Source organism: Cricetulus griseus, chromosome 2 (assembly GCF_003668045.3).
Source record: "Cricetulus griseus strain 17A/GY chromosome 2, alternate assembly CriGri-PICRH-1.0, whole genome shotgun sequence".
NCBI classification, from domain to species: Eukaryota; Metazoa; Chordata; class Mammalia; order Rodentia; family Cricetidae; genus Cricetulus; species Cricetulus griseus.
Genome location: NC_048595.1, coordinates 459,668,299 through 459,812,477, shown reverse-complemented (window position 1 = coordinate 459,812,477; position 144,179 = coordinate 459,668,299). Strand labels below are relative to the sequence as shown.

General features: G+C 44.9%; 2 protein-coding genes across 5 annotated transcripts; one reads left to right on the top strand and one right to left on the bottom strand.

Moving 5' to 3' along the window:
* The first annotated feature begins 28,435 nt into the window (after positions 1-28,435).
* Positions 28,436-57,299, top strand: Emilin2 (elastin microfibril interfacer 2). Its single transcript, XM_035438863.1, has 8 exons — positions 28,436-28,567; positions 30,528-30,592; positions 32,892-33,118; positions 34,901-36,805; positions 53,067-53,441; positions 54,294-54,326; positions 54,910-55,038; positions 56,962-57,299. Exons 1-8 carry the CDS (start codon positions 28,436-28,438, stop codon positions 57,297-57,299), a joined length of 3,204 nt encoding a protein of 1,067 aa, XP_035294754.1.
* A 3,138-nt stretch (positions 57,300-60,437) lies between these two features.
* Lpin2 (lipin 2) lies at positions 60,438-141,987 on the bottom strand. Of its 4 annotated transcripts, none has more exons than XM_027397833.2 (20): positions 141,859-141,987; positions 100,916-101,116; positions 95,551-95,646; positions 94,089-94,390; positions 80,815-80,922; positions 79,920-80,043; positions 78,785-79,127; positions 76,696-76,795; positions 72,503-72,690; positions 71,307-71,400; positions 70,850-70,919; positions 69,986-70,075; positions 68,938-69,020; positions 67,876-68,035; positions 67,143-67,291; positions 66,555-66,641; positions 65,438-65,590; positions 65,011-65,125; positions 63,950-64,053; positions 60,438-63,670 (listed from the first exon to the last, which is right to left on the bottom strand). In XM_027397833.2, exons 2-20 carry the CDS (start codon positions 101,105-101,107, stop codon positions 63,526-63,528), a joined length of 2,703 nt encoding a protein of 900 aa, XP_027253634.1. In that variant the 5' UTR covers positions 101,108-101,116; positions 141,859-141,987; the 3' UTR covers positions 60,438-63,525. The 4 variants fall into 4 exon arrangements, with proteins under 4 accessions (XP_027253634.1, XP_027253630.1, XP_027253629.1 ...); XM_027397829.2 differs by lacking the exon at positions 141,859-141,987 and adding an exon at positions 137,681-137,850 and having other exon boundaries at positions 67,876-68,020; XM_027397828.2 differs by lacking the exon at positions 141,859-141,987 and adding an exon at positions 137,681-137,849.
* Positions 141,988-144,179: the final 2,192 nt, after the last annotated feature.

The following is a 144,179-nucleotide window of genomic DNA, read 5'->3' as shown; positions in this document are numbered from 1 at the left end:
TCTGAAATACTAGAAAGAGTTAATTTGTACATGAATATGACATGCTATTCTGAGTGACAGGGACAAGACTCTGCTAGAACATAATGGTTTATTCCATATTCATTAAACACATTATGCCTGCTTAGAACATTTTGTTTATTCTAGAACAGTCAAGGCCATTCTATAAATAAGCAATGACCACAGCACAGTTAGATATGGCTCATATGTCCGATGTTGTTACTGCCCAAGCTCTCAATACAATGATCCACCAGAGCTCTCAGAAGCAACTCAAAAAGCCTATTTTTGTCACTTTTTTAAAAAATATTTTATTTATTTATTATGTCTTCTGCCTGCATGCCAGCAGAGGGCACCAGATCTCATTCAAGGTGGTTGTGAGCTACCATGTGGTCGCTGGGAATTGAACTCAGGACCTCTGGAAGAGCAGTCAGTGCTCTTAACCGCTGAGCCATCTCTCCAGCCTCCACTTACTTCTTATGATAGAAAAGATGTACTTAAAAATCACAATGTGGTGTGAATGCTGGTACAGTGTCAGAACCCAAGAGGCAGAGGTAAGAATTCTGAGAGTTTGAAGCCAGCATGAGCTACATAACCCTGTCTCAAAACACCCAAGCACCAAACTAAAGAAAACCAGAAATGAAGTCTCACATGTAACATGTGGCATACAGGTAGCTTTCAGGGTGGAGGGAAGCCATGAAATTAGTAACTAATTTTCTTTTTGAGGAAAACAGATATTTAACTATTGAGTAGTACAGCGCGTTCTGAGTTTATCTACAAAGAGCTATTAATCCTCCCAAACAACTCATTAAATTACCCAAAAATAAACTCCTTTGCAATATGGAGTATAAAGTCTCCATAAGCTAAGCATTCCTTGGGAAACAATTGGGGGGAAAGTCAAGAGCCCAGCTCCCCCCCCCCCGTGTGTGTGTGTGTGTGTGTGTGTGTGTGTGTGTGTGTGCAACAGTCTTTATCAGGTGTCTTGCTCAATCATTCATTCCCCCATCTTATTTATTTGAGACAGGGTCTCATTATATAACCCTGTTATATGTACTCATTATGTAGACCAGGCTAGACTTGAACTCACAGAAGTTTGCCTGCCTCTGCCTTCTGAGTGCTGGGACTAACTACGCACCACCACCGCCTGGCTCCTCCCTCCCTCCCTCCCTCCCTCCCTCCCCTCCCTCCCTCCCTCCCTCCCTCCCTCTTCTCTCTCTCTCTCTCTCTCTCTCTCTTTCTTTCTTTCTTTCTTTCTTTCTTTCTTATTTCTTCATTTCTTATTCCTTCCTTCCTTCATTTATTTATTTAGAGTCATGATTTCTCTGTGTAGCCCTGGCTGTCCTGGAACTCTCTCTGTAGACTTGGCTGGCCTCAAACTCACAAATCTGCCTGTCTCTGCTTCCTGAGTGCTTAATACCCTCTTTTAAAAAATAACCCATCAAGTCTGGTTCGTGCTGCCCATATATTCTTGGATATGGGGCCTTCCCCTGGAGCTTTTGCTCTACAGGGGCCACACACTTAAAGAAAGCTGGCTGTCCTTTTCTCAGAAGCCATCCACTGTCACTAACGCCTCAGCTAGGGGTGGTGTTCACGCAGCTCTTCCTACTGCATGCAAGGATGCTTGATCTTGTGCAGGTTTTGTGCAGGCAACCACAACTGCTATGGGTTCATAGGTGGAGGGGTCCTGTCACGTTCAGAGGACACTGTTTTGGTCTGGCTTTCACTGACCTCTGACTCTCAGAATCTTTCTGTCTCCTCTTCTGAGATAGATGACAAGCACCTTGTGTCATGACCAACAAGTAAATGAAGAAACTGATTTAATTTTTTTTGAGGTGCTATGGTAGGAACCCAGGGCCTTGTGCCTGCTGTGGAAGTGCTCTACCACTGAGTGAGACTCCTAGGCAAGAATGGGTTTTGCAAAGCTGTTTGTTATCTGGTGTTTAGGGCTGGGAAGGCAGCTGGTGGAGTGCCTGCTTCACCTGTGTGAGGCTCCACCTCACTATTACAAAAGAAAGTTCATTTTAGGTTTTTGTTTCAGGTAAACTGATCACACCAGTCAAAGGTGCAGGTTACTATGGGGTACTTTCATCTTAAACTTGAGAGAAATTCAAATTCCATCATGCTGTTACAGTCAGCTGGGTTTGGGGCACTCAGAGTCATTGGCATAGAGTACTAGAATCCAACCTTGCAATATTCTGCCCACTCTATTTATGTTATTGCTTCTGCAGATGACCTGCCCAATTGATTTGTTTCTTAATGTGCTTAAACCCTCCCTCTCTACAAAGCTCTGCTTCTTGTGGAAGGTCCTATGGCTCCTGAGTTTGTGGCATCCTCTTGTCTGACTGAAAGAGAGAGGAAACTGGCCCTTGGCAATCTATTGAGTGCTGAGTTTTCTTCTATATTGTTGGAGAAGTCCTGTGCCAAATGTTCAGGCCCTCTGCCTAAGAAGCCTGAGTAACAAATAATGGCTTATTTGTTGACTGTATGCGTAGTGTTCTCATTCGGATTTTCTGGAGGCTCTTGTAAAGACAAGACCATGGCAGTTTGGGCATCCTCGTGGAAACCAGTAGGTTTTCCACAACGCTTGGCATGTAACAGATTCCACAATAGTCAGTTGTGGTGCCACAAACCTAGAATCCCAGTGATGGAAGCTGAAGTTGTGAGGAGTTCAAGGACAACCGGAGCTGCACAGTCAGACTCATTCTCAAAAAACAAACCAACCAAGCAAAAAGACTGGCAAACAACTGGTGCTCAGAATATAATGTACCTACTGAGAAGCATCATTCATTTTTTGCTGATAAAATATAGTTGTCTCTTGTGGCCTGGGGGATTGCTACCACTACCCTTGTGGTTACTAAAACCTTTGAGTGCTCAAGACCCTTATGTAAAATGGCGTAGCATATGCATATACTCTCAGTACCTGTTCTTGTATGCTTCAACTAGCTCCGGATTAATTATGCTATACAGTGTAATTGACTAGAGGAAACAGGACATCAACCTCTGGTCTACACGCGCGCGCACACACACACACACACACACACACACACACACACACACACTCAAAAAAAAAGTTGGGGCTGGAGAGTTGGCTTCATGATTAAGAGCAGAGACCTGAGTATGGCTTCTGGCACCCACATCTTGAGGCTCCCAGTGGCCTGTAACTCCAGCTCCAGAGGCTCTGACACCCTCATGACTTGCTTCCTCTACTCAATTTCTGTTTCTTAGACTTCCATGTCTTCTCCACAACATTCAATGGACAAAATGGAGGATAGGACAGGAGTGACAGAGAAGTCCCACAGAAAGGCATAGATCGGGTTACACAGGAGAGCCTTTTATCTCTGTTATTTTTCCCCCAGCATGGTTCTTTTGAAGGCTGGGATGACTTCAGCCCATTATTTGCATAATCTTCTACTTTGGAAAGTTCATGAACAGATTATGTCCTCACATGGTACAATTCTCTACTTTGGGAATTTTCTTTCTTCAATTTGCAAATCAAAGACCCAACAAAACCATCAAAGCAAAGCATATGAGAAACAAAACAACCAGTGGTTTCATTTAGTTATGTCAAAACATAGCTGAGCTTCCATGTTCCTTGAAGTCAACAGTGTCCTGTTAGGTCACAGGTACTGCTCTGAGCCTAGGCAGCCTGCCAACCTTGTTGGAGCTTGTAGGAGCAGCAACTGATCTCAAAGGAACAGCTCCCTCTACAACCCCTGGTGCTGTATGTAGCCCAGGCTAGCCTCTTGAGGTGATTCTCCTGCCCGAACTTCCCAAGTGGACCACCACTGCTGCAGAGGACCTCATCTCATACTCTTCTGTGTAGGTATTTCAAGCTAAATGGAAATTGGCAGAGCCTCCTATAACTTTTGAATAGGCAAAATACATGAACGAAGGAGGGATAGAAAAGAGGGAGGGAGAAAGGGAGGGAGGGAGGGAGGGAGGAGGGAGGGGAGGGAGGGAGGAGGGAGGGAACAGTGTCTGAACTATGCAGAGCAAAGACAAGACACTAATATAATAAATAGCCTTTAAAAAACATGTCTGCCACACGTGTGTATGTTGTGCGTGCGTGCGTGCGTGCGTGCATACGTGCGTGTGCGTGTGCGTGTGCGTGTGCGTGTGTGTGTGTGTGTAGGCCAGAGGTTGATGTGTGTGTGTGTGTGTGTGTGTGTGTGTGTGTGTGTGTGTGTGTGTGTGTGTGTGTGTGTGTGTGTGTAGGCCAGAGGTTGATGTCCTGTTTCCTCTAGTCAATTGCTGTCTTATATTTGCGAGACAGGATCTGTCAGTGAGCCTGCAGCCCTAGGGAATCCTCCTGTCTCTATCTCCCTAGCTCTGGTATTACAGGTTTGTGACACCCTGCCTATCTTTTTGTGTAAGTGCCTGGGGATCCGAACTCAGGTCTTCATGTTTGCACAGCTTTTTATGAACTGAACCATCTGCCTTTAATACCGACAGAAAGAGAAAAGTCCGAGCAGGACATTATCTCTCAAACACTAGAGTAGCACGTGACAGTTTGCTGCTGTAGGGAGACCATCTGCGGCCACTGTCCGGCTGCAGCCTGAACCTTTGCAAAGTTCAAGGCGCGCACTGGCTGCGCGGGGAGAGTTCGCACCCAACTATCTCGCAAGTCCTAAAAGGTTGTTAGGGAGGTGGCGGCGTGGCCACCACCTCCCTAACAAGGAGGAAGAAATGCAAGCCGAGCCCCCTGCCTTGGTCCCCCCGGGAGAACTGATGGAGCTGTCCTGGGCTCTCTGCCGGAGGGAGGCCCCGGGGGTCTGGGTTGGGATTGTCCTACGCTCGCTGCACTTCCGGAGGGCCCGGGGGCGCCTGGCTTGGAAGGTGAGAGGTGGAGCTGCAGGCGGCTGGGAAGGGACCAAAGGAATAAGTAATTGGAAATTCTGTAACCGAGAACCCTGTGCTTAACCCTTTGGCTCTTTCCCCCGAACCCCTGCGGAGAGTCGAAGGGCAGAGACACCGTGCAGAGAAGAGTCACGTTTCTGAGAGGGAAGTGAAATAAAGAGGGCGGCACCCGGGGGGACCTGTGCGTCATTGAGGGACCCGGAGCGGCCAGTGAGGAGGCGTGGGGGCTAGGAGCCGGAGGGGCCGCCGAGCGCCCAAGCCCGCTGCCGGTTCCGCTGCCCCGCAGCCTGCAAACTAGTAGGGCGCAAGATGTGGCAGGCGACCCCGCCCCGACCCCGCGCGCCCTGCCGCTGGGCGCTGGCCCTGTTGGTCCTGCTGGCTCTGGGCGGCGTGGGGCTGTGCCACGCGAGCTCGCAGCCTGGGTACCACGCGCGGCCCAGCGCCAGGAACAAGTAAGTGCGCTCCCCTTCTGCTCGCTTTCAGCTCCAGAGTCCCGCGCGCCCCTGCGGGTCCCTTCTGAATCCGCTTGCAGTCTTTGGCGCTGCCCTGCCAATGGCGACCGGCAGCAGCAGAGAGATCTCTATGGGTTTTGGGGGCATCACCATCCCTAGATGACCATGTACTCCCCACCAGGAGCCTGGAGCATCCTGAAGCGGACCCGGGCAGTGGGGTAGTGCCCTGCTGAACCCCAACACGTCCTGGGTGTGGGGGCTCTTCTTTGATACTCCGAAGACTCAAGAGGCACTCTGGGATGGCGGCTTTGGCACACTCCTGCCTTCGGAGCTGGTGACCCTCAACTTGCTGGGTCACCTCCTCTGTCCATCTGTCTGTCCCTCCGTCCGTCGCACCTCCACCCCAGTGCCTCATTGTTCTCCAAGTTTACCCAGCCCTTCTCTCAACCCCAGGAACTGGTGCGCCTACATCGTGAATAAGAACGTGAGCTGCACAGTACAGGAAGGAAGCGAGAGTTTTATACAAGCTCAGTACAACTGTCCCTGGAACCAGATGCCCTGTCCATCTGCTCTGGTGTAAGTCCTGGAGCGCGTGGGCCGAAGGGATGGGTGAGTTGGGGCGCTGGGCTCCAGCCCTTGTGGAAATTTCTTCCAGACCCTCTACAAATCCTTGCAAAGTCTGAGAGCTGTGCGGGTTACCAGCTACGCTGGGCCATATTAGAGTGTGCTGTTCTGTGTGAACCTTGAAGATGCGCAAAATTTTGGGAGTTTGTGATTCTCCAGGCCACAGGAGAGGATGAACAAAGCCCCTCCCCCATCTCTCTCTCTCTTTCAATTTTATTACTAACGTAAGGCAGCTGAACCTAATTAGATCCACATTGTATGTTCTGGGGCGCATGAAGGATCCTAAAATGTTTTTGATGAAGGATTAGTGGAAAGGTTTCGACTGGTTGGTGTTGTGACGTAGTGAGTTTTGTCCCAACTGTATCAGTCTTCTAAACTACCCCCCCATCCCCCAGGTTCTGGAGTTAGATTTGTGGATTCACTAGGTAGATCTCAGAATAGAACGGTCTTGAAGACAAGAGGAAGAGTCAACCATCTCTTCGCTTATAAAGATTCCAGCATCAAAAAAGAAAGAAAGAAAGAAAGAAAGAAAGAAAGAAAGAAAGAAAAGAAGAGGGAAAGTGATTTATTAGTGTACCAATTCTACAAACACATTTGTGAGCATCCAACTGTGATTAGAAAGGTCTTTTGAATTTTTTGTGGAAAGGTCTTTGAGGTTTTTTTTTGTGGAAGTCAGACCACAGGAGATGTGGATAAAGGGCTGTTGGGGACACGTGATCGCAGGGATTGTTTCCACTAAGAATAAGTTGTTTGTCTTAGTGCACATTGTCAGTGCTTCACAGAACGTTCAGTGGCCGGCAGTTCTGCCGCTGGCCAGTCTCAGGACAGGCTGAGCTTGTATTTCAGCAAGCTGCTTCAGGGGGCAGGGGATGGACAAGACTGAAGACATGTAGGAGGAGGTGGTCGCTGGGGGTGCCGCAGGGTCACAGGAGAGCTCCTGGGAGGCAGAAAGAAGGCTGTACAGACTTGGAACACAGGCAGGGCTCTTTAGAGACATTCGGAGTCCCTGGCCATCACAAAGACCCAGAACTACCTTAAATCAATCCACATTTAGGGTTAGACCTCACAGTTCATGTTCAGCTGCTGGTGGCAAGAGGACCAAGTGAGATTTTTACACTGTGACCAAAACACACACTGAATATTCATCACAATTTGGAAGAATTTGCTTGAAATTAGAATCAAGTTGTCAGCCAGGACAATTTCATTCATTTCATACAGAAACTATATATCTTGTGCTTTTCTATAATGTTAATTCTTACTATGACAATTCAGAGATTAGACACATTTTTCATCAAAAGTAAAACTTAATGGGGGTGAGGGGAGTGGCTCAGTGGGTGAAAAGTGCTGGCTGTGCAAGCTTGAGCAGCTGAGCTTGAATCCCCAGCAGCCAAGTAAAAAGCTGGGGATGGTGACTGCCAGCCAGATAAGCCCAGGGCTGTGGAGGGTTGGCCACAGTAGGATGGCTACTTCCTGCTGTCCACCAGCCTAGCTCCAGGTTCAGTGAAAGACCTTGTCTCAAGAGAGTAAGTTTGGAGAGTGGGTAGTCAGATGTCTGAGATCCCTGCCCTCCATAAACACCTTCATCTGCACATGAACACACCTGCACACACAGCTGCACATACATATGTAGAAATTTGCATTTCTGGAGGTAATTGTTTTTGAGACAGGGTCTTAACTATGTAACCCTCTCAGATATCTTCCTGTCTCTGCTTCCAGAGATGCTGAGGTTAAAGTCATGTGCCACCATGCTCATTGGTAACTGTGTTTTTTTTGTTTGTTTGTTTTGCTTTTGTTTTTTGGGTTTTTTTGTTTTGTTTTGTTTTGTTTTTGCTTTTTGGCTTTTTGAACCAAGGTTTGCTATGTTGCTATGTAGAAATTCACTGTGTAGCCCAGGCTGGCCTTGAACTCAAGGTTCTAGAGTGGGCTTCTAGAGTGCTGGAAATAGAGACATGAGGCACTACTCTCAGCTTTTCTTTTTGTTTAAAAGATGATTTGGGGCTGGGAATGTAGCTCTGTTGGTAAAGTTCTTGCTTGGCATGCACACACCTTGGCTCATTCCCCCCCCCCCACTGCAAACACCACTGTGATGGCACACTCCTGGGCTCATCCCCCCACCCCAGCACTGCAAACACCACTGTGATGGCACACTCCTGGGCTCACCCCCCACCCAAGCACTGCAAACACCACTGTGATGGCATATTCCTGGGCTCACCCCCCCCCCAAGCACTGCAAACATCAGCTGTGATGGCACACTCCTGGGCTCACCCCCCCCCACTGCAAACATCACTGTGATGGCACACTCCTGGGCTCACCCCCCCCAGCACTGCAAACATCAGCTGTGATGGCACACTCCTGGGATCACCCCCCCCCAGCACTGCAAACATCAGCTGTGATGGCACACTCCTGGGATCACCCCCCGCCCAAGCACTGCAAACATCAGCTGTGATGGCACACTCCTGGGCTCACCCCCCGCCCAAGCACTGCAAACATCAGCTGTGATGGCACACTCCTGGGCTCACCCCCCGCCCAAGCACTGCAAACATCAGCTGTGATGGCACACTCCTGGGATCACCCCCCGCCCAAGCACTGCAAACATCAGCTGTGATGGCACACTCCTGGGCTCCCCCCGCCCAAGCACTGCAAACATCAGCTGTGATGGCACACTCCTGGGCTCACCCCCCGCCCAAGCACTGCAAACATCACTGTGATGGCACACTCCTGGGCTCACCCCCCGCCCAAGCACTGCAAACATCAGCTGTGATGGCACACTCCTGGGATCACCCCCCGCCCAAGCACTGCAAACATCAGCTGTGATGGCACACTCCTGGGCTCACCCCCTCCCCAGCACTGCAAACATCAGCTGTGATGGCACACTCCTGGGATCACCCCCCGCCCAAGCACTGCAAACACCACTGTGATGGCACACTCCTGGGCTCACCCTCCGCCCAAGCACTGCAAACATCAGCTGTGATGGCACACTCCTGGGCTCACCCCCACCACTGCAAACACCAGCTGGGATGGGATACTCCTGTACTCCTCAGATCTGGAACTTCTGACAGCGTGGTCCTAGGCTGGCTTGGGGAATACAATCTGGGAGACAGGAGAATCTGAGTGGTGTAGAATTCTTCCTGTGGGGCATGGGGCAACTGAAGTCTCTGGAGAGTAGGTTGACTCACAGGCTCTGTATTTTTCTATGTTTGTAGCAATCCCTGAGAGTCATTAGAAAGCAGAGAACCTACATCCAAGCCCAGGTCTTTTCTTTCACAGCCTCAGCCTCCTCCTACCCTGTCAACTCCACAGCCCCTGTTGTCTAGCACCCCGCCCCTCCCATGTGTATGTATGTGTGCGTTGTTGGCCCTCTGGTAAGTAGGAATGGAGAAGGAAGGGCCTGGATGTGTATGGCAACCCCTCCTGCTTGTGCTCATGTTTGATTGGTTGCTGGGAGAAAATTATTTTTCTCTGGATGGAAGTAGATATCCCATCTTTTTCATGCTTTACAGCAGTGATTCCAGATAGTTCCAGAACCTCCCTCTGGACCAACAGCTGTTAGCATCTGTGGCATTCGGAGGCGTCCTGTCCATGGAGCAGCTCCCGTGTTGGCCAGGATGTTCAGGAAGCTCAGATGCAAGCAGCATCCCAACCCAGGGTTCAGGCTTTCTAGAATGGGGGGTTTCTGCTTTCCCACACCATCAGAGACTGGGGTCATCGGCACCTAACTCTGCCCTTACCCTTCTGGCCAGCCTTGTTTGTATTCCTTAGATTATTTTTTTTCTTGCCCTTTGCACTTGAAGTATTATTCACATACTGTAACAGTCACCAGAGGAAGTGCTCCCATCCATGTGTTTTGCAAATGAATACAACTGTGTAGTTGCCATTGTAACTAAAAGATGAAACAGTTCCTGTACCCATCACCTGGACCAACACTTGCTAATGTGTGCTGAGTGTGCTTTCTGTCATCTCCTATTGCCTATCCAGAAGAAGGTGACATAAACGGAACCGTTTGACATTAGCTGCTTTCTTTCACTGTGTGTGTGTGTGTGTGTGTGTGTGTGTGTGTGTGTGTGTGTGTGCGCGCGTGCGTGCATGCGTGCCTGTCTGTCTGTCTGTCTGTCTGTCTGCCTGTCTCTTATTTTTGGTGTTTTGAGACAGGGCAGCCCTAAACTCTCAATTCTCCTGCCCTAGCCTCCTCGGTGGTAGGGCAGCAGGTGTACACCACCATGCCTAGCTCACTTATTTGTTTTTTGAGATGAGGTCTCAGTGTGTTGCCCAGGCAGAAAGCTTAGACTTAATCCATTTGCTGCCTCCTCAGCCTTTTGTGTGGCTTCGGCTACAGGCATAGCAGTACACCTGGCTAGTTGAGACATTTGTGATTCATATCTTTCATTTGTAGATGTTGCCTATTCCATCCGTTAGAGGTTTGCATACCTTTTTCTGCAAGGGCTGAGAAGGTAGACATTTAAGGTGACATGGGACAGGCAACCTCTGTTCAAGTTCACTGTTAGGAAAAGCAATGTACTTTTCACTGAAGCTTCATAGCTGCTGTTGGCTCCATGGGTGCTAGACCATCTGGGGGCTGTCTGTGTTGCTTCTGTTAGAATTGTTGTGAATGAAGCCTCAGATGCAGGTATCCTTGGAAACTGTCTCACTGCAGATCTCTGGGTTGATGGTCTAGTTCTTCCCCTCAGTTGTGGTTTGGACATTCAAACTTTGACTTTTGAGATAGTGCACAGCTCTGATGGCCTTTATATTGGTGTTGCAAACCTACTGTTGAGTCACATGTGTTCTGGGAGTTGGGGGTTGTGACAGATGGCATGCCTCTGTACTCAAGAGGCCAGAGCCTGGGTCTTATAGCAAAGACAGCACATACAAACGCTAGAGCCAAGCCAGGCATGGTGGTGCATTTGGAGGGTGGAGGCAGGAGGTTCAGAAGTTAAGACCATCCATGGGTATTTGAGGCCAGGTTGAGACCCCCACCTCAAAAATACAAAAACAGTCTGGACAAATGGCCTTAAACAGTGACAAGCACATATTGCTGTTGCAGAGGACCCTAGCTTAGTTCTCAGCCTGTGTTGGATGGCTCACAAACATCTGAAACTTCTGTTCTAGGGGCTTTGTCACTCTCTCCTGACCTCCAACAACAATGGTACTCATATGCACATACCTCCACATTGGCTCACACACATGCACATAATTCAAACAACAAAAACCAACTAAAGAAACAAAAGCAAAAGCAAGACGGCCCTCTAAATATTACAGCTTCCTTGCTGAGATTTCTGGCCTCCATGCTGCCCACTCCTGAGTCCAGTGTATCACCCCATAAGACCTCAGTCTGTGGGACATATTAGGGAGGATCAATTAGGGAGGATGACAGGCCGGTGGGAGCATAGATCTAAGGCAGTGGCTCTCAACCTTCCTAAGGCTTCGGCCCTTTAATACAGTTCCTTATGTTGTGGTGATCCCCAACCATGAAAATTATTTTTGTTTCTATTTCATAACTGTGTTTTTTGCTGCTGTTATGAATAATAATGTAAACACCTGAATTTCCCAGTGTTCTTAGGCAATCCCTGTGACAGTCTAAGAACTCTGATTCCAGGGCACAGCCTGGATCAGTGTTCCTCTGCCCAGCTTGCTGGCCAGTCTGGCATCAAAGGGGGATATAGTGACACACCGTACCTTCCCATTTGGCCTCCAAGATGGCTGTCACCATTTCCCAGTAAGGGAAATTAAGGCAGACCCTGGTCTAGCCCTGGCTAGAATAGGGGTTTTTCAGTGACTGTATCCAGGTGCTTAACTCACTATTAATGAGGGATCAAGTTACTGGGGCTGGTCTACCAAACTCCCCAAGGGCAGCAGTACTTGCTTCCCCAGGGCCTGACATCTCAAAATTGGAAGCAGTTTCTCTCTTTATGGTATACAGTAGCCTTGCAGTGCCATAGAGGAGTGAGAACTTCCAGCTACCTGGCTTGGGATACTTGAGTGAGGCTCATGAGAGCCAGGAAAGAGTCGGCTGAGGGTAGGTCCCGGGTCACAGCCCTTTCTATTAAGGAAATGATTGCTTTCACCTTTTCATCTGCATGCTCTGCCGCTAGTTTCTGGTTCCAGCATTGGGTAGGAAACAAATCAAATTCTGAGAGATTCCTACCTTGGCCAGTTTCTCCTTCCTTCCTTCTTCTTTATTGAAGGTATTTATGCAGGATGGTGTGTGAGTGAGTGTGTGTGTGTGTGTGTCCAATGCTAAGGATTGGTCCCAGGGCCTTTCACAGGTTAGGTCAGTATTCTACCACTAACTACATCCCCAACTCAGCCCTATTAAGACGACAAGCCCCAAGAGGGACCTGGGTGGGGTACACTCAGAGCCTGTGGCTGCTGGGGAAAACGTACCCCAGGAATCTGCAGCAGGTGTTGGTTCTGGGTCAAGTTCCAAGATACTTCTCACTTCAGATTCCAAGGGAACAGATGGTCATCCAGCTGGAAGAGAGTTCCCTATTAAGGACCAATCCTTGCCAGGAAAATAGTCGGTTTTGTTGTTGTTGTTGTTTTTCTTCCCTTCTCAAGTACAGGATGCTAAAGGCTGAGATGAAGCCCAAAGGGCTGACATCTTCTCCAGATAGTTTCCCTTCCTCGATCTCCAGGAACAGAATCCCACCCAATTCAGAGGGGTATTTTACCTTTTAAACAAACATTTTGTATGCAGATGGCTGTTGGGAGCCTTGCTCCTTCACCTGTGAAGGTTGAGCTGGTGTCAGAGGACACCTGCGAGGGAGGGGGAGAGACAAACATTTAAACCTGAAAGTTATGAGACTGCTATGGTGTCTTTTGGGGGGACTCCCATCCTCCAGTCCTTTGGGGCTGTACCTTCCTACAGAACTCAAAATTGTCTTCCAAGTTTCCTGTTTGTTTTATCTTCTATGTTGCTGTGTTTGGAAAACTCTTTTCCAGCATATTCCCTTAGTTACTATTTCATTCTTGTTACTAGCTCAGCTAGGAGACTGGGTAGGGCAGTCACCGGGGCTCAGAAAAAAGAACTTCATTGTCTAAAGCCCTGGATTCAATACCCAACATCATAGTGAAGCAAAACTCCAAACTTTTGTGTTTCCCTTCCTGACTTCTGAATCCTGCAGATAATGAATGCAATTTACATAAAAGCTATGGTCTTAAAGAACTAACAGCTAGGCGTTCGTGACACACGCCTTTATTCCTAGCACTCAGGAAGCAGAGGCAGGCAGATCTCTGTTAGTTCGAGGCCAGCCTGGTCTACAAAGCTACACAGAGAAACCCTCTCTCAAACAAACAAACAAAAACAACCCCCCCTCCAAAAACCCAGTTGCTTCTTGTTAAAATGTGTTTTACTTCCCTTAATTAGTCTTTCTCGGTTGGTCTTTCTCACCTGCATCAGCTCGAGTTTAACTTGAGTTAAAACACTGAGGTAGCCAGAAAAGAGCGGGTGGGTGCGGGTGGGTATGGGTGGCCTGGCCTGGCCTGTAGGGAGCTGTGAACTGATAGACCATACAGATCAAGCTCCTCTTGGTGGCTTCACTCCAAGTGTGTGGGATGGTGGAATGTATGGGCTGAGAAGATAGGAGGTTTGGCAGTTGGCCTGAGCTCCTAGGTACCGACCTCCCCACCACACCATGAGATGTAGGTAAGTCACCAGGCATCTGAGGCACATGTTTTTCAGGGCCAAAAGGCAGGGTTGTGGAGAGGAGGCGGAAATGAGGGAAATGATCTGGCTGAGTGTGAAAACCCCATTGTCACAAGAATGTGAGGCACACCCGGCAGACCGCCTGGTGAACATGCATGTGCTTCCTGTGCCCCAACACTGCTGCCTCATGACTGGTGCTGTCTTTGAAGGCTTGAGAGTTGAAGGTCACTGAGTTGCTGGAGGAAGATTGGAGTGCTAAAGATAAATAACCCAGTGACCTGAGTCAATGAGAAAATGACTTGCTGAAGATCAACTTGTATCAAGTATTTGAACCTCAGAGGTAGTGTTGGGCATAGAGGCAGCAGTGAAGTCCATTAGGGAGCTCACAACAGCAGTTACAATGTAGCAAAGGCTCGCTCCACCTGTATTGCAGCTTCTGCAGGTGCCTGAGGAACTGCGCTAGATTAGGAGACTCTTTAGTCGGGAAGTTGATGTGGTTGACCAGTGCTTGTGTCTCAGTGATCTTTCTTTGGCCACTGAAATACTGCTACATTGCTTGCTTTTTGTTTGGTTTGTTCTGGTTTGGGGCGCTGGGAACTGGATCCAGGAAGTGCTGCACATAAACTATACCACTGAGATACACACTCACTGCCTAATTCTTGAGGAACCTCTCACACAAGGAGAATATTAAGATGTATGTGCTCCGGTACGGAGTATAAGGGCCCACACCTTCCTTCCCATGAGTGTTGTTAAACCTTAGGCTGACAAACCTAAGTATGTCAGCATTGCTTCTGGTCCATCAGTGTCCGGATTTACTGCTGGTCACATGACTTTACTCTTCCAATGTCTCAGAATTAACTTCTTTGGTCCTTTCAAGAAGCAGTTTTCTGGGATTAAAGTTAATTCATAATGAACAACCGATCAAATGGTGTCTTCACAGTGACATGACAGAGTAAACATGACAGAGTAGTTAACAGCTGGGCAGTGGTGACACACACCTTTAGTCCCAGCACTCAGGAGGCAGAACCAGGTGAATTTCTCAGTTTGAGACCAGTCTGGTCTACAGAGAGAGTTGTGGGACAGCCAGGGCTACACAGAGAAACCCTGGCCTTAAAAAAATTAGTTACAAAGAGTGGTTTTACTGGGAGGAACCCAGGGAGTCACAGTTGTTTAAATATGACAGCAGCTCACATTGAAGGAAAAATGATGAAAAAATTAAACTTGTCACTAACTTTTGTCCCTTTTTTATTTGAAGAGGTAATAGGTGCCTGGGAGTGATTGGAGGAGGGGTGATGGTTCAGATGAGCCCAATTCCTGGTTCAAAAACGCTGTGGAAGGCAAACTTTTCGGCTTGTGTTATTTGGAAGGACCTGGCTGGTTTTGTTTTTTGTTTTGGTTTTTTTTATTTCCACCTAAGAATACCAAAACATGAGGGAGTATGCCTAAAACTTTTGCTTTGCTACGTGAGCCTTGGAAGGCAATGTATTTCGTTATGCATTTGGTTAAGAGGAAACCAGTATGGGCAAACCCTCTCAAGCTGGTCATTTTCATGAAAGGGGATCTTTGTCACTTCTGTTTCCCAACATCCTGTCTTTGGACTTTGTGGGCTTCACTGGTTATCCCTTTGTAGAGATTAGCTCAGCATGGTCCCTTTCAAAAGGAGATGTGATATGTGTCTTTATTCCCAGCGCTCAGGAGGCTGGGGCAGGTGGGTCTCTGAGTTTGAGGCCAGTTTGCTGGACATAGCCAGGCAAGACGAAATGGAGACCAGGGCTCAAAAAACAACACGGTGCTAGGAGTTTCCTTCAAGCCGGAAGTCATTTCACTGCACACACCAGACAGGGATAATGAGATAAAGGCATAAAAATGTCTTGTAAACCTTAGTTGGGGGAAACACTGCTTGTTTTTCTGCACACTGAAGCTTTTCCACGTATCTGAAAAAAAGGAGGTTGGGAGCTGTGATGCTGATTGCGACAGAGCTCAGGGTGGGGTAGTTTCAAAATCCAGCCCTTCATGGGAGGCTTGTCTCTATGAAAGCCGTTCTCCAGCTCCAGTTAGAATACAGAGGCCTCTCTCCCATGCTCTTAATTTTTTTCTCCTGGTGTTGGAACTTGGAGGCTTCGTATCTGCTAAGTACAGGTCTTCATCTGGTCCTCTCACATGTTATGTGGTTGAAGAGCTTTGGCAGGGAGGCAGCACACACATGCCTTTAGTCCCAGCACTCTGTGGGGACTCTCTTAATATTCAGAACATTTCAGTCTGCCGGGGTGGCCGTGTCCAGGCCTGGTTTGTTGTCGGGTGTCTCCAGCTTTGGAGAGACGTCCTGAAGCATTGTGCAGGGTCAGCACAAGCACTTGGGATCGGCCACGTTCTCTTTCACATCACAATGCATTGCGACATTGCCTGGCCTTGCAACAGAGACCGTATCATCGTATTGCATCACTGGGGAGAGCAAGTTCAAGACACACCCCAGAGCTCCCTTTCACTTTGGTACAGGAGGGAACGCAGAATGGGATTTGTAGCTTGTTCTTGGAACCAAACAGTGAGGTGCTGCCCAACTCCCCACATCAAAATTGTTACTGGAAAGCCACTAATCCTGACAGGCTCTCAATTTCTCTTTTTATTATGTTTTGGGGTGTACATGAGCCACAGCATTCTTGTGGAGGCTGAAAGACGGCTTATAAGGATCTGTTCTTTCCTTCTACCAGGTGGTCCTGGGGATGGAGCTCATCAGTCTTGGCAGGAGGAGCTATACCAACTGGGGGATTTCATCATCCAATTTTCTGCTTTTGTTTGTTTGAGACAGGGCTTCTCTGTGTACCCCGGCTGTCTTGGAACTCTCTCTGTAGACAGGCTAGCTTTGAACTCACAGAGATCTGCCTCCGGAGTGCTGGGACTAAAGGCATGTGCCACCACCTCCCAGCCCTTAGTTACTTTTCTATTGCTAAAACACCATGACCAAGGCAATTTATAAAACAAACAAACAAAAAACCCCTTTTAATTGGCTAGCAGTTTCAGAGGGTCAGAGGCAAAGAGCAAAAGCCACACAACATGCTTCGAGCTCACATTATCCTGATCAACAAGTAGGAGACAGCTGTGAATGGTGCCAGTCTTTTGAAACCTCAGTTCCACCTGTCTCTGCCTTCAGAGTGCTGGAATTAAAGGTGTGCCACCAACAGCCTCATTTTCTGCTTTTTTTTGGGGGGTGGGGAGGTGAAGGGTGGGGGTAAGGGACACAGGATCTTATATGTAGCCCAGGTTGGCCTTGAGCTAACAGCTGGGTGCTGGAATTTCAGCTGGGCATCTTCAGGTTCGTGTCAGTGGTCACTCTTTGTGGAGCACAACTGAGTGAATCTCTGAGAAATCTCATGTAGAAACTAAAGCCAGCATCACTGGGTTGCTTTCAGAGTTTGTTGTATTTTCTTTCTGGTTTTAGGGTTTCTACACAGGGTCTTGTGTATACTAGGCACATGCTTTGCCACAGAGCTATACCTCCAGCCTTTGTATTTTCAAAAGCTAATATATTTGCACACTCGTGTGTGTGTATAACCATTTTCTACAACCTGATATTTCGAAGGTGGTTATTTAAAATCCTGTCTTGACTTTGTCAGAAGTAAGATGTAACCCTAAGACAGAAATTGGTACTAAGATTATGGGGTATTGCTGTGACAGACCTGATCATGTTTTGGGGAGGACTGTGGAAGGACTTTGGAACTTTGGGCTAGAAAAGCCATTGAGTGTTGTGCTGTTCCGTGGGAGTTTGGAAGATCAGATGACGGAGGCCAGACTTGTGAAGTTTTAGAGGTAAATTTAAATTTAAACCTCGGGGGCATTTGCTATTTTGAATTAAGATTGTATGGTGTCTGGTCAGCTGCAGCTGAAGAATCGGCTGTGATTAACAAGAGTCTAGGACTAATGAAATGAAATCTTTGCTTTGTTGGGATAATCAACGGTGGACAGCTGAAGCTGAGAAATTAGAGTTAATTAAGAAGAGACCAGCATCATTGAAGTGAAGTCTTCCGGGAAGTGTTTCCTCAGAGTTAGCACATAGAAACTGTTCCAGAGGCAGCCAACATCTTACCTAGCCGAACTTGGTAGTGTAAAAGAGTCACCCAGGTGGTAGTAATTTTGAAGACATGAAAGGGTCATGGAGAGCAGTAGAGACTGTGTGTCAAGGCTGTCCCTGCACAGAACCCAGGAAAGGCCACTGGTGAAAGTCCAGCCTAGTCGTAGTAAAAGACCCCAACATTTTGGAGATACCAGTACCATGGGATGACTACCAAGAACAGCAGCAGTAATAGAATGGAGACTACAAGAATCTAGAAGACAAGCTCTGTGTGCTGTGTGCTGTAGTGGACTCCAGACACTGGACACTGAGTTATTTACACAGTTGGAGTTTGGCTTTACTTTGTTCAGATTGTGACTGTGCCTTGGTTCTTCCCTGTTGAAGTAAGAAAATGCTTATTTTTTATTTTCACAGGAGCCCACATCTGAGAAATTTTGATCATTGAAAGAGAATTTGGGAGTTGGTTCCATAGTGTAATGGTTAGCACTCTGGACTCAGAGAGAATTTGGAGTTTTATAAGATTTTTTTTCGTATTTTTCGAGACAGGGTCCTTGGCTGACCCTGGAACTAGTTACACAGACCAGGCTGGTCTCAAAAAGAGTTTGGATTTTAAAAGAGACTAGATATTTTAAAGAGACTGAATTTTTAAATTCTTCTCTCATATGTTACATCCCAACCTCAGTTCCCCCTCCTTCCACTCCTCCCTGTCCCTCCCCCACAGTTCCCCAGATTCCCTCCTCCAATTCCCTTCAGAAAAGGGCAGTAGGAGGAAAAGGGTCCCAAGCACAGGCAAAAGAATCAGAGACACCACCACTCCCACTGTTAGGAGTCCCACAAAAACACCAGGCACACAACCTTAACTTATATGCCGAGGACTGAGGTCAGACCTATACAGGCTCCCTGACTGTCACTTCAAGAGACTGATTTTTTTTTTTTTTTTGTTTGTTTGTTTTCTGAGACAGGGTTTCTCTGTGTAGCTTTAGGCCTATCCTGGCATTTGCTCTGGAGACCAGGCTGGCCTCAAACTCACAGAGATCTGCCTGCCTCTGCCTCCCAAGTGCTGGGATTAAAGGCGTGTGCCACGGCTATCCACCTGGAGAGACTGAATTTTTAAAGTGTTTGAATTTATGAAGACTGTAGTCCCTTTTAAGTCTGTAAAAAATTTTCTTTGTTGTGATATTGATATAAATGTATGATCTTGGGATGAACAAGAAAGGGGAAGTTGTAGTTTAGCAGTGATCTGTGTGTGTCATGCTGACAAGAGGTCCGTTGTCTCAGCTAGCTTTATGTCAACTTGGTACAAGTTAGAGTCATTGGAGGGGAAGGAGGCCCGACTGAGAAAACGCCTCCATAAGATAGAACTGTACACAGGCCTGTGGGGCGTTTTCTAAGTGACTGATGTGGAAGGGACTGACCCATTGTGGGTGAGTCCACCTTTGGGCTGGTGTCCATTGCTCCCCAAAACTTCTTAAACCTTTTATTAATCCCTCCACCCTCCACCCACCCTCACCAACAAATCTTCAACTGAAGCAGCCAATATCTGTTTTCCTTTCATTATTACAGCTCAGTTTGGGATGTTCTAGAGTTTTCTATAAATAGTATCACTTGGAATACGGTCTCTGTTTGATCTGGCTTTTCGATTGGGCATAATTCCTTTGAGCTTGATTTGTATTGTGCTCTGTGCCAGTAGTTTATAACCTTTCATTGCTGAGTGTGTTTCCCTTGTCAAGACACTGCTGTTTGTACATAGTTATGCTCTGGCCGAAGGTTTACGATGAGCTACAGAGCAGTAGGTTCATTTACACTGATTATAAGGGTTACTTCTGATATTTTGAAGGACAGCTGAGGCGCTAAACATATAACATATGCAGAACATGAGATAAAACCATAGTGGAGCTTAAAAACATACATCACATTTATAGTCTTAAAAACGTATAATTAGCCAGGAGGTGATGGTGTATGCCTTTAGTCCTAGTACTCTGAAGGCAGAGGCAAGAGGATCTTTGTGACTTCAAGGCCAATCTGGTCTATAGTTCGAATTCAAGGATGATCAAAAGCTGCACAGAGAAACCCTGTCTCAAATAAAAAGAGTGAGATTAGTGATACGTAAACTAAGTGGCATAAGCCATTGTGAATTCACAGAAAGCTCAGTGGAGCTGAGAGAAGACTTGTAATTCAATTGCTTTGGCCAATCCATTCTATTAAACAAATATTTTCATGGCAGGGTGACATCTGATCCGAAAACAAGGTGCCATGGGGTTTAAACAAGAACCCTTCTCCTGCCCTTCAGAAATTCATATCCAGTAGATGAAGTGAGGCAAACAGAGGTGGTGATGAAATGAAGGAAAGGGGATTTTTTAGATATTCAGAAATGGAAGAAACCATTTGCAGCCAGGAGGAGTCTGAGAACTTGTTTTGAAATCCTGACATCTTGGCAGGTATTTATTATGTGGCTTTTTGCAGGCTGTCCTGGAACTCACTCTTGTAGACCAGGCTGGTCTCGAACTTACAGCTATCCTCCTGCCTCTGCCTCCTGAGTGCTGGGACTAAAGGCGTGCGCCACCACCGCCCGGCTTAGCAGGTATTTGAAGGAAGGTTCTAACAGGATATGTGCAGATGGGAGAAGAAGACAGTGCCGCCATAGAAAAGACATGAGCCAAGGACCTAGAGTGGGAAATGAAGGGAGCACGATGGAGTAATTAATAGAATCAAAGTTGCTTCCTCCAGGGGTCAGGAGCAGTGGTGAGAGATCTGTTCTAGGTCCCCCCTCCTTGGCCTGCTGAGGGCTGCCACCTTCTCCCTGTGGCTCCTCACAGCATCATCTCCCTAAGTACATATCCCTGTGTTTTAATGTCCCCTTTAAATGACTATGAGCCATTGTCCTAGTGACCTCACCTTAATTTGACAATCTTGAGTTGCTATAGATCCTCTACCAAGAAAGTTCACCTTCTGAGGTATTGGGAGCTAAAACTCAAATATCTTTGGGGATTGGGCACAATTTAAGTCCATACCAGCACAGTTGTGAGCTTGGGCTTCATTGTTCAAGTGAAGGGCGACTGTCAGAGCTATGCTTCCAGATGTTCATCAGGCAACATGCATAAGGAGAATTTGCCTTGGGGAGTCTGGGCAGGGGTAGAAGATTCAGGGAGATGGACTCGGGAGACTATGAAAGGGCTCACAGGCAATGGGAGAATTGCCCAGGTTAGGATATGCTGGGCATGGGCTGGAGAGATGGCTCAGAGGTTAAGAGCACTGGCTGCAATTCTAGAGGTCAATTCCCAGCACCACATGGTTGCTGTAATGAGATTACAACCACCTGTAATGAGATCGGGTGCCTTCTTCTGGGCTGCAGGGATACATTCAGGCAGGACACTGTATTCATAATAAATAAATCAATATGCTGGATGTGGTAGGGCATGCCTACAATCCTAGTGTTTGGGAAGCAGAGACAGCTGACAAATACATGAGGCCATCTTTATCTGCACAGTGAGTTCTAGGTCATCCAGTACCACATGGTGAGTTCCACTCACTACTCTTCTTAGAAAATGGATGAATTAGAATGCAGAGGGGGAGCCTGGGGCTGGGGTCAAGCTATTCTGAATGTTTATTGACTTACTAATCAGCTCTCTTTGTTAAGGGTCTAAGGGGAAAGGGCCGTGCATTGCAAGGGAAGGGGCACAGATTCTGGATTATGTGATGGCTACAGAATGGCTGCTTTTAAAATGTTGTGTATTTGTTGGCAGTCTCACTATGAAGTCTCTGCTGACCTAAAACTCTAGATTCCCCCAGTCTGTTTCCCACATAACTAGGATCAGAGCTGTGTACTGATTGCCACACTGGGCTTCCAACATTGCTTTTAGCTTCAAGAACCTTGTGACCTCCATACTCATCACTTAATAGTTGGGGTTTAACCCCGTCATGTGGCCAACTGAAACCATTATTGTGTGGGGGGGGGGCTGTATTTTTAATTTTATAGCAAGCATGTTTGCTTACACACCAAGTCCACTGTGTAGAAATTTCATTTGTATGAAAGCTCTCCCAGCTGTTACCTCTTTTGTGTCTGGGAAATGGAAGAGGGGTAAATATCTCCGTTTATGTCTGTGTCAACTGAGTACAAAAATGTCCTGATGGCTCTGAGGTAGCTGAACTTTGGCCATGTTGGAGCAGGTAGAATGATGTTTTAGGTGGCAGATTTTGTGTGCTTCTTGTGCATATGGTTTCCAAATAGGTAAAACTTTTGCATATTGGATTCTGGTGGCTCAAGGAAAGACATGGAGTAGGCCTGGGTACCCTGGTACCTTCCGGTATAGAGGTAGAATGTGCATTTACCTTCTCATATGAACTGAGTTTGGCTTTCAATTCTCATGTATAGAGACTTGTAGGCAGACTTTTCTTTCCCACCTGCCAGCTCTAATAGCTCAGGCTTGTTACTAGCTGACGCTTACATTTTCAATGAACCCATATTTTAATCTATGATCTACCACATGGCTCATGGCTTAACTCATTTTGTACGTGTCCTGCTTCCTGTCTGGCTGTTGACTTCTGAGACTCCACCCTTCTTCCCAGAATCCTCCTAGTGTGGCTCTACCACCCAGCCTCATTCAGTCCAGCTGCTGGCCCGTCAGCTTCTTTATTAAACCAATCACAGCAACATATTCACACAGTGTAAAGGAATATCCTACAGAGACTTAATTTGAACAACTATCCATGGCTTGTTGAGCCTCCTGGGTTCTGTGGTAGTTCTCAGAACCACGCTGGGTTGGCCTAGGTATAGGTCCCCATACCTTCAAAATCTTTAGTAAAACCCTAGCTCCACGAGTCCACACAAGAGTGAGGATTTTGAAGATTGTAACACCAATGGTGTACAGCATATCACAGATGTCCTTGGACTCCAATGCCACCCTGCAGTAAATCTTGGGCAAAGTCTTTACTTCCTATTTTTCTATGGGGCTTCCCCATCTCCTTCCCTGCTAAGAGCCTATGAGATTATTCTTTTTATGTATGTGTAGATCTATGTGCCCATGTATGTACATGACCATGTATACACATACACGTGGTGGCCAACGGCAGATGAGGAGAATTAGTTAATTGCTTTTCACCTTTTTTTCTTTTTTCTTTTTTTTAACTTATGGCCTTTCATTGAACCTGATTGGCTAGACTGGCCAGCAAGCCCCATGTCGCTAATCTGCTAGCACTATGATTAGAGGTGTGTGCTACTACATCAGTTTGTTTTTGTACAGATGCTGGGGCTTTGAGCTCAACCATCACACTTGTGTCTCCCCAACCCCAAAATCCTTTTTATCATGCTGAACAGTGCCCTCTATCCTTGATACTTATTGTGTACTTAGAATCTGGTGTGGAGGTCGGGGCTGTGGCAGCATGCTTCTAAAGAAAAAGCCTGCTTTCTCCACAGAATGTAGATGGGTGAGAATGGTTTTGCCTCGTTGTGTTATTCATGGATTCCTAGGCTGTAAGAAATGCCAAACTTCTTGGTTCTAACGCCTTCATCCTTTTCCCCCGGTGTGGTCATTACTCAGAAAAACAAATACAAGTGTTCTTGTGTTTTCAGTTCTTAGATAATGATGATGATTTTAAAGTGATAATGAATTCCTCTTCTTGTATCTACTGAGAAACTTCTTCAGTCTCTAGATTTCCTGTGCTTCTGAGTGATTGCCACCAGCTTACAGGTGTGGGCTAATGACTTGCCACAGTCCAGAGACTTCATTTAAAGGAAATGATGAATGGTAGGATGGTACAGCCAAATCTTGTGTACTATCCACCAGCCCAGTGTAGTTCTGAATGCACGGGTGGGGTTGCATTATGGAGGAGAACACTGAGTTTTGAAAGGGGAGGGACAGAGGTTGCAAAGTCATGAACATTTGTGTTGAGTGAAACAGAATTTTTGAATTATGGTGATTTTTTTGTAGGAGAATCCAGGCCATTAAAAAAGAAAGGGAATCATCAAAATAGAGTTCTTAGACCAGCAAGATGACTCTGGGTAAAGGTACTTGCTACCAAGACTGGCATTGAGAGTTAGGTGCCTAGATCCTACATGGTAGAAAGAGAGAACTGACTTGTGCAAGTTGTCCTCTGACAGACATACATAATACATAATGCATACATACATTATAGACTTTAAGAGTTAACAGGGGCATGCATGGGCACACACACACACACACACACACATACACACACACCACCACCACCACCAAGCACCATCACCACCAATACCACACAACTAAAATTTAAATACTTCTTCTGTGGCTCTGAGTAGAAAGGCTGGGCTCCCAGACCACGGGAAGCTGTTTCTGTGATGAATGCCTGCTCCCTGGCCCAGGCCAACAGATGTTCTCAAGGTCCACACTGTGGGAACACAAAGATGAGTTCATTAGGGAGTGACTGGGAACTGGATTCCTGGTGATTCTTCAGCCAGGAATGGGGAAACAGGATAGAGGTATGAGAAGCAGAACAGTATATATTGGGGGAACGGCTCACAACAGAAATGGGCCTCCCATAGAGAGCTGGCCCAGGCTCAGACTCCTCTTTCCCAACACCCAGTGACTTGATTTGGGGATGAATTTCCCAAAGCTAAGAATGTGGACTTGTTGGAACCCAGCCTTAAGCTATAGTTAACGTCTGGATGCAGCCAGTACCAGATGACCTCATCTCCAGCACTTCTGCATTTGCTCAGAAGGCAGCTCCCCATCTTTGAGCAAATCTAATGATAACAGCTCCATTATCTGCTGCAGCTGCGATGGGGCAGCCTCCCCACCGGGCCTTGGTGGTTTTCTTTAATCCTTTCTTTAGGAATGAAGATTGCTCTTTTTTTCCCCCCAGGATAATTAGAAATTGTGGGAGAAATCTACTCATTACTCGGCATGATCAGGGCAAAATGCTAAGTGGTGAAAAGGATTTTGGGTTTTGAAACCTAACTTTCCCCAAAGTACATAAGGAAATTAATTCAGAAGGAAATAGGAAAGCCATCAGCTTATAATCAAGGTTTCTCCAGCAACTGTGTTCTTGTACTGGGAACCAGACGGCCCTTCTAGAGGGACATTTTCATTCTGGACACATTACTTTGATCTAGGATCGGTTACTTTAAAACACAAAACTTTCTTGCAATCTGACTTTAATCAAGGCTCATTAACCTGGCATTTAGATTCATTATGTATATATATAAAGAAATATCATGGCCTAGCATTCCAGCTTTTTGAAGTTTAGGTAAATTTACCTAAAAAGCCAAGTGACATATTTCACATGTCTTTGCTCCTGTGTTAAGTTCTCCATGCAGCAATTCAATTAAAAATGTGTAATGTAGCAGAAAAAGATGAAAATTTTTGATTTCGAGTTTGTGCTTTAAGCTACGAGGAAGATCTTTAACTTTGGAGTGGAGCCAAGGGAGGGACCCAGAGACCAGATCCACTTCCCAATGTTCATAGACAGTCTTTGGAGTTATGGTGTTAAAATGGCCATTTTTTACTTTAAGTCGGTCACGAGATCCAAGTGGGAAGTGTTTTAACACTCCAAATTCTCAGTTTTGAAATCACTTTCAATTCCCTGGCCTTCGATGCCTGAGTGCATTTGCTTTTGGCAGAGGGCCAATAAACAGAAAAAAAATCTCATTTATTTATTCATCCACTGACCAAACCCCCACCAAAAAAATAAGAAAAACATGTCAGTGGTTCCTAGAAAAATCAGTCTACTGTCTTGTCAGTTTCTTAACAAGACCAGTTTTGCAAAAGTAAAAAGGGAAGAGTATTCGGACACACCCTGAAACATGGAAGAACCATGAGGGTGTGAAAAAAGTCAGACAAAAAGGACAAGGGCTTTAAGGTTCTCTCTCTGTGTGTGAGGTACTGAGAGCCACTGAATTCACAGAGGAAGGGACTGTCAGAGCTACAGAACAGGGTGGGCCAGGGGGTTAGTGTTCAGTGGATATAGGTTTTCCATTTGATAATGACTTGGAAGTGACACCATCAACGTGCCAGGTGCCATGAAGCCAATCATGTAAAGATGGTTATGATGGGAAGGGAACATTTGATGGGATACACAGTGCTCTGGGTTTGAATCCCTAGGGCTAATAAATACACCATATGTATTTTAGTGCAATTTTATTTTGAAAAAAATGTGAATTGCTAACTGGGGGGCAGTGGTGGCACATACATTTAATCCCAACACTCAGGAGGCAGAGGCAGGTGGATTTCTGAGTGTGAGGCCAGCCTGCTCTACAGTGTGAGTTCCAGGACAGCCAGGGCTGTTACACAGAGAAACCCTGTCTCAACAAAACAAAAATAAACAAAAAAAGTGAAGCCAGGCATTGGTGGTGCATGCCTTTAATCCCAGCACTCGGGAGGCAGAGGCAGGTGGATCTCTGTGAGTTAGAGAGGCCAGCCTGGTCTACAGAGTGAGTTCCAGGACAACGTGCAAAGCAATACAGAGAAACCCTATCTAAAAAAAAAAAAAAAAGGAAAAAAAAAAAAAAAAAAAGGTGAGTTGTTGGCTGGGACACGGCTCAATTAGTAGTGTTTGCTTAGCATGCACCAAGGCCTGAGTTCAGCTCACCAGCACCACACACAGTCCTGCATGGTGGTGTATGTTTGTGATCCCAACACTTGGAAGATGGAGGCCAGGGGATTGACAGTTCGAGGTCATGCTCAGCTACACGTCGAGGTTGAGGTCAAAGGGGGAAAGGAACTTGCTGGCACAAGCATTTATTTCCTAGGATGCTCTAGGATGAGTCATTCTATGTGGTTCCTTTCTCCATCCTCCCAGATTTCGCACCAGCCATCGGGACTGGACACAAGTAAAGCCGGGAAAGTTGGCTCCAGCTTTTGGAAGGCCGGTGAATGGAAGGGAAAGAACTTACTAGAAAGTGTATTCTCTGGAAAAGTCCCAGGCCCAAGTGTATCCCCATGGGGTGCTGGGCTTTGGGTCTATGCCATGTTTTAGTAAATAGAACATAGGTAAATGTCAATGCAGTGTCAGTCCCTCGACAGAAGCCAGTGATCCTCTTGGGGAAGCTTTCTGTTTTTGTTCTACATGGTGTGCTGTACATGTCTCTGTTCGAAGTCTACTGGGCTCAGAAAGGATGGTTTCATGGGGCCGGAAAACAAGGTGTCACAAACCCTGGCTGTTTCATGTACAATCCTGTTTATTTCTACCACAGCAAGCTCTGTCTGGTGGGATTTTCTGTGATAACAGTGATAACATTTATGCTGTTACGTACTTGAGATGTGGCTGTTGGAATTAAATGTTTAATTTTATTTAATGTAAATTTAAACAGCTTGGTGTGGCTAGCGGGCACCTTGGAGAGCACAGCCCTGGGTGGTCCTTGGTTGTGTGGCTCCTGTGTAGTTCATATTTGACCTGGAGGCACACAGCTCCATTTAGCTCTGAGGAGACTGAAGAATTCTCAGCTGCTTAGGACAGAGGAAATAGTTTTCTTTTTGAAAACAGACTGTCAGGTCACACAAATTTTGACAAATGGAGTACTTTTGTTTGATTCACCAACTATTGATCCAATTAGCAGTTAACAATTACTAACTGAACCCCTGCAATAGGACACTCTGTATTTAGGAATGATGTTTCAGACAAAGTAATATTACTCAGCGTTAGACAGAAAAATGCTCTGTCTGGGGTATAGCTCACCCACCTATTATATGCAAATCTGTCAAGCCACAAAAAGCCAGGGGGGACTAGAAATGGCCTCCCGAGAAGCCAGACTAAGAAGCTCAGAACCCAATGGTTACAGCTATGAGACATTCTGGCAAAAATGAGGGACAAACTAAAGATCAGGGTACCTCAGGGGAGGCAGATAAGGAAGGATAAGTAGCCAGGAGACTTTTAGGGTAGTGAAACTGCACTAAAAGACTCTGCAGTGGTGGCTACAAAGACCACTATGCCTTTGTTACAACCCACAAAGGCACAGCCAAGCCAAGCACGGACCCCAGTGTGAAACAGGGGCTGGGGTGATGGTGGTGTGTGCATGCAGGTTCTTTAACTGAAACAAATGTCTGCCTCAGATGTAGACACAGCTCCTCCAGACATATAGGGTGCTGACATGGTCCCATCTGGGAGAGACTGGGAGGGGAGCCTGGCTGTGACCTGAGTTAGCCCAGCAGCTTTGTACTCACTGTCTTGATGTCCCTTGGCCATTTCCTTGGTGTGGCTGCCCTACACTAGGGATGTTAGCTAACATTGGCAGCTAGTGAGCTCCTCCCATGGTAAGCACAGCTGGGGACAGCAAACTATTTGGGCTCAGCTTCACTTCCCCAGTACTCAGAGGCTCCAGGTATCAAGGAGGTGGGTGGGTTTCCTGAAGGATGAAATATAGCCTGGGTTTGGGGCTCCTGGGCTTAGATGCACTTCATATTTGCTTGGGGAGTTCTGAAATGTGCATGAGGTAAAGGCCTTGACGATGCGTGGGAAGAAACTGGGCCTTCGTGCCAGCAAGCATTTTGTCACTAAGTTACACCCCTGAAAGTTTGTAAAAGTCTGTGGTAAGATTTTTTTTCCTGCAGTTCCTGTGTTATGAGGGCTCCTGGATATTTTAGTGGTTCCTCCTAATCTCTGGAGCCCCTTAGACTGGGAACCCCACTTCATCTGGGAAAAATACCATTAAGTTTATGGGGCTAATCCTGTGCCATGCCCCTGCTAGCCCCTCACCCAGATCTGGGGACCCTTTGGCAAGGCCCAAGATCACCTCAAGGGCCTGTCACTTACATAGGGAGAAATTCCTCTAAGCTTTCCTGTGTCTGAAGGTGGCTGCCTGATCTCTCCCAGCTGTTGCCACCAGCCAGAATGACCTCTTCCTCACAGCTTGAGGTGTTGAAGGGTACCACCAGAGCCCTGCAACTGGCTGACTGGGGCCAGGCGGGTGTGGATGGTGCAGTTAGAGCAGGGTGGGATCTCAGGAAACGTTGCTGTGTGATGGTGAGCTGGCGGCAGCTACACCCTTGCACATGGGTGAGCCAGTCCTTTCTCACCCTCCAGCTCCTGGCTCAGGGTTAAGGGAAGGCTCTAGTGGGGTGGATAGGATGCAGCCTATCACATTCTTTTCTTCAGAGGGACATAGTCTGTTCTGCTGGGTGCAGCCTTATCTGAAAGGTTTCCCGCAGGCTGTCATCTACTGGCAGACCCATACGCAAACACATTTTCACATTCCATCTTAATGCTCCAGGGAGCAGAGTTTTCTTTCTGAGGTTACACATTCTTCTAGCGTGATGTTCTGCCTGAGTATGCAAGATGTGCAGGGCAATGGTCCCTAAATGTGCAGGGATTCCATGAGTGCCGGGGTGGGAGGGAGCCCAAGGCTGGTGTCTACCTGGACTGGAGTAGATGCTGAAGCACGTGTCTGCTGTGTGGGAAGGTCAGATGCTTCCTCCCTGGGTGTTGGAGCTTTCTGGAATATTTCCAAGTGGATCGCTGCTTTGAACTGAGAAACTGCCAGAGAGAGCAGCTGGCTGCTGTGACCTGCTGGGAGAGTGTGTGTGGTACAGAAGGACTCAGAAGTTTCCATTCTAACTTGAGAATGAACTTGAGCAACACACTTCACCCCTCAAGTCTCTGTTTTCTTGCTTGCAACAAGAGGGCAAAAATAAGTAGGGCCAACATAATTCTCTTTTGATGTTTTGTCGTGGCCCGGCTTGTCTCGGCTTTAACCCATGACAGCCATGAGGTTCTACCTGAGTGGGGGTGTGTGAACCTGGAAGCTTCTTGGAACGCAACGACAATAAAGACCAAACACAGGCATCTTGTCATCTCTAGAGAGCTCTCAGTTCCATGTTTTGGAACTAGAGCTATTTTTTTATTAGCCATCTTTTCTGGTGTCCCTTAACCATCCTGCCAATACCATGAGGCAAACATTTCTCCTCTGTTCTCTCTCTCCACTCGCCCGCTTGGCTCCTAACCTTCTGTCCTAACTCACAAACCACCAGCACCTCCGCCCAGATGAGAGCCTATTCAGATGCTTAGGCACATAACAGATGCAAATAAGAGGCATATTACCCTCAGGCCAGGTAAATAGTTACAGCCTGGTGTTAATTAACAATACAATGGCGACTCAGAGCTCCCTGGCACTGCTGTTTACGTGGCCAGGGCCTGGAACCCAGAATATTTCATAACAGGGATATTCGGTCCCTCACAATGTTTAAAATTTATCTCCCCCCATGTAAATAGTATGAGTATGTATAAGTGTGTGTCATATGTACATATGTGTGTGAGTGTATGTGTCTCTGTGTGTAAGTAACCATGTGTGAGGGTGTGTGTGTCTGTGTGTGCTTGTATGTATGAGAACATATGTGTTTGTGTCTCTGTGTGTGCACCTATGTGAGTGTGTGTATGTGTGTGTCTGTGTGTGTTAAGTATGTATGTGTCTGGTGTGATGTGTCTGTGTGATATGTGTACATGTGTGAATATGCTGTGTGTGTGTGTGGTATATATGCACATGTATGTGTGTGTGAATGAAAATGTGTGTTTATATGTGAGTGTATTGTGATGTATGTGTCAGTGTGTTAGCGTATATGTATGCTTGAGTGTATGTATTGAAGGGACCAGCCCCCTGCTTTAGCAGCTATGACAGGCTGTAGAAAAGACATGCAGGCCTCTGACTCAGCGCATATCTGACCTTGCTGGGCCTGCCCTAGTCACTAGGAGGTCAGATACCCTCCTTGTGGCAAGGGACCAATCAGAAGTTAGCTGGTGGGACTCTGGGTTTGCTTTACGGCCCAAGTGGCACAACAGTGACATGCAGAGCATAGCAACTGCCCTGGGAGGCCATAACAACCAGTTGACAATCAATGCAGGACAGACTGCCCAAGCCCAGAAGCACACCAATCCTGAGACTGTTGCCTACCCCTAGACACTCCCCTTATGCTACCCAATAAATCCCCAGCCTCCTGTTTCCTCGGGTCCTTCTCCTGTCATCCACCGAGATGAATGGATGGACGAAGGGCCCAAGTTAGTGGGGTTAGCTTGTTAAACAATAAAATACTCTTTGCTTTTGCATCAGAATGTGTCTCTTGGTGATTTTGGGGGTTCAGAATTTGGGCACAACATGTATGAGTGTGTGTGTATGTGTATGTGTGTATGCATGTGTTCTTGTGTGTGTGAGTGCATGTGTGCACGTGTTCGGGCACGTGTGTGTGTGTGTGTGTGTGTGTGTGTGTGTGTGTGCGCATACATGTGGATGTCAGTGGCAGAATTGTTGACTTCCTTCTTCTCTTCCTCTATGTGGGTCCATTGGTCAGGCTCAGTGGTAAATACCTTTATTCGCTGAACCATCTCATTGGTCCAAGCAATGACATTCTGAAGAGCCTGGGAAAGTCTGCCGCTCTGAGCTTCCCCCTGCCAAGACCACCCTTGCTTTTCCTTACCTTGCTTTTCCTTTTTGATTTTCCTTAGAAAGATTTTCTCAGGCGCATCTTGAAATGCGTACACTCGAGGCCCTCCTGAGGAGCACTCCTGAGGAGCACTCCTGAGGTGCAGCTATTTGTCCACATTTCTTGGGTGGTTGAGAACCACTGTCCTAGGGAAGCAGGATAGCCAAGCAGAAGCTTTCCAGAAATTAACCTTTCAAGGAGTGCTTGGTGCTGTGATTTTCACCCTCGGGGAAAATGGAGGACTGTTGGTTCCCTATAGTTAGCTGTGATTTTCCTAGGAACATAACTTTGAGTGCACGGCTCCAAAGCTGGTGTTTAACCTGGAGTAGCTTGGCTTACAGAGCCCACAATCCCAAGACACCACAGTGTTCATTCTGAGTCCCCCTGAGCAATACACAGCAACCTCAAGGAAGTGTGACACAAAGCCCATTTCTCTCTGGAAATTGGCTGTCGAGAAGCCCTGCTGTTGGTGCTAGTGTGGAAATGAGAAAATGAAGAGGATCAAGAGAAGACAGGCAGCTCCACATCAGAAACTGGAAGTGGGGTTGAGTGTTAGGAGGGCTTTCCTGTATGGCTCTGTGAACACAGGCCTGGCTGAACCCCAGTGTGCCTGCCATGCTGGATTGCCAGTGTCCCAGGCCCACAAGTGGCCCAGAGGACTTTATAGCTCCATGGAAAGGTCTCTGATGTCTATTATTATTATTATTTATTATTATTATTACTATTATTTTATTTTCCAAATCAAATCTTGGGTCCTTGCTAGACAAGGGCTCTACCACTGAGCTATACTCCCACTCCTGTCACACAGGCTATAAACAAGGCTTCAGCACATGTTAGCTTTCAAGGAGGGAAGGTTTGCTTTGACTCAGGTTTTGGAGGGTAGTGTCAATACTAGGCTGGCCCTGTTGCTTTGGGGCCTGAGGTAAGGCAGCAGGGCATGCTGGAGCATGGGAAAGAAGAGTGGGCAGGGCTAAGGTGTCAATATCCCCTTCAAGGGCTACCCCCAATGACCTAAACCTCCCACCTCCTAAGTGTCCTACCACAGGTGGTGATTAAACCTTCGTCACATGGGCCTAGGGGACATTCATCTAAACCATAGCAACTTCCAAGTTTCTGTCCTTGGAAGTATGAGCCAAGACATCTTTATAAAAAGTTGTGAGTTGCCAAAGCCCCACAGGGGAACAAGGTGGAGAGGTCCCCAAAGGGATGTTTCTTGAAAACACGAATCCATCAAGAGTTGCCCCTGAAAAGCATCCCTAAAGAGCTGTGGATTAGAGAACACGAAGAAATTGCTAGTGAAGTAAAACCCCATTTGAAGTCTGGGAAGTGCCTGTACTGAATAGATGTCGTTACTCAGATCTAAGATACGGAAGAACCAGGTCTGATGGCACACACCTGTAATCTTAGCACTCAGGAGGCTGAGGAAGGAGGATTGCAAGTTGGGGGACACTTTTGGCTACATTGCAAGACTCTGTTCCAAACAAACAAAACAACCCCCCCAAACTACCCATCAAACCAAAGCAGTAAAGAGTAGGGAGGGCTCCAAATGACCGAATTAAATGCTTGATGCAAACAACTTAGAGGTGGAAGAATCTGTTTTGACTCAGTTTCAGGGGTCCAGTCCATGGCTGCTTGGATTCGTACTCTTGAACAGAACGTATTGGTGGTCAGAACATTATGATAGAAGGTTGTGTACACAGAGGGCAGGAAGCAGTGTGAGGGTGGAGGGAAGTAGGCAGGGTAACTATACTCCCAAGCACCCACCTCCTCCAGCTAGGTTCCACCTAAGGCAGGCCTTGAGAACCTCACAAAGCAGTGCCATCATTTAGGGACAAAATATTTAGAACAGAGCCTGTGTAGGACATATCACATCACAGCAAGGTCCTAATAGTGGCCACTGATGTGAGACCCTGTCCCTCTGTCTTCAGGTATCGTGTAAACTTCAGGCCCAGATTCGTCACTAGGTACAAGACAGTGACCCAGTTGGAATGGAGATGCTGTCCTGGCTTTAGAGGAGTAGACTGCCAAGAAGGTCCCAGAGACCCCCTGAAGATCCCCCGGCCCCCACCTGCTCGACCAAGAAATAACTTGAAGAAAGCCACAGGTAATGTCTCATTGGTGCCCTGTTGTGTGTGGTCACCTTGGATGGTCCTGGCATTGATGCAAATGGCAGGGTCTACAATGGACAACTGAACAATACTTAGGTAGTGGAAATGTGTTTGAAGGGGCAAGGGACGGTTGGGTGGCACACTTCGTTACAACTAAATTTCTTCTTTAGGCCACTTGTCAAGCATTTCCTTTATTCTTATATCTGAGTTTATGGGAGTTAAGACTCTGTTTTTAAAAAATCGGCAGATTGGCCAGGAGTGTTAGTGTACCTCTGGGAGGCAGAGGCAGGAGGATCACTGAGAGTCTGAGGCCAGCCTGGGCTACAGAGTGAGATTCTGTCTCAATAAGAGAATTAATCAAAACTGAGTAAAATAAAAATAGACTGTAAGTCCGTCTGTGTTTGGATGAGCTGTTTGCAAAGCTGAGCCAAAGTCAGAATTCTCTTGTGTCCCTCGCCTTTATTCTTAAACATAAAATGGACAGGGTAAACTTCTATGAGTAACATTTTTCCTTACTATTTTGTGTTGTATAATTTTATTCCTCCCTCCCCCTTTTAATTTCAAAGAAATGCAGACCAACTTTTCCTTGCCCTTAGGTTTGGTTAACCCGAGCCTGTGGTGAGGGGCGCAGCCATCTCTCCCGAGTGCAGGGTGGGGCCAGCTCTTTTTCTAGTATCTTAAGTGGATTTTAATAAACAAAAGCTGCTTCCTATTGCAGTCTTGTGGGAAATTGATGAGAAGAAATAAGAAACATGAAACTGGAGTACCCACGGCACTCTGGATCCAGGGTCTTTCATTGTTAGGCACACACACATGGTATATGATTGCATCTGTGTTGTTTGGCTTTTTCCTTTCCGTGCCAGTGAGAGCCTTGTCCAGAGTTCCTCCACCATCTCCTCTACCGCCATCCAGGGTGTGGCCATTTTGCTCTCACTACTCAGCTGCTGTGGGTTTCTGTAGCTTCTATCTTGTTTGACTTCGTGCTCTCTCTATTGATATAATCCCATTTCTGATCTAGTGTTCTCTCTATTGATGACGGAACCCTATTTCATGACTCATTACTGTGATTAGTATCTGTCTTTTGGATTGTTTTCCTGGGTTCTTTTTTTCGGAATAAGATTATTAGAAATTGAATGTTTATATGCTTCTATGTCTTTTTCTTTTCATTTTTCATCGTGTGTGTGTGTGTGTGTGTGTGTGTGTGTGTGTGTGTGTGTGCGCACGCGTGCGCACTGGGGACTGGAACTAAGACTTCACAATGCTAGATAAACATTTCTTTTGTATTTAGTATCCACCCTCTTCATAACAAGACTCTTTTAGCATAAGGATGCTAAGCCAAGTGAAAGAGATTTCTGGAGGTGTTTTGACAACAGTCTCTCTGTGTTTTGTGGTATTTTATCACGAGCAGTCAGCTAGTGGGGTATCTACAGTTCACTGGGAATGATGTGTTCCTATGATACAGTAGATGATATGATAGCATCAGGATGAAAAATACCCGATTATCTTGCTTTGTGTGTGCAGGCTTCTAGCAGCTCTGGTAGGGATGCCCATCTTCTTTATAAAGGAGGGCAGTGTAGCTCACAGAAATTAATTAATTAATTAAAAATTACAGAACCAGAATAGGAAAGAGGTCTGCTTGACTCCAAACTCGTTCTCTGCCACAGGACTGCTTGCAGTCAATGCGGCTGCCACGGAAGGCTTCAGAATCTTCTACCAGCACCTTGAAGAAACTGGCTTAAGGTAGAAACTGGCCATTCATGTCCCACTCTTTCTTTCAGATATTGATCCAAGCCGAGTCTCACAGCCTAAGGAAACTTTGTCACCGACAGATGCAGCAGAACCAGGTCAGGTAGCGGATCCAAAGCAAGGTATTCCAGAACTTCAGCAAACGAAAGTTCAGGTGCTGGAGGAGAAGGTGGTCCGACTCACCAGGATGGTCCTGGATCTTCAGTCCTCCATGGCAGGACTGAGGGAGAACCTCAAACACACCATTCAAGACGATGGCAACAAAGGGCCAGCCCCGTGGCTTGGTCACCTGCACCCGCAGCAGCCAACCCCTGACAGCACCTCTGTGGGAGACACAGAGCCAAGTCAGCTTCCTGGCCTCCTCAATAACAAGGAATCTGGCATGAAGGACATCAAGTCTGAATTGGCTGAAGTCAAAGACACACTGAAGACCAAGAGTGATAAGCTGGAAGAGCTTGACGGGAAGGTAAAGGGCTATGAAGGGCAGCTCAGGCAGTTACAGGAGGCTGCCCAGGGTCCCACAGTCACCATGACAACCAATGAGCTGTACCAAGCCTATGTGGACAGCAAGATAGATACCCTAAGAGAGGAGCTCATGGAAGGCATGGACCGGAAGCTGGCCGACCTGAAGAACACATGCGAGTACAAGCTGGTAGGCCTGCAGCAGTGTGATGACTATGGGAGCAGCTACCAGGGGGTGATAGACCTGATCGGGGAGAAGGAGGCCAGCCTGAGAAAAGACATCGCCGACCTTCGAGCCCGGTTGCAGGATCCCTCAGCCCAACCAAGTTGCTGTGACAGCCAAAAGAATGGTGACTTTGGCCAGCAGATCAAGACATTAGACCAGAAAATCGAGAGAGTTGCCGAGGCCACCAGGATGCTGAATGGACGGCTGGACAATGAGTTTGACCGCCTCTCCATTCCAGAGCCAGATATGGACTTCGATGCAAGGTGGAACGAGTTGGATGCAAGGATCAATGTTACCGAGAAGAATGCAGAAGAGCATTGCTTCTACATCGAGGAGACCCTCCGGGGGGCCATCAACGGTGAGGTGGAGGGCTTGAGGCAGCTTCTCAGTCAGAAAATTCATTCCCTGGAAGACCGTCTGGGGACTGTCCTGCAAGTGGCCAATAGCTCTGACGTGGAGCTGACACCGGTGGGCCCTGCCTTGCCCGGGCAGCCAGAGGCAGGGAATGCACAGGTCCTAATGGAGTTGAACCGCCTGAAGGACAAAGTTCAAGTGGTTGAGGACATCTGCCTGCAGAGCCTACCTCATGGGATAGATGGTACTTTACCGAGTGGAGAGGACCTCACACATGTCAGCCCGAGCCTTTTGGAATCCCTCAACAACACGATGCACAGGCAGTTCCAAGAAACGGGTCGCAGCATCCAGAAACTTCGGGAGGACTTCCACTCTCTTCTGAATCACTCAGAGTGCAAGGGGAATTGTTTGCCCAGCAGAATGAGTGACAGCGGAACAGGCGACAGTGCCGAGGCAAGCGGGTTTACTAAGTCAGGGAAGCAAGAGAGGACAGTGGGGACTGTCCCATCTGCTGGGGCCCCTGTGGCTCCGTGCTGCGGCCAGCTGGAGGAGCGCTGGCAGAGGCTGCAGAGCCAAGTGCTGGCTGAGCTGGACACATGTAAGGAGAGTGCTCAAGGGGTTCAAAGTGGAGTGTCTGCGGTTGAGGGCAGGGTGTCTCAACTGGAGCAGACATGTGGCAGGCTGGATGCCATCTCCGGGGGTCTTCAGAGGATCAAGGAAGGCCTCAGCAAACATGTGGGCAGCCTGTGGAACTGTGTCCGGCAGATGAACGGGACGCTCAGGTCACACTCCAGAGACATCTCTGGCCTCAAGAACTCTGTGCAGCAGTTCTACAGCCATGTTTTCCAGATCTCTACAGACTTGCAAGACCTGGTTAAGTTTCAGCCATCAACAAGTAAGTGGACTGACACCCCATCCCATCATTTCCATTTGCAGCCTGTGGCAGAGTATGCTAGTGTTTTGGATGGTTTTGGAATTAACTACATCAGGGCTTCCCCCCAGATAAGATCTATAGATCAGTGACAGATCTAACATAGATCAGAAGCAACATGCCAACAGTAAGGATACCCACCAGGCTGGGAGATGTAGCTTAGCTGGCAGAGTGTTATCCTAGCATGCATGAGGTCCCAAGTTCAATTCCCAACACCACCTCAAGGGAGGTGTGGTGGCTAGAACTTGGGAAGCGAAGGCAGGAAGATCAGAAGTTCAAGGCCAACCTAGGTAATACGAGACCTTGTCTCAAAAGAAACATACACACACACACCCTCACTCACACACACACTCACATACATACACACCAATACATGTGCATGCACACACACACACACACACACACACACACACACACACACACATTCAAGGCCAACCTACGTTATGTGAATCATGTCTCAAAAGAAACACACATGAGCACACATGCTCAAATGCACTCACATTCATTCATGCTCACATATGCAACCCCCAGGTGCATACACACAGACTCACATACCCACACATACATTTACACATGCACTTTTATCGAAGTGTCAGTTTGTAACACATTGTACGTAGGAAAGGAAAATCTAATTCTCCACAGACAGATGGCAAAGAATAGGTATATGCTATATGTGGGATAGGGAAAAGGCTTCCTAAGCACACAGCTGGTGTCCCACAAGTACTGTGGGCCCTGGAAGTCTGGGAGACCCAAAAGGCTGAGTGTTACATGGCGGCACAATGATCTTTGTGTGGTGCCAGCTCTCTCTACCTACAAGCTCTATGGTAGAGTTACATTCCATAGTGCCAGTTATGTGTTGAGGAAACTGTTTCCCAACCTTCCCTCTCCTTACTTTCTCTTGTCCCCCCTTGCAAGCTGTCACCTTTTCTACCATGTTAACTGTGACACAGAGGTGAGCCTTCCTGGTTCCTGAGAGCCTGTGGCCTGGGCCCCCACTGAGGAGGAGCTGTGGAGAGGCCAAGGCCAGGTGCTGGCATCTCCTGAGATGTGAGGAGAATTTATGGTAGTCAAGTAGACATGCTCTGGATTTTGTCTGTAGAGCACGGTGCTCATTTTGTAGATAAGGTGTCACTAGGGCCAAGTAGGGCTGGAAACTGGCCACTGTCCCCAGACCTAGTTATCGGCAGGACACAGCCCCCATCTCTCTGATCTCTCAGCCCCTGTATCTCAGGAATGCAGAGTTAAGGTCATGAGCCCTGTGTGATCACAGGGCAATTGTCCGTTGTGGTCAAAATGCTGTCTGCACTGTGCTTTACAACAACAGATGCAGCCAAATATTTCCAGCTAATTGGCAGTGCTGGACAGCGTGGGAATCTGTGTCTGTTCTGAGGCTCTTCTATGCAGAGTCAGAGATTAGTAACTCTGAAGACAATGTGGGTTTCACGTACCATCCTTCTGATTGGGGTCCTGCTGTGAATACAGACCACATGGGCCTGGGAGAACTTGTGACTGAGAGGAACCAAAAATTAAAGAGTAGTGTTCTGTGATGTCCAGAGCCCCCCAGACCCAGGAGACCTGGAACCTGGAGTGACTCTGGAGCTAAGGTTGAAGTCACACATCAAACAGTTGAAAGGCAATGGGACATTTACTGAGCACTGACTGTGTGGGAGGTTCTGTGTGGGGTTCAGAGACCACAGGGACCCCCATAAAGCATCCTCAGGTCCATGGAGACAGTGCGCAATCTGCACACAATGAAGGGGGGGTGTTAAAGTGAGTTGTGCAGGGATCCCACTCTCAACTCATGTAGCTGGAGTTTCTTTCCACCTGGTCCCACAGCTGATCAGCTCCAAATAAACACACAAAGACTTACATTAATTTATAAACTGTTGGTTGATGGCTAGGGCTTCTTACTGGCCAACTCTCTCTTAATTATTAACTACTAATCTATGTATTTCTACATGACTTTATCTTACCAGAGGACACCTGGTGCATCCTATCTGTCCCGTCTCTACATGGTGTCTCTCTCTGGTGGCTTCTCTCTGCCTCCTCTTCCCAGAATTCTCCTCATCTCATATCCTTGCCTATACTTCCTGCCTGGCTAGTGGCCAACAGTATTTTATTCATCAACCAATAAGAGAAATGTAGATACAGAGGACATCCCCCCATCACCCTCTCATGCAGTGCACCCCTTGTACATAGTAGATGGTGGGGAATGTCTGGTGGAGACCCAAAGAGATTCACAGGAATTGGCTGTTCCCAAGCCTCTCTGGATGCGTGGAGACCCAGAGGGCTTCTCAAAGGAAGAAGTCTCAGTGCTGAGCTTCCGAGTTTAAGCAGTTACTGAATCCAGTTGAGAGAGATGCCAGGGTGAGCAGTGAGGTGAGAGAACCATCTAGAAGAATGTGAATGGGTAACTAAGAAATGGGTGGAATTCAAAAGGCAGGAAAAAAGGCATCTGTGGAAGGCTCTGGTGTGAAAAGGTGTTACTTTTTGCTGTGTAATCTCCTACCCCAATTTTGGTGGTAATTATTTTACGTTAGGCCGGGGGCAGGAGCTTGCACAGGGCTGGGCTCAGCAGCTCTTCTGTGTAATGTCAGCCCAAGTTAGTCACATACCCAACTTAGCTCTGTGCTGTGCTTGGCAGGAAGGTACAAGTTCATGTGGGCCACAGACCTGGAGTCTTGGTGATCCTCCATGTGTGACCCCTTTCCCTGTGTCCATGTGGGCTTCCTCTCAAGTAGTCTGGCTTACAAATATGGCAGCTGGCTTAAAGAGGGGAAGCAAAGCTGTGGTATCCTATAGGTGGGGACTGAGAGAGCCTGGAAGTGTCAGTCACATTCACTCTGTTGGCTGCAGCAAGCAAGCCCTTGAAGGGCAATACAGTTGTCATATTGGGTGACAAGGAGTTCTGATGGTGAGTCCCTTCTCCTGCAGTGAGGACCAGTCCAGATGAGGGGCTGAGTGTTATATTTTTGTTTAAATTAGATGTAAAGAAAAAGAGGAAGGCTGCAAGATGAGACATATTGACTAGTTTATTATAGGGTCCGGCAGAGTAGGGAGACTAAGAGAGACTGCAGAGAGAGCACATAGGTGGGAGAAGAGAGAGTGAAGCAGAAGCAGAGAGAGAGAGTAGAGAGTAAAAACGTGAGCAGCAGGGAAGTTGGGACTTTTAAAGGGAAGACTGCACTGAGGTTCCACGCATCCTCAGAGTCCTCAGCAGGCCGTAATGTGTGGCGGGTGACGTGGTGATGACGAAGCATGTTTTCCTGTGCGTGCCCTGACTGTTGTCAGGGGGCAGGGTCTGTCTCTTAAAGAGATATTGCCGATCAGTATTAAAGCCTGAACCTTTCATTCCCACCTCTACTTATTATTTAAAAAGGTAGGGTGTTAGACATGGCAGGTTAAGGAATAAGTAGGTCGAATTTTCAAGACTGCTTCCTGCTGACGTGGGGGGTGTTGACCATCTTTGGGGGACCTGAGAAGGTTGGGGTGCTGCCACATCCTGGGGTAGCTGGTTATTCCAGGCTGTGCAGAACTCCTTGGCACTTCTTAGACCTGTTTGTTTGGATCCAATTCAGCTCCCTGGAACTTACAAGAATCCTTAGAGTTTGTGGAAACATAAGTATTAGACACATTAGCAGCATATTCTTGTTAGAAGCAACTTGGCTGAAAGCATTAATGTTTTAAAATTGACAGATATTTTTTAGGACAATGAAAAGCATCTTAATCTTGACCTAGTAGTTATGATCGTACAGTAGCATTGTAGAACTAACTATGAACAGTAGCATGAGAAATAGAGAAATCAGGAACATATTTAATTCTTTTTAATGTCTCAACTCACTTCATCACTTAAGCCTTTTTATCCTCAGACCTTTATAACTTTAATTCATAAATCTTACATTACCATCTTAGACCTTCCATTTTCAGACCTTTATACCTTCCATTCTCAGACCTTCATAACTTGCATTTATCCACCGTGTTAGACCTTTCCATCCTCAGACCTTCATAACTACATTCTCAGACCTTCATAACTTGAATTTATCCACCATGTTAGACCTTTTCCATCCTCAGACCTTCCTAACTACATTCCCAGGCCTTCATAACTTACACTTTTCTATCTTCACATAGATAGACCCTAAAATACCTGTTCCTGAAATCTGTTTTGCTTTAAGCTGGCAAGACTACCAGTCGTCAAAAGCATCAGAGTTCTTGAGAAGGATAAGATTTTACCTGAATTAATGATTAAAGAATAACAGAGACTTGCCAGCAGGCTGCATGGACAGCCATTCTCAAGGTCCTCCATCCATAGTAGTGGGCTGCAGGACACCTGCCTTCCTGCTGATAACTTGTGACCTGTGGATTACAGACTATAGGAAGACTCGCCTACCATTGGCCCAAGCAACTTGGGGAAAGTCGATTCCACTGTCATCTTGTCCATGGTCTGGAGTACCTTGTAGCAGTTGAGGTGAAGGGCAGGGTTGCTCAGTGACCAGCGTTGTCACTTACTCGAGATGGAGTTTCTTCAGTGCCCATCAGTCTTCTTGGAGGAAATGGGGTGGAGCCAGCAGCTGGCCTAGCTCTCTGTTATAAAAAGCTTTTTAACAAAACATTTTAAATGCCATATTCTCTAGATCTCTGAGCATTTGAGGGCTGTCTGTTTAGTATCTCAGCTGTTAAAAGTTTGCCTTTAGTTAGAGAAAAATCCCTTTTTGTATAAAAAAGCTGTACCTTTGTAAACGGCTTATAGGATGAACTGAGTGGTATAAATATTTTTTAATTTGAAATAGACCTTTATGATTTTAAACTTTCATCATTTAAAGATACATGAGTTAAATTTAAGTTGTATAGACTTAGCTTATATTTTAAGTATATTTAAATTAGACCTTTATGACTTTAAATGTTTACCATCATTTCAAGATACATAGCAATTTAGAAATATGAGGCTTAGAACAGTTTAATTTAAGTTGTATATAGAGTTAGATAAGTATAAAGTTAAATTACAGGTACAGAGACAAGCAGGACTGGATAACAGTAAAAGGGGGAACCAGAATGCAATCTCTGATCCGTACATTGTAGCAAACAGACAGGAGACTTAAAGGGACAGAGTAGACTTAAACAGAGGGCCCCGGAAAGACACATTATTCCATAAACACCCATAAGCAACAGGGCCAGTGAAAGAAGAAATCACAGACAAAAATAAAATGCAAAAAAGAATCTGACAGAAATAAAAAATCCGGCAGACAGGTTTGCTGGCAAAGGCTGCTGGAGTGGGGGTACCTACAGTTAGGTCACATGACCAAGATGGAGGCCCCAGGTCAGTCCATATAGCCAAGATGGCAGCGACCATAAGCCGCTTTTTTGTCTGTTTACCTCCTTATTGGCTGCAACCAGAAAGGTTCCTTATGCATTTCCCATGGGTGAGGCAAGTGGAAAAACGGCAAAAAGCTCCTCTCCGGATGCCCGTTGGCCCGTGGGAGTTACCAGGGGCCTGGCCCCAAAGGGGACACAGCTGTCCCCGAAACCGAAAAAGGACCCAGTGGTCCAAGGCAAAACACACCTCTCCCAGAGCAAGGTGCTAGGAGATGCAACCAACAAATGAAAGAAGAAATCAGAGACAAAAAATAAAAAGCAAGATGTCTGGCAGCAGTGCCTGCCTGTGCAAGTCACTGAACTGAGTGGGCAGGGCTAAGCTAGGTCACGTGGTCAGGATGGCAGCCCCCAGGTCAGACCACATGACCAAGGTGGCGGGCCCCCGTAAGCACATTCTCAACTGCTGAAAGAAGTTTTTCTCCATGAGTGAGTCAGTAAGATGTGTGAAACCAATAGGATACCGGAGTCCAAACAGCACAACATCAAACCTCATTCGTGTGGAAAAATGAAAACAAACAAAAAACTCTCAGAGCGTCTCAAGCAGACACTGCGAACCAAGAAGAAACATGGTCAGAGATAGAACAGAAGATGAGGGACATTCCCAGGTGAAAGAAAGTTCCCACTGGGAGGCAGAAGAACTTGGCTCATTTACCTACTCGCTGGCAGTAACCGAAATGTCCTGTAAAATGTATTCCCCATGGGCGAGGCCAAAAATGGCAGATTGCTCTGTCTGAGAGCACCCAGCAGAAAGCCCGAAAGAGGCTCAGTAGTCTGAAACCAAAAAATGGACCCTGTAGACCAAAAGGCAGTGAACTCCAAAATGGAGTGCTCAGGAGTATCTTACCAGATTGCAGCGAACAGGCAGATGAGTGAGTTCCAGAGATCCTTAGTTTGAAAAGTGGTGAGTTGAAGAGTACAGAGTTCTGGCATCTTAGGCCGCTGCAGGCAGGAGGAAGTGTCAGAAAAAAGAAAAACAAAACAAAACAAAAAAAACCAGGATGGAAATGGGTTATGAGTTCACATTTTAGGATACCTGAAATTTCCTGTGCCCCTGGCAGGAGAGTTTACAGAGAAAGCCTATCCCACCAGCAAGCTTCGTGAGAGCTTACGGAGAGAACCTAAACTGAGTTGGGCGCCAAATGTTATGTTTTTGTTTAAATTAAAGATAAAGAAAAAGAGAAAAAGAGGTGGATGAGGCATGTTCAGTTTATCATATGCCTGGCAGAGTAGGGAGACTAAGAGAGAAGAGGAACAGGGGTAATGGCTGACCGCCATGGCCAGTCGCCAGAGAGAGAGAGAGAGAGAGAGAGAGAGAGAGAGAGAGAGAGAGAGAGCGCACATAGGTGGGAGAAGAGAGAATGAAGCAGAGAGAGAGTAGAGAGTAAAAAAGAGCGAGCAGCAGGGAAGTGGGGACTTTTAAAGGGAAGACTACGCATGCCCAGAGTCCTCAGCAGGCCGTAATGCGTGGTGGGTGACATGGTGATGACTGACATAGTACGTTTTCCTGTGCGTGCCCTGACTGTTGTCAGGGGGTGGGGTCTGTCTCTTAAAGAGGTAGAGTTGACCAGCATTAAAGCCTGAACCTTTCATTGAGGACCTGTACTTAGACCATAAACTGGTGGCAGGTCAGGAATATAAACTCATGTTGCTACCCAGCCCATTGTTTGCTCCCAGATCATATTCTTATGAGACATCACAGCAGGCCACGGTTGGGTCCTTTCTGTATCCCGTCTTGTAAGAGTGGATGCAAAATATATATTCATACCACATATGAATATGGATATCCTGGGACTCTGGTGGGTACCCAACTTCTGAAAGCTGAACAACTCTGTAATAATAATAACAGTAATAATTATTATTTAGGCAGGACTCAATCTTGAGATGGCCCTGCCTCCTGAGTACTGGGATTGCAGGCTAACCATTGTAGTGTTTCATTATTCTTGCTTTCAGTTCTCCTGACTCCTTAAATTTCAACTAATTAATTAGTTATTAATTAATCCTCTTACCCATATCCCAGGCTGTGGACTCAAGCAATTATCCTGAGTTCTTAAGTCACAGGTGTGCATCGCCACACCTGATTTCAGCAGTTTACCTAGCAGATCTCTCCTAAGCCATGTCCTGTCTCGGCCAACATAGATCTGACACTGTAGATGCTCGAGTCTAGAGGAAAGGATAGAGCAGCCTTGCTGTGAAGGTTCAACTCTAGATAGCAATCAGTGCCTTGAGGAAAGATGAAACATCTAGACAGATAACGGGAGGCAAGAATTTGTTTTTAGCTGCACGGTTAGTTAGGGAGGGCTGCACCATGGATATGACATTTAAGACATGAGTAGACTGAGGACATAAAACCTGGAGAACTCTGCAGGAAAATGGTCTAGGCAGAGTGATCACTGTACTTCTGGGATGCTCTGGAACAGGGATAGATTTGTTCTTTTGAAAAACTAAGTTTGGTCAAGGGTTATCAGCAAGGCAGAAAGCAAGAGGCCAAGTGGTAAAAGAGGGAGAATCTGGTTATGCCAGTTCGATAGCTATGATCAGGGATCTTGAAGTAAGAGGAAAAACAACCTGGCTCTCTTCCAGGCTGTCTTCAGTTCTATCCATACCGAAGCTCTTCTGTCTGTGACTTTGGGTAGGTTGTCTGCACCCTGAGCACTTACCTCCTTTCTTTATCTGTGAATTGGAAATAAGTGATAATGGTGCTTTGTGAGTAGCAGGGATTGGATTACACAGCATTTGGTGATGGGTGAACATGTCTCTCCCCTCACCCATTTTAATTCACTCTCAACCCAATGTGTGTAGAATCTGTTCCTGGATGAGCTTTCTCCCCTTTCCACCCCACAATGTGCGCCCCAACCCCCTGCCATCCCAGAGGAGAGTGGAGCCTGGGATGGGTCAGTCCTTTCCAGGGAGAGCTACAGAGAGTTGCAGGGTGTTTCTCTTTTCCTTCTTTTCTTCGTTAGGGGCCAAATGGAGAGTGTAAAGCCCAGAAATCTCCCTGCCAGAACCCACAATGTCACATCCTAAGACTCTTGTTGACTGCACACTTGTTCCTTCTGAACACACTGGGAGTTTTTAAGCCCTTTGTTCTCTGTGCACCACGACCTTCAGGTTGGGGTGTAGTCCTGGGTCCCCATGTTCCCAGCTCTCATTTTCCCACATGGGTGGCACTATCGGTCCTTCAAGTCACCTTTCAAACATCCTTGCCACCTTCTCAAGTCATTCATTTCATCCTCTTCAAGCTGTGGCTAGTCAGCTGCATGTGCCTGCACAGGAGCGTGCTCAGTGCCCAGTGTTCATCCGAGTCTGCCTTCCTTCCTGGGGCTGAGGATAACCTGGTCTATAACATGGATGCCAACAGAGACTGGGTTTGCAGGATCATCCAGTCTCTTGCTGAGGATGAATCTTACGGAACCAGCACTTCCTAACTTGTGAGAAGGGGGAGGTGCTGCTGTGGACAGGGAAGTCTCTTGTCATGTTTCCAAGGATGGACAGCCCTGCCTAGACACAACCTCAGACAGCCTTTCAGCATTCTGTGCTTCTTCTTTTGTGGCTCCCCATCTTGCCTCCAGGGAATCCCTCCTCCTGGAATTCTGTTAGGCTTAAGGATCCTGTGGGTTAGCGGTAACAATGAAAACGCTCAGACTGTTGAAATACTGAATCATAAAGTCTGGCTGGGGCTGGCGGCCTGCCAATAGTATCCTGATGGCTTCTGCCATGGGCTTGAAATCCACTGAGTATGGGGTCTAAGGTACGGTGATGAACTATCAGAATTCTGTGAACTCACATAAAGTAAATGAGTATGTATGTCAGACAGTCAAAACTCACAGGCCATTCTTCCCTGGGGGCATCTGGTTTTTGTTACACCCTAGTTGCTGTAAATAGCAGCTTTTATTCATCAAAAGTTTGAATTTTGGATTTGGAGAGAAGGCTCAGCAATTAAAAGCATGCGTGGCTCTTACAGAGGACTGAGTTCAGTTCCAAGACTCTGCATTGGGAAGGAGCTCCCAGCCTCCTATGACTCCAGCTCCAAGGGGGATCCCATACCTCTGGCCTTCTCAGAGACCTTTGTTGACAATCATATGTGCACGCACACGAGCACACACACAATTTAAACAGTAATAATGTTAAAACAACAAAATTCTAAATTTGAACAGAGGTGTTCTGGACCAGAGCCTTCCACATGGCCACATGTGGAAGCCCTGTGTACCTTCTGATGACATGGGTCACACGAGATTTCCCACTCAGCAGACGTGAGGTGAGCACTGGGAATGGGCTGTTAAAATGGAAAGCCACTCCCACATGGGTTCTAGAAGAGGAAGGAAAGTCACATCACACAGTGGCAGGGCAGATAGAGGTGCAGTCACACAGGATAAGGGGTGCCCAGAATGGGGGTGGGACAGTTAAAAATCTCAACTTTGACACCAGACCACTGTACAAAAGTCAGCTATGCAAGGGAGTCCACTTACAGGCTCTGCTGTCTTCCAATCTTTTGCTGTTTTTTTTACCTCTTTGTAGGGCTGAGGATAGAACCTGTTATCTTGTGTGTGCTCTGCAAGCACTGTACCGTCGAGTGTCAGTCACCGAAGTGTCTCCCTTCATAACTTATCCAAACTATCAGAATTAACTGTGACTTCATCTTTGAGGCTGGCTCTCCCCCCGCCCAGCCCCCATCCACTCCTCTGCCATGGGATAGAGTGCTAAACACAAAGGGCTATCACCACAGATAGTAGTGACATGTGTGACACAGCTGCTGATGTCACCGTAGATAGTAACTCGTGATGCAGCGGTACTGGATTCCGGTTTTTACTGGTTTGGACCAAGCAAACACAAGCTCTTGTACCTATCTTGCCCTTCTGTGAGTTTCATTTGTCTTCACTTCCAACTCCTCTTCTACTGGAGTGGCCACAGGGTCTCTGTTCTCTTCAAGGTCCCTGTAGTGTCCTTTGTGATAGAACTCAGAATCTGTTTTCATTCTAACCCAAACCAGAAACCCAAGCAAGTGGTGTGGTCAGAGCTAGGCTTGCTTTCTACTGGTTGCATTTTCCTTCCACGCTGTCAAGAATAGTTCAGATCGCATGGTGATTGCCTGTGAGGTCTGAGTGGGCCTCTCTCGTGCCCGCCAGCTGCCACCTCCTGTCTTGCTGTCACCGCTTCACCCTCTTGCAAAGAGGTCAGTAACTTGGCCCTTGTGCTTGGGAGCTCTGGAGCCCATGTTTCTGAGCTAAAGCAACTGTTTATTCTGCTTCGGGCTGTAATGGTAGAGGCTTTACCCCAGGACTCAGGCCCTATCTCTTGGGGAGCATCTCATGTTCATCACTCAGCATTCCGCAGTGCCATAGTTTGATGGATTTATTTTACATTTCATTTTTAAATTTTAATTATTAGAATGAGGGGGGAGGAAGGAGAGACAGAGACAGAGACAGAGACAGAGAATGTGCCCATTGCATGCATGTGGAGGTCAGAGGTCAGAGGTCAGCTTTTAGGGGTGGGTTCTCTATTCTCCCATAGTTTCTTCCACATTGTATGCTCCAGGCTAGCTGGTCCTCCAGCTTACAGGAAATTCTGTTTCTGCCTCTCGTTCCGCTGTAGGAGTTCTGGGATGTTATGGCATTTATCTTTTAAAATGTGGTTTCCAAGGATGGAACTCAGGTTGTCATGCCAGCGCAGCAAACACTTTCACTCACTGAGCCATCCTCCTGCCCTCCCCCCTTTAAAAGATAGTCTCTTGCTATGTACCTCTTATTGGACAGGTACTTCCTCTGGAGCCCAGGGTAGCCTTGAACTCACTGCAATCCTCCTGCCTCAAACTTCCAAGTGCTGCAAATATAGGATAAATGCAGTACATCTAGTTGAGTTTTTTAAAGTATAGAATCTCAGTGAGTAGATTCTTTAGCTTCAGTACATTGCTGGAAGGTTCATCCTCTGTCAGGCAGGTTCAACCCCTGACCCGCAGGCCATGTGTGATTGGCCAAAAACAGCTACAAATGTGGCCTAACACATAACCATAAACTTAAAACATGACTTTTATGTGTGTGATTTTTGTATGTGGTGTACATATTATGTGTATGGAGGTCAGAGGTCAATCTTGCTGTTTTCCTCACTTTCCACCTTGTTTTATTTTTTTAAGGAGCACACACACACACAACATATGTAATTATATCTATATCTATCTATATATCTCTATATAATGTGGTATATGCATCAGGTTTCTGGGGCTGGAGTTACGAGCAGTTGTGAGCCTCCTAACATAGCTACTGGAAACTGAATTTGAGTCCTTTCTGAGGGCATCCTTGCGCTCTTAACCACCAAGGCATCTCTCTGTCCTTGACCTTATTTTTGAGACATTCTCCCACTGAGCCTGGAACTCAGTTTCTCAACTTTCCAACAAGCTCCAGGGAATCTGTCTCTGCCTCTCTCTCTCTCAAAGCATCAGGGTTACATGTGTGGGTGCCCCTGCACATAGCTCTTTTGCGTGGGTGAGTGCTAGGGTCTGTGACAGTCACTTTACTGAATGAGTAATTTACTGAATGAGTAATATCCCCAGTTAGTGCCCCCCATTTCTTTTTTTGCCAAATTGTTTACATGAATATGGTTTTATCTTCCTTGAGTTCTTCTCTATTACCTACATCAATATGATATAAAAAGGATTTAAAGTATGTACAGGGTTAGAGATATGGATGAGCAAAATGATAAGGTAATTGCCAGGACCTATTTTAGTCTTTTGAGAACTTTCTGTAATTTTTGAAATCCTCAAGGGTCTAACCTTCTTGGGAACAAGCATGAACAGTCACAAACCCAGACACAGACATCACATAATTGAAATTCAGTCACATGTGAAAATTTCATCTTGTAAGCATTCATTTCTATAACCCAGGTGTTGAGGCATTTAAAGTCTTAACAGTTTCCCTTCATCATGAATTGGTTCATGTAACAGAAAGCAAGTACATAGGGTTCAATTTAGAGAAATCAACTGATCAGAAATAAGTTTTTTATGTAGTTAAAGACTGAAATCAAAATGGTTACCTATGAAACAATTCATAGGATATTTTCCACATGAGTTTAGAGGTGCAAACAAAATAGAGATATAATGCTTGAACAGATTGTTGACACTTGTCAGATTTTTTCTCTCTGGAATCTTGTGTAACTAAATGTGTGTTGGCTAAGGATCTTACCAAATCCTTTACAGTAAGATTCCCTTCAGTATGAATTTTCTCAGGCCCTCAAGGATTCTTGTGATATGTAAAAGGCACAAATTTACCACACTGCTTACATACATAGGGTTTCTCTTCAGTATGAATTTTTTTCATGATTTTAAAGGCTGATGATACAAAGATTTTACAGCATTGATTACATTCACTGGGTCTCTCTCAAGTATGTTCTTTTATGACATACAAGATGGCAGTGTTATAAAAAGGCTTTACCACATTGATTACATTCATAGGGTCTCTCTCTACTATCTGTTCTTTTATGATATGTTCCCCGCCCCCATTTCAGTTCTTGAGCAAAGAAACAGCTGGATACACGTGCTGGACACAGGGAAACCAGTATTAGTGCCCGTCTTCTGATGGATTGCACTTGACATTCATGCAGTGTGCTATAAGACAGTACCTGTCTGATAGGGTTGCATTCTGCCTGGATGACTAGAGGGGGCGCTGCAGAGAAGTAGGGAGGTTTTGCGGGCTTCCTGGAACCTGCTAGACCTGGAACCCTGGAAGGCAGACCTAGAAGTAACAGTAAGGGTCACTTTCTCAAAACCTTTCTATGACTACACATCGCCCAGGATAGCCAGCCTCTGCCAGGAGTTCAGCCCCTCTATGCCCAGGGTACGTCGGCAGCAGATAAAAGCTAGACCCTGCGGATGGATGGTGTCAGCTCTGAAAGACCGCACCATCTGAGGAAGTCTTGTCTTAGTAGAGCTGACATTGGCTTCTCATCAGCGCTCCCTCCCCTTTATTGTGAGGCAGTCTCTACCCCTGGCTGACCGGGAGCTCACTGTATGACCCATTCTGGCCTCAAACTTACACCAATCCTGCCTCAGCCAGCTTCTTAAGTGTTGAGATTATAGCCATGAGCTAGAAAACTTAATCAGAGCTTTGAAGGATAGGGTGGGGTCACCCAGGGAGTGAACCCTCCTCTTCTCTCCGATGTCCTGGGCCAGCCCTGAGGCTCTAGTGTTCTTACACTCACTTCTTAGGTGGTAGGTAACCTGGCTCTGGTGAGGAGCTCACATTCTGAATGAGAAATTGTGCATTCAGGAGACTGCTCTCTCTAGACTGAAGAGCGCTGCTCAGCCTTTGCTAGGATTTGGTAATAAGTATCTTTAGAAACACCATGTGACTCTGGGTGGAGCCCAAGCCGGGTCAGAAGCAGCTTTTTCACTCACCACCCCATGAGGTGATGGCAGTTTCCCAGCCTGCAGCTCTGCTCACCCCTAGAGCCCTGACTTCCCCAAGATGAATCGGAGGCTCTTTCCTCAGACCTTATTTTAGTTTCTGCTTTCAATGTTTTCCACTTGTTGCTGAGTCTGGTGTTGAGAGACCCAAATTAAAAAGAGCCACCATGGTCCTGTGTGCCCAAATTGCTCAAGTATGGCAGTGATTTGGGGTAGAATCGGGGTTCCTGGGTGAATTGTAACTATCATACTCTAGAACCTCTGTCTCAATGTCATATGCTAGGTCCTATGGCAAATCCTGGGGACCAGAGGTGAAGATTGCACGCCCACCCATCCAGCCGTAGATGCAAGATAGACAAAATCAAAAGGGGTTATATTGCTTCTTGCTTCAGAAGCAAGATTGCTCCAGCCCCCCTGGCGCCCCCCCCCCAGGGGCAGATCTTGAGGGCTTCACAGAGGGGGTGGTGTTTGGACTAGACTGCAGGGATGAGTGCTGAAGAGGTGGTTTAAGAGGCAGGCACCAGTTCAGGGAGGCTCAGGTGAGAGCTTGGCACTTGCAGGCAGGATTCAGCCTGGGTTTTTGGGCAGTAGAAAACAGTGGCTTTTTAATTAGTGTGTATGAATTGTACCAAACATGTGCACAATGCACTTGGTCTTTCATCTCCCCTCAGCTTCCATTCCCTCTTCCCCTTTGGCTGATCCCCTCTCTGCTGTTTGGATACACAGCAGAGTAAGTGTAGGGGGGTGGCATGTGGAGGCTAGAGGTCAAGGTCAAATGTCTATCACTTTCTACCTTCCTTATAAAGACCTTTTTTTTTTTTTTTGGTTTCTCTGTGGAACTTGCTCTGTAGACCAGGCTGGTCTTGAGAGATCTGCCTGCCTCCCGAGTGCTGGGATTAAAAGCATGCGTCACCCGGCTAGAAAGACTATTTTTGTATGAGAGTTTTGCTGAACCATCTCTCTAACCCCAAGATTTTTACGTGTATGACTGTTTACCTCCATGTATGTACAAGTAACATGTGAGTGCCTGTGAAACTGGCTTTTCACATGGGTGCTAAGTACTTTACCCCCAGAGCCATTTCTGTCTATCTCCCCCCCCCCCCCCCCGCTTCCTGTTGGGAATAATGAGGAGCCATAGGATGGTTCTCACATCAGTGACTTTAGCCTCTGGCCTCTGACTCTACACAAGGGTACTGCACACATACAAAACATGCATGCACATCACATACGGGAAAAATGAAAATAGATTTCAGAGATGTGAGGAAACATGCTATCCTCTCAACACACTCTGATTATAAAATACACCCAGGAACTTTTCAGTTCCATGTTTAAAATATTAGCCAGTTTTGTGAACTCTTCCTGGTACATCTGTGGCTTCCCTCACCATTGGCCTAGAATGACGTTTAACATCTGTCTTGTGCAAGACCATCAATTCTTTCATGGTTTCCTCCCTTATTTCTGTGGATCACATGTTCCTGTAGCTTTTATTCTTTTTTTCTCGACCCGGGAGGTTTCAGTAGTGCTGGCTGGCCTTGACCTAGAACTTACCCTCCCGAATGAGGGCAGGACAGTCATAACATCTGTTTACTGCCTGCATCTACAGTGGGATTATCCACGTCATCCTTGGGAGAACTGAAATGGTGATTTACTCAAATTTTTTGTGGAGCTTATTCTCTCATAAGATCTGGTCAGAGAAGGCTGAGCAGTAACTTTTAGGGGGTGCTCTGACCACCTGCTCTTGGGTGGAAGAGCAACATGTATTTGACCTACAAAATCTATTTTGTCACTGTAACTCTTCAGCTCTAGGTCCTGGGGCACAGCAGGCACCAGAAAATAAAGGAGGTGGGTGGTTTTTGCTTTTGCAAGTTGTAGGTTTTCAGCTGTTTTGTGAGCACACAGCAAGGGCTTTTTGGACTGCTAGTTCCGGGAATGTATTCAGAGAAAGGAAGTTCTTGGCTGAGTCATTGTGGTGGCCACCAGAGACGCATGCAGCAGGAGGTTCCCCTCTTGGGAAGTCCCTCCCCTGGTGACCTGACGGTGTGGGGAAACAGTGGTGATGCTTCTTTGGGGTCAGTGCCAACCACAGTGGCAGCCAGGGCTCCTGACACCGGTGTGGGCAGCCCTTCAGGAGCCAGCAGTGAGGCCACCAGCCTGACATTGAGGCTGGCCAATGGCATGTCTCATCTGTCATGGGAGCTGCAGCTGGGATCACACTGCTTTGGAGTGTTACCATCTACAATGGGGAGGCCCCAGCGGTCTTCCCTGCTCTGCCTGGCTGATCGGTGGCGGGACTGTAGTTCTGTCAGAAGATACTAGGCAAGCAGACTGAAACTGTGCTATTCTTTACATCCCGTTGGGGACAATGCCTCAGCTACACAGGCACAGCTGTTTGTAACTAATCAAGAGGCCTCACACTGGGGTCCTAGAGACATGCTAACCCTGTTTTTCTTTCTCACTGCTTAGCAGAAGAACCCTCTGAACCACTCCCGCCACCATCTGAGAAGACCCCACTAGAACCCACCAGCCCTTCAGAGGAGGCCCCCACTGAGCCACCCCACCTGACCCCACCGCCAGAGGACCCTGCCAGACCGCCACAGACAGGCCAGCGGCCAATATTGCCCCAGAGGCCCCTGCAGCCGCCACCTTTGCCTGCTTGGCCTGGCAGCTCAGGGTTGCCCCTCCTGCCTGGCTCTAGTGGGGTCATCATGGAGACTGGAGAAGCTGGGCCTCCAGGCAGGATGGGGATGGGCATGTCCGGAAGGGGCCTGCCCCAGGGAGTGGACGGACAGATGGGGCAGGGGCCCATCCCTAGCTCGGAAGGCTATGCGGGTGCGCCAGGTAAGTCCACCCTTCAGGAGGCAGAGGATGGCAGGCATAGGATAGCCTACGCCAGCTGGTAATGTGTGTGGGCTGTGGGTCTAGAGTTCGACCTTTAGGGGACAAAGTTCAGAAAGGTAGCTTCGAAGGGCACCAGCGTTTGGAGGAACCCCCTCTCCCCCCGCTGCTGCCCCAATCAGACATGGGGATATCAAGAACACCACAGGACAGCAAAATAAATAAAATTGCCCTGGCCAGGAGTCGAGTAAGGATGCTGACATAGACAGACTTGGGGACTAAAGCCATCTCATCTGTCTGGCTATCCCAGCAGCACTCGGAGGCCAGCACTGGTGGGATTTGTTTCCCATGTGTCTTAGGACATGGCTGCTGGGGACAATGCATAGTCCCTTTAAAACAGATTAGGTTGCACAACCTTCAGGAGCACCTGACCATTGGGAGGGTAGTGATGTGATACACATCCGTAACTGGTTTAGGACCACGACTGTCTGCTAAGATGGGATACCATCAGGGCTGTCGCCATCACAATGAGTCCATTTTCTGTGTTCATCTCTTATGTTCTTCTGGGACTCGGCCTATTTGTCCCACCCTGCTGCTTGTATGTACACAGCTAACGCCACATGTGGTGTGCAGGAAGGTGCGTGAGTTGTGGGTAGATTCTCCTTGCCTGACTGCTTGTGCTCTAAGTGTAAGGTGGCAGGTAAAGGAGCCCACTCCAAGCTGTATTCTTGCTGTTTCTTTAGTGACAGAGGTGCAGTTTGAGCATTTTGGTGAAGGCTGAAAGAGTTCTGTAAAATGCCTGTTCAGGATTTGACATCCTGTTGTTTTTTTCTTTTCTTTTTTTTTTTTTTTCAGGCTACCCTAAGTCACCTCCTGTAGCCACCCCAGGTAAATCTACTCAGCATCCTGAACAGAATTGTTCTTCTTGGTGGTCTCTGCTCTGCACTTTCTTTTTCCTCTGGCATGGGTAGAGCCTGGAGCCTAGCCCTTCCACACCCAACAGCCAAGGTCATGGCCTCTATGAACTGAAGCCTGAGAGTGGCTCAAAGGCAGAATTCTTCCTCCTACACTGTCTCTGTTCATGCTTTCCAAGGGGAGCACTGGGTGGGCTGGGCCCTGTGTGGTCCTAATGAGCTTTCTGGGGGCCCAGGCTTTATTGAATCACAAGCAGCAGCTCCCTAGATGGTTTTCTTTATATACCCAGCACCTACCCCCCCCCCCCACGCAGTACCAACAGTCTCACCTACACATACAACTGTATTCTTTCTTACACACATACTTAGTTTGTGAGTACTGCTCTAGATCCACAATCCCCTTGGGGTCTTTCTTGTGACAAGTCTGTGTGTCCAATCCCCTGGTCTCTCTGTACTTGGTCTGATAAGGGTTGCCTCTGGACCTCTGGCAGGAGGCATAGTGTGCATCCCACTCTACATCAGCACTTTCCATGTACTCTTGTCTCTCTCTGCCCTAGGGGTGCCACTGCCTGCCCTGGTGTCCTTTTCAGCCGGCCTTACCCAGAAGCCTTTTCCTAACGATGGAGGCGTCGTCCTCTTTAATAAGGTGCTGGTAAACGATGGGGATGTCTACAACCCCAACACTGGTGAGTGATTCTGTGTTGCTCTGTCCAAATGCAGGTGCCCACCCTCCTAATCCTGTGTGGGTCCTCTGAGCTGGAGAGGACATAAGCGGCTTTGTCACCTGGCCTCATCACATGGGGGCCACAAAACACACTATCTGTGAATCATCAGGCAGGGACTCCTTCAGAATCTTGTGTTTATGAGAACCAAAAAAAGGGGTGGGGGTGGAGGTGGGGGTGGGCTATGCTCTCTCCAGAAGGGGCTTCACACATTGAGACAGAATTAAACTGTGAACTTTGAAGATGGTCTGCAGCACCCATGCTTGTTTCCAGGGAACCTGTGAAGGCAGTGTGGTAGGGCCTGTTACAAGCTGTGACAACATGGTCTTTCCCTTCTTGTAGCTTGCACTGTCCACCTCCTGATATGCTGGCACAGAGCCCTTCCTGACAGCCAGGCATGGGGCTTCCCTACCCCTTAAAAGCTACAATTCCCTCGTAGGCCATCACTGGCCACCCAGGATGATTTCGTCTGGACCATGGGGCGCCGTCTCCTTGCCTGTAGCAGTTACTGCTGTTTATGTTGACAGGGTCTTCATTATCCTTCTGGTAATTTTTAGCCACTCTCTCCATAATTCCCTGCCTGGTTACCATCTGGCTAAGGCACACACACTGGTTCTGGCATGTCGGTTGCATTAAAGTCACTGGCAGGCCTCTGAGAAAGAATTCAGGTATCCAGACTTTTTGGAGCAAAGCTTAGCCATCCTATCTATGTTTAGTGGTTTTGATTGAGAGTGAGGGGCTCTTTCACTTCAGGCTATGTTGGTTGTAGGGACCACTTGTTCACCCACACAGGCTGGTATCTTCACAAGCAGGCAAACAGTCACCACTTTTCTCATTCCTAGAACTAGTCTCATGAGCAGGTCAATACTATCAAGGAAGTTCCATGTGATGTTGAACTAGGCTTGCACCCATCAGACAGGCAAATAAAAGCTTGGCCAAGTACACTGGGACCTAATCTGTCTTCAGAGTCAGGCACCTCCTGAAAGGATCTAGGAGTTACAAACAGGATATAATTTAAATAGTAAGCATGGAAGGGGGCAGGGTGGCCTCAGGCAGACTTGAAGGCTAGGATCTCAGTACCCTCCCTTCCCGGGATGGAGGCAATGAGTGGCCCATCTCTAGCCACTTCCAGATCATGTGGGCACTGGGATAGTGGATAGCAGGGCCTCTGATCACAAGTGAACATCACCTAAATCCAAGAGGCTGAATCTTCTAGATGAGAGCTAGTATGGCCTTCTTGGGCTGGGTGGTTCAGTGTCTGCCTCTTCTTGGGCTGGGAAAGCTTTGTTTTCAACAGCTGTCTGAGGAATTGGGTCCAGCAGCCTAGCTTTTGTGTGTACACAATGAGAAGAAATGCCCCAAGAGACATCCAGGATTTAGGAAGGTGGTTTTTAACACGGCAGGGGCCGGGTCTTAGTCCTGAGTCTTCAGGGACGCACATGCCATTGTATATGGCAGAGCTGGAATGTTGTGGAACTGGCAGTCTGTCCCAGCAGGGTCAAGGCTGATTTGTTTTTCCAACCTGCTGCTATGTTTAGGCTAGAAGAATCACGTTACTCCAAGTCCTGAACTCTCACCTTTTGGAATGTTACAAGCTTAGGACAGTGGGCTATGAAATGAGGAATACATCAGTATGAGCTGAGTGGCCTAAGTCTGTAGGTGCAGCAGGAGAGGCCACACTGGGGTTCATCTTCATACTGCAAATGAGAGGTTCTTTATGATCCATTAATGGGGTAGGTGGCACAATCTTCCAGGCAGCCAGCCGTCTATAGGTTTGGTGACTGACCATCCTGATTTGTTCAGGACGAGGCAGCCTGCAGTGGCCTTGTGTGACCCTGGTGAAGGCTCCACAGCAGCTCACCCATCTGCCTGCCTCTCTCTTCCTAGGGGTCTTCACAGCACCTTACGATGGGCGATACTTGATCACAGCCACCCTCACCCCCGAGAGAGACGCCTACGTGGAAGCTGTCCTGTCTGTTGCCAATGCCAGTGTTGCCCAGCTGCACACAGCTGGGTACAGGAGAGAGTTCCTGGAATACCATCGTCCTCCTGGGGCTGTACACACCTGTGGGGGCCCAGGCGCCTTTCACCTCATTGTGCACTTGAAGGCAGGAGATGGAGTCAATGTTGTGGTGACTGGGGGCAGGCTGGCTCACACGGACTTTGACGAGATGTACTCCACCTTCAGTGGCGTTTTCCTGTACCCTTTCCTTTCCCACCTTTAGGGAAGTCAGGAGGGGATGGTTGTAAAAACTCCAAAGCTTTAATATATTCAGTTTATGTAACTGGAGCACTGGTCTAGTTTGCTACACACACTCCACCTGCCCCCGGGATAAAGGTCTTACCTCACACTGTAGAGACTTCTACCCTTTAGGAGTTTCCAGACAGCCTTGGAAGTGACACAGGGTTAATGTGGCCTCCATTTTTCTGGAACTCTAACTGGGCAACCAGAACACTTGGCAAGTCCCTTTGGCTGGAAGCTGGCTTCTCCTGGGCTGGTGCTACCTGTGGGTGCTCCCTGACTGGGCTGGGCCCGCTGCAGCTGGAGAACACTGGAGCAGATGCTTCTCTCTACACTGAGACTGCATGGTAGGAGAATTTAAACACTGAAGTGCTGATGTGGCCTGGACCCAGAGTTTAATCTGGGCTGTCCCACACTTGGCTTGCTGTTACCGACTGGGACTCATCTCAGCTCACCTGGGCCCTACTACAAAGGGGATGTAACAGACATTATTTATGAAGCTTGTTGGGCTCCTTAAATGACATGTACAATATAAGTGCAAAGACAGGGAGCATCAATAAAGATGTTAAAGTCACTTTATGTTCCTTCTCTGTATCTGATGCCACCTTATGGATTGGGGGTCAAAAAAACTACCTAGAGAACTTTTTTGTGGCTGTAAAAAGTAATCTTGTGTAAATTAATCCGAACCTTTAAACTGCTACCTGCCAGCTTGCAGGCTGTTATACATTTGGGTTTTGATTTTGTCTGGTAAACACAGACCAGATGTCCTTAAAAGGCCGGTCGGGGCTGACCATGGTCCTGTAGCTTAAGAGGGGCTCTGTTAGGGGAAATGATCTGATTACAGGCTAATGAGACCGACTTCTCATTGCTCCACTGCACAGCTCACTGGCAGAGACAGCACTACCAACTCTGGTTCCTAAGCAACAGGAGGCCCAATATGAAACGGATGGCTGACTGGAAGCTGAGATCATTTGAGAGGACAGGCGTATTAGTCTAGGAGGCCTAGGACAACAATCCTTTCCCAGTAGCTCCACAAAGCTTTAGGCACAGACGGGGCATTTAGCCTGGTGGCTTTTGCTAACCAGGTTTGGAAAAAGCCTGTTAGTCAGCCAGCATCCATAGGAAAGGCAACTCCCCCGGGTCCCTAGTAGAAGGTACAGGCAGGGAAACCCGAGTTTCAATAGCCTTGTCTTGTTCTTAACACAGTTGGCAGACAGAAGAGGCTAATGCTATGAAAATACCTTGGATTTCAAGAGCTGTTGGAAGGCACGTTTTTGAGTTCTCCCTGTTTCTACAGCTGGGGAGTTGGCCACTGAGACTACCAGAGTATCCTGGCCTGTCCTAGCAGTGACTCATGGAAAAATCCAAAGCAGCAGCAGTGTTTTTAGGAAAACCCGGCTGGCACACATGCGTGCTTTTGCCCTTTCTCCTCACACTTTTCTTTGAAGACCCTATTCAGTGCCAAACCAGCCAAGTGCTCAGTGGCTGGAAGGGATCAGACAGGAGATGAATGGCCACTGTACTCCCCATTCCTACATAGGCCTCTCGAGCATCAAATAGCACTTGGCCCTCCAGTGTGTGTGACTTGACTCTGTTGCTGGCAAAGGTGCATTTACCTCTCTATATCAAACAGGCAAAAGGGAATGAAAGCCGGATGGCAGCCCATGCAGGAGACAGGTTTAAAAAGGAAGAATCTGTTTTTTGTTTCTTGTTTTTTTTTTTTTTTTTTTTTTTTTTTTTTTTTTTTTTTGAGAGAGGAGAGAGAGAGAGAGAGAGAGAGAGAGAGAGAGAGAGAGACAAGGATAGGCAGGGCTTGTCTGGGGGAGGAGAATTTGAAGCAGCCCCCCTAAGTCACCACACCCCACAAGTCATGTGCCCATGAGTCAGAGGTATAAAATTAAATACTTACTCAGCTTAAGGCTCTGATGACCTATAAAGAAATTTGAGACAGGGTCTTGTTATGTCTCGCAGGCTGGTCGGGCAGTCCCCCCAAGCAGGGAGGACTGGCATACACCACAGGGCACCATCTTCAAGGTACAGCTTCTGAAGTCAGGGAGCTGTTGGTTACTGGAATAAAGGCAGTACTTCTTATGGACTGGAGCATTTTGCCCAACATGTACCATCACCAAACAGGACTGCCTGACTGACTAAAAACTACAACTAGATGGAACCTCCAAGAAGGAGTGCAAGTGTGCTCAAGGTATATTTTAAATAATTTCCAGATTAGCACGTGGCCAGCATTCCCAGTGACAATCGTTCTTGCTTCCCACACATGTGAAGCATCAAGGGAAGTAGACCCCTCAAGTCCAGGCCTATGGATCTTAAGAGTGACTTTGTCTGGCCCTGGTTGCTTCCTAAACACACATCTGTGTTTTCCTTATGCCATCCTATGATGGGAGGGAGGGAGGGACACATGCAGGCTACAGGGGTTTGGACTGCACAGAAGGACGGACAGGCTGGGTCCTCTGGGCCCATGAACGGAACCCTACTCTGGTCTCACAGCACTTTAAACCAATTTGAGGAAAACCCCGTTTCTTTATAGTCACACTATTCCTTCCTAGGCCAAAGCACACCACCCAAAACACCAGTGGTTTCTCTCACCCCAGCCTCTCATCATAGAAAAGCATCATCAAACAAAACATTTGCACTAAAGAATCTGTGACCAACAGGTGCAGTGTCCACTGCCCAGTGATCTGAGGGGATGAAGAACATTAACTCCTGTCACCTATGCTACATGGGGTTGTGATCAGAGACCACGCCCACTCCGCTACCTGATGGAAACATCGGGACTGTAACCTGCCACATACCTCGGGAAGGGCCTAATAAACGTGGGGTACTAAAGGTTGAGCAGGACTCCTTGGAGGCTCTGAAGGGCTGGTGTGGCAGCTAGACTATTAAGAGAAATGATGTATGAATGAATCACTTCTTGGAAGAACCTACAAGGCAGAGACGTTAGTTCCTGTGGATGGAGCTTCTGGAATCAGGGTTTACAAGTGACAACAGGAAGAGGTCCCTCCTTTAGAAAAGACAAAAATGCTATTCATAGAATTTTAATTATGAGTCTCTGGCACTAACACAGGTAAGATGGTCAAATGTCCTCTAAAGGAAAGAGCCCAATGCACTCGGTTCATGTTAGTTTATTATTGTAACATTTTGTTGTGAACATCAAACACTGCACCACAATATGAACCATTCATCTGCAGACATCTTTGCCATAACTGAGGTACTGCACTGATGTTTACAATTTCACAACTTAAACTGCTTAGTGACAATGCTGTCTAATGATCAAATATGTCATCAGCTGAACATAATTATTCAAAGCACAATCCTTCTTTTGCCTTCAAATCAAAGCAAGTTTTCACCTGGAATGAGCACTTAACTTCACTGGGTTTAAAATAAATTCCAGCATGCTCTCAAGCCCAGAAACAAGGTGTCTCAGAGCTATACAATAAAGCTGTAAGGTAAGCTCCTGCAACAATCACTTTGCAAAAAGAGAAGGTGTTCATGTGGTCTTAGCCATTTCTCTCTCACAGATGCTGTGCTTTCAGCAGCACTACAGGTGGCTGGACCCACACCCTCGTCAAAGGGGCTGTGAAGGACAGAAGCTTCCCTGCCTTCCAGCTCTGGTCCTTGTCTGTTCTGTGATTTTTAGCAGCTTTAGTTTCGGGTCATCACAATAGTACATTTCTTTTTCCACATAAACTATGCAGATGGGTTAGACCTCAGGGAATGCAGTGCTGATCGTGGGGCTAAGTGTGCATGCCCCAGGTCCACGTACGCATCCTACACAGCCTGAGGGAGAGCAGCCATCAATTCTGCAGCAGTGCAAGCTTCAACACTCAAAAAGACATCAAAGCAAACACTAACGTTAGAGTGAACTGGAGGACAGAGGGGCCATTTCACTGACGCAGCAACTGACAGAGTGACTCGGAGGCCAATCTGCCGGCAGTGTCCCTTCAATATCACCTGTCACTGATGACAAGGGGGATACTGCAACAAGCCACCTAAGGGTTTGTGTGCAAACACACGTGAGGGCATCTCTCTTTCACAGAAAGAACAAATGTCATTTGTAACAAATGGCAATGGATTTTCAGCACAAACCTAATACTTCATAACACTACAGTAACAGTAATCATCTGCTTCCAGCGAGAAGACTCCTTTAAATAAGGAAAAAGAGTTACCTTCATTAGCCTAAATACCCATGGATCAATCTGTAGTGACAAGTGCAGGGCTAATGGACACTGGGGCAGAGGGGTCAGCACAGGCCAGGGGCCCCAGACCCTAAGCTGGGTCCTCTGAAAAGGCCCATGTGTCCAAAGAAAAGAGTTTGTCAAGAAAAGGAAACAGACTACCTAGGCAAAAACTCCATAGAGGACAAACTAAAACAATCTAAGGAGGAAACATGATAAGATTTTCTGTACCACAGAGATTCTACTAAGCTCAGGTTAGGCACACACAACTCTCATTATTCTTTAAATTAAAGCGTGCTAAGTCCCAGGAGGTGGCCAGGTGGCTGCTTTAGCAGAATCTTATTTCACTAACTGGGAAGAATTTCACATAAACAACTAAGTTTCCCTATTGCCTAACACAAATAACTCATGAAGGAGATGTGAACTACTTATGAGGAAGGTCAGCACTGTGGAAGCCTGTGTTGCCCTTCTCTGGGAGCATGTGCTTCCAGTGGTTTTGCCACTGAGAACTACGTTCAAAGGGTTTTTTTTCTTTTATTAAAGAATTTTACCATGGTCTCTGCATTCAACTGCAATACTAAAATGAGGCAGGGACACTCAACTCTCCAATCTGGAAAATAACCACCCCTTTTCTAAACCAACTCTAGGTGAGTATCATTTTGGGTGAAGCAAACTAAAACACTATGACAAGGCTAGCCATCCAACTGTAGGGCTGGAAACAGACCCATCTTTATCTGTAGTCCCCTCTCTGTTCAGAAGCCTTCACTTCCATCTTCCCAGTGGAGGACTGTGACCAAGAACCACTAAAGGTCTGTCTCTAGGACACCTTCGGCCAAAAGTTCTCTTGATGCTCGTGCTGCAGTGACTGTCCGCACCCAGCTGATCATAGGCTCTGGAGACTCCAGGACATAACTGTGCCTGGTGCCATCTGCTCTGACATTTAACAAGAGCTCCTAACTAGGCCAGTGTATGATGCTGCCAAGGAAATGCAAGGGTCCCCACAGCCCCATGACCTCATCTGCAGTATATCTCTGCTGAGGTGCTGGCTATCAACAGGCCCTCCACGACCCCTTTCTCCCGTGCCTCCAGGGACTCATTACATGGTTGGAATCCAAATAACTGGTCAATGCCACTAGCTAAAGGCTTTTCCCCTGGCAACTCTGAAGTCCAGAATTCCCAAAATCCACAAATCCTGAAATATCTACCTGCAAAGGGCCACTAAAGCCAGGTGACAGTGTCAGAGAAAAGGGTAACTCTCAGGACCCAGTGCAACTGCCTTTCAATACTTGTGAGGTGAAACTGCTGCCTTTTATGTATTTTAGATCAATTTCTCACTATTACTCTGGACATGAAATATCCATTTGTTCTTCTGGCCAAGCTAAAACAGTAATTTCAACGGCTTCTTTCTCACTGTGCAGCAGGCACAGGTGAGGCGATGATGAGGCAAGGGTGCTCTTCCCCTGAAAGCCCACGCTGGTGCACTTGGGCTCCTGGTGCTGGCACACAGGAAGAGGGGGGGCACAGGAAGCAGCTGTCCTAGCTCAGCGAGCAAGAGTGGAAGTGTCCCAGGAGGACATGGACTCGTAGCCAGCAACACTAACTGGACCTCTGGAGAAAGCCCTGGTTATATAGAGAAGCGACCTCAATTGACCAGTGGAGATTTTAACTCTTTACTTTGTGCAGTAATGTGCTGGTCCACTCTTTCTTGGATTCTAAATTCTTCCATTTAAGTTATGCAGTTGAGTGGTGCCCAGCACACAACTCCACAGGAAGTATGTAAGGGCCCACGTGTAATGGAACACAGGCTTGTACCTCAGGCTGAGTCCCTGATTCCTCTGTCCAGGTGCTGAGTGGTGGCCTGGGAAGGTCAAAGAGGGCGGCAGCTTCGGGGATTCTGTCCCTGTTCCGGAAAGCAGGTTCCTGATTGCCAGCCCCTGGGTCTTCATCTGTAGGAGGGCCAGTTACCGTCTCTGCTGGGAGGTGAGTGACAGTGCCCCAACCTAGCCATACAGGCCCTGCTCAAGCTAGGTCATCCAGGTCCACATCAGGTATTGGGTCTCGCCAGTAGCAGAAGGAACTGAACTCTGGGCATGGAAAGGCAGAATTCTGTTCCTTACTGAGAAGTGGAAACACGTGTTCTACAAGCTCACTCAGCCTGTGATACCTGGAAGGGATTGGGAAGAGACACAAGCTGTTACTTTACAACTCAGGTCTAGAACAAGACCATGGGCTGTGACACTGGCTATTCAAATGACAGTAGGAGGGCTGCTCAGCCCTACCCCAGGGTCCAGACTCTTCCACACATACAATAACCAGAGACTCCTTAAGTTGCTATCCACAAGGAAAGCGCTCACTGAGGTACAGCTCTGCTCCTCCTGGCTGGGCCTGTCTCAGTTCTTATCTGTCCTGAGTTGTAACCTGGCCACAACCTGAATGTACTTACGATGACTTGTTTCCTTTGGTCCTTTCTTGTATTAATTCACCCTTTGGATTCACGGTGAATATTCTACAGTCTGGAACTCCCACTTGTGTGTAAGCATAGACATCCTGAAGAAGAAATAAAAACTTAGCTGGTTCCTCATAAGCCAGAACCACTACACTGACTGGAGACTGCACGTGGAGTCAGAAAATGGGCAGCAAAGGAGCAAAGCAGAGTCCCCTGAGAATATTGAAATAGTTTCTTCAGTACGCCCAGATATGGAGGACACAACCCCCAACACGGTGCAGGGCGAAGGCTGTCAATCAAGAGGGAGCACGTGCACTAAGGTTCTGGTGTAGATTCAAGGGCATGGCTCAAGACCAGTTAGGCAGAACTTACTGAGGAAATAAACTCCTTCTGTATACACTCTTGGGGTCAAAAGGTAACTACAGGACTTCCCAACTTCTAAGGAAATTTGAATAAGCCTGGCCTCTAGTGCAAACCTGTAATCCTGGCTACTCAAGTGTCTGGGGCAAGAAGATTTCTAGTTCAAAGGCTGCCTAAGCTACAGAATTTTAAGGCCAGCCTGGGTAACTTACTGAGATCTTGTTTCAACAAAAATTTTAAAAAGAGACTGGAAAGACACTCATGGTTAAGAGCACTTGCTGTTCTTGCAGATTTTATTTCCAGCACCCACATGGTGGCTCAAAACCATCTGATGCCTTCTTCTGACTTCCACATGTGGTTCAGTGCATACACGCACACGCACGCGCGCGCGCACACACACACACACACACACACACACACACACACACACACACACACACACGTAAACAAAGCACTTATACACATAAAATAAAACAAGTTTTTAAAGGAGTAACACAGCTCAATGGTAGAGTGCATGCCTAGAATGTACAAGACTCTACAGCTAATCTCCAGCCCTAGGTGTGGGGTGTACATCAAGTGAGATCCCACTGGGCAGAACAGCCATTTTACTCTGCTTTTAGACCTGGCTATCCCCTAAAATGCACCTCTCCCTGAGTTCTGTTCACACAGGATCCAGCACATGCCCCAAAGACACTCACGTTAGGACGGTTTCCAAAGGCAGCATAGAAGGGCTGCTTGGACGGGGCGAACAGGTTCTTAATATCATTCAGACACTCAATTTTGAACTTCTCTGGTTTCTTTTCTATCACTTCCCTAAAGAAAAAGAAATGCAATCACCAAATTCAAAATGTTAGTTTTTACTAGAGCATGTCCTTGGACAGATCTTCATCCTCCCATCACCCTATCTGCTCATGACAGAGCATGGGCTAATAATGCTTGTGGGAAGGGTCACACTGTGAAGTAACCTTTGAGCCAATGGCTGAAGAAAAACAGACACTCTACAGCCTGGGGAACCTGTCAGAGCTGTCTGCTCACACATTCCACTAGGCCCTGTGCCCCAGCACAACACCCCCCCCCCCACTCCCTCCAGCCACCCCCCACTGCAGGAACCCTCTGGAAAGCTACCTGTGGAAGGCAGAGAACAAACTGCTGGGAGACAGCATCAGAGGGCCTCGGGGCAAGATTGTTCCCTTATCATTGACCCAGTGCAGATAACCACGGGTCATGTCGGCCATGCCAATGGCACGTGCAGAACAGTATAGAAACTTGTAACCGTTCCTAAAAAACAACACAAACACACATACAAACAACCTAGGTTAGCCACTAACTAGGTTAGTCTTTTTGGATAAAGGAAATCAATTTTTTTTTCCCTAGTTAAGTTCCTCTCATTTACTTTGAAAATGAAATTATTCAACTTAGAAGGAAACCAGTTGGGTTAGAAACCATGGGAGAGCCGGGCGGCGGTGGCGCACGCCTGTAATCCCAGCACTCGGGAGGCAGAGAAAGGCGAATCTCTGCGAGTTCAAGACCAGCCTGGTCCACAGAGCTAGTTCCAGCACAGCCAGAGCTATTACACAGGGAAACCCTGTCTTGAAAAACCAAAACAAACAAAACGAAAACCATGGGACAAAAGCAAATGTGCAAAAATGGATTCCATTAAACTGCTGCAAAGCACTGCTAAAATACATGCCACACCTAGTTCAGAAAAAGACCCAGAGTGGACAGAACTGGACTATCTGTAAGGTATTTGCTATATAAAGGAACTATCTAAGGGGCCTTACTCAGTTTTTAGGTCACAAACTATTCTTCTATAGGACAGGGGGCATAATTACACCTGAGTAACTGACATACTCTGATTTTCAAGTTTGGTATTCTCAATTTAAGTTGAAGATGGCATTATATGTCTCCAGATCAATGGCATGTGGACATGCTAGGATCCCAAAAAAGATGGCATGGCTTACCTTGAGGAATTGTTTTCCAAGCACGCTTATGCTACCGACCCAGTAAATAAACTAGATATGAAAGTCAGCTGTCCTGATAAATACTAGCTACAAGCAGTTACAGTTCTGATGACCTAGGAAAGTCGGTGGTTCCCAGATCTTAGCTGAGTTATGGCACATAAAACTTACTAATAGGATACAAAAGGTTTTTGAAAACACGATGTATACAGATTTATATCATTTTTCTCTAATTCTTGGTCAAAGCAAAGCTGAGAAAAGGACACATGGGAATGAGTACTCACTCATTGATAGAATGGTAGAGCTTTGCTATGCCCTGATGAGTCCAGTCTTTACCCAGTTGTGGGAGGATCTGTCCCAAAGCATCAGACCTGGCAAGAGGGCAGAAATGAAACCAACATATACAGCTGAGCATCTTCCACATTGGCTTCCAATAAGCACTGGGAGGCAAAGGGGTACAAGTCGGGGACACTCTCAAAAGCTGGTTTCATCGTTGACTCCATGTAACTTCAAGGCAACCCTGCAATAATGCACCCTGAGATGCTCCCAAAAAGGGAGTTACAGGAAAGCACAGTATTTATTTTCCGAGATAATCTGCCAGCACATTCTTTTTCTCTCCTCATCCCTACGATCTTAACAGTTTGTTGTCTTTGAACATTAGAATTTGGGAACCAAATAGTCAATCTTTTGAAGTTACTTCTGAGAATTCATTTGTATGTTCCACACACCTCCTCCTTGCCCATAAAAATGACTCTTTTTGGGCTGATTTCAGGACATCTTAGGGCACACAGTTTAAAAGGCACTCTCATTATTGCTGAGGACGGACTGCTCTCCCACCCCAAATCCTTCCTGCTATCTGATTGCTCACTTACTTGGTTATTGTTCCATCAATGTCAGAAATGATGACTTTGTCATTCCAGTTCCACAGGTAAATGGTACCCGCACAACGACAGGTACCCTGATACTGGGTTGTAATACTGAATACGACGTCATTGGGGCCATCATGGAGCTTCAATTTTGCCTTTCATAAAAAGCATAACATTAGTGAAAACTGAAAATACAGACTTTGGAATGGAGTTTAAAGCTTTACAACAAAACTCAGGGCATGTGGTTTCTTCGGTGTTGGCATGTGGCCTAGCCACAACTCAAGCATGGTCATAATGGTTGAGGGAGCAGCACTGCTTGAGTCCTGTTTCTCCATTCCAAGGATTTCCTGATACCCTACACAAAACAAAACCTCCCTATCATCCATCCCACCTAAAATCACTGATGACTGTCTGGCCACAGTCTCATGCTCAACCCAGTGAAGCCATTTCACAGTAAAACCGTGTCAAAGACAGATGTAGGAAATTGCATTTAAAATGCCATTGCTCTGCTGTGACAAATCCCAAAAGGGAGTACATGTAGTCCTGTGCTGAGTGAGGAGTGAGATTCACCAAAGAAACCCGCTAAAAATACGCCTTCCTTGGTTCACTTCCAGAAACTGAAGCAGGAGTTCTATGTGGGGAGGAACCCAGGTCACAAGCTCCTTGAGTGGCCCTAGTTGCTCACCAGGGTTTGAGGTGATGCTCTCCTACAAACACAACTCTACTGCAAAATACTTACTATCTGGTCCGAAGAGAGACGGAGAGACTTCTTGTATGAAGCTGTGCTACAGTGACTCAATGTCTCCATGGAGATGGCATCAACTTTGATTGTTTCTTCCAACTCCTGTGACCCCTCATCACTGGAAGTATCATTCTCTGCAGGCCTATCCAACACCAAGCTAGTCACAAAGAGGCAGGGTATTTGAAAGGTGTGAGCTTTTATACTTTAGGACAGAAAAATAAACAAGTGTTGCATGTCCATAATCCCAGTCTCCAGAAGGCTGAGGCAGAAGGATCTGCTCAAACCTTGACTACATAGGAAGACCTGGTCTCAAAAACAAATAACCCTTCAACCCTTTCCAGGACAGCAAGGGCTGTTTTTCCCACCACTTATCCATATCCATGTACTTATGCCTTAACTACCGTCACCACAAATTTAAAAGGCCACCATCTGCCTCCCTCTTGTGAGTGGCAGGGAGTTACTTCTGTATGTTTTAAAACATCATTGGCAAAACATGCATTCACGGTCATAGCAGGAAATATTTCCCAAGTTAGAAAATTCACTTTATACTTCTTCTCTAAGAGGGGGTAAGAAGGAGACAACAAATTCCTAGACTAGGGCTGCCATGTGAGAGATGAAAGAATGGGGTTGGAAATGTAAGTACACAGAGCATGCTCAACTCTCCTCAGGCCATGCCACTCAAATGCCCAAAGGAGGGAACAAAGTCCCCATAACCCACCCTTCAAAAGCTTTTTCATGTCCCTTCTGCTACCTGAAAAGCAGGGGAGTAGAGAATACTAGCACAGCTGTCCTGAGTATGTCCAGGATCCTTTCCCAAAGTTCTGCCTTTCCTAGTAGCTAGGCTCTGTGACAGGCACAGGAGCTAGAAGCAGTGATGTGTATTTAAGACAGGTGATCTTATCTACCAAGCGGCACTGACAAGCTTTTTATGCCATGTCTCTTTATAGGAAAAAGGTATTTCTGGCTGAAAACTCAGCAGAACTGCCGAGATCAACTTTGATGTAACTGCCAAGCAGGACCGCCCAAGTGCTGTGAGCCAGGAGAAAGAAGGTTCCCCACCTGGCACTGGTTGGCTCCTCAGCACTGGAAGGCAGGTCATTTGCTGGTGGGACCTCAGATTTTCCCTCCTTGGTCTCTGGCAGCTGGAAAGAAAGATGATGATGTCAGTGTACAATGTTTTCTCCAGACTTACTCCTTTTGAGAAAACCAAAAACCTCCACCCATGACTGGAACCTTGAGGGACTTTCTCCACTTGAATCTGAAGTGCAGAAATCATATCCTGCTTGCAAAAAGCTGCCCACAAAATATACTTAGCCCAATGGCCATGTCTCTGGTAGAGACACCACTGGTATCTTCTGTCTGTCACCTGCAGAAGGGAGAAAGGCAGCCAGAGACCACACTGATATAGACATGAACTTGGTTAAGGTAGGACCATCCTCTGCTATCTGAAAAACAACAGGTGAAACTCCCAGTAGTCTCTTCTTTAGAAGGCTCATTTCGTGTGGGTCTCTGGACAAACCTGCTCTCCTGCTACTTTGCTAAAAGGGGTATTCTGTATGTGGATCTGTATGTATGACTGTATGTGGATCTGTGCAGGATTGTAACCTCTTGTTCACAGCTGAGAGGTAATGTAGGAAGCAGAAAGAGCACAGTTCTGGAGTCAAATTCAAGGTTACCTCATCTCCACCCTCACTACTCAGAGTACATGGCTTTGCCCAGTTCTGTCTACAAACTCCAAGTTTCCTAAAGAAACGGCAGTTCAGACATCTGTAGCAAGCATCAGCATAGCACCTGCGTGCAGCTGACTCATCAGAACTGCTGGCCACTATCACTGCCAAACAGGGCCTGTACCCTATCTTTTTATGAGTGGTAGAAAAAGAGTTGTTTAAAAACAAATCAGCGCCGGGCAGTGGTGGCGCACGCCTTTAATCCCAGCACTCGGGAGGCAGAGGCAGGTGGATCTCTGTGAGTTGGAGACCAGCCTGGTCTACAAGAGCTAGTTCCAGGACAGCCTCCAAAGCCACAGAGAAACCCTGCCTGGAAAAACCAAAAAAATAAATATAAATAAATAAATAAATAAAAAATAAAAACAAATCAGAGTCATTACCTGTTTGGTCATGCTTTCTCTCTTACGCCAAAACCACCACCGACCAGATTTCTTTGGCATCTTGTCTTTAACCCAGGACTCAACTGTGGCCTGCAAACAGTGTGGGTCAATACAGGTGATCTAATGGCTGTAAATCACTGATTCCTCACTACCATTCTCCTGTAGGACAGTGCCTTACTACAGCATGAGTGACGCTCTGCACACCTCTCAAACCCAGTTAGTGCTTTCAGTAGCCCAGAAGGAAAGGCAACACATTCCTTTGGAAAGGACAAAGCTCCAGGGCAGTTTTGTGGTGTGAGGCCCAGTGGACCTCAGGGTTCTACAAGCAGACACAGTTTTCACCACTTATCTTGGGAACCTGCGGCTTTTATGATACAGAGACTGATTAGGCGAATGGTATCTTGTGGGCAGGCAGAAAGTTCTACGTAACAGGTGTCCCAGCCACACTGAAGTCACCTTTCTGGTGCCTACACCACCCACTTCCTGCTGCTGCTTCTCATATTGAGAAGACCTTGATTGCATTTTTAACTAATGATTTAATAATCCCATCACTCCCCTTCTTTTTGTGCTACTGGGGACTGAACTCAGACCATCACACATTCAGGAAAGTGTTCTACCCCTGAGCACTCTTCATGCCTATCTCTGAAACCGGTATAAATGAATATTTAACAGAAACAAGGAAACGTGGCAGGCCAGGGAATTGCCTAGGATTTAGTGGATGAATACAGCAGTTTGGATCTCTGACACAAAATATTATTCTCAACTTGTTCTACCTTGAGTAGAACAAGTAGTACAGAATATAAACTTTTGGGCTGCTGCATGTTACAGATACTTTGAGGGAGGCTTCAAATGCATCTCACTCACCTTAGGCAAACTCTTCTGGAATACTTGCAAGCTAAGGATCATGGGAGCAGCCAAAGCCCAGTTGTAGTAACTATGAGAAACAAAAATTGGGCAAACCCATTACACAGAGAGTCAGAAGCAAAGCAGGGTTGGGGAAAGTGCTGGGTAGAGAGAGGGGGTTGGGGGACCAGAGGAAAAATGGAAAAAAATAATCAAATTGCTTATTCTTTCCAATAAAGAAATGAGCAACTAAATTTTGACAATTTGTTTTAAGCCAAACTTGTGTGAGCTGAGAAGCAGCGAAGTCCATAAAACAGTAATAGCACGGCAGTGATGCAGGAAGAAGCTGAAGCTTCAGTCTCACTGGCAAATCACTGTGTGTTGGCTCATTGATGCAATGACGAATTTTACAGCAAGGAAAACAGTGACAGTTAAAAACTGTAGAGTACTTAGCAATGATGAAGGCAATGGTATTTACCGGTTATATATCCGTATCACAAGGTTCGGGTTGTCGATAAGGCCAGGGTTTTCTGCAAACTCATGGTAAGTGATGATATGCTCCATGAACTTTTCTGTAAAGCAAAGCAAGCATCAGTTTGGTGAGAGTGCACAGATCCCCATGGAGATGCTTGCAGTACTCTTCACTAAAGGACTTGAGGGCTTAAAAAAAGGCTTTAGAAGAAACCATGTTTTCCATATTTATCAAGACACTTTCATTTTTCAAACAAACAACCTAAAACCCAAACCAAAATAAAATAACCCCCCCACCTTTCTACCACCTTGCACCCCTGCTGCCATTTGAGGCAGCTCTAGGCTGTCTTCACCCAGTCTCTCTTCTTACAGCTCTAGTTCTCTGGCATGAGGAGACAAAGGATAGTGCTGATGTGACGGTGTTGGCCATGGAAAGGAATCCTGCCTTTTAGGGAACGCCATTACAGGCCAAGGGCCAAACTGAGAAAAAGTTTTAATTTGAAGTGAATATAAAGTTGCCAGAGGCAGGACAACTGAGAGACCAGATCTGCCTGGATTACATAAGGTCAATGCAGGCAACGTGACTCAAGTGCTGTTTGAACTACAGCAGAAGGGGCTCAGCAGCAGCTGATGTCACACTGCTTGCCAGGCATGCACGTGTGAGGCTCTGCATTTAATTCTTACCACGGGAGATGGGGAGCAAAGGCAGGAAGGACATGGGACAGACATCTCTCAAGCCTGAGACAGACTGACTATCTCCTCAGTGGAGAGCCACTGTCCCACAGGTTCACAGCCCTCCCTCAGTGAGTCCTGGTGTTTGTCAGGAAGGAAGGCAGCTGGGCACCCCCCACAGATATTTCAGCAGCTTTACATACAAGATCAATACAGCATGACCCACCCTGCTGCTCTGCAGATAGCACAGTCTGTTACTAACTTCTGAATCTGAAATTAGTGTCTTCCAGGTAGAGGCCCTCACAAAACTACCCCACACAAGACACTGTAAAACTCTAAGGACAAGGCTGTATGGAAAGGTACCCATACTCACACAAGGCCAGTCAAGAATCCAGACATCTTACAATGTTTAAAAGCAGATTTCACGAATTTCTTCTCCTCATGCCAGTAACTTATTGAACAGATGTCTGGGCACAAGTTCTGACCAGGCTGCCCTTCTAAGGTGAAGACAGGCATGGCCATCCTACATACCTTTAGAAATCTCTCCATTCTCATTGAGGCCACCACAGAGGGAAAGCGTGACATCAGGCAAGTCCATGGCAGAGTCTGAAAGGCACTCAGTGCCACTGTCTGCAGCCGCACTTCCCACAGACTGTGGGGACTGAGAGCCAGAGAATGTGTCGGACTCAGGCCACGGCCGGGAGCCAGGATCTGTGTCACTGTTGCAGAGGAAGGAAGAAAGAAAACTAAGGATTTATTCTAGTTTGGGCTTAGTACATGGTACTCTAGAGCCCTATGAGGAAGAGATGGAAAATCAGACATAACCTTTGACTGTATGAGTGCATGATGTATGCATGCAAGTGTGGGGGTAACAAATACACATGAAAAGGAAGAGCACGGAATCAGTCGCGAGTCTTCCTGTCACTCTCAGATGCATCTGCTGCAAACCAGGGCAGCCAACTTGCCATTTGGGCCAGGCTGGTCACACAGAGCTCCTGGATCTTCCTGTCCCCACTACCTAAGGCTGGAGTCAGAGGCACATGTGTTACGTTAAATCTTTCTGCCAAAAGCTGCCTGAGCCCCACAGCCACGTGTAAGTTTTACGTCAGCCGCCTGCCCGAGTTAGACCCAAATGAATACACAGAAACTTGTATTAGGTTCAATGCTGCTTGGCTAATGACTAGGATTCTCATCTGTTAGCTCAGTCTCAATTATCATACATCTATATATTTTATAAGACTTATCTTATCAGACGCCTTGTTGGCGTCCCTCCTGGCCGGTGGATCACATTGTGCCACTGGAACGGGAACGGAGGGGAAAAGAGGGCACTTCCTGTTTCTCCTTCGCTTAAATATGAGTCTCCTTGCTATGTCACTTCCTGCCTGGATCATTGCTTCTCTACTACATTTCCCAGAATCCTCTTTGACTTCCAGTCCCATCTAACTTGCTGTGTCATTGGGCAAACAGTACTTTATTTAACTATCAATAAGATAAACATACACAGTACATTCCCCATCACACATGAAGAGCCATGACCTTCTTATGTGGGTCCTGGGGATCTGACCTTGGGTTCTTATGCTTCTCACAGCTGAGTGCTCTTATCCACCAAGCCATCTTTCCAGTGACCCCCTGCTCCAGAGCTTTTTAAAAAATCACATCATAAATGTCATTAGCAAGAATCTGAACACTAAGAAATTAACTACGAATATAGTGAACACTTCACAAAGCCACACTCAATGGTGCCAGCCTTCCAACTGGAGCCTTCCTGACTGTAACTGCAGGAGTAAAACAGCTAAGAACACTGACTTAAATTGCTATGATGAGAAATCTGACATTTGGAAGCCCTTTGATCGATGCATTCCAAGAAAAAAGCATGGTAATAGACACAGTCTGTAGAAAATTACTAAGTCCAAGATTTGTCCTTAAAACAAAACCCAAAGCTTTTTCTAAATTCATCTTACTGCTATCTAAAACTAATCTAATTAAAAAGCAAAAAAATACTCAAGGAAAAAGTACTTAGGAGGCTAGAACAATGCAGACCTTCTTTGTAGCAGTGAGGTCTGGACCTTGCTATTGGTATTTTTTGAGACAAGGCACAGAAAGTTTGAAGGCAAGCACACTGGACCTTTTGGAATAGAACATAAATGTGAAAAAAGGAAATGGCACATTACATTTCTTAGTTATAAAGGCTAACTACTTCTAACTTCAGCAAGTATTTTAGCATAGTACTTGAGATGTTCAGTTCTTTTTTCTAGAAGCTTGCTCCCCCTCCTTTTTTAGTACTGGGGATTGAACCTTGGATCCTCATGTGTGGCAAGGCAGGCACTGGGCCACTAAGGAACAGACACTAAGTGACATCCCCAACCCAAGAAGCCAGGATTTTAAGTTTTATTGAAGCAAAACAAAACATAACATCTGGTGAAATTAACATGAACTTCTGAAAAAAGAAAATCTAAAACCTGAGCAGTAGGCAGTAGCAGAGTGTAGGTAGCTATGTAGACACGTTCCTAGTAGGATGTAGCTTTATGCTTGGGGCAATTTTTTCTTCATAGCAATGCACATCTTCAACTAAGATGAATCTGACAGAGAGACCATCTCCTCATTAAAAATGGTTAAACAGCCAAGCCCACTGAAATACGGCAATGAAGCAAACTCATACAGCGAGGGGCAGAGAGGCAACGCCACACTTGGATAAAACCAGAAGACAGATGTGTTTTCTATAAGTCATGCCTTGTCTTTACCGGGCACACGGCGAGTCTCTGTAACCCACTGACTAAGCTGTGAGTGTGGGAGATAGTTCTACAAACTCCACACTGAGGCCCCCTCTCTTATCCCTGTCTGTTCCCGTGTGGAGCCATGAGATAAAAGAATGCCTACGTGTGGGCCTGCCACCAACACTAGTGCTGGAACGCTATCCCAACAGTAATACATCGAGCTTTATCAGTTACAGCAGCTGGTGTCGTTCAACCACAAGAGCATGTCAACACGAGGGATGACACTTGACTCAACATGCTGCCAAACCCACAGGAATGATGGGACAAGTGTGAACATTAGCTGTATAAAATATGTCTAGTAACACAAAGTGATAATCACAACAGAGCACACTCACATTTAATAAAACAGTCTATGACATGTCCCAGTTTCCAGCCCTTATGCTAAGTGTGGCTAATGAGCACACAGTAACCTTTACCAGTAAAACCAAAACCAAGTATGGCAAGATTCCACTGCATTCATGACTGTTTTCTTTACTTCTTTTCTTTTTGAGACTGGGTTTTTCTACTACACAGCTCCATCTGGCTGTCCTGAAACTCACTATGTAGACCAGGCTGGCCTCTAACTCACAGAGATCCACATGCTTCTGCTTTCTGAGTGCTGGGATTAAAGGTGTGTGCCAGCAGGCCTGGCCTTGCTCCCTGTTTCCCATATAAGGATATTTTAAAAACCTAGTGCTAAAGTAAGGGAAAATGACTGGAAAATCGGAGACAAATTCATAAATCTAATAGATGACATTTTAATCTTTCCTACCCTTAAAAAGCTGGAGCAATTTCAATTTTTTCCTTAAAAACCCATTACTTCAAATAAAGTATGTGGGTATTTTTTGGAGGGAAGGGGAGGGTGGTTTGCAGACAGGGTTTCTCTGTGGCTTTGGAGGCTGTCCTGAAGTAGCTCTTGTAGACTGGGCTGGTCTCGAACTCACAGAGATCCGCCTGCCTCTGCCTCCTGAGTCCTGGGATTAAAGGTGTCTGCCACCACTGCCTGGCTGTGGGTATTTTAAGTGTATAGAATTAGGAATGAACTTTAAGAATGTCCCAAAAATATCTGTTAAAAAATCTTAAATATACTGATGTCAATCTCAATTTTCCATTCCAAGTAAAAATGAAGTATGTTTTGCTATAACGCATATAAAAGAATTTAACTGTGTATATGACACAGTAGATTCAAGTCATGTTTTCTGAAAAGAAAATAAACTGAATTTTATAATCAGCATATTAAAGTAGTAATTCCTCTTAGGTTAAAATCAACCTAGGAGGACAGTGATGAGGTACATGGCCAAGTTACTTTAAAATAATGAGGGATGGGAAGAATGGTATTGTGACAAGGTAGGGACTGTGGGCAATATGGGGACACAGGGTCCCCTGGAATGGGGCCTTGTACAACTCAAGTTCAGAAGAGTCTGCATACTCTTCAAAGGAGTGAAGAAATTCTTTGTAAAATGTTTGTAAATTAAAATGTACTATTTTAAAACACACAAAACAAATGCCAAAGAATTTCCTCAAGCACATTCAGTTTGTTATTTAAGGACTATAAAGAGCAGTAAACTAAGGCTGAATGACGGGTGAGCAGGAGAAAGTGCTCTGTGAGAGTGTGACAACCTGATTTGATCCCTGGGACCTGCGTGACAGAGAGAGAGAACTGACTCAGCTGTCCTCTGCCCTCAACAGGTGTGCACTATAGTACCAACACCCCCCCCCTCTCCCTCACTCTCTCTCTCTTCCTCCCTCCCTGTCTGTCTGTCTGTCTGTCTCTCTCTTGTATCAAATGTTTCATAAACAACATATTACTTTCAAGTCACTACAGTATCAAAACAACACACACTATAAGCTTCCCCAAACCTAAGCAATAAGCAGATTTAGTTAAAAGACCATCACTCTGTTCCTATTGCTCAGATGAGATAACTGGAGTTTCTCAAGCTGTTCACACCCCACTGCACAAATATACACTACCTTTTAGGGAAATAGAGAGCTGCCACTTCAGGCTCGAGAGCCTTTAAGTCATCAAGGTAAATGTCATCAGGTCCCTGGTGCTGACTTCTTTTGTGAACACCTGTTTTTTATAAAGAAAAACACACCAGAGGTAAGAATCCATTCTCCATTTTTTTTTTTTTTTTTTTCTATTTTAAACTCTGCAATCACATGAAGTTTCCTAAACAGGATGCACTATCAGTCTACAGCAAGGCCCAAGGACCAATCCCTAGCGGGGTTACTACCTTGCCCTTGCTTACACCGTTCTTTCTTTCTTTCTCTGGGTGTCTGTCAATAGTACTGTAGTTCTACAGAAAATATACTTAGGTGGCAAATCCCAGGGTCTTTAAGGGTTCGATGTCCACAAAGTCTAGAACTTGTTATTTGTGAGTTGAGATGGCAGGGAGGCACAGTGATGCACTGTACCACATAAGGGTCCTTCAGTGGATGCACACTGGATAACGGTGGTCCCAAGATCTGACAAAGTACCTGAAGCACCACGGCACTGCTGGTCCTGCATTAGTAGAGCAATCCAATTATGTACATCTAAAATCATGCGTCACTCTGTACTGCCAACAGCATCATTTCATGTTTCCTGCATTTCCTGATGGCACCAAGAGGCCAGGTTGATTGATTTATACCACGTAAAAACAATATGATGTTCACACAATACTACGTTGTCTGATGACATACTTCTCAGACAACAGCCCTGTCATTAAGTGATGTATAAAACTTTCATAATGGAGTTTGAGGGGGTGGAGACAATGAAGCTAAGAAATGGTAGGAACCATTTTAGCTCCTACCTCTGTGAATTCCTACAGTGTCTTAGATCAAAATAAAGCATCTCCCATGCAAGGACTGGTCATGTCCCTTAGCAGTTCTTAGAACAGAACACAGGATGCAGAATTTTGGTGACAGCCACTATCAGCTAGACGTCAGAGTTAGCCACAAACACCCTTGACAGCCACACGTGTATTTCTGACAACTTATTTCTGAATGATCTGGGCCTGTATCAGTTTGTGAAAATGGAATGTTTCATGTTCCCTTTCTTTCTTTTTTTTCTTTAACATGAAGCAGGCACTCAGCTAAAGATGACAGGTGGTTTTAGGTAAGGTTTTACTCCCTTATATAGGGTCTAAGCCAGCATTCAGAGTATGTGGTTTCTGGCTCTCACGGGGTAGTTTTTTGTATCTTTTAGCAACAAGAGTGACCTGAGACAATTGATACAGAGTAAAACAGTTGTGAACAGGGCTAACCTTCTCCTTCTCCACACCAATTTAGGGAGGAAATTAGTGAAAGAAAGCACTAATAATTAGTGGGACACTTAGAAACATTTTGATTTAATTTTTGGTGTCTGGTGTTTTGCCTGTTACATGGCTCTGTGCTTGGTGCCTAGAGAGGCCAGAAGAGGGCACTGGGTCCCCTGGAACTGGAATCACAGGTGGCTGTGAGCTGCCATGGAGACACTGGGAATCAGACCCAGGCCCTCTGGAAGAGCAGTGTTTAAGAACCATTGCACCAGCTCTTCAACCCCCAGCAAACATTTGTTTTTAACATAAAAAACCTACAAAAGATTAGTTTTGCTTCAGCTGAGCAAGTATCTGGGAAAACTTTTTCTGCATTCCACTTTTACTTCTATTTAAGCAAAAGGCCATTTAAGATTCCATTCACTAGCATACTTAGTTAATAATCAAAGACAACATGGGAATTTTGGTAGGACCTTAGTTTAAAAGCACAGTGCAGATACTTAGTATACTTGGGGAATATACATAGGACTTCTTCACAGTGTCAATGGCACTGTCACTGTGCTCATCAACTGATTGGATCTCTATTTACTTTCTTAGTAAACACTTCTTAAAGGCCTACTGAGCACTGACTCAAAAGCCAACAGTAAGGACACTAATGTCTTGTCTGATGGAATTTAGAGAGTAGGAGAAGCCACAATGCTGAAGGCATCACAATGAAGTTCGGGATAGGTTCTGACTGGAGACGCTAAGTACAAAGGTAGCTGTCAAACAGCATGTGAGACACCATCTATATGGATGGTATGTGACACCAAACACATAATTACCTTTCTTCTTTGTTGGTGAGTCTACTTTAGCAGCTGGTTTGGGTTCTGAGGGAGCCTCTACTGAGGATGAGCTGGGAACATGGTCTGCATCTAACATAGATGAAATCTGAGGCAGCTCGAGAGGCAGTTCAGGAAGCTGAGCAGAAGGTGCGTCACTCAGTTGCTTGCACAGGGCTCTGGGTTTGGGCTTCACTATGGTACAGACAGTATCCTCAACAGCAGCATCCTTCTCAACTTCTCTTATGAGGCTGTCTTCACTGGGAATTACCCTAAAATGAGTGTTTTCTGATGGTGTAATTGTAGCTGTCCTCGGATGATACTCGTGTCTTTCTCTCTTGCTGACCTGAAAAGGTAAAGTGTTCAAAAATTTACTAAATGAATTTATGTTCTATTTCTTAACCTACTGTGTTAATTTTATTTATATGGTAACTCATTCATTAGCTGTATTTTGTGTAACAGGATAAACTGATAAAAATAACTAATTTGTTCAATGTCATGATGTCGCTACAGGTTACATTCGTAACTGTCATCATGAAAAGTCAAACACTGTAGCAAACAGTATAGACCATTTTCAGAATCTAAGGCAGAAAATGCTCATCTTAAGGGAAACTTCACTCATGCACCAACGCTGCTTACAGCCAACTTGAAGCTCTCAATCACAAACAGAGAGTTTCTGTTTCTACAAAACTGGCTTCAGAGGATCTAAATGGTGTTCTTTCAAGAAACAGATCTTTCAGTGAGTACATTATTATTCTTTTACTGTGAGCAGCTGGAAAGTTCTATCAGCATCCTCCTGCCCATGCTGGGGTGGGACCCAATGTCCAGAACACCAACTGAAAGCTACATCCCACCCTAACTTCAGTGATTTATTTAAAATTTTACTACAGAAATGCTAGTTTCTTTCATGTATCTTAATTTAGTTTTTCTTTATTAATTTGTAACCAACATTATTTGGTAGGTAGAAACACAAAAGATCGTATTCAAGTAAGTAAATGCACAGTGGAAATGTTTTTTAAAAAAAATGTTTTTTATTTGCTTTTTCAGCCACAAGAGGGCAATGCCATCATTATACTCTGTGAGCTCAATAAGAAATTGCTTCCTTCATTGAATAGAGGGAAAGACTCTGCCCTAGTACCTTGGTAGACTCTGGGAACCCGCCCCAAGTCCACTCCATGTGAGACTCAGATCTGAGCAGGCTCTCTGATGGCTTCACCTCTAGCTCCGAGTCACTCTTAGGACACACTGTCTGGGAGTAAGTGCTGCAATGACAAGAACAAGTACAAACACTCCACTGAGTCCTTTAATGAAATAAAAATGCCAGTTAGTGATTACTAAGGACTTTTCTTCCAGGTCTCCCATTGACACTTTACAGTATGTATTATTTGTTTGCTTTTCACAGGAAATCAATGATACAGTCAATTTTGTATGACAGAAAACATAGGAAGGCAGGATTTATAATCATTTAATATGGGACTGGAGAAATGGCTCAGGGGTAAAGAACTGGAGGACCTGGATTCAATTCCCAGGAATTCCATGGAGCTCACTATCATCTGCTAATTCTAATCACCTGTAACTCTAACAGCCCAGGGGATCCAACTTCCTCTTCTGCCTTCTGTAGGCACCAGGCATGCATACAGTACATAGACATATGCAGACAAAACATCTTTACACATAAAATACATAAATTTAAAAAATAATCTAAAATATGAAGCTTTGATCATAGAAAATAAACAGTATGGCCACACATTCTTTTACTATATTATTTGATACCAAAGAACTAGAATTTAACAGTAAGTAGAGCAAATTCTATGTTGATTATTCAGATTTACAACTGGCAAACACCATCAGAATAAGATTAAATTTAGGAACAAAATGGTTGCTGAAGACAGTTCACATTCATGTTAAATTTTACCTGCTCGTTACTCTACTATTACACAAATGGAAAGTGGTATTACTATCAAAATAACATAAAGTTACTAATATGTACCTTCCCCTTCCCTTAGGAAAACAGAAAATTCAAAGATGCTCACGTTTCTAATGGGGACCAATCTCCATCTGATAGGGGGTAGTGATCCCCGGAGCGGAAGAGCGGAGGCTCCTTATAGTCCTCTTCCTTTAAGGAAGCATTTGAAGATCCTCTACAAAAGGGGAGAAACAAGACAGGTACCAACAAGTCTCTCAATCAACAGAAAGCCACATGATTAGTAGTATCTTTTGAAAAAGGCTAACATGAACAAGGAGGTAGTCACCAAAGCCACCCACCATATACTACTGTAGCCACTAGCCGTATAATGGAAGGACAGAAAAGAAATGTTATTAAAATTTCCGATAGGCTGGGGATGTGGCTCCGTGATGGAAAGAGAGCTTGCCTGGCATTCATGAATGCTGGGCTCAGACAATTCCCTCCCTACTAAGGCTGAAGTAAACAATACAGATGTCTGCAACCTTAGTACAGTATTACTCACTGAATGCCATTCATTTAGCTCTTCCAAATTTAAGGTGATGAAATTCCATTGTAAATAGAAGGTAATCAAGGATCCAGAAGTTTAGTATCATAATTTCTCCAAAGAAAAAGGCTATGATTTTACTTTTTATCTTTAGGGAATTAATCACGTCCTATCTACTTCTTGTAGATAGTCAATGTGAGGGTTGTATGTGGTAGCATGTGGAAATCAATAAAAACCTCTGAAAAGCATAAAGCACATTACTGCAGGTTTAAGAGCTTCTTGTAGAACACTCAAGGCTCTAACAGTGTGTTGAATGTACATTGGAATCATACTCAAATTTATTGGGCTAAGAGCAAGAAAAAGAAAACTGCCTTTTGCTTCAGTGTTTCCTTGTAACATACTCTTAAACTTCTTTGACACAGCCTTCCCATAGAGATATAAATCACTTAAGATACATGAATGTGGGAGCTTTTAAGAGCTTCCTGTTAATTGATGGTTTTCCACAATGGAATAGTCTTTCCCCTAGAGGCATACCCTGTCACACAATCTCATTCAAGAGGACAAAAACAGCAGACCCCAGAAAATGATCATTATTTAACAAGCAAACAAAAAGGTAATTTTTCTCTGAAGAGAGGGACAATTGAGGCCAGAAAGATGGCTCAGAACCTGGGTTTGATTCCCATTGTTCATATGAAGGATAGCTCATGACCATGTTTAATTACAGTTTCAGGGAACTGATACCCCCTTCTGACCTCCAAGGGCTCCAGGCAAGCATGTGGTGCAGAGACATACAGACAGACAAAATACCCATTCACATAAACTGCATGAGTAAAACTTAAAAACCAAGGAAAAAAATCAAGCCAGGCATGGTGACATACACCTTTAACCCCAGCTCAGTGGCTGGAGGTCAGCAGTCTTTATAGTGAGCTCCAGACCACAGAGGCCATGGTGAAGCCCTGTCTCAAAATAAAATAATCTGTGAATATAAACACTTGTAGATTATACTCCAATTGTTTTATAAGTGGGAGACACAAACAGGAAATTAAACTCAGCCCAAATTACAGGCACTTGATATATTTTAAACTAACTGGAAGTAAGAAATAAAAGGGACTGCTAGGTACCATGACCAAAGATCATATGGTTATCAGAAACCCTTAGAGCAGTATTACTCAGTAGATGTGAGTACAGCCTATGATCTGCACTTGCCTCTGGACACAAGACACTTCCCATAGAAGATATACCTGAGGACTACAAGCCAAATGTAGCTTTGTTGCTGTGTGAGGATGAAGGAGAAGGAAGCAGGGACACGCTAGGACCCGCCACCTATTGACGGGGTATGATGAATGTGGCCCTCCGGCCACAGCTGCGGGGGGGGGGGTGGGGGGTGGGGGTGGTGGGGTGGTGGGGGTGGGGGGGGGTTCTTGGACTCTCTGAACTCAGCTCCCACATTCAACTTCTTAAGGAAGACTGACTCAGTGACTAAATGCTGTTTCTTTTTTGATGGCCTGGTCTTGGTTATTTTTGCTACTGCTGGCTGAGTACTACAATATTTCCAATAGTGGCATGGAAATGATGCTAAGTATTTGGGGTGTGTCTTGAAAAGGTTATGTTTTATGTATGTCATCCAATTAGAAAAGCCTCTTCCCTCAAAGACTTGTAGTAAATGTAATATTGTCAAGTACAAAGACAGCACAATTTTGTATATTATAAAAGACTCCATAGTGATAACAATTATATCATTGGTTAATATATTTACTATACTCTTATTAATCATTACTTTTTAATGCATTCATACTTGTAAAAAAAAGTATGCTGTCTTATAAAAGTATGGCATCTACCAGTGTTCCTCATCTATATCCCTTAACTCCATCAGGAGACCACGGAAAAACAGCTAGCTCTATACTCAGCCTGTCTGGCTGAATGCGTTGTCCCAAAGGAACTCTGGAGACAGTATCCTGGAAGATATTCATGTCTCTGGCATCATGGTTGCCCCAGTCTAGACTACAAACAAGTATGTGGGGCACTTCTGGGAAGCCTGAGAAATAATGGCCCAGGCTCCAGTGGCCAGGTCATTAGGTCTAGCCACACCAAGCTGCAGGAACATGTGAAGGAGGCTCTGTGCAGGGTCAACAGTCCATTCATTCCTAAACGAAGTAAAGCTTCACCAACAACCAAAGTAGAAGACATTGACGGCATGGCCAATGGTTGTGGATCAAACGCATCCCTAATTGTGGTATACCTGAGCTTCTCTGTGTTCACTCTCACTAATCATGTTCACTAGTAAATCTTACATCCTAAAACAAACAAACAAACAAACAAAGAGTCCATGATGAGGGGCAGTTCTATACCATTCAGACTTGTGTTGGCCCTTCTACCGATCCATTTCTCAGGACACATCTCCATGGATCAGCAATATGTGGCCAGAGCTCTCTTCTTTTACAGCTTCAGAAAGAAGCTCCTGATTGGCCAGGTTCTGGTTCCACAGCCACAACTCTCATAGGCCCAGATGCTGCTTAGTTCACAATACAGCTTGAACTCTGACAGCCATCTAATTTCTTACTGTCTAATTTCTGTTGGATGCATAATTAAACAGATTTTGTTCTAAGGGAATTTTAGGGAAAAAAAAAAAGTTCTCCAAAAGGTGTCATTTACAGCTTACTAGTAACCCAAAGGAAAAGCAGACCACTAAACTGTAGGGGAAGCTGTAGCCACGCCTTCTTAGGGGCTGGCTACAGGTGTGCCTGACCAGGCTTGTGAGGGCGTGGTCAGAGTGACGTAGTGGGACTGCGTTTCGGTTTTGGTTTCTCTTTGCTTCTTGCTGTACAGACGGCTACCACCGGCTGGCTGGCTCGCTCTGTTAAGTAAGGCTTTTCCCTATTAAATACCCTTATATTTCTACCTGACTCCATATGGTAATTTCCCACTATATCTGTTTGTCAGAAGTGGGATATTGGAAACCCACACCCCATTTGGGACAGGCTGTGGGTTCCATCGGGCCCTCTCTCCACAGGCGTTCCCGGCTAGCAGCCGACCCGCTGCAGCTGAGCTGCTCAGAACCATCCACCCAGCTCGGAGACAGTTTCTAGCTGCCTAGAGGTGAGTAAGCCTCTGCTTTCAGCAGAGGCTTCCCCTGGCCGCTGCTGCGGGAAAGCCGCAGCCGCAAAGCTGTATACTCTCTAAGATAAGCGCAGCCGCTTTTGTGACCTCTCTCCACCGCTGACCGACTGCTGCCAAACGCCTCGGAATAACTGAACACCTGTGCTACCTGCTGGTCAAATATATTTACTGCATCTGGAGTAGAAATCAGGTAAAATTATGGCGGAATATTTATCATTTGCTAAAATTGGTAATGTTTTTGCTTATTACGTGAATTCACTGTTTGAGGAGGATGCTAATTTGCCAATTACTGGCCTATGTGCTGTAATAGCAGTTAGCTTGCTGGTACAAATAATACTATTAGCCAGAGGACTCAGGAACAGGGACAGAAATAACCTCACCACCTGCTTGCAGGAAATAACAGCTTTACGCAATGAGGTTTTGGAAAACAGATTAGGTCAGACCACAATTGTGCAGCAAGTGGAACAGAAATTGGATGATAAGCTTGGCTCTGTGTCCAATACACTAAAGACAGAGCTGTCTGATGAGATACAGCGTATTTATGATAAGATAAACACAGAGAGATCCTCCATGTCTGAGGCCTTAGAGGCTAGGCTGTCAGAAGACCATGACCAGCTAAAGAATATCTGTAGCCAGCTAGAAACTCAGATAGGCAATGTTACTCATCAACTAGATGCAACGGTGCAAAATACCCAGCATAGGGTTGAAGAATTGGACAATGCCATTCAATCAGTTATTGAAGCATCCAAGGTAGCAGATCAGAAATTTGAGTCTAGATTTGAATGTTTGGAAGATAATTTACAGTACAGGGCTGACAGATTACATAGGTCCATACGGTCGATTGCTGAGGACTCAAAATCAGCAAATCATGACCTCGAATCTAGACTCCAATACCTAGAAGGCAGTTTCCATGCCATCCAGATGCTGTCTAAGGATGATCGTATAAAAGACCTAGAAAAACATGTAGATGAGCAGTTAGAGCAATTTACAGATTCACTAACGTGCTTGGAATCTTTTATGATTAAGGAGATTGAAACTTTTCAAAAGGATATCATTGCTAGGCTTAAAGATCATTGGGATGCCTCAGAAGCAGAATCACTCCAATCCCAGGCACCTACTCCACCCAGGTATCGTGACTATTCTTCTAAGGTTGTTACTCGTACACCATTAGTGTACCCAGCTACCATGGTAGAAAAGCCAGCTTCTAAGAAACACCCTCATGGACGAATGGCTTATGAATGGCAACCTATACAGCTGAAGGATCTTAAGAATATTAAAGAATCAGTTGTCTCATATGGTCTCCATAGCCCATACGTAAAACAGCTATTACATTCATGGGAAACCTTTAACAGGGTGACACCCACAGACTGGAAAAGATTGGTAGCAGCTGTACTTGAGAATTCATGCCAAATCCAGTGGAAGGCATTGGTAAGGGAAGAGGCAAAGCTCCTTGAGCGTCAGGGCATAAAGGAAGGTTTTGAAGCCCCTCTAGATAAGCTTCTTGGTCAGGGTATTTATGCAGACCCACAGGTTCAGGCTGAATATGATGACGATATACTGTCCCTATGCAGGAAAGCAGCATTAAATGCCTGGGATAAGGTTCGTGAGCCAGGAGAACGCCTAGAAGCTTATACCAGAATAGAACAGGGACCTACAGAACAGTTCCAAGACTTCTTACAAAGGTTAACTAGGGCAGCAGAATTACAGGTAACAGATCCAGAAACAAGACAATCAAGTATATATACAATAGCTTATGAAAATGCAAACCCTATATGCAAAAGAATACTTTTGCCTTTAAAGATCAGATCAGCTCCGCTAGAAGAATGGGTTTTGTATGCAGCCAACATTGACTATAATGTGCAAGATACTGGAGCTTGGGTAGGAGAAGCCATCTCCAAAGGTTTAAAACGGCAACAGGAAATTAAAAGGTCTAGAGGTGAGGATGTAAGGGCTTGGCAAGGAGAAGCACCTTACAGAGGTCAACATAGATACCAAGAGGCTAGAGGTTACTACTACTAAGAACCAGAACCTTGGGGAGGAAAAGCCTTCCCCTTGAGACCACAAAGGCTCCAGGAACCTAGATGTTTCAACTGTGGTAAAATGGGACATACTAAGAGAAATTGTAGACAAATAAATTCTAACAATGCCTCATATGGAAGGCCACTGCCTTCTGGATGGTGTAGAAGATGTGGTAAGGGCAGACACTGGACCAATGAATGTAGATCGACCAGGACATACAAGGAAACCCGTTAAGGTCAGGAAACCCCGAGGGGGGGCCTCAAGAAGGCCCCCACATCGAGAAAGGTCAGGTCATTCCCAATAGCAGTGGAAGACAATCTCTCACAGGAACAATAGATAGTTCTTTGCCTATTGTGAAAAAAGATACTGCTCTAGATGGTAGTTTGAATAGTGATGAAGAATCAAGTGTGAATGGACAAAATGAGAAACGCATATTTTGGCAAGCTTCTATTAATGATAAAAGGCCTCAGTTGAAAGTGAAAATTAATAATAAAGTTATTTCTGGCTTAGTGGACACTGGGGCGGATGTAACTATTATTACTCAAAAGTCTTGGCCTCAGAAATGGCCTCTTAGAGAGGCAAATGTACAATTTTTAGGAATTGGAACTCTATCTAGAGTTCGACAGAGTGTTAACTCAGTGGTCTGCATTGGACCGGAAGGACAGAAAGGGATACTGAAACCATACGTGGCAGATATAGCTATAAATCTCTGGGGTCGTGATCTCTTACAGCAATGGAATACTCAGATTAATATTCCTCCAGTGTCAGATACAAATTATGTACAATCTTTAGATAGTAGAAAAGATCTGGTAAGACGCTATGGAAAATGATTACCAACCATCCATGCTGTACAGAAACTAGGTACAAATGATGGACCTTCAGAGGCACCAAAGGCCCTGCCATTGAAGTGGCTTACAGATGAACCAGTTTGGGTAGGACAATTGCCTATGACCTCTGAGAAGCTAGAGGCTTTAGAAAAGTTAGTACAGGAACAGCTAGACGCTGGACATATAGAGGAATCTACCAGTCCTTGGAATTCTCCTGTATTTGTCATCAAAAAGAAGTCAGGTAAGTGGAGAATGCTGACAGACCTGAGAGCTATAAATAAGGTAATTCAACCAATGGGCTCTCTGCAACCTGGAATGCCATTACCTTCCTTAATACCTAAAGGATGGCCTATCATAGTCATTGATCTAAAAGACTGTTTTTTCACAATACGTTACAGGAAAATGATAGAGAAAAATTTGCATTTACTGTACCAACTCTTAATAATTCACAGCCAGTTAGGAGATATCAGTGGAGGGTTTTGCCACAAGGAATGCTAAATAGCCCTACTTTGTGTCAACACTTTGTACAGCAACCTTTGGGAATAATTCGTAAGAAATTTTCACAATCTCTTGTTTATCATTACATGGATGATATTCTTTTATCAGATTCTAATAAGGAAACTTTGGAACGTATGTTTGAAATGGTGAAGGAAGTTCTGCCTCGTTGGGGATTACAGATTGCACCAGAAAAGATACAAAGAGGAAATTCTATTAACTATTTAGGTTACAAGATAGACTTACAGAGAATCAGACCTCAAAAGGTACAAATTAGGAGAGATCGGTATCAAACTCTTAATTCTCTTCAGAAATTATTAGGGGAAATTTCTCAATTACAGACAATTATTGGTGTAGAAGGACATGACTTAAAGCATTTAAAAATGGCCCTTAAAGGTGATAAGGACCTAAACAGTCCTAGAATATTATCTGATGAGGCAGAAAAAGAGTTACAATGGGTAGAAAACAGAATATTGAATGCACATGTAGATCGGATAAACCTTAATTTAGACTGTATTCTGGTTATCTTGCCATCCAGAGAATACCCTTCTGGAATTCTGATGCAAAGGGAAGACACTATATTGGAATGGATATTTCTGCCACATAAACAGAATAAAAAGTTAAAGACATATATAGAAAAGATTTCTGATTTGATTTTAAAGGGTAAATTAAGACTTCGTCAGCTGACTGGAAAAGATCCAGCAGAAATTATAGTACCTTTAACTAATGAAGAAATTTCTTCCTTATGGAAAGATAATGAATATTGGCAAATAGCTCTTACTGACTTTTTGGGAACAATTAGCAACAACTATCCCAAAACTGACAGAATTAAATTCATAAAAAAGACAGTCTGGATTCTTCCACGTATTGTAAGACAAACTCCCATTTCTGGAGTTCTTACCTTCTACACTGATGCCAACAAATCAGGTAAGGCAGGTTATAAAGCAGGTGAGGTAAGTAAAGTAGTTCAAAGTCCATATACATCTGTACAGAAGGCAGAATTATATGCAATTCTCATGGTACTTAAGGATTTTACAGAACCTCTTAATATAGTTACTGATTCCCAATATGCAGAGAGAGTCGTGTTACACATTGAGACTGCAGAATTTGTTCCTGATAATACAGAATTAACTTCTCTGTTTTTACAATTACAGGAAACTATCAGAAACAGAAGTAATCCTATATACATTACACATATCAGATCCCATACGGGTCTGCCTGGCCCACTAGCACAAGGCAATGATAAGACTGATCGTTTACTAATTGGAAGTATGCTAGAAGCCTCAGAATTTCATAAGAAACACCATGTAAATAGCAAAGGTTTGAAAAAGGACTTCTCCATCACTTGGCAACAAGCCAAGGAGATAGTGAAAAACTGTCCTACTTGTTCCTTTTATAATCAAACTCCATTGCCAGCAGGTTGTAATCCTAAGGGCATTCGGAGAAATGAGGTTTGGCAGATGGATGTCTTTCACTTTGCAGAGTTTGGAAATTTGAAATATGTGCATCATACTATAGACACATTCTCAGGGTTCCAATGGGCTACTGCTCTGAAAAAGATGATTCTGTTATTATACACCTGCTAGAGGTGATGGCAGTTATGGATATACCTGTACAAATAAAAACTGACAATGCTCCAGCATATGTCTCTACGAAATTGGAACAATTTTTCAAATATTATAACATAAAGCATGTTACTGGTATACCACACAATCCTACAGGACAAGCAGTGGTTGAGCGATCTAATAGAACACTTAAGGAGATGCTCAACAAACAAGCTTGGAAGACTAAACCCCCCAAACATAGGTTGCATAATGCTTTATTAACACTAAACTTTCTTAATGCCAATGAAAAAGGACAAACAGCTGCAGAAAGACACTGGACTATGGAAAAAACTGCTGAACTCAATCAGCCAGTATACTTCAAAGATGTACTAACCTCTGTATGGAAACCAGGACATGTGTTACGTTGGGGTAGGGGTTTTGCATTGGTTTCTACAGGAGAAGAAAAACTTTGGATACCATCAAAGTTGATCAAGATTCGAGTGGAAAAGGAAAAACCTCTCGACGAGGACAAATGACAGGTATTCTACTAAGGTATATCTTATAAACTAAATAGAAACCTCCCAAAGGAAAGGGAAGTGTTTTGCTTTTATCTTCACAGGAAAACTCATCTTCAGAAGGCAAAGGACACTGCATGGGTAGATACTTAAGAAGAAAAGGTAGCTATAACCATCAAATAGAAGGAATGTGCCATACGGTAAACTTTACAGCTGTCTCTCAAAAAACTCTATTTCTCTTTATTTCCTAGTCCCTATTCAATTAAACCAATGCTGGATTTAGAGGTGGATTTGGCTTTCCTCCTCTAAAATCCAAGCACGTTATTTAACTAAACTTTAGTGTTTCTGTGTTGTATCAAGAAGCCAATTGATGTAATACAGAATAAAAGAAGAATTTGGGGACTGTCTTTGTCTTTTCTTGGATCTTTCTCTCAAGGTGTACACCCTTTCATAATTGTTATGCTCTCATGGTTGCATTCCCTAGCATGTGTACATACACAAGCAAACATTTCTCTGCTAACTGTTTATGTTTGAGTCCCACACAGCCAATGAAGACCTGCCTGACAGCAATCCCTGGACACCCTGGAAAGAAAATGGGCCACACCTCCTCGACTGCACTGGATCCAACTTGCTCCATTTCAACTGACACTCCGGCCAGAGGTTCGGGTACTGACTTCAATCAAGTTGAGGATTTCAAGCGAGATCTTCAATCAAGTGAATCCCATCTAACATGGACTGGATACTAACATTTTCTTTCTACAGGACCCCACATGACTATCATCGTCCCATTTCAGCAGGAAGTAACTTGGAGAATGCTATGCCCCCTTTCCCCATTGTTGTTATTTAGGATAGTGTATATACCTAGTTAGGAATAGCTTCCTATTGTTTATGGTTCGGATTGGAAGGAGGTGTTCAGGCTTGGACACCTCTTTCAGATGACTTTAGGGTTTAGTTAAAATAGATAGTTAGGATGTGACATAAGCAGATTGTTGTTATCTTCTTATATTTTACCTTTATACTGTTAAGTTTTAATCCTCTTTTAGACTAAAAAGGGAATTGTAGGGGAAGCTGTAGCCACGCCTTCTTAGGGGCTGGCTACAGGTGTGCCTGACCAGGCTTGTGAGGGCGTGGTTAGAGTGACGTAGTGGGACTGCGTTTCGGTTTTGGTTTCTCTTTGCTTCTTGCTGTACAGACGGCTACCACCGGCTGGCTGGTTCGCTCTGTAAGTAAGGCTTTTCCCTATTAAATACCCTTATATTTCTACCTGACTCCGTATTGGTAATTTCCCACTATACTAAACCCTGAATGACAACGAGGCCCAAGGTCATATGTGCTGTGAAGCCTTCTTCCCAAGCAAGTAGGTGCTGGCAACCATGTCAACTATACCCAAAAGAGTACCCCAATAGACCTGGTTCATGTAACCTGGAAATGGAAGACACGTAGTGACTCACACTATCCTTCTACATAATTTCTTTAGCTCTTATGTGCTAGTGGCTCTTGTGTGTTTAGCAGAGGCTTTGTGTATGTCCTCAAAATATCATTTCCTGTATTTACACAGTTCCTTTGCTTCTTGTGTGTTAGCAGCTCTTGTGTGTTTAGTAGCTCTTGTGTTGTGTTTTTAGCAGAGGATCTGTGTGTGTCCTAGAAATGTCCTGCGATGAAGCTCCACGTTGCTCAGAAATCTAAATTTTGCTACTTATGTCAACAAGAGACATTAAAAAAAAAAAAGAGCCTGAGCTATTTTTCACTATTTCCAACTCTCATTGTTTTAAAAAATGTGCCTGAGTGTTTTGCTTGCAAACATGTCACTGTACCACGTGTGTGCCTGATACTTACAGAGGTCAGTATATGACACAAGATCTTCTGGAACTGGAATTAGGGATAGTTGGGTACCACCATATGGGTGGGAACCAAACCCCAGTCAGTCCCCTGCAAAAACAGGCAGAGCGTGTGCTCAACCACCGAGCCATATTTCCAGCCTTTTAATTATGCTTATGCTTGATGGGGGATGTTCTTCTGTATATATGTTTCTCTTATTGGTTGACGCTAAAACACTGGCCAGACAGGAAGTATAGACGAGGTTACGAGATGAGGAGATTCTGGGTAGAGGAAAGAGAGAGAAGCGAGAGGAGACGCCATGTAGCGGAAGGCAGAGTAGCAGGTCCTGACCCTTCTCCAGTGAGGTGAGAAATACCACATGGAGACACCTACACAGAAATGGGTTAATAATTAAGACAGAACTACCCAGTAAGAAGCCCAAGCTATCGACCAAACAGTTTCTAATCAATAGAAGCCTCTATGTTTTTATTTGGGACTGTGGGACCAGGCGGGCCAGAAACCCCAACTACACTTATTTCTAACAGGAATTCTGAATTCTATCCAATAGAATATGAATAGTGACTAATACTCTTGACAGTGAATGCTGTAAGAAGGGTAGAAAACGTTTGAATATTAAAAAGTATTACTACATGTACAATTTTATTCCAGGATTTATAATCCAGATCTCAAAATCTTAAGAAATGAGCTAAAAGTTTACTAAAGGAATTATGTTATTCACAAAATGATATAAATATAGTACACTAATCATTTATTAATAGCAGGTTTCTCATGGTTTGACAGTTTTAAAAGCCTTAATAAATAAAACACATCAAGGTAAACGTTTATTCTGCAGTTTCTTTAGCTAGAACAGCTACCCTTCCTTCTTTGACTGACAAGTACTTCACTACCACACGTCTTCAGATACAAGTGGGTCATCTCCTTCCAGCAGCTGAACTCAAGTACACAACTGGATCAGCACTGCCCTCATGAGTCCTTCCCCTACTCAAATAAAAGACATAGCGTTCAGGCTACCTGCAGGCAGCAGCCTCTGAGAGCTGACAGAGAACCAACTGCCATCACCGGATGTCCTAGTGCTTGGGTAGCCCCTCAGTCACACAGGTGAGAGAAATTTCTATCTTAAGTGAGAAAAAAATTGTACATTCTACCTTAAACTACTACCTTGAAATTTTGGACAGTTATGCCTTGAAAAGTGTACGTTTTGAGTATTTCTACTAACTGGTATATAAGTGGTGATCAAAACTTCCACGTAACAAACTGAAATTCCTTCTTTAACTTACTAGGGTATTTTGCTCATAAACTTGTATGGAAAATCCACGAGTCTGGTGAAGGGTCTCAAGAATTTATTTAGGTATAAAACAGGGGCAACTGATACAGGACAGGTTAGATGCTGCTACTGTTTCAGCTGCCTTCATCCAGTTGTTCTGTCCAGGGGTGAAGAACAAGCTGCCTGCTCTGCTCTGACCACCCAGCAAGAGAGTGAGAGACCCTTCCCCTCAGTTTATCAGTTGTCATGAAGCAGACAAGACCAAGACCCTAGGGCTTGGTGTGCTAAAAGTCATTGGCTAAAAGTATCAAAATCCCACAACATTGCTGGGCATTGGTGGCACACACCTTTAATCCCAGCACTCGAGAGGCAGAGGCAGGTGGATCTCTGTGGTTCGAGGCCAGCCTGGTCTACAGTGCTAGTTCCAGGACAACCTCCAAAGCAATAGAGAAACCCTGTCTCGAAAAACCACCAAAAAAAAAAAAAAAAAAAAAAAACCCACAACATAAACTCAAATGAAACTCTCAGTTTCTCAGGAAAAAGTCTGATACCAAATACAAGACCCTGAGTAGGGGTGCTGGGTATATTGGTATCTACCAATCCCAGGCTCAGGACTTATGAGTTTGAGGCCAGCCTGTGCTCTACAGGGAGACCCCGTGGAAGGAAGGGGAAGGAGAAAAAGAAGAGAGATAAGGAAAAGAATGGGATAGGAAGGGAAGGAAAAGGGGGAGGGAGGAAAGGAGGAAGGAAGGGGAGAGGAATGTGGAGAAGACAGGAAAGGGGAGGGAAGGGAGAAGGAAGGAAGGGAAGAGAAGGGAGAGAGAGGGGAAGAAAAGGGGAGGAGAGTAGAGGGAGGAAAAAGGGGAGGGAGAAGAGAGGGGCAAGGGAAGGTGGAGAGGAAGTGTGTGTGGGGGGATCCTAGGGTTGGAAAACTACACAACTGGAAGACAATGTTCCCACCACAATCTGCTCACCCCAAGCAAACCACTCAGTAAGAGCTGACAACTTGTTTTCTGAAGCTTACTCAATGGAAAGAGGTAGCACCCAAAGATGGACAGTAAGGGGGGGTGTGGTGCTTCTTCACTTGGTCCCACAATAAACAGTTGGGTGCAGGGATCAGGCTCAAAGTATCTCACACCTTCAGGAGGAACAGTAGCTACCAGTTCCCCTGAGCTCTACCAGGGCACAGGGTGTGGCAAGGCACCTGCAGAAGCCCCTGTCAGACTGGGAACCATACCTTGCCGTCTGGGCTCCCTTGTCGTCGTCAGAGCTCACGCCCACATCGCATGTGTCGTCCGCGGCAGGAGAAGCTGCCTGCTCCTCTTTTCTATTGTCCTGTTTCCACTTCTTTCTCCTCCGTTTTTTTTTCTTCACAGAACTTGGAGTGAAAACCGTCTCTGTTTCCAGGGCGAGAGAAGCATCTGAGCTTTGAGATGGCCTTTCATCTCCACTTGATTTCACCAAAGGGCTGTCAATGTCTTTAAAGAACTGGTCTTCAGTAGGAATTGGTGAGGTGGCAAGATAAGCAGGCAGTTTTTCCTTAAAGAGCAAAAAGAAAAGTTACTCACAAAAAACTGGACAGTTATCAAAACAATAATTAATTCCTCAAGTATACAACTTTTCACAGGGGTTGGAAGGCACAGTTCCTAAACCTAAAGCTAAGAAAGTAAGTCACCTTGCTAGACTCAAATAAGCATTAGTTCATTTCAGAATGTAACTGAGTCAGCTCAGCAAAAGATGGAAAAAGCTGCAATTAAATTCTGAGCCAATTAGCCAGATGGTGGTAGTGCACACCTTTAATCCCAGCACTCGGGAGGCAGAGGCAGGAGGATTTCTGTGAGCTGGAGGCCAGCCTGGTCTACAGAGTGAGTTCCAGGATAGCCAGGGCTACACAGAGAAACCCTGTCTCAAACAACAACAAATCTGAGCCAATTATATTCTGTACAAAGAGCTATCCAAGTGGCAGCCTTGTGCTGAGTATGACAAGGACTGACACAATGGTAACAATGTGGTGAAGCAGAGAACAGGTCAAGGCCACATCTGACGAGGGCTGCAAGGTGAGTGAGGCCAGGAACCAGGAAGAGGCCCAATGAATGGAGGGTGAGGGAAGGGATTATGACAGAAGCAGCAGCCTACCATGAATGAAATCAGTGAATTTCATCCCAAATACCCTTTCAGGGGTTCAAAAGAAGAAAACGTGGTCCAATATTTAGAATAAGTATTCAACTTAATTCGGAGTGTGTGTGTGTGTGTGTGTGTGTGTGTGTGTGTGTGTGTGTGTGTGTGTGAATACTGTGTGCTGCACAGTATCAGTACGGCATCAGAGAAGTTCTCGCCATCTAGATACCAAACTCAGGTAGTCAAGCCTACACGAAATGTGCCTTAACCTGTAAACATGTCTTCCAAATTTAAAGGTCACATATGTACATGCTCACACACACACAGTAACAGAGATATGCCTCAAGGCAGAACGGAATGAATTCAAGTCAAGCATAAGTTTCAATGGACAGGAGGCAGGAAAGCCTCTGATACTGGATATTCTCCAAACCCCGCAAGCTGGTGTCAGCTCTTTTTCAGAAGTTTACTTCAACATGTACTGAAAGCTTGTTTAATCAATAACAATCATTATTGACCAGCTGTCTTGAGACATGTTCTTAAAGCCTGACATGTGCACAGGGGCCGTGCCTTTGAGAACTTACATATTCTTCTTCCGTCTCCTCTACAAAGAAGGCTTCTCCATTGTCACCCAATTTCATGTGAAGATCCACTGCGTTACCATTGATTTCTATGTCAATCTAAGGAGCAAACAAACATAATTCAGCACAAAGAGTCTTTCATTCAGGCTAATCTAAACCTAAATTCTTGGCTCACAAGCTAAACTTGGCACTGGGTTTCCCAGAGAAACACTGCTACTAGCCCCAGAGCCTACCTCTAAAAGAAATAAACTTGGGTACTGAGAGAGGCAGGCAGCCGAGAATTGCAAGAAAATGTTTTCACAGCATTTTAAAGTTTACTGCTTAATCTCTCAATTTCTCTTCAGAGGACAGGGTCCTGCTAAGCAGCCTACCCTGATCTTGAACTCCCAGCACTCTGCCTCAGATGTTCCAAGTGCCACAGTTACAGGTCTGACACATTATGCCCATCTTAACCTGCCAAATTTTTTGAAATGGGAGAAATATTGTTAGCAAACATTTCTGTGCTTTCCAAGTTACAGCATAAGCAGGGCTTGTCTCACAGGATTCAAACATGCAAATGTTTCAGTAACCCTAGTGTTGAGCTGTGAGTGAGTTCTCTGCTGGTATTTTTATTCCAGGTCAGTATGCAACAACAGATGCTGTCAGTGCCAGTGAGCAACCACTGTTCTTCTGTGAAGTCTGCTGGGGGCTGACACTGTGTTCAGCCACAGAGCAAAGCCTGGGGGTATGTGGCTATAGAGATCTAACTTCTGTATGTGTGTGTATGTGTATGTATATCTTTGTGTATGTTGTGTGCGTGTGTACATGTGTGTGCATGGAGGTCAGAGACCAACTGACAGCGTTGTAAGAAAAATTCAGCTTTCTCAAGGTGTCACCTGGTATATTAGTCCACATCCCTCGTCAAGGAAACTTCTTGCCACAGATGGCGATCACTACAGAAAACCACAACCTCCCAAATGCAGAGCTGGGGAGCCCAGTCCCAACGTATACAAAAAACTGCACTCATGGAACATTGCAGAAGAAAGGCAGAAAGACTGTAAGAGCCAGGGAGGATCTGGGAGTCGGCTGGAGGATTGGGTTTCCTGGGGATGTTAGAGGTGACACCTACAGAGCATCACCAACTGGACTACTCAGCATGAGCTGAACAAAGACAACAACACACATGCTAATGTGGATGGGGTGGGAGACCAAGAAGCTTCAACCTTATACATATATGATACATATATGATAACAGGCAACTACGGAATGCTAAGTATGAGAAACTCTTCCCCAGGCAAGAGCAAACCAAGTGCTTATCATGATCTGTCCTGAAAACATACATACAAATAACATTATACAGACTAAGTGGGATATACTTACACATTTCAGAACACACACACACACACACACACACACACACACACACACACACACACACACACACCCTACCAGTTTCCTGATTTACCAGCTGAGACATCCTAGAAGTAATGATACCTTAGTAGTAATGGGAAAAACCTGTGGCCAGGTCATTCCTTTTAAATACTAATTTACTTAAAAGCAACCAGAGCTCTTCTGATATGTAAAATGAATGATTCTAAGTTTGAAGCAAGGAAGCAGATTTTCCTAGACTAGCATATGGAGGAAGGAAAAAAATGGACCAATTTGTGCAACTAAAATTATAAGGATATGGGAAAATCTATACAGTAAAACGAATACCTATGAATTCACATGGATAGAAACTGAGTAACTGAATAATTAAATAGAAATGAGAACAAAGATAGCCCTTTGTATGCTAAAATTTGTGGGCAACAATATGGGAAACAGTAATATTTGTACAGCAAGCCTCATGAGGCAAAAAACAAACAAAAGCAAACATTCTCCTACAAGTGGATCCATGATGGAAAAACCCTAGGAGACACCATGAATCAAGGGATTCAAAGTTTCTATCAACAATACTAAGACACGCAGTACAGATGATGCCCACCCTTTAGTAAAAGTGAGCATCATTCTGTATTCTTATTTCAAAGAACCAAATGGCAAACTCACACTGAGCGACAATCTACACAATGACTCCTGTATCCTTACCAGATCAGTCACAGGGGAGGACTAAGGAGCATTAAGGGCCATGTGCAATACAAATCAACATTAGATAGGGTACTGGGACAGAAAGCAGAAAGTCCTAGAAAAACCGATGAACTCTGGACTATGCCTCTGGTTCACAGCATATGCCAATATAAATTTCTGGTTTTGGCCAAAGTACAATGGCCATATAAAATGCTAACATTAAGGAGAAGAAATTGGGCAAAAGAAACTTTTAATTTTTTATTTCTTAAAATTGTTCTATTTATTTCTGAATATTGGGAGGAGGGCAGAGGCCATGGTGCTCAAGTGGAGGTTTAAGAACAACTTTCCGGAGTTGATTCTTTTTTTGCCACCAAGTTCCAAGGACTGAACTTCTGCCATCACACTTGGATGACAAACACTGTCACTACTGGCCATTCTCACCCACCTAAAAGGGGTTTTATGAATTATATTTATAATTTGACTGGAAGTCAAAAATTAACTAAAAAAAAAAAAAAGTAAAAAAAAAAAATCAAAAGCACTTGGGAGGCAGAGGCATGTGAATCTCTGTGGGTTTGAGGTTAGCCTGGTCTACACAGCAAGTTTCAGGACAGCCAGTGTTGCAAAGTAAGAACCATCTCAAAAACCAAACAATAAATAAATGAAAGCTGGTCAGCATGACCCATGTCCATAATCCTAGCACCAGGAGAATCAAGAAGGAAGACAGTAAATTTGAAGGTAGCCTGGACTATATACAGAGCTCCTGGCCAACTTGCACTGCATAGTGAAACCCTGTTTCAAACATATAAACAAGGTAATAAAACTCCTTAAGAAAAAAAAAAAAAAACATGGGGAACCATCAGAGACTAGAGCAGACTAAGGTGACAGGACAACTCAATGTTTCTTATCCCGAATGCTGAAATAGTTTGCATGGTAAAAACACATGTTAAAACTTGTCATGCATTCTTTCAAAGCATGTACTTTATCGTATGCTTATTACAAATAAATCAAAAAGGTAAGTATCATATACAGTTAATAATACACTAATTACCCTACACAAACACATTCCTTTTACCTTTTAGAGGAAATGGCCACATGTGCCATTGTGTGTGTGTGAGTGTACACACACACACACACACACACACACACACACACACACACACACACACACACACACACACACACACACACACACACACACACACACACACACACACACACACACACACACACACACACACACACACCCCTAAGTGAACCTTTGTGAAAAGGCATCAGGTTGATCTTGTGTGCCTTTCTGGATTGCTCGACACTTTATATACTGAAGCAAGATTTCTCTGGACCTTAGGGCACACTTTGGTTAGTGTACCTAGACAGTTTGTTCCCGTGGAACAGGTGGAAATGGGTATTCAATAGTTAACAGTTAATGGAATTAACTGTTGGCCTAGTGAAGCAATCAAATCCCCAATTACAAAGCTTGCAGAGAATGCCCCATCAGTTCTTCATCACCTATAGACAACAAGTGCTTACACACAGTGGTTGCAGCTCTGAAAGGCCAAAAGACTGAGTCACCCAATCAATCAGAAACCTGGCTCCAGGGTGGGGTGGGGTGGGGTGTAGTGTGGCTGGGGAGAACTTACTGGAAAGACCCTCCCCCCAAAGAACTTTTATAAATAGATCCTTGAACACCTAATGAGAAACTTCAGGGCATAAATGGTTTGAGTTCACCCCCAATCTGAAAGTACTTATAGTGTCACTACAAAAAATACAAAGATGTCATCGGTTAATCCCAGTACTCAGGAGGCAAAGGCAAGTGATCTTTGTGAGTTCGAGGCCAGCCTGGTCTACAGAGCGCATTCCAGAACAGCCAGGGCTACACAGAGAAACCCTGTCTGGAAAAATGAAACAAAAAATCTACAAAGAAACAAATACCAAGGCACTAAGTATGGCTGGATAAGGCTGTCCTGGGGCGGGGGGACGACTAAGTCGACAGTAGACCTGTAGCTGCTTTTGTTCTTTCTCTGAAGGTGATTAAGCAAAGGCTAGTCTGCAAAATCTAGTGCAGAATGACTCTAACACTTTGAAAAGAGGAAAGAAAAAGGCTAGTTTTGGGAAATCAACAAAAAGCTCATCACGCTTAACTTATATGTGTTGGTCTTTAACACACACATTTCCATCTGTTCCAGGAAGTGGGGCAGTGCTCTTCCAGGGCTCCAAAATGTTAGTAAGAGTGGCTGGTATCATCCAGGTAGACAATGTGGGCATGAAAAGTTGCCAACTACACACTCTGCAAAGTTTTATTAACTAACTCAGTTTTAAAACTACACACACACACACACACACACACACACACACACACACACACACACACACACATACACACACACACACACACACTTCAAAAACCTCCCTACGGCCCAATACTCAAGGGAGGGAAAGGATATTAAAAACAAAACAAAAACCAAAAATCCAAACAACAATACTCCCCCAATAAAAGCAAAAGAGGAAAAACACATTCTATTGGGGAATTAGTTTCTTTTAAACAAATATAACCTACACCTGATTCCACGAGCTCAGTCTACTTAGTCATAATCAGTATAATAGTATTCTTTCTACCTACCTACCAACTAACCAACAACAGGGTCTCATGTATCTCATGAGCAGAGGATGACCCTGACCTTCTAGTGGTCCTTTTGTCTGTCCATCCTCAGTGCTTAGGTTACAGGCACTGGCCACTATGTCTGACTCATATATGCAGTGACAGTGACGGAACCCAAGGCTTTGTACATCTATGCAAATATTATACTGACGGATATACCTCTCTAGCCTGTAGTATTTTTAGAGAGCCTCTTTTTTTTTTTTTTTTTTTAATTAAGACTTTAAAGCCTGCATGTGAACCACAGGGTACATATCAGGGGGAGTCTGAGTAACTTTCCATTATGCTCTCTTGTTCCACCGTGTGGGTCTCAGAGGTTAAACTTGGGTCATCAGAACTGATGGCAAAAGTTTTACCTCACTGAGTCATCTTGCTGGTCCTACACTATTTTAAAGTGCTGCCTTAAGTAAAGGAAAATTTTCTTTTTCAAAATAAGCTCAACTTCCTTGTTTTTAACTATCTTCTAAGTTTCAACATGTAGGATTTATCTTCATAATTTCAGTTTCTTTTTCATTTGGAGAAACTTCCTGTAATAGAATCTTGTGAATTTAGAAGCTACTTCAAAAACAATGGTTCCTTATCGCTGTCTTCAATAGCATTCAAGAAAACAAAAGAGTGGTGGGGTGTGTGCACTCCTTTTCCACCTTAAAACAGGCTGCACACTGCACTTACCACTTTCTCCTTGGATCTCAGGACTCCCAGCTTTCCAAAGCGCACGTGAAAAGGTGAGCACTGGTAGGTGCCATCCTGCTGCCGAACCACAACAACATCGATGCACCCAGACAAAGTGGCTTGGTTAATGCCCTTGTAGAGTTCCTTTACAGTGACGAGCACCTGCCCCGCCAGCTGGCCCACATAATTCATGGTTTGAGACTGTAAGAAAATACATATGATGTCAGCACTGAATTTGCCAACTAATAACAATGACCAAAAAAAGCTTTTTTTGATTAAACATACACTTGTTTGCTACTCAGAGCCCATTCCTCTCCTGCTGCAGCTGCTGCTGGGTTCACATCTCTACACAAGGACAGACACCGCTGACCGGGAGGTGGCCTCTAGGTGGGGCCTGAGGCTGCGGAAGTTCCACTTCCTTTTACAGCCCCAGGGTGGGGCCAACTGTCATGAAGTCCACTAACTCCATCTCCCTCCACCAATAGAGCTCAGGACCTGTAGAGAATCAACGAAAGAACCCTAACAGCCACAGCCGCACTCCCGTCCAGGTGGTTTGGAACTTACTGACTCCACTCTGACCACAGCGGCCAAGCAGAAAAGGCCCAGGGAGATCTCCACCAGAGACTAGAGACTCATCTTCACAAAGAAAACAAGGAATACAATTGACAGATGAGATGTTACGGTTCAGACGCAGGCTTCGTCTAACAAACTACAGTGAGCTGCCCCATGACTAACACACGCTAACAGCACTTTGTAGGGAAATCCCTCAGTACCTCAGCACAACCAACCCAATGGGGCATAAGCTTGTGTCCCATGGTATTCAGAGCAATCCTCAACTTCAACTCACTACTCAAATCATGATCACCAGAGCCCTGCAATTTGAAGACAGGGAGGTGCACCTAAATTTGGCTTTTCCTCCCACCCCATTCTTCCACTGGGAAACCCAATCCACAGAAACAAACCCTTTAGCCCTCAGGGAGTCAGCTCGCATTCCAGCGGTTGAGTACACCATCACTCAACAGACACTTTAATGTTATGTCAAAGCCAAATCCATGGAAAGTCCTTATCCTTGATGTAGGGTCAGATAAACCCTCCAGTTCTAGGCTAATCCAGAAGTCAATTTTTATCAGACTTCAAGAGTGATGAGTCCAAACTATTAACTGTGTGTGCACAGTGTTCTCTTTAAACCAATATTGGAGTTGCCCAAAGCTCAAAGTTCCATCTCTGCAAAGTTCTAGAGAGACATTCTGTGTTGTCAGGTAAATCCTAGATGGAACAGGGACGAAGTGCTGATCCCTAGAGAAGAGGAGGAGGCCTGCCAGCTCCCGTCTGCATTTAACTCACCCTACTCTACAGAGACACCAGTGTCTAGGGCAGCACAGACTGTACTCAACAGTCTACAAAGAGAGGACTACAACCAGGTCTAGCTGCTTGGCAGCCTGAGACATAGAACCCGGATCTTGGGTACTGATGTGACCAAGGCTTCAAAAACTGCACATACCAAAGAGCTGGCTTTGAGCAATGAACAGCAGGAGCCAAACTTACTACAATCTCCTAAGGTGGAGTCCCTTAGGTATAATTATGAAGCAATTACAGAACGGTAAATTTGGTTTTAGGATGTCTGAATTGGCTTTGATGGCAAGGACCATTTAAGCATATATCAAATACTCAGTTTTTTTTTTTTAAATTTTTATTTTATTTTATTAGTTCAAATTAGGAACAAGCTTGCTTCAGATGCCAATCCCTTCTCCCTCTCCCTCAACATCCCACCTGCCCCTAGCCATCCCCCCTCCACTCCCCAGGCAGGGTAAGGCCCTCAAAAGGGGCTCCCCAAAGTCTACCACATCATCCTGGGCCAGGCCTAGGCCCTTCCTCATGTAAAATACTCAATTTTTGATGAATTTATTTATTTATTAGGCAGGATCTCACTGTGTAGTCCTGGCTGGCCTGAAACTAGAGAGGAAGACTAGGCTGCTTTTGAGCTCACAGAGATCTGCCTTCCCCTGCCTCCTGAATTCTGGGATCAAAGGCTGTGCCACCACATCTGGCTAATCTCTCTCCAGGGTTTCACTTTGTAGAACAAGTTGGCCTAGAACTCAAAGTCAAATAAAATACTATTTTAGGTGTGTGTCACTGTATCTGACAATAATTACTTCTTGGATGAATAAAGGAAAAAAATCAAATGAACGACCAATAAATAAGCTAAGACCAACAAGCAAAGACATATACTGTGTGTAGCAAAAATATTGTTCCATCCATCAGAATATTCATGGGGCATCTCATCTATTTCTTTTCTTTGTTTGTTTGTTTTGTTTCATTTAAGACAGTCTAACTGTGTGGCCCTGGCTGGTCTGTAATTCACGTCCAGGACCTGCTGGCCTTGACTCTCAGAGATCTACTTGCCTCTGTCTCCTGGTTCCATCAGGCTTGGCTCATTTTATTTTTAAAAATTTGCCTTTCTAGATCAGGAGTTCAAGGGCACCCTGAACTATCTCCTCTAAGAAAGGATATGGCTGCAGGGCTGGAGAGATGGCTCAGAGGTTAAGAGCACCAGCTGCTCTTCCAGAGGTCTTAAGTTCAATTCCCAGCAACCACATGGTGGCTCACAACCATCCGTTATGAGATCTGGTGCCCTCTTCTGGTGTGCAAGATATACATGGAAGCAGAGTGTTGTATACATAATAAATAAATAAAATTAAAAAAAAAAAAAGGATACGGCTGCATCCAAAGCCTCTACTGAGCATCCTCTACTTGGGACGCACTAGCAAAATATCACCACCAGTAACTTCTTCTCCTCAGTCCCTACCAACTATAAATATGTTCTCTATTTCTGAAATGTCTACCATTTTAGAAAGGACGTCATATAAACAGCACCATAAAGCATGAACCCTTTTTGGACTGCCCTCTTTCCCTCATACTTTTTCTGCAGACTTACCCAGATGGCTGTATTAATAACACATTCCACTTTATCACTACATAGTATTTCATGGCACAGACTTACCATATAAAACAGCAACAACAAAAAAACTCTTTACTTGTTGAAGGCCAGGTACCTGCAATCTCTGGCTATTACAAATAAGGGCATAGTTATACAGGGTCTTTGTGGATGTGGATTTTCATACTCTAGGATAAATGCCTAGGAGGACAACTGAGTGCAACTTTTCAGTTGCAAACAAAAGTGCAGGCTTAGCTGTTTTGGAACAATCAGACTACTACTTTCCAGGATCATGACACCACTTTACATTCCCACCAGCAATGGGAGGGGGGAGGTGACATTGTCCATCATCCTCACACAATGCGGCACTTGACTGGACTGTTTACTTCAGCTGTAACATACAGTGATCCGAATTTCTGTAACAGCTAATGGTGCTAAACATTCTTTTCATGTACTGACATGTGCGTCTACCTACAGTCTGACAGAGTCCTTGTCTCAGAGGGAAAGGAAACGCAGACCTTTGTTCTCACTTCTGTGGTCAAAGACTATCTCTAAAACCAAAACCCAGGTGAAATGCATTTGGAGGTAGTTCATCGTATCACTTTTACCAGGAAATGTTTCTCTGCCACCTAGCACACTGAGTTTTCCTGTTCTTTAAAGTCACGCATGTTTACAACATGCTGTTTTGCCTGTTGCAGCTTATTAGCTAGGTGGCAAAAAGAGTCAGTATTACATGACTGACTGAGGAGTCAATGCTAAAATGAACATTGTTATAATTTGCTAAAAAAAAAAAAGTGCTGCGACTTTAAAAAAAAACTGAAAATGGCAATTTTTAAACATCTCCATTCAACCATAAACAATTCTCTTCTAAATGTGTAAAAGCTTACACCAATTAGAGCATACAGTCCATAATTAAGTGTAACAACGTCTATTCAGGATCATTTTAATTACTGTGGTTAAGAGATGTGCTGTTATACATAAAAATCTATTGTGCAAAAGCTAGTTGGTAAATGTACAAAAATACAGGCTGTCAAGAAAACTCATTTTCTCTTGGAAGACATGAAGCCATTAGGTTTGTATTTTGTACACTGAGAAAACAAAAATATATGGAGTCCAGGGCCTTAACATGTACCATGCCCCAGAAATGGCCAGGAGCAACCAACCTGCTGACTACATAATACATTTAGTAGCAGTAACTTTAAGAGCGTTCACTATATCCCAACTTACACTACTCAGAGACAGAATTTCACTGCATGGTCTGGGCTGCTTGGAACTATGTAGACTAGGCTAGCCTCAAACTCACAGAGATCTACCTGCCTCTGCCTTCACAGTGCTAGGATCAAAGGTGTGTACCACCATGCCTGCAACTATTTTAAAAGATAAGGTGACTCAAACTTCAGAGACACAGGTAATGTTATAAGGTGGATGTTTTATGTGTTCTCCCTCCCACCTCCACTCCATGTACTAAAGCCCTAACCCCTGAAGTGAAGGGATTTGGAGATGGGCCATTGTAAGGCACCCAGGTTTAGATGAGGTCATGAGGGTGATTAGAAGTGTCTCAACCTCACTGGTGTCCTTATACACACAGAAAGACAGAGATAAGAGCTTGTATTTTCTTTTACTCTGTCGTGTGAGGACACAGCAGACATCTGCAAGCCTATAAAAAGGGCCCCCCTTCCCCTTCCCCCCTCTCCCTCCCTCCCTCCTTTCCTCCCTCACTCCCTCTGTGTCTGTCTGTCTCTGTCTCTGTCTCTCTCTGCAACTCAGCCTTGGACTTTACGCCATGCCAGAACTGTAATAAATTTCTATTGTGTAGGCCTCATTAGTTTAGGTCAGATGCTACCCATGACATTTTCTTCTGGCCACCCAAGTGTCTTCCAGGTGTCTTCGTAAACAGCATATGCTGCACTCACTTTAGCTTTGTGAAACACACACTACCAGCTACAGAGACCACTTTCTCAAACAACTCCAGTTGCTGTGATACCTTGGCAACCCTGCTCTCTAAGGAACGACTGGGTTCTCTCACTTTTATGAGATACGATGGTTCAGTGACAACCTGAATTACAGACTAGCAGGACTGTCCAAGAGGACATTGTTTGACAACTACTAGTACTTTTAAAGATCAAACACACCTCATTCAATCTTCAAAAATAGGGCGTAGGTTTGCAAGGCCAGAGACAGAGACAAGTTGTCTGCATCCCACTACTGTACACTAAAACCTGGTTCCAACCTCAACCCAGGGTTCCAAATCTGGTGCTCCTGAAGGCTGGGTTTTCCTGGTAGGGTAAAAAGGGATGGTGAAAGAAAAGCCTGGCCCTGAGACCAGAGCCAAAAAGCCACACACTGCCCCTAACCAATTCAGGAACTGAAAACCAACCAACCCCTGAGCACAAAAATTAACCAATCCCAGAGCACAAAACAAACCAATCCCTGAGCATGAAATCTAACCAACCTCTGATCCTGTCCCAAGCTCAGGAATAGAAATCTTACTAATCCCCACCCTCCCCTAAGAAACCCTATATAAGCCCCGTGCCTGCTAAGTTTGGGGCTGCCTTTTTCCACCCAGGCAGGGCATCCACTCTCTTGGATTCCTTCCTCCTAACAAATCTGGAATGAGGTTTGTAGTGATGACTTTTCTTCCCTGGAGGGGTTTGCTAGAGCGGAGTGGAGCTGGCCCAAGAGGAATAGGGCAGGGGCAGAGCAGAACTGTAACACTTTGGCTGGGGACACTGGCCCTTGCTAGAGCAAAGTGTTATACTCCAGGGAAGAGAGATGAGCAGAGCTGTTAACATTTCTCCACAGCTATGGCAACCTCACTGGGGAAACCCTCCCCTGCCAGAGAAGAGTCCTTGCACCTGCTGTTGGGGAAACTGTCCCACACAACAACACAGCTCTAGCACTTCTGTTGGGATACCTTTCCCTTCCCAGCTGTAACACACTAAATACTGACAGTTCTCCAGCAGCCAAGGATAACAAAGATGAGAATACTTTATGAATTGATGATGATAGGAGGGAGCAGTGAGCAGTGGTACCCACAGCAACATCTGCTGCAAGCTCCTCTCTGGCCTCTCCAGGACCCCCAGGGACCTGCCCTCATCTTGTAGGGACTTGAATGACGACGGTTCATCATGGTTTATTGTATACCCAGCTGGTGTGGTAAGGACAGCAAAGGAGGAAGGAGGGGAGAAACTGAACAGAAAGGAGCACAGTCTGAGTCAACAGAGAGCTTGACAGAGTCTGGCTTCCTGAGAGGAGCTGCCTCCAAAGATGGGCCTACCTCTGCACTGTCACTTCTTCCCCACAATAAACGCAATTTGTTTTTTCGGTTTTCATTATTTTATAAAACAAGACACAGGAATATCACAGGATGATCCAAATCTAGTTTACCACCATCTCACCCTACCCCATGGAGCACCACAGAACAGATGTCCATGAAGGCTGTTTAATCTCCTCGAAGCAAGACTGCACAAGAAATACAGGCTGCAGACTAAAATCTGCTGCTCCCAAACCCTCAAGAGCTCCCAGGCCCTCTTGTTCTGCTGCACAGCACTGTGGCAGAACAGGGAGGGCTGTATTTTGCTACAGGGAACATGTCTTCCCTATGCATGACATCGCTAACTTAAACCCAATGTCTTCCAGTAACTTCCTGAACACAAAGTTCCCAAGACAAGGTGTTCTGTCACAATGAAAAAGGAAGTCTTTAAGAAGCCTTAACCAGGACAAGTCCTTCTATGCAAAGCCTGCAGGTTTAACATAGAAACAATCATGTACAGCAACTGTAATTCCTTTAAGAAAAACATGAGGCTTGTAGACATTAACCAAGTACCTGCTTCCACCAGTCTGTTCCGAAAACAGCTAATTTTTATAGTCAAAAACCTAAGCACCTCCTTAATGCCAAGTCCTTAAGATCCAAAGAGACCCCCCCACACACACACACACACACAGAGCAGGCCTGGATCCACCAAGAGAACAAGACAAACACTGTCTCAGCTTAGAGAATACCCTCTGATAATGCTGTTGTAGTGATCTTGTTTTCCTTTAATGATGCTGGGATCAAATCAAGTAACTGAGCATTAGATGTTATGGCTCAACACTGAGCCACACTGCCAGTTCCTTTACTGACTTTTAAGAAGACTAGAAAAGAGAAAATAATCTGCTTGGGAGAGTGAAGAAAGGCTTCAGGATGAAAAAAAAAAAAGAGGCAAAAAACAAAACAAAATCAAACTTGTTCTAGGTGTGGAAATAAGTCTAAGTAGCTAAATAAGGTAGGAAAGGGGAGCTCCTGGCAGGTAGTTCTGGGCAGACACAACAGTACATGACAAAGAAATGGAGTTTGAAATGTCAAAGTGAGATGACACATGACCTCAGATCCAAGACAAATTAATCCTAGTGCTTGCTGGTTGTGATCTGGGTGATGGCAGCAGATCACATGGGGAAGATGAGTCTGAGGCGAAAAGCCACTTCAGTGTAAAGCAGGAGTTGAGAGCCAGGCATGGGAGCATGCTGGCTCACACCTATAATTTCCAAACTCTGGAGAGAGGGGTGAGAAGATCTAAGTTCTAAGTCATTCGTAGGAGACACAGTTTCAGGACAGCATGGGCTACATGAGGCTCTGCCTTAGAAAAAGAAAAGAAAAAGAAAAAAAGTGAATCAGCCAGAAGATGGACCAGCTCTAAGGCAGAATGGGTGTGTCCACAGGGACTAAAATCTATCAGAGTTGATGCTGGCTCAGGGCAGATGCTAACTCGGGGAAAGGAGGCAGTACTCTGGATCATGACCCATCTAGACAGAAGAGCCAGGATGCAGTAAGGGCTGCCAAGAGACCCAATCTCAACAGATGGGCAAAAGGGGCCGGTGTGGCATGGGACTTCCTGTTAAAGTTTAATTAAAAACATTGTTATTATACATGATCAAAATTCTTACCATTCTGGACATTTTCTAACGGTTTCTAACATGTGAAAAGCCAAGAGCCTCTGCTGATCTTTGCTACTTCTGCAGTTAATCTGTCATAAAACTGACCCTAGCAACAGGAAGAGCCTTGGGCACTGTTCTGTGCCTTATCGAAGGGGAGTTTAGAATTTTTGAGCTGGTGTCTGGGGCTCCAAGTACTCCTCCTGGGAGAACAGGCTGTAGCCAGAAGAGATGAGCTTGGAGGATCCCTGCAGCTTCTCACTTCTCTTTTCCTCCAAAGGAAGGAGAGTGGTGAGGACTGTACTCTAGGTCTGTATTTCTCAGAGTGGATCTTGGGCCATTTGAAATATTCAAATTTGAGTGGCTAAAGATACACAACTCCAGGTTAGAGCCACCACATAAAGATCTACTACGTACAGAACTGCAGTGGGGGGGGTGTCTTAAGGGTCTGTTAGGATTCTGACCAACATCCAGGCTCAGAAACTCCCTGCAGGTTCTATTCTAGTAACTCTCTGATGGGGAATGTACTGTGTATGTTCAACTTACTGATTGTTGAATAAAGTACTGTTTGGCCAATGAGGCAGCAAGTTAGACAGGACTAGGAGTCAAAGAGGATTCTGGGAAATGTAGTAAGAAGTGGTGATCCAGGCAGGAAGTGACATAGCAGGGAGACTCATATTTAAGGAAGGACAATCAGGAAGTGGCCCCTTTCCCGTTAGCTCTTCCTCCAGCGGCGCCATGTGATCCCGGGGATGAGGACGCCAATGGAAGGCATCCGAAAAGATAAGTCTTATAGATTTATGATAATTAAGACTGAGCTAGCAGATGAGATATCCTAATCATTGGCCAAGCAGCATCTGTACAAAATATAAGTCTCAGTATTATTTTGTCCATCCACGTGGCGGGCAGAACTCAGGCGGCTGGTGGAGACTGCCCACATGGCAGCTTTTGGCGGAAAGATTTATTGTAACAACTCTCCCCTCTTGCTCATACTTTATAGAAAACCAAGTTCCAGGGCTGTAGATCTCATACTCTGTACTTCAGTGTCTGATTGAAATCTCAATGGGGCTGACCGGACCATTTTATGGCAAATGGAGCTTAATTTGTATTTTAAAGAAATCTCCATGTGTATGTGCACATGCGTGTGCACACACAACTGCATGTTTGTGTGAGTGTACACATATGTAGCAGTTAGAGGACAACCTTGGGTGTCATTCCTTGCCTTCTACCTAACGAAACAGTTTTCCTCATTCACTGATGTTTATGTCAGGCTGGCTGGTCTATGGACTTCTGAAGATTCTTCTGTCTCTATTTCTCATAGAGTGTGCTGGGATTGCATATATGTGTGCTAACGTGTCTTGATTTACATAGGTTGAGTAGGGTCCAAACTCAGGTCCTCATTATTGCAAGGCAAGCATTTTACCCACTGAGCCATCTCCTCGGCAGAATGAATACAGTCTAAAAGGACATGAGATGCAATAGCTGAATTACAAAGTAAAAATGGGGCTGATTCCCTAGATTACAGGGTTCCATGACTCATAAAACAGCTCAAGGGATCGGAGGGATGGTGGCTGAGGAACAATCTTTTTGTACACTGTCAATATTTGTTGCTCTTACTGGTTTAGTAAAGGGCTAAATGGCCAGCAGCTAGGCAGACAGAGGTTAGGTGGGACTTGCAGGCAAAAAGCATGTGGAAGAAGGGAGAAGTCGCCAGTCAGACACAAAAGAAGCAGGAGATGAGTATGTTGTGCTGAGAAAAGATATCGCTACACGGTAAAGGGTAGATAAGAAATATGGGTTAATTTAAGGTGTTGGAAGAGCTAGTTGGTAACAAGCCTAAGCTATCAGCCAATTGTTTATAATAATAGTAAGTCTCTGTGGTTATTTGGGAAGCTGGTAGTCCTGATGAAAACCTCCACCTACAGCACGGCTCACAGGTTACGAGCATGTGCTGCCCTTCCAGAGTGGGTACCTGGGTCAACTCCCAGCACCCATATGATGGCTGACAACTATCAGTAACTCCAGTCACAGAGGATACAATGTCCTCTTCTGGCCTCTGTAAGTACCAGGGATGTACCTGGTACACAAACTTCCATGCAGGCAAAATTAAATTAAATAAGACAAAAAACCAAGAACCTTCTCAAACACAGAGATTAGGCTCCTCTTTGACTGGGTCTACAGAAGCAGTTCCATTAGCCGACTGGTGGGGCTAGGCAGACGTGTCTCTAATTGGGCCACAGGCATTCGTGAATGTATGCAGACAGCCACAACAAGCAGACAATGGTAGGGCTGAGCCACCTGACTTGGAATATGTCTAGAAATGAGACTACATGCAGCAACTTTTTGCCCTCAGCATCACTCATAAATTTCTATTTGCCTGGACTGTTTGAAGTCTACTAATGTCTGCCAAAGGAGACACACATGCCCACTCTTGTCACAGCCAACCCAAACCTTCTGTCACACTCCCTTCAAAAACAAACTGGTGAAACTAGTGAGCAAACAGCTCAAATGTAACTAGCAGAGTTAGTTGTGTTGGAAAGCAAAGCCAGGTCCCTCATATGTTAGACAAGCAATCTACCACTGAGCTAGCTACCAGCCTATTCACATTTTCTGTTTGTTTTTGTTTTTGTTTTTGAATGAGAAGACACAGGGCCTTAAGCAAGGTGATAAATCCTGGTTCCATCAAAACTTATTTTGTAGTTTATACAGACTAGGTTTATGGTACAAATTAATTTGGGATTTTCCTGCTGTAGCCTTGAGTGTTGGGATTACAGGTGTGCATTGTAACACTCACTACAACACATTTCTTTAAGGGAGCAGAAAGCTTATCACTACTGAGTTCTGGTTTGTTTGTTTGTTTGTTTGTTTTGGTTTTTCGAGACAGGGTTTCTCTGTGTAGCTTTAGAGCCTATCCTGGCACTCACTCTGGAGACCAGGCTGGCCTCAAACTCACAGAGATCCGCCTGCCTCTGCTTCCCGGGTGCTGGGATTAAAGGCGTGCACCACCAACGCCCAGCCTGAGTTCTTTATCACTTTATCTATAGAATAAATGAGCTATGTTTGGCTGAGAAGTGGTGGTTTGAGTAAGAATGGCCCCCATAGGCTCATAAATTTGAAAACTTGGTCATCAGGGAGCAGCACTACTTGAAAAGGATTAGGAGGTTCCGCCTTGGAGTAGGTGTGGTCTTGTTGGAAGAAATGTATGACTGGTGGTGGGACTTTAGGTTTCAAAAGCCCAAGCCAGGCTTAGTGTTCCTCTCTTCCTGCTGCTTGAGGATCTGGATGAAGAACTCTTAGCTACTTCTCTAGCACCATGTCACATGCTCCCTGCCATGATGATAATGGACTAAACCCCTGAAAATGTAAGCAAGTCTCAATTAAATGCCTTCTCTTAAGAGAGCTGCCTTGGAGGAGGGTATGTTGGGTGGGGGGGGGTCAAATCCATGACTTTCTACATGGGAGGCAAGCATCCTACCACTGTACTACACCCCTAGCTTTGAATATTTTTGGACTCATGTTCATTCCAATAAAGTGGAATATTATTTTAACTATATAAAGGCATGTTACTTTTGTTTATACTGTGGAATATTACTTAAACTGTGTAAAGGTGTGTTACTTTTGTTTATGTTACATTTGTTTCATCTCACCCGCCTAATGCACCTGATTGGTTTAATAAAGAGCTGAATGGCAGGAGAAAGGACAGGTGGGGCTGGCAGCCAGAGAGAATAAACAGGAACAAATCTAGACTTGAGAGAAGAAAGAGGAACAAGAGGAGAAGGAGAGAACAAGGGACATGCAGGAGGTAAGAACCAGGCAGCCATCTGCCAGGCACAAGAAACAGTGAAAGTAAGATACACAGAAAGGAAAAGCAAAAAGCCCTGAGGCAAAAGGTGGATAAAAAGAAACAGGTTAAGTTAAAAGAGCTAGCCAGAAATGAGCCTAAGCTAAGCCAAGAATGCATAACTAATATTAAGTCTTCATGTCATGATATGGGAGCTGGTTGATGGCCCAAAAGAAATCCTGGTACAGATTCATGAATGTACCAAGGAGCAAATAGATGAATGCATAGAAACTCTAATGAATAAAATCAGCAAGGAGAGGGAGGACTATAAGAAGTATTTTGTTATCAATAAATGAGGCAAAGATACCTAAGAGATATATGAAAATATGTGCACATTGTGTGTGTGTGTGTGTGTGTGTGTGTGTGTGTGTGTGTGTGTGTTGTGTAGGTATCAATAGTTGTCCCAAAAGTGATACTTACACAATCAGAAAGCAAATGCTTTTCTCTAGACACTAGTAACAACCTCACTAGGGAAAACCTGCGTAGGTCTAACTTAGATGATAACAAGACACTCCAAGATGTTAAGTTTCAAAATAAACCTGTGAGAACAAGTGACATCTACACAGCAAAAACTGGGCAAGAGAGCCTGCTGGTCTGAAAAGGAAGCCAAAGTGTGGGGAAGATAGATGACAAGAGGTCACACCAGGACTAAAGACGTTATGCCATGAAAGGGAGGCCAGGGCTATCTGAACACAACCAATATTACAATTCTATAAAGCACAACTTGCTACAGTTTTAACTGCGTAACATTCAGCAATGTACCAGGGATGTTTCTCCAGTAACCAACTTTGGAATAGAGCCTGAAAAACTAAATGCTTATTCTTGTACACATCTTTATATTTCAAAATAATGAGCAGATTCTAACACAGTAAGCAGCATAGGAAAGGCAGGTCTCAACTTCCCCCAATCCCCACACATCACTGACATGACCAGACCTGTCTGATGCCATTATAGTTCCATATAATCAAATTATGTCCCTATCTATATTTTCACTCCATTTTCTCATTCAAATCTTCAGAACAATGTCTTATAATGAAACTTTCCAATAATTTAGTTCTCATCTCTCACCTAAAACATTCCAAGTCTTCATGTCCAACATAAAAGGTGACCAATGTTGTTACAGAGACATCTATCCTGGCTGATCAATAAGGAGAAATGTAAGAAGTAAAATTACTAGGAAACATAATAAGTTTTAAGATTTTGAAAGCTATCGAAATACTATTAAGTCAACCTATGGAATAATTATCTGCATAGGAAATTTTTTAACTAAATGTTTATAGACTCTGTTCTGAAATATAATTTTAAGATTTAAAACATCTGTATTTTGGACTATTTAAAATAGACGTTGCATATAATAAAATCCATTCTTTCGTAATATACAGTTCTGGGTGCTTAAAAAAAAAAAGACATATTTGTTTATGTGTATGTGTGTCTGCATGGAGGTGTACAGAGGCCAGGAGAGAATGTCAGGTGTTATGTGGTATTGTGATCCTGTGTGTTTTAAATAAGCACTTATATAATCATAGTAATCAAGAAATAGAACAATCAGATTGCCCCTCCTCTAAGTCCCCAATGCTCCTCTGGTAAACCCTTCTCCTTCAACTACCCAACATGTTTTCTGCCCTAAGTCTCGCCTTTTCCTGAGTTTACTCAAATAGAATCGTAGAATATGTAGTGACTTCTTGTATTTAGCACAATGCATCTAAAATTTTTTAAGTGTTATATGCATTAGTAGTAGTTGTCTTTGTGGGGTTTTATTTGTTTTGGTTTTTAGAGACAGACTCTCACTATGTAGTCTTGGCTGGTCTCAAACTTACAATGTAGAACAGGCTGACCTAGAATGTACAAGAGAGATCCACCTGCCTCTGCCTCTGCCTCTGGAGTGCTGGGATTAAAGGTGTACTCAGCTAGTAGTTTGTTCTCTATTGCATATTATTCTGTGGTGTGAATATACTATAGTTAATCCTTTCACCCTGGGTGTCCCTAATTTTGACAATTACAAAGCAAGGCTAACACAAATAATTGTGTACAGAAAACTTAGGAGTGGCATTGCACTACTTAGAAGTAACTGTGAAAACTACTTCTGTTTTTAAGATTTCCTTAAGGTGTTAGGGGAGTTTCTTGTTAAAAGAAATCTCTTCTCAAATTATTTTAAAAACAGTTTACTTGTTTTGACTGTATTTAATGTTCCTATGTGAGATGTTCACCCAATGGTCATGGTGCAAATTCTTCATTTACTCACAGTTGTACTTCATGTACATTCTAGACAAATCACATATGACCCAAGGCCTTCAATTTCAGCTTTCCAAATGAGTACTTAACTCTCACCATCAGGCAAGGCTATGTTATGGATTGTATTAGGTATGCCCACAGAGGATGGGTGTCCTGCCTGAAGTGAAGCAGCTACACAGAGACAGGTCTAGCCAAGTGTCCTGGCACACCATTCTCTCTTCATTCTATCTGAGACATGTGCAGGAAGAAATTCCAAAAGGCTTTAGAAGGCCATGGTAGAATACATTAAAGACAAGCTTTTTATCACCAGTAGACTTAGACATAATGTTACGATCAGTATTGGTTATTTTGTGTGTGCTTTGTTTTTCAACACAGGGTTTCTTTGTGTGGTCTTGGCTGTCCTGGAACTCATTCTGTAGACCAAATTGGCCTCAAACTCAGAGATCCGCCTGCCTCTGCCTCTGAGTAATAGGACTGAAGGTGTGTGCCACCACTGCCAGACAGAAAGATTATATTTTAAAGGACAAGGTCAACTTTCTCCCCCACTCCACCATCTTAAACCTTCTACTACAATGTGATAATTGTACAACTAACCTAATTGACAACCTTATGATAACCATAAGATCTCCAAAATAAACACAGAAGTCTGATCCTTTAGCTTCCACAAAAAGCCACTCAATTTTAGTAAGCTGTTATGGAAACCATACCCTCTACCTCATGGATCACTACTAAATATGCTGGTAGCACAATTTACAATTAATTTCCTTTGAAACATCCCTCTCTGGAAATTCTATTTATGCACCGACCTCTACGTCAATAATTAATACGACTTTTCTACAGTCAAAAAGCCTCAGTCTGGGCACAGACTAACATTCATGTAGGTTGTAGACCCAGGGAAGGATACGTTAAATCTCATTAATCTTCCTCCCTTCCATTTTCTCACCCTCTCATCCCCTTAAAAAGAGCCTTAGTTAATTAATACTATAGCTAAGTGAAGCTGATGCTGAGAAACTGTACAACTGTCTCAATTCTCTGGGCTGACAGCCCTTCCCCTGCATCTGATGGGAGCCTGTAAAGCTCAGGTAGCAATGAGCCACATGAATTACCAATGGGGCTTAAAGAGTATCACAGCACTTCTACCAACAAAGCAGCTTTTAGCACCCGCAGGCCCAAACTTCACTGACATTCTCAATAACTCAAGGCTAAGGACTTTGTTATCAGTAAGTCTGATAGAATACTATCTTTTTTAGAAAGAGAGTTAAAACAAATTTGGTTTTAGTGAAATTCTGAGTTGGTTATTTGAGTGGCCTGGTTGTATTTAAAAACAGGTTTAAGGGGTAGAAGAACACCTGAAGATTCTCTGACTACTGTCTCCAAGTCACACTTTTATATGAAAGGGAAAACAGCTGTTTTATAGTGCAGGGGTCTGCAGACACCACCATCCAGTAATCAAGCGATAACTCACTAAAAAAGGAGTCATCAATTCTGTGGTAATTTTGTCAAAAACATATAACCCCAATCTAATTGAGTGATGACACCAGACAAACCAAAATTAAGGACACTACGTGTCTGATCAGTACTCACTGGAACGTGAAGGCTATGAAAACAGAAAAGGGTAGAAGAGACTGAGGCACATGGCAACCACACAGGGGATTATGAGACAGAAAGTGTAGTTTTTGTGCTAAAAACAAAAAACCGATTTTTGGACTCCCTCCTTCTTCTGTCTGCGATAAATCCACACATGCAGGGGAAGCGTAGCAGAACTCAGCAGGGATCCACGTCCCGTGTCCTGGCTCTGGCTATACCAGAAGCCCTAGAGGAGTCAGAGGACCAGAACACAACCCACTCCAGGAACATCAAGTGACCAGAGAATGTCAGCGGCAAGCTGCTAGTTCCCAAAGTGACACTTCCTGTTTTTGTCCAGTTTCACTGTCCTTGAAAGAAATGCCTTTTTTCCCCAATATAATTTCAGTCTTATGACTGAATTTCAATCTGTAGGGGCTATGGTGCTGTGCTTTGCTTGCATCTAAGAGACTATCAGGTGATGGAGGACTTCTACAGTCCCATCTCTTGTGTCCCTTGACCTAGGTGGAGATCTGCTTGTTTTCAGTTCTGCCATGTTCAGGTCAATGTGTACATGTGATAACACTTCTGGGATTACACAACTCTCTCTTCAGGGTTGCCCAGGGTTCACTTTAGGTGGATTCTTTTTTCCTTTGTCTCTTTTTTGTTTTTCATTTTGAGACAGTTTTACCATGTACCCCAGGCTGGTCTCAACTCATCATCTTCTGCTTCTATGTTTCAAGCCTCAGAGCCACCATAATTGGTACCAGATTCCTAGGTAAGCTCCCTTCCAAATGGGTAACAGTTAATGCTAAGATGGTCCACCAAAGGCACCCAGTAAGAAACCTAATTTCATTAGAGCTAAGATGTTACTCATTCAAGTAACATCAGCAGGACTGTTGTACCACCCTTAAAAAAAAAAAAAATACCTTCGACAGGATGACTTACAATGTTCTAGAATGACATAAAACAATGAAAAATAATAAAAAACTGCCTTGTTTTCAATTAGGTTAAAAAGCAACATCACACACGTAAACTTTTTACTATATGTGAGCCTATGGTTTTCTTTCCCAGAACTGAGCGGATTTTGTAACCCAGTGGAATTAGGTTAGAATACATAGACTATAAAATAAATGCTCTTCCAAAAGCATTCTAAATTTTAACTTTAGGCCCTTTAGAGAGTTGTGTCCAATTCCTTTAAGATCAAGCCAGCAGCCTGAGGTTTTACACTTTATGTAAAGCATTGTAGAACATTCTCTCAGATGCTGGGACATCTGCAGGGGCCAGCAAACACCTAACACTAGTCCTAAAACGTAAGGGCAATGTTGAGGTGGAGGAGGAAAGCCACTGCTCATCGTGGTACTGATGGCAGAATGGAAGCAAAGACCTCACATATAAAATGGAACTAACTCCATCCCACACTCACTCCAAACCCACATTTTTCAATAAGTTTGGTAGCCAGGGAAAGAGAGGACTTCTTGCCTTATTATCCTTCTGTCCATCCGCCTGGTTCAACGCTTAAGAGCTCTGGTTAGTTTAAAAGCCAGGATTCTCTACTGCACACACCCTTGTTCGTTTGAAAGTCAAACCTCCTAGATAATCATTATAACTTACTAAGCAGATAGCAAATCTGGTATGCCAGCTACTAGCCATTCAGAAAATTCTCTTGGGGTGGGGTGGTGATTCACGGAATATCAATGACAGAGGCAACTGTTAACAAAATGCAGTCTCAGCAAAGACCTATGACTTCCCTTTGAAAACCACCAATAGCAAGACATCCAAGAACTTCGCCTGCAGTGCAGTCAGGTCTGTGTGCTGGTGGACTGAGTGAATTTTAGCAATATTTCATAGAGAATTAAGTATGTTCACATTCTTTCCCCTGACCTTTAAGACTAATGTGCACAAATTTATATGCATATATCCTTTATATTACAACAGAGACTTCAAAATAAAATTTCCTCCCACAGTAGCATCTGACTTGTATTCATATTTAAGTAATGCTATTACTAGTAAGTGAAGAAATCTGCATATGGACACCAGCGATCTCAGATCCAGAAGCACATATCACACAGAATATGGTAAAAACCTATAAAGGGACACAAACAGTCTTACACCTTTAAAACTAAAATCAACTAGGTTAACAGATTTCAGAAATCTATTTTTTGTTCTGTGGACTTTATGCTGGTTTTCATAAAAATATTCAACCTTAATATGCTTTAAAAACAAGTAACCAAGGTAATTTAAGTTACATGAGAAGACCAAACACAGCATCAATGTTTTCATTTGGAGCTCCCGAGTATCTAAACCCAAAATTATTTATACTCTGCCTCGATTTTAAATGAGGTTTAAGCCAGGCTTAATGCACATGCATACTATCTCAGTACTCAGGAGTGTTGGAGCAGGAAGACACTAAGTTCAAGGACAGCCTACAGAACATTCAGCCTGAACTACATACTAGGACCCTGGTGCAAAACAAAAACAAAACAAAACAAACTAAAATAAACATTTAAACACATTGTTTTTCTAGGGTTCCAAGTGCAGAGTTAAATAATATTATCTTTACATCATCTGACTTTGTTTCCTTAAAGCAGATTTAAAAACTCAAATTTACAAGGTATGTTCTAGAGAAAACTAGATTTTAAAAAATCAGACAAACGTACCCCCCACCCCAACAGATACACTTCAAGCATTATTTTTGTTTGTTGATAGTCACAAGAGGGAAGACCTATAGTCACTCTTTTGTATCATATACCCAAAGTGAGGGTTTCAAATAGTAGCTCACCCTTACAGGAGATCTGGTCAGGACAATTAAAAAAAAAAAAAACAACAACAACAAAAAAACACCATAAAACTTAAGTGACTTCTAATCCTTCAACCACCACACTGAGGTGCAAGAACTCAACACTCAGTTCTCAGTTTAAAGCAACCACATTTTTTTCTGGGCAGAAACTTATTAAATAACAACAAAGAGAAAAAGAATAGCATAAAGGCAAGGAAGGAGAGCAGGTGGCCAAACACTCTGTTCTCCATAACACTTCAGAGAGCTACCACAGCAGCACATCTTCCAAACAAGGGCTTTCACCACTGCCACTTAGTGGGTGCTGTCCCTTCTCATTGCCACCCAGATTTGCCTCAGGCAAGGCAAAGGAGGCATGGGTGAACAGAACAGAACTCACCAGGATGCCTGGAGGGGCCCTGCCACGGTAAACACCTGCAGTCTTACTCAATGAGCTGTCCTGAGCCTTCTCATCTTCACTGTTATCTTCTAAGTAAAACATCTTACAACTGAAGAAGCTTATCAACCATGCATGACTCTACAGAGGTAAAGGCACCAACTCACAGAAAGTTACTCTGTAGACCATCAGGTGCTAACTGTTGCAGACGGGGATATAGTTAAAACTGAAAGCAAACAGGTCTTAAAAAAAAAAAAAAAAAAGCAATGCACACACAACTTTACCAATGAGATTTGCTCAAAATGCCTCAGCCCCATCTCTCCACCGAAGATAAGCAGGGGCATGGGGCAGGCTGTGCCATGTGTTTACACTGATAGGTACCAAGTCCTGCCCAATCACAAGACAGTCAACTACAGCTTCCATCACACAGGACAGGGATTGAGTTAATGATTCCTTAGGCCAATCACTTCTTCTTTTGTAGAAATAAAAACAGCTTCATTCAGGGAGGAAAAAAACTCATGTAATCACATAAGGGAAATGATTTACATATGCTTGGATGGCATCACTGTGTTTCCCACTCAGCAAGGTTTCTACAGTCCAACTACTAAATATTTTTACTCTACTATACTGGTATGACCCAGTATTTCTCACAAATCTAAAAAATATCCAGGCTCAGCACTCTATAAATAACAAAACTAGACTTCAAGAGTATGACAAAGCAATATTTAAGTTCTAGCATTCCCTGGCCAGCTCTCAGGATGTCGCTATACAGCAACTTCATTCAAACTTTTCTAAAACTCTAAAACACATAACATATACTTGATTTTTAAGTTAAAACATTTTATGGAAGCCATTTTCTAAGACTCTGGAGTTTATTATAAAAAGCCTCTTGCACATATGCCTGCTAAATTAGCAAACAGGTTACTACTAAGTGCTATAATAAACTATGAGTGACGATAGCCACTGGATTTAGATGATTTGGTACTTTAAAAAAAGGTGGTGAAAACTGTGGTGTGTGTAGGTATTTTTCTGTATTCTGAATTAAATATTTTGATTGATTTTGTGAATTTTTTCTGCATCGTGTGTGGTACAGGTGCACATGCTTAGATGTGCACACATGCAGAGGGCAGACTAAAATACCCTGCATATTGCTCTGTTCTTCCTTCTTTCTTTAAGACAGGGTCTCTCACTGAACCTGGAGCCATTGTGACAAGCCCTTGACAGTGCTAGTCCTACAGACATGCACACACAGCCTTGTGTGTGCACATCAGGCTCCCTCTTACACAACAGCCATCTCTCCAGCCCGTCTACTTCCTTTTGTAATGGGACTCACAGGAAACACTACATACATAGCTCATATTCAATTTCTGCTGTGTGCTACTGGTTTTAGGGCTATAAGACAATTTTGAGAGGAAGTGAACACAGGCAAAAAGTTTTACCTAAGTCTGAGAGGAACTGAATATGATATGATTTCTAATAATTCTATACAAGTATGTAACTAATTAACTAGCTGGTATACACACATTCAATGAGCTTGACATTATCAAACCTTTCCTTTTCCCTTGAAACCTCACAAAAACAAAAATTTTGACCAAGAAAAGGCTAACTGAAAATGCTAACTCCAGCGATACTCCATCAAGACCCATATCATAAAGTTAAGGAAATAAAAGGTTAGTGATGGAGGTGGCTCAGTGGGTAAATGCACTTACTAAATAAGCCTGGCCACTTGAGCTCTATCCCCAGAACTCACATGGTGGAAGTAAAGAAATGACTCCTATAAATTATCCTCTAACCTTCACATGTGTGCTGTGGCTTTCTACCCACAAAAGAAAATGTAAAAAGTAAGGGGAAGAATTAAACAAAATCAATCTCACTAACTTTAGAAATAGGAAAACCCATCTTACATTCAACTCATGCAGCTGCTGTCAGTATCAATGAGTCCACATGCACTTGCCATTTAAATACACATGACATACAACTTCCTTCATTCACAAGAAAAGCAACAAGAGTTCTGATGGCATGTACAAAACCGCCAGTCTCTTCATCCATGACCTGCAGCAGCTCCAGACCCCTGGCATCAGACAGGAGTAACAAAATCTCATTCTGAGGTGAGGAAGAAATGAGAAGCCAGGGGAGAAGGGAGAAAACACAAGGAGAAATCACCGAAGGAGATGAAAAGGCAGAGGAAATAAAATATGAGTAAGAAAATATGTAGAGAGAAAACAGAAAAGCAGAAGTTAAGCAAGAGGGTAGAGGGAAGGAAAAGAGAAAAATCACCTATTTTAAATATGAGGAAGCTAAGGCCCAGAAAGAGGTCAAGCACTTAGCCAGAGGCCACTCACTGAAGGCAGCAGAGGTAACACACCTCCCCTCAGTTCTCCAGTTCTTTGTCTGGTTTTGGTTTTTTCCTTTTGCCAAGCTGAGAGCCAGAGAGAATTACCAGGGGCAGGAGGACAGCAGCTGACAAGGCAGAGATAAAGCCCAACAGTGCGGAGACTCAGCAGGGCAAAGGCCCTGGGTGTCACAGACTCTGTGTGGGCAAGGTTCTCCTCAAAAGCCCACTTACGTAACAGCAGCTGTTGGGTACTGGGTCACTGTTTTGATGAATACCTCACAGAATGTCCTGCCTGCAAAGGAACACGTACCATGGACCCATCAGAGATGAGGTATGACACCACCAGGCACACATAACTAGTTTCCCCCCAAGATTGACCTGGTGACACTTTCTGCTACGCCCAATACACAGCAAATCACATCCAACAACCTTTCCTATTCAGGTTAGAAGTATATCCTTAGGGCTGGGGAATACCAGTTTGGTGGGAGCAGCGCTTACCTAACCTCCGGGAAGCCCTGGGCTCAATCCCGAGAAAGCAGTCAAGTAAGTCAGGTGTGATGGTGCACGGCTGTAGTCTCAACACAAGGAGGTCACGGGAAGGGGCCAGGAAGTCCAGTGTCACCCTCAGGTGCATAGGGAGTTAGTGAGGCCGGCCTTGGTGAAAGGGGAGTCCCCTCCCCCGATTCAAAATACAAACTGCTAAATCCTGAGAAAAACTTTACTTCTGTATAGCAGTTTTACTATACAACTGGGACTGGTCTCCTTATCTGCCTAGGTGGGGCTCAAACAATACTCCCATCTCAGCTTCCTAAGTGCTAGGACTGGAAATGCTACTATGTTAGCTGTTTAGTGATTTTCAAAACAAGACAACTGGGGCACAGGATGTGCCGGTGCATACCTGCAACCCCAGCAGGCTCTTAAGAGGGTGATTCAGGAGGGAAGTGAATCCAGGCTACACGGGGAGCTCAAGAATGGCCTGTGCTGAAAATGAGACTGTCTCAACGAAAGAAAGGATAGCAAGAAGAAAGAAGAAAGAAGAAAGCAAGTCTCTAAGACTTAACTTTTCACAAGAGCATCTAGCTTCAAGAGACAAAGTTTAAAATGATGTCCAGAGAATCAGAATCCTGTTCAGATTCCACAAGTGATGATGATGCTAAGTAACATATATACATACATCCTTTCTGTTGATGTGTTTTCATTATTTACCCCAAAAGTACATGGGGCAACTGTGTGTGGAAGGCTTCTGTCTCCCCTGCCTCCTCTTTTTTTTTTTTTTTTAAGACAGGGTCTTACTGTGTAGCTCTGGCTCTCCTGGAACTCACTACAGAGACTAGACCAGCCCTGAAACTCACAGAGATTCAAGTCCCCTTCCCCTCTCTCTGCCCAGAAGTCCTGTCTAACCTCTTCTTATCTAGCTTTTGGCCATTCAGCTCTTTATTAAGCCAATCGGAAGACGTCTTGGCAAAGACACATCTTCACAGTGTACACAAAAGATTATTCCACAGCAGCTTACAGGCTGTGGTCCAGCTAGTCCAAAAATGGACGTTTACTATCAAAAGGTCCAAGAATCCAATAGCTGTTCAGTCCACAAGGCCGAATGTCTCGGCTGGTCTTCAGTATATGCCAGAATGCCAAAGAAGTAGGTTCTAATGCCAGTGAAGGAACAGACTTGCCAGTGAGAGGAGAGCGAGCAAGCAAAGACAGCAAGCTTCCCTTTTGCACATCTTTTATACAGACTGCCAGCAGAAGTGTGGCCAAGATTACAGGTGCATCTTCTCTCTCCACCAGATGAAAAGTGGGTCTTCTCACTTCAAATGACTTAACTGAGAAAAAAATTCCCTCACAAGGGTTTTAGTTAAGTCCAGATGTAGCCAAGTTGACAATCAAGAATGGCGATTACATATGCTCAACCTGGCTTTACATATATGACAACAGAATGTACACACGCAAACCTATCACCCAAAGATGTGGATATGAAAATAAAATATTCACTAACCAAACAGTTCCTACAATAGGCTATTGCCCCAACCCTGGCCCTGCACTCCAGACTACAACATCAGGGCATCTGGAACACAGTTTGCTTTTCTCTTTTCAGACTTCTAGGAACATTTTAAAACACATAATCAATGTACCTAAGAGAACTGGTAGTAGCATCAATCAGATTGCCTCATGTCTGTGCCCTGCACGTCCTGAGCAGCACCAAAGACATCTGGAGACCAACAGTGGGGTGGGGGTGGGGTGGTCAGTGAGAATGGAGGCAGGGCCATAGGAGTGTTGATTGGATCTGTAGCTTTTAATAGTTTGGCTGTTCCAACATTTGAATACAGGGTCAGATAATTCTTTGGGAATGAAAAGACATGCAGGGTCCCAGGCCTCCAACCACTAGAGGTCAGCAGCACCCTCTCCTAAATTGTGACAATCAAAGTAACATCTGGTCACTTTTGAATGTCCCTTTTTGGGAATCACTAGCATTGTTCATTTACGTTATTTAGTTAGTTCCATTTGGTTGGTTGGTTAGCTTTGAGATAACCAATTGAGCCCTGGAAGAATTCACTAGGCAGCCTAGGCTGGCCTCAAACTCATGATGCCCCTGTAATCTCAGGGCGGGATTACAGCTTTATGCCATCATACCCAACACAAGAGTTACCAACTGAGATGAACAACATGGAACACCTCATTTATGACTGACTGTTCTAACTAGGTCCTTAGAAATGTTAGCAGTGGGCCAGCAGGTGTAAGATGGGTTTACACCACAGCTCTCCAACTTACCCTCAGCACACAACCATTCTCAGTTTCAACTTGACTGGAACTTCCCTGTGGCTCCTCTGTAGAATCACGGGGTCAGGAATACCTATCAGGTAGGAGTGTGGTCAGGGTTCCATGACATGGAGCCCAGAAACTACTAGAAGGACAAAACCATCAGCCGAACAGCCCCAAGACCCACGCACGGTCAATGCCTAGCCAGTAACTGCTGGGATTGGACCCCTGGTATGAAGGGACTCACCATTCAGAAGGACACAAAAGCACATCAAGGACTAAATCTAAATCCTCACTACATCAACAGTTCTGAGTTTGTTTTAGCTTTACAAACCATTTTCCCATTCCAAAGAGCTCAATCAATGGAATTCCACTCTTCAGCTCATCGTACAAGAGGATAGGACTAATTCACATTCCAGCCACAAATAGGCAGGATGAGAGTGAAATGGGTCAGAAGAGCCCGACAACGATATGAAATAGCCTTAAAGGTCAAACAGCCAAGCTCTCCCAGGCCTGTATTCAGCAGGGTGAGGCACCTCCCCAGTGTATTCAGGTCATGCAGCACTCTTTAACCACATTTCCATCTAAGCAAAATCTACTTTACATGAATGCTATGTTTGAGTTGCCTCTTAAAGTTGTGATAAATCAATATATGATCATCTAGTGTATTATTAGTTCCTCTTCCATACTGAAATTTTTTAAGGATTTATTTTTTGTATTTTTTTAAAGATTTTATTTATTACGTATACAACATTCTGCTTCCATGCATATCTGCACACCAGAAGAGGGCACCAGATCTCATAACGGATGGTTGTGAGCCACCATGTGGGTGCTGGGAATTGAACTCAGGACCTCTGGAAGGGCAGCCAGTGCTCTTAACCCCTGGGCCATCTCTCCAGCCCTATTTTAGTATTTTAAATTATGTGTATATGGAGTATGTGTGTGGTACATGTGCGTGTGAGCCATTTGACAGGAGCACTGGGAACCAACCCAGTGTGGCTCTGAAAAGAGCACAGAGCACTCTAAACCATCTAATGCCTATGAGTACTCTTTCAATTTCATTTAGGTAGTACACAATACTTATTATATGCATGACAAACTGTCTTTTTTTTATTTTTTGAGTATGGTTTCTCTGTGTAGCTTTGGCTGTTTCTCTGTGTAGCTTTCCAGTTTCTCTGGAACTCGCTCTGTAGACCAGGCTGGCCTCAAACTCAGAGATTTTGTGCTAAGATTAAAGGCTTGTGCCACCACTGTCCTGATGAATAACTTTTTAGTTATTTCTAAAACTTAACCTACCTCAAAGGGTAAAAATATATATATATATTCTACCACTAATTTAGTGAGAGAGGTGTTTTCCAGAATGATAGTATAACTGAAATGTATATACTGGTGATAACATGGACAAATAGGGGCCAGGTGTGTCCCTCGGTAGTAGAATGCTCGCCTAGGGATGCCCAAGGCACTAGGTTTGACACACAGCACATTTGGCTGTGAAAAAAACAAAAAACAAAAAAAACAAAAACAAAAAAAAACAAACATCCTCCTTCACAGTTACATTTTTATTAATAGAATGAACAGTTTCCTTACACTACATGTATACTAAAGGGTAACACAGAAAACCTGAAGTAACCTGATATACAGGTAAAGTTTAGATTCAGTGTTACATGTTATCTGCAACAGCTATCAACACCTCCATTTCAATAGGTAGAAGGTACAGAAAGAACTGATATTTTGTCACATCCTAGGACAGCGTACCCTCCCCCATACATATTTACATATATATCCCCAAACAGAATGATCCCCACAGACCAAGTGTTCTCAAGACCTTCCCAAAGCCACCAAAATCTCTGTCCCTGCTAGAAACTCCAAAAGCTAATGCAAACTTTTGCATGGCAGGTGTCGTTGGCAGTACTTCATAAATGCGTACACTTCATTTTTGGAGGCTTGTATTTCTCTAAAACCTAACTCAAATGCAAAGGAACACTAGTGAGGTCAGACCTATGACAGTCCCAGTCACCCTGGAGTGTGCCACGATAAAACCCCAAATGTGCCGCTCTAGGAAGGGGGCTGCACACAATGGTATCAGTCATCACTCAATGGCTACTGCATATGGGAGAAGACCTGCGGGGATTGTTAGAAGCACAGTCATTTTCCGGTTTGGGGCTCCCCCGCCCCCAAGAGAGTGTTTCTCTGTGTAACTGCTGTGGCTGTTCTGCAACTCACTCTGTAGACCAGGCTGACTCAAACTCATGGAGATCTGCCTGCCTCTGCCTCCCAACTGCTGGAATTAAAGGTGTGGTAATTTTAAGGCACAAATAAGCATCAAGTCACCAGTTTGCTTAGTTGATAGCACAGAAGCAAACAAAACTCTATATCCCCCTGACACACTCCTGTTTCCCCAAATAGCTCCAATGTCTTCTGCCTTTCGCTCTCAGAACCAAAAGGAAAATCTGCCACTCCTCACCCCAGATGGAGCTGAAGAGCAGAGTTGTCAAAGGTAGGTTCACACACTGAGTGACTTCAACAAGGGAGCAGCACAAGTCAGTGAAGCACTAGGGATGTAGCAACTTAAAGGTCTTTCACTCCCTGACTGGTTACACACACACACACACACACACACACACACACACACACACACACACACACACACACACACACACACGAACGAACGCACACATGCCACGCACGCCTTTTTTGTAGGCTAGTATCAATCAGTGAACCTGGCTGACAAGCCACCTGCACTCATGGGAAGGCAACAAGAACAATAAGTCTTATACTAGGAAAACTAGAAAAAGGGCAAAGAGAGAGGGAGGCAGGAAGAGAGGGAAGAGGAGGGTTCTACTTTAGGTGAAGGTACTAGAAAGACCAAAATAAGAACATGTGTGGCAGGGTATTTTTAAAGCAGAACCCCAGGAAGGCTGTCACCTGAAAATGCAGTATAAAGACCCAAGGGATGCACAGGGACCAGCCGACTATGGTCACATGACTACCCTATAAAAGAGGCAAGATTAACTCTGGTGCACCAGACCCTGATGCTGTGGTCTTCATTTTAGCCAGCCTTTACATTAGTTCAGAAAAAAGCATGAGTGAAGCACGAGCTGACTCCAATGCTCAGCTGTTCAACATCTGAGAATCAGCAGAAATGTTAGCAATATTTAAAAATCTCCAGTTATAATCTGAAAATTGTTTTCTAGGGGCTTTCTTTCTGATCTTCTGTGAAGATTACAGGCAGTGCCTAAAAACACCTTTTAAAATATTACTGTAACTAGACACTCTGCTGTGCCCATACAATAGCATATCTACCCTTCTCCATGCTATGAGGGGTTGGAGTGTGTCCTCCAAAACAGGAAATCTAAGCTCTGAGTTCTAGTTCTTTAGAATGTGACCATAACTCAACAAAAAGACTTTTACAGATATCAAGATAAAATGATGTTGCCAGGGAGTCCAGCACCTTCTTCTGACTTTCACAGGCACCAGGCACACACATGGTGTAACACAAACATGCAGACAAAACACACATACTCATAAAATTTTTAAAAATCTTATAAAAAATACAGATTAGGTTTTCAGTGGAGAAAATTCTGATAAACATAACCTCAGCATGGTGATCAAAGCCATAACTACCATTAAGTCAAATTATGGTACTTTACCCTCCATGGTCTTCCTCTTAATAAGTCATAACCTAGTCTTATGAGAAAACTGTTTGACAAATTCTTTTACTTGTTTTTCTTTCCTGTGCATTGGTGTTTTGCCTGCATGTATGTCTGTATGAGAGTGTCAGATGTCCTGGAACTGGAGTTACAGACAGTTGTGAGCTGCAATGAAGTACCCAACAAAATCTTAAGTGTTGAGGTGAGCTGGGTGTGGTGGTGCAGTGTTGCAGCCTCAACTACTTGGCAGGAAGATCACTGAAGCTCACTGAGTTCAAAACCAGCCTGGTCTTGAGCATCGTTAGACATCCCCAACCACCCACCCCCCATTTTAACAACAACAACAACAACAACAAACAAACTGTCAAGGTCCTTGAAAACTCCAAGTCTCACAGAACCCTGGAATCAAAGGATGAAGTGATACCTACACCAGTGAGGGTTCCACCAAAAGCAATCATAATAGAAAAATGCCAACAGCCTCAGGAATCCCATGTAGACAGGACTACATGTTCCCAATGAGAGGAACAGACCCCAGTGCCAGCCAGTCACCTCCTCAGCATCGTGGGGACAGAAGAACAGATTTCCGTGTAGGGAGAAGCCTCGGGGACTAACGGACACCTGGATTCTCTGGTGTCTTCATGCCCTCTGGCTTTAGACTCTGATGACATATCTGCTTCCTATTCAGGTGTGACAACAAAACAAGGCCAGGAGTGAGGCAGGTTATTTCCCAGGTGTTCCAATAGTTCCTAGCCCTGTCTGGTGTGAGAACACAGACACCAACTCACAGACCAAGGCAAAGTTACAAGACACACTTCCTAAAGGGATGAAGTGGGAGGAGGGAGAAACACAAAAAGTTAAAACAAAAAACCAACTAACTTCTCAAAACTAACAATTCCAAAAAGTGGAGGGAAAATGAACGAAGAATTAGGATCCAACAGAGGAGAGATGACCACTACTCAGGACAAGACAGGGACTCCACTGACAATCAGATAATGAGAGCCTAGATTCATACCTGGTGCTCAGAAGTGAAAGCCAGCACACACTGTTCACTCCAAAGGGGGAAAAATGTGTAGTAAAAAGTAAAATTACTGGACATGCTTAGTCCTGAACAATATTTAGTTATGAACATATATGCAGCAGAAACTGAGAAAGTATTAGATAGTTACACTGAGAAGTTATCACAAGGCAACTTTTATCACTCTTACAGTTATAGGCCCCAAACCAAGGAATGTGCAGCCTTCTTTCGGGTTGGGTCTTCCCATTTCAATGAAAGCAACCAAGAAACCCACCCCCACACACCCACAGGCCAACCTGAGGCAGGCAATCCTTCATGGAGATGCTCTTTTCAGGTACTTCCTAGGCTGTATCAAGTTGATAAAGCTACCACAGAGGGTTACTAGTGTTTATTAACATACAGGGTAAAATTATTTGAATTATTTCACAATTTTATTAAATGAATTAGAATTTACACAAATATGCTAATTTGTGACTTTAACAACTGACAGCAACAAAACTGCTCACATTGACACTAGGAAGGTTAAGAGTCCAGGAAGAAATTCTGTACATGAACACAAAATGGTTTCTCTGGATATATATATATATATATATATATATATATATATATATATATATATATATATATATCTCCTTCAAATAAACATTTGTACATTAAAAAATATAAACACAGTACTTGCTCCAAGATGAATCTTTTGCTTCTCACTTCCAATCTCTTAAGTTGAATCCCATTCCTGATCCTCGATACTCACTTTAGAAAACTCTGCTTTAGGGGCTGAAGAGATGGCTCAGTGGCTAAGAACACTGGCTGCTCTTCCAGGGAACCTGGGTTCAATTCCCAGCATCCACATGGCAGCAAACAACCGTCTATATCTCCAGTTCCAGGGTATCTGACACTTTCACACCAATGCACACAAAATGAATTCAAATAAATTACTTAAAAAAAAAACTCTGCTTTATATCTAAGATAGCTATAACTAGTTCATCCCCCAACAACACTACAGGCTACTACTTTCAGACAAGATGAACAATTTCCCCTTGTCCTGTGACTCTGAACCCTGGCATCTAGTCTACCTGGAACCCTCAGCCTGTAACCTGGCCTCTTGACTTCTAAGTAGGTATGGTATAGCATATACCCTCATCTATTATCGAACTAGCCAAGCAGGTAGATGAATCTCCAAAGAGACAACTGAGTCAAGTCAACTAGGTGCCAAAAGTATGCATGAGAAAATGCCACAATGAAATCAGTTATTTTGCACAATTAATATATGCTAATACATTAAGTGTATTCATAGTTCTGAACATATTTGTTTTTAATTAAAGGTTCTTAGGTCATCCATTCTTCTATTACATCAAGTAAAATTCTATCACAGGGACCTTATCTACACATTAAGTACTGAGGCAAGTCCATGGACACAGTGAAAACAGTACATGTTAAAAGACAAACCTGTTTAAAAAGAATTCACACCCGCACTGTACTGAGGTTTCAGCTGGGTACCAATGTGAGGAACAGAGATTCTGAGCACAGAAAAGGATAGGTACTCATCCAGTGTTGACACTTGATACTCCTCCTGCACAGAACAGTCCATAAAAGGAGGGGATATGGTATACACCCTCAGATCAGGATTACAGTCACAATTACCAAAGGAAATTCAGACCGTGTCTCAAACAGTACAACTATTCCTCCTTCCCAACACTGACACAGAACAACCTTCCATGTTTGAATTTAGAGGTCCCATTTCTTGAAAAGCAGCTTTCACCTGACCCAGTCTCAGCCTAGGGGTCGGTAAGCAGGTAACATTCTGGAGAGGGTACCTGGCAGGCATAGTGGAGCTCTTCCACCCCACTCCTTTCCCAGCTGGTGTTCCCTCCCTGGCTCAGTCAGCCTTGTATACATACATGGGTTAGAGAAGCCCAAGGCTCCGCAGCAGGTGCACTCCTTCTATTACCCGCTTATAACACTGGCACTGGGATACAAGTAAAAACAGACTCCTAAAGGTGATTTAGGAATGTCAAATAACATGCATCTGAGCTGCAAATCCTTGGGCAGTGTGGCCAGGAAGGCAAGGGCCTGGCCTTCCAGAAACTTCTTAGCGTCAGTATTCTCACACAGAAAACAGGGCTATTATCTCTGCCTAGCAGGGTTGTTGTGACTCTTTAGAGATAATTAGTGTAAAGCTCTTAGCACAATGCCTGCCCAAAGAAAGTGCACACTCAAGAGACTGCAGTAGCAATCACCAGCTTTTACAGACACTAAGACCCAGCCTCAGAAGAGACTAAGTAGTAAGCATCTACACCACCTGATGGACTAAGCTTAGTGGACAAGGCATACTGAAACCTCCAATTTCAGGTCACACTGGTTAAGCAGGGTACTTTGAACTAGGTAGGCCGTGGGCCATTAGAAAATATTACAACTGAAAAATCAATCCTTCCTAACAAGCATCTGTCCAATATATACTGTAAACGACAGTTTCTCTCTTTTAGGCCATCTTTCATACTTAATTGGATGCTACGGCTACAATGTCAAATCAATGCCTCTTATTCACTGAAAACAAGGGCAAGAGATTTTAAGGAAACTTAATCTGTAGATAGATGTTTTGGTGTGTTTAAAAAGGAAAATAAAGATGTGCCGTCACTTAAACAAATGGTTGATTTCCACAGATGCTTCACGAAGCCCAGACATTCCTTACTTATAGTCACTCCTAAGAGAAGCACTTTGTTTCATAAAGACCACAAGTTTACACACTCAACCGCTGGGAAAAATATCATACCACAATTCAAGGAGCACCAATCCAAGCTTCAAATTCACATTAACTACTGACAAACTGGGTAACAGTTCAAAAAATAATGCAATCAAATCATCAGACAACTTCATTTATTTCCATCCTAATCAATGAACTTTTTGTTTAACATTTTGTTAACATTAAAAAAAAAAAAAAAAAAAGCTCATGGGAGGTGAAGTCGGAAGATCAGGAGTCCAAGGCCAATCTGTGCTGCATAAGACTCCGTTTCCAAAAGAAACCGTTGTACTATAGATTTAAAAACATATTTAAATAAATATTCTGTATCAACTATTCCTTCCATTACATTTCAGAAATAGGTAAAAGTAAAAATTCAACCAGCCACCAAAGAAGCTACTTGGAGCTGGGCGGTGGTGGTGCATGCCTGTAATCCCAGCATTTGGGAGGCAGGTGAGTCTCTGTAAGTTTGAGGCCAGCCTAGTCTGCAGAGTGAGTTCCAGGACAGCCAGGGCTGTTACAGAGAGACTCTTGTCTCAATGCCCCCAACCCCCAAAAAAGCTACTTGGTACCACACACCTATCTTCTCTTCCTGGACCAAACCGGCACTTCTGAAGGAAGCTTTTCCCACCTGTAGCTCCTCTTCCTTAACTAATAAAGAAGGCTAATGCAAACACTAAGACCCAACAGTTTTTCAATCTAGAATCTTGTTGAAATACTGCTCATGTTTTTTAAATTTTACAACTTGTCTCTTTAGGCCCCCACTAAATGCTACTTATATTTCAACTATTACTCAAAAAAAAACCACAAAAAACCAAAAAAAAAAACAAAAACAAAAGAACACTCCAAGCCTTGAAATACCCCAATGCACTTAAGTATCAGGTCTCTGCAAGTGCCTCTGAGGTCTCTTCTCCCTTCAGAAGCCAAGTGCACTGATATATCCTATCCCCATACACCTACTCCACAGGTGTCAGCCCAACCTGACACCAATTCCACACTCCTACTCTCTCAGTAGACTATGCTGTTCCCTCAAGGACTACAGTCCCAGGATGTGGGCTCAATGTTATTTCTCCCTTTAGGTCAATGTCTACAGAAAGCAAAAGAGGCAAAGGGGCTTTGCCTACAAACAATGTCAGAAAGGTTCAGATGACCAAGTTATTCACCTTAATAGTGACTAACTACTCCGAGGAATCACAGCTGACTCCAGAGAAATCCCAAAGCAGCACAGGGTATAAAGTAACACGTGTCACCACCTGTGAAGGAGCTTAATGCCTAAAGAAGATAATCAAGATACAGGGAGGTGGGGGTATTAGAATCCGGGGAAGAAAAACAGAAAACTAAGAGAACTAAGATGAAAACTAAGACTCAATCATTCATATTCCAGAACAGGAAAGGTCAAGAACTGAAAGCAACTAAGAATTTATAAACCACCACTTAACACATTATCTATACTTCTGGTTGATAAAAAGGAAGAGTTGAGACAATACACATATTACTAAGCAATACATGAAGTTAAGGGAATTTGATATAAGAAGTGAAGACATGAAATAAGACAGTCAAGTGATATTTAATTTAGTGTTTAGTTACAGCTAATAACACTTACTAGAGAAGTAAGGACTTTTGGAGAAACTGGATAAAGGTTGGCTGAGAAAAGTAATCCACTGGCTGCCATTCCCCACCAGGTCTGCTCTTCTGGAAGCCACTGTCTATCCCATCGAGGGCACAAAACCTACAGCAGACAGTTCATATAGAAAGTGTGCAGTCACTACAACTAAGTACCGAATCACACAACTCTAAGCCCTAAGAGTAAGAAAAAGTGCAGCCCTCCAAACAGATTCATAAAAGCTCATGTTCCCAGAGCTCCAAAAAGAATTCTAAAAGAATTAGCAATCAAATGCTACCTTGGCTTTGTGCAGAGGTGAACGGAGGTGGGAAGCGCTAACAATACAACCATCTTGACAGGCTATATACAAGTTAGAATTCCACCTTCTTTCCTCATTTCTTAGTAGCATCTAAGTCCACACATAAAAATCACTGAAAGCTAACATGTGCAGACGTTCAAGGCAAAGGACTCTGAGGCCCATGGTGAGAATGTTCAGCAAGGCACCAGCCAGAAAGCTTGACAACCTGAGTTTGATCCCTAGAACCCCATATGGTGGATTAACACCGACTCCAGAGGCACAGGTACACAAACAAGCAAATGTACGAGGCTGTTTAAAACAAGTCTCAGCTGGGCATTGGTGCCTTTAATCCCAGCACTCGGGAGGCAGAGGCAGGAGGATCTCTGAGTTCGAGGCCAGCCTGGTCTACAGAGTGAGTGCCAGGATAGGCTCTAAAGCTACACAGAGAAACCCTGTCTCGAAAAAAAAAAAAAAAAATTGTCTCAACTGCGGTCAATGATCACATTAGAAAAGTGTTCATGTTGCCCTAAGTCACATCACAAGGTATGTGCCTTACAGCGTAACACAGTTCATCTCCTAACACATTCTTGGTTTGTTTGTTTTGAGGTAGGTCTCACTGTGCATCCCAGGCTAGCTGAGCCGGGGACTGGTACTCCCTCTACCTCAGGATCACAAACCACACGGATTACAACTGAGGCAACCTCCTAGGGTTTCCTCCTCCTTTTTCTTTTCCTCTCATCTCCTTCAGGACTGTGGGGAGATCATCAACTCAAGCTTCCTGCCACAAATAAACAGCAGGGGTGAAGGTGAGAATAACAGACTAGAATGGCCAGGGCAGTATTCTGGCCATCCCATCACTACACACAGGGTGCTACCAACAGTTGGGGACCCCTACTGACTTCATGTGGTCTCCAAGAGTGAGTGATTTTCCCTCAAATGTTCATCTTGAAAAATATAGGACCTAAACGTATTTGGTTATTAAAATATACTGCTGGGGCTGGAAAGATAGCTCAGAGGTTTAAAAAGCTTGTTGTACAACCATGAAGAGCAGGGTTCAGATTCCAGCACCACTGGTCTCTCACACACCTATAACCCTAGCACTGGGGAGTGTGAAGACAGACTCACTGGCTTACCAGAGTAACTGAACACACAACCTCCAGGGAGAGACCCTGTCCCACAAGAATATGGTATAGGGTAACAGGAGGGTACCTGCCTCCTTTCACTCTTTACAAGTGCGCACGCTCACCTATGGCCATGGTAGGGGAGGTAGATCCCAAAACTGAACTGTCTAGCAAACTGAGTAAGAAAATTTATCCAAATACAAGGGACTTGTGAAACAGCTCAGCTGGTAGAGTACTTGCCTCGTATGCACAAAGCCCTGGGTTCAAGTCCCAGAACCTCCTAAAGCAACTGTGGTGGCATATACAACACAAAGTTCAAGGTCTGAGCTACCTCTGGGAGGCTGTCCCCAAACAACAAAAACTATTATCATCAAGGTATCACCGCATCTTCAAATTCTTCCAGTGCTTAATGGGACATAATTCTTACACAATTCAGACAACTGCAGCCCTAACTATAAAGCTATGAGCTATTTCACCATGAAGGCAAGCATAGGTCCAAAGACCCTGTATCTAAGCCAAAAGTATTAACTTACTTAGTAAGGAAGGGCAGCAGAGAGCGAAAGCAAAGTTTCAAATAAACTCCTACAACACCTCCTGCCAACTGACAGAGCAGGTACACATCCTGCAGCCCCTACTCTCAAATACACAGTCACAGTCCCCAGGGTCAGTACAAGGGTTTAAATTGAAAGACTCAAAGACTTAGATTTAAAAACGTTGCCGACAGGCTGCTATGCACCCAAGGGAGGCTGCAGCCCAGTCTGCCTCCCAGCAAGAATGATTCCAGTTCAATGTCCCAGGTCTGGTGTGTATTATTGCATACAATACAGAAGAGAATAGCTGCTCACACAGTGACCCACGCTATATTTAAGTTGGATATTAATATTTAAACACTATAAAATGTCCAGTCATGTTCACTGGCCTCACTTAACCTCTGACCACCTCTGACGTGTGGCAGCATCTAGATTACCCCATCCACGACACGAACTCATTTAAGGAAGGCCCACTGGTTCCCAGTGACCTACAAGGACAAACTTCGAACGTTCATTCAGCCAGCCCCCACCAAAGCTTTTCTAAAAGCCGGCCTCTGCTGGAAGTAACCAACAGCTACAGAAATCTGGCCTGCAGGGTTTCTGCGCCCAGCCAATAAGCCGAGATTCACAATGCCGGGTGATAAGAACAAGCATACAGCAATACAAGAAACAAAGCCCCAGGCACCCTGTTATCGGCTTCTTGGCGTTCAGGGGTTTTCTAATGTTCCCAGTTCCAGAGCCTCCGAGTACAGAACTTCTGTTGACCCTCATCTGTGCCAAACACCAAAGTAGAACAGGCCATCTCATTTCCAGCGTCTCCACAGCTATGCCTACTACCACTTCGACATGAAGATCCTCGGGTCCGATAAAAACCGCAATCAAGAACACATTTACCAGGAAGGAGGAAGCCACCCACAGTGCCCACAGTCACTCACGTAGCTTTGTTCTTTTATATTCTGGTCTGGCCTGGCCCGCAGGTGGCTGGCTGCCCACGGGCAATGTGAGTGTGCTCAGTGGGCAGGGCAGCCCAACAAGGGCTAGAAACACCTGTCTCCTCCTACACCTGGTGGCCGGCTGGCTGTGCCAACCCAGTCACCTGCCCCGCTTCTCAGTCTTACGCCAGTGAAAACAATCACCGTCAGATCAACAGATACACTGAATTAACCGGCAAATAATCCCCAAAATAGATTTCAAAACTGACTGTGTGTTATCACCATACTGTAAATTAGTGAGCCGGGGGGATGGAGGGTCCAGCAACAACTTAACCTGCATCCCTAGAGCTGGGCAAAAACAGCCTAAGCACCGAACGAAGCAAGAGGCTCGGTTTCCATTCTTAATTTTTTGGAAGTCTCGAAGATGCACGTTAAAAAAAATATGTACGGCCGCTTGTTCAGTAATCTTCTTCCCCCCCCCACCCCACCCCCGCCAAGTATCCAGCCTTCCAGTACTTTCTGAGAGCGAGGGCGACCTTCCCAGTCTTGCTTTGCATAACTATGTCTCGGAAACGCCATCCTAAATTTGAATGAAAATAATTTTCGTTTGCCGGGGAGGGCTGGGGGGGGGTCCACGGCGTTCAAAACTGGGCCGTGGAGCTCCGGCTCCCACAGCCGTCAGGACCTTGCAGGGCCCCGAGGGTCGACGGCAGCAGGCAGCGGGCTACTCACATCTGAACCTGGTCCACCGCCTGCAGGAGGCAGCGGGCGGGCGGGCGGCGGGCGGCGGGCGGGCGGGCGGGCGCAGCCAACGGCCTTAGGGAAATAACAGTATCTCGCCAGCCCCGGCAGGGGGATGGCCGCGACCGCGCGCCAGCGCCCCCTCCCCCAGGCCCGGGGACCCGCAGACACGGCCTCCCTCGGCGGCCATCCCCCTGCCGCGCTGCGCCGGGCCCCGAGGACCGCTGCCGAGGTGGGGAGGCGCGGAGGGGGTGGGGAGGAGGGTCTCCTCCGACGCCCGCGCGTCCTCGGGCGGCGCTGCCCCGGCTGACGTGGCCCACGCGAGGCGAGGCCGCGAGCGAGCGGGCGAGCAGCCCCCGAGAGCCCCCGGAGCTGTCCCCGGCCCGCTTACCTGCGGCACCGCGCGCGGCCCTCCCTCGGCGGACGGTCGCGCGGGCTGCCCGGCGGGCTGCGGCGAGAGGCTTCGGGCGAGCAGGGGGCGGGGCCGCCGCCTCGGGAGCCGCGGGCCACAGGCGAGCCCGCCGGGCCTCATGAATGAGACGCGGCGGCGGCGGCGGCGGCGGCGGCGGCGGCCGGCGAGCGAGGGGGCTGCGGGCTGCGCGCACGCCCCGCCCCGCCCCTGGCCACGTGACGCTAGCCCCGCCCCCTCCCTCCCGGCCCGCCGCGCGCCGCCGCCGCCGGCCCTGGGCTCCCCCCCCCCCTCCGCGGGAGAGAGCGGCTCACCGCGAGAGCCACTTAAATAAAAGTACCCTCTCGTCACCGTGGCAACCTCGCGGCGCCGCGCCGCGCCGCGTCCGAGGGTTTGAGAGCCCAGCTGCCAAAATAAAGAGTGCAAGGCGGTCGGTTGCACGGCGGTGTGCAGAGGTGACGCCCGCCCGTGTGACACCGGTGCACGCAGATGCGATCGCCGCGGATCCTGCGCCTTTGCTGGCTTCCCCCTCCCACCTAGAAGTGCGCGTTCGGAAACGGCGGCCGCTGGGAATGTTAGCGGTGCCCACCGCTTCTCGTCGTGTTTGTCCGAGGCCGGCTCCGGGGTTGGAAGCAGCGGTGGGAGCCTATAGCATCACTTTTCTCCGTGTGCACGGCGAGCGTGGACACAGTCCACAGTCCCGGGGCCGTGCACACGTGCACGGGTGCAAACTCTCCGGAATGGCCCCGGACACAACGCAGCGGTTTCGATGGATGTAGGCTAAGGCTCAGCCCCGGGAGACCTGTTCTCTGCACCAGTAACCGTTCCACCCCAGCACCACCGTGGGGGGTTCAGCCGGGTGGCCCTCGGCGGTAACTAAGGCCCGGCCTAGCCTACTAGGAGTTTTCACTTCAATGAGGCTTTTCATCTGATTCATCGGCGAAAGAAATATTTTTTAAATTATTTTTATTTTATGGGCATCGGTGTTTTGCCTGCGTGTATGCCTGCGTGAGGGTGTCAGATCTTGGAGCTACAGACGGTTGTGAGCTGCCATGTGGATGCTGGGAATTGAACCCAGGTCCTCTGTAGAGCAGTCAGTGCTTTTAAAAACCACGGAGCCATCTCTCCAGCTCCGATTTTTTAATTTTTTTTTTAAAGATGGAAACTCTCCCCGTAACCGTTCGAAGTGGAGAAGTGCAATTAAAACCAGAGAAAGGACCCTCAATTTCCAAGTCAAATATAGTGGAAACGGCGACACCTCCCTGAGACAGGCGCTTCCAGTCATTCCCCTAGAGGGGCCCATGTAGCTCACAGCCTGGACTGTAGAACGCACTGTTACTGTTTGTTTCCCAGCCTTCCATTCTCCTACTTGATTTTTCCTGTTTCTCTCAGGCTAGTCTCATTACCTCCTACCTTTAGGAGAGAAATAGTCTCAAGCTTCCTTCCTTTCATCATTCAGGAAGCCCTAGACAAGCCACCCTTCCTCCTCCGCCACCGCCCCCCTTTGGGTTTAACAACTAACTCAGGATTGGTTCACGTTTCTAGTGTTTCCTCACTCTCTGGTGGCTGCCTGATTTATACTACCCCCAAGGCAGACTAATGAAATGTTTGATGAAAGTCCCCTGACTTCCTGTATGGATACCTGTGAAGTTGGGCACACCCAGCTCCCATCTGCTTCACTGCCCTACGTCCCCTATCACCTGCCAGTTCCATAGTCAGGGACCCTTTCCCCACCAACTGTCCCTCTTCTAGTCTAGATCGCAGAGGATTTTTGTTTCGTTTTCAGTTTTCTTCCACTATTTCAAAGAAAGGAGGAATTGTTATCCCTTATGTAGTACGGTACAAAATGTTTTACCGTTGGGACTTGTGTTTTGTGCTATTTTGATATTTTGTATAAGAATGGGCATTTAGCCAGACAGTGATGCACGCCTTTAATCCCAGCACTAAGAGGCAGAGGCAGGCAGATCTGTGTGCATTTGAGGCCAGCCTGGTCTACAGTGTGAGTTCCAGGACAGCCAAGGCTATACTGAGAAACCCTGTCTTGGAAAAAAGGGAAAGAAGGAAGGAAGGAAGGAGGGAGGGAACACCATATATTTATTGGCAAAGCTGTCTCCTTTTATTTGGTGTCTATTTCTTATTTGCCCAAATAACATTCTTCATGGTTAAGAAATGGAATGGACATGCTTTACTAAACTCATATTAGACTTGTTTCTAGGTAGTACCTGAACTCATTACTGTTACATGATTAAAAAAATAAATAAATAAAGTCAATGTATCAAGAAAACCAAAGTGACAGTGGCTAAAGTCTTGCATGGTATCTTACAGTGCTCTTCAATTTAAATCTTGGAAAATGGGTGTTTTGACTATTCATCGGCCACAGTTTTCAATATAAGCCTTAACTTTATTTCAGCCTGTATTTACAAAAGATGTTTTATTGTGTGAGATGAGACCTGGTTCCTGATCAGTAATCAACAAAGTTAAAAAATAAAATAGCGGGCATCTTCTCCAATTCCATCTTCAATGAACTCCCTGACTCCCAACTGTGCTCCTAAACTTACTGTGTCACATATGTGAGTAAATGACCTCAAAGAGTAGATGTCAAAATACACGTAAACTACTCATACAAGGGCACCTCACACGTTAATTGAGCTTAATTTCCACAAAGGTGTGTTTCATTCTTTTTTTGTTTTTGTTTTTGTTTTTGTTTTTGTTGTTCGAGACAGGGTTTCTTTGTGTAGCTTTGAAGCCTATCCTGGCACTGGTTCTGTAGACCAGATTGGCCTCAAACTCACAGAGATCCGCCTGCCTCTGCCTCCTGAGTGCTGGGATTAAAGGCATGCGCCACCAACGCCCAGCTTAATTGTTCATCTTTAAGTTTGGCAAATCTGAGAAGGGTTTAATAAACTGCTTGGGCCATCTCCTTTTTTTTTTTTTTTTTTTTTCCATCTTAGGCCACACTCTCCTTCAAGCTATCTGCTTATCCCACCAAGGCCGCATTACCAATTACCAAGAACAGCATGAAGCTTGCTTTGAATTGCCTGTCCCTCCTCCACTCATGATACTGCCCAGGCTGAAGTCACCAAGCCCCTCTCGCTGCCAGACATGGTGTACTCCTTTTGGGTCCTACATCTCATGAGACATTCTGGACCACCATTGCTTTCTTGAAGCTCCCTTCTTCACTCATCAACTGGATGCTTCTGAAGTCTATGTGCTTGTACTCGGTGGCTTTCGCTATCCCAGCAGAGCTCTCAGTGAGGTCAGATTCTAGTCCGTCCTTTGCAGTCCCCTTTAAGCCCGGTCCGGAATCTCCTATCCCAGCTAGTGTCAGAAGCCTAGGGAAGAGTCTCAATCCTGCTCCTCCCGTGGCATGTCCATTCTGCCTGCCTCAGCACTTCTACTGTCTAGACTTCTCTGCAGAGTGGCCACAACAGCCTTTTCAATATGTGGCCTCCCTCTGCTTGCAGGAAATCTCTCCGTCCCTCTGAAAGCCCAGCAAGGCAAAAGTGTAGTAATATATTCGTCCGCACCTGTAGCGTTGACCACGCCTTTTGGGCGTGGTCACAGGTGCAGACTTGACTGAGAGGGGTCAGAAACTCAACTAGGTCTCGAGAGCATGGGGAAGCAGGGTCTGTCTCTGTGGAGCAGGAACACCGAAGCAGTTACTTATGGTTTTCCGCGTAAGTTATTTACTAATAAACTCCAATTATACTGGTCTGATGAACCCTAATATCCACGCCTTCATCTGGCGCCCAACATGAGTGGATTCGCTTTCCCTCCATCCCTCCGGTTCATAATCCTAAACACCTACTACCCTGATTGACAGATCTGTCCTTGCCAATACCTTCAGGAAAAAAAATAAAAATAAAAATCTGACTTCCCTATGAGCACATGCAGAGTGCTTCCTTTTCCTCCAATTTTCTCGCCTGTTCATCTGTTCTTTCAGCCAGTCCTTCTGCAATGGGGTATCAAATGTTAACTTCCATATTCCTTGCACTTTCCTCTTTACAAGAAGTCAGCAGGCATGCCACTGGCTCAGGGAAGTCTGCTGGTGAGATGAAAAGCAGAAGTTGTCTGGCAAGATGTTTCCTTCCTGCCCTGCTCTCCCCACCCCGCAACGCTAAAATTACCAAAGAACCCAAGTCAAAAGGGAGAAGATATACCTTTCAGGAAATCCTGGAAGAGAAGGCTTTCTCTGGAGTGAGGAGGGGAAGATCCAAGTCCTCCTGCCTGGCAGCTCGGAGAGCAGGGTGGGGGTGGGGAATGAGACTTGAGAAAAGCAGCTTTGCTGTTGTTTCTGGCTTTGGCGTTTCCCCGGGTCAAATGACAACGCGCATTTCCTGTGCTACTGCTGCATGCCCAGCTCTTCTTGTAACTATATTCAACGAGACTGAGGCAAGAGTGACTCAAACCAGCGCTCACAGCTTCCAACTAGTGACGCTGAAAACTGTCCCTCAGGCCTCCGTGACTCTGGAAGCTGTTATTGGAAAGATAGACTTTATTTTTAGTTGAATCACAAGAGTGTAAATTTTTTTAGGTACAAGGCATGCCATTTCAATGCATTTGCAGGAAGTGTAATGATCAAATCAAGACAACTAGCTTACCGCTGAGATGTTTAGTCTCTTTGTCTCAGGAACATTCATAATGTCTATAGGTAATATTAAATATGCAACTAACCACAGTCATCCTCTTTTGCGTTGGAACTCTAGTTCTTTCTTCTCTCCAGCTACACGCCTGTCCATCTTAGCCCTCCTTCATCTATTTCCATCTGTCACAAACCCTTCACAGTAACAACCACTAATGTCTACTTATTCTCCAGTCCTGAAGAGATCAGCATTAGCTTTCAGGTGTAAATTAGAATGTCCCTCAACCTGTATTTTAAACCTCCAGTTCCCATCACCTTCTCTCAGTGGCTTCTACTGCTCCCCCCCAATCAATGACTTTTTTTTCCTTAGGCCCATAGGAAGAGGTTGAATTCATAGCTCTTCCTCCATGCATAGCAGCCAATCAATAAATACCTATTGAGCAATAAAGATGGCTTTATTTTTCTAGGAATATTGTTGTCTAGGGGTCCAGACCATCTCTCCCTCTAATAGAAAAAAAAAAAAAAATAGAGAGTTGCTGCAGGCTTTAGGGACAGACCTGCCTGGGGTGGCAAGGGAATGAAGAAAAGACAAACATAGACAGAAATCTGGGATTGAGTGATCTGAGCTCTCAGAGGGAGAAACTGCAGTGCCTAGGAAGTTCAGCATATATGTACTGAATATGGAGGCAGGGTTATTTCACACAGCTGAACAAAGAGCTGGGGTTATTACATATAAGTAAACAAGGAGGCAGAGTCTATGGTCTACAGTTGGATAAAAGAGACAGGGTTAGTCTTCATAGAAGAAACCGCTGGAGGGGAGCAGTCTGTCTTCAAGCCCTGAAAATCTTGGGGGAGAAAGTTATGATGGACATTTTCTGCACACACTGTCATCATCCACACACAGACCAAAAGGGAAGACTTTCCATTTCACCCAGGTCTGAGGCTACCAGGGTCCTTTATGATATAGCTGGTCCCATACCAACAACACACATTCACTCAGGACTTCACACACTCCCCACACAGGGCGAAATGTTTAAAATACATCCTGGAAAAGTCTATGAATTGGCAAGAAACTAACAAGTAAAGTAGCACCAAGACAGGATAAAGGTCAAAGGTCAGAGAGAACAGGAAGTCAGCCTTTGACCTGAAGGGTATTTGCTAAACTTGAATTTGAACATTACTTCCTGCAACCCTGTCTTAAAGGGCACAAGGAAAAGATGACATATGCTTAATAGAAGACCAGTAAAAATGGACTTCCAGAAGCAAAATAAAAGAATGGGGAAATTTAATTGTTTTTTTTTTTGAAAGCCCACTCCAAAACTCACTAAAGTTGATACATGTGAGCCATTAAAGCAAGGTCTAACTAGAAGCATTTTGAAAAATTTAGAACACACTGACTAGAGTCTGTGATCATAACACAACTAAGGTGAGATTTAATTTTTTTACTGGATACTAGCCTGGTGGAGCGGGGTTGTAATCCCAGCCCTTAGGAGGGAGAAGTAGGTTGAGGCCAGCTTGGGTAAAACCTTTATTTCAAATGATAATACAAAATAATTAAAATTAAGTAAAGATAACTAGAAAAATTGGCTAAGAAAGTTGTGGTCAAGAAACAAAGATGTAAAAAAAAAAAAGAAACAAAGCTGAAAAAAAAGAAATTTAGCTGTTTGGAAATATAGTAATGCTGCAATGTTATATATCAGATATTTGATACTATGTATCAAAGCTTTAGATGCAAAAACTGAACAAGTACTTAATGAGAATTGCTAAGAGATGTTTTTTGAAATGCAAAGAGCTTAAAGGTTAGAAAAAGAATAGCAAAATAAAGGCAAAGAGAAGAAAGTAATAAGGCAAAATAATAAAACTAGAAACGAACACACAAGCAGAAACAACACCTGTCCA

Excerpts from the sequence above, each read along its gene's own strand:
- Emilin2 (XM_035438863.1), top strand. The coding sequence starts at position 28,436 with ATGACCTCTTCCTCACAGCTTGAGGTGTTGAAGGGTACCACCAGAGCC. Across the intron at positions 53,442-54,293 it reads AGGCTATGCGGGTGCGCCAG|GCTACCCTAAGTCACCTCCT; the intron begins GTAAGTCCACCC and ends TTTTTTTTTCAG. Across the intron at positions 55,039-56,961 it reads TGTCTACAACCCCAACACTG|GGGTCTTCACAGCACCTTAC; the intron begins GTGAGTGATTCT and ends CTCTCTTCCTAG.
- Lpin2 (XM_027397828.2), bottom strand. The coding sequence starts at position 137,821 with ATGAGGCCCGGCGGGCTCGCCTGTGGCCCGCGGCTCCCGAGGCGGCGG. Across the intron at positions 79,128-79,919 it reads GGTTCCCAGAGTCTACCAAG|GTCAGCAAGAGAGAAAGACA; the intron begins GTACTAGGGCAG and ends TTACCTTTTCAG. Across the intron at positions 69,021-69,985 it reads GAGAAAGCATGACCAAACAG|CTGCCAGAGACCAAGGAGGG; the intron begins GTAATGACTCTG and ends CTTTCTTTCCAG.